The following is a 101,736-nucleotide window of genomic DNA, read 5'->3' on the forward strand; positions in this document are numbered from 1 at the left end:
GCCCTATCAATCCTAAAGCATCCAATGGCCATCGATTCATCTTGGTGGCGATTGACTATTTCTCCAAATAGATCGAAGCCGCATCCTATTTAGCGGTCACGGCACGAAATATCGTGAATTTTATCCGCCGGGATATCATTGCTCGATACGGTTCACACGAAGCTATAATCATCGACAATGGCTCGAACTTAAACAACAAGCTAATGGACGAATTGTTCAAGATCAAGCATCCGAACTCTTCCCTATATCGTCCTCGGATGAATGGAGCAATAGAAGCCGCCAATAAGAACATCAAGAAAATCTTAGCGAAGACGGCTGAAAATTATCGCGATTGGCATGAGAGGTTGCCATTTGCACTTATGGCGTATCGGACCTCGATCCGGACATCTACTTGGGGCAACCCCGTATTCTCTTGTATATGGAATGGAGGTCTGTTCTACCGGTTGAAGTGGAAATTCCTTCCTTACGTATACTTGTCTCAAGCTATCTTGTCGAAGGCCGAATGGATCCAAGCAGAGGGCGAGCCAATTGAATCACGATCGATGAAAAGAGACTTAAGGTTATATGTCATGGCCAGGTGTTATCAGCAGAGGGTTGCTAATTCATTCAACAAAAAAGTTCGGCCTCGATATTTTCGGATCAATGACCTGGTCTTGCGAAAATTGTTGCCAATGGTCCCACTCCCGAAGGGAAGTTCGCTCCAAACTATGGTGGTCCATATATAGTAAAGAAGGTGCTCCCTGGTGGTGCTTTGATTCTAGCCGAGATGGATGGTCGTGTCTTTACCAATCCAAGTCAATTCGATGCTGTAAAAAAATATTATACTTGATTTACTCTCATGTTTTCATAATCGAGTTATAATATTAAGACAGATTCGCGAGTTGTTCACATTCGGGCATTCGTTTGTTGAGAGATTATTTCAAATGGGGGTTTCTCCGGCCCAATTGAATTGATCATCGGGAGCGTGAGATTTACATATCCACAAAGTAAAGGGGTTATCTTGCAAAAAAAATATGACGACCAAGATAAAATCTGACAAGATATGGAAGAAGGAATAATGCGAAAGCAAAACGCAAATGAGCAAAAACTTGCATCCATTTCATTCAGCGGGAAACCTTACAAACGGATCATCGGGGTGGGAACGTAAAGCCAAACCGAACCCTAATGAGCATCACAAAGGAGTTTAACCGACTCTCCATACAGTTGATGCTCCGCCTACACCGATCGTTTCGAGAATCGAGATCCGCCGGCTTAAAGAGGAGGAGCTCACATTTCTCTTTAAGCTTGGCCACCCTGTCCTCGTGATACTCGGCAGCAGATTCCAAGTCATGGATCAGCATTCTCCCGCTGGCTATATCCAGGGTCAGATCGTCCAGCCTTTCTTCCAGCCATGTGCATTGGAATTTCAAAACGATATCAAGCGGATCACGCTCGAAGATGGTCCGGGACATGGCCAAACGTTCCACCAAGTTCCCCCTCTCACGAATCGGCAGCGAGACTTGTTCATTACCATAGTCAAGGGCTTTCTTATGATTGTCGGCTACAAGACTGGCCAACACCAAGCTGTCCGACCGATCCCGATAGCGAGCTCTCACAAGATGAGCCAAAGTAACATCTTGATGAGCAAGATGGTAAGCCTCCAGGAAGTTAGTGAAGAGGGTAGGGAAGATCCTATATTCCTTTTCTAACTCGGTACCTTGAATAGAAACGGTGTCCATATCCGTAAATATGAGACGGATTTCGGTTTCGACCTCCGGATGGTTGGCTATATAAGAGTAGCCCTGGCCTAAGAGATTATAAAGTTTCTCCCATTTGGTCAAAACTTCAGCCGAGAAGACGCGTGCGGGGAGGGAGGCCATTGTTGCTGAAGCCGCTAAAAAAGAGTGGATGCGAAAGAGTGCTTAGAAGGTTGGAGATGAAGATATGAAAGCGATAATCGTCTCGGCGTTAAATCCTAATTTAAAGGGCAGAAAAAGTTATAGCAATAATTATTGTGGGGGCCGAGTTAATTATCCGGGCAAAACTACAGACGTTTCGTCCGTGAATCACGGATCTACCATCTCGAGGCTCACCAATTCGAAAAAGTTGCGAAATGACTTAAAGGTCTCGCCATATTAAAAGAGGGACAAGCATACTGCAGAAAAGATTTGAGGGTCCCAGCATGTCAGAAGGAAATGAAGAAGACAGAGCGGGAAACACGAAATCTTGGGAGAAGCACTGGCTTAGTGGTTTTCATCCACGTTAAAAGGGAGGCTCGGAACATGCATGTTTACTCGGAAGAATTTGGAGAGAGTAAGCATACAGCGGAGAATAGAGTGAACAAAAGGCAAGTAAGAAGTATTTCAATCCAACATGTTTGGAGGCTACCAAAGACTTACCGGAGGCAACCAACTTAGACATCCCCGAGAATGAACCGCTGAATTTCGAGGCCGGATCCAGCCAGAAGCCGTAAAACCCAACTCCCTTGGCGGTGAAGTTCAAGATCTCGATAACAAGCAACAACAATAGCAGCAGCAGCAGCCGTAGTCAACCCCTTAAAAGAAAACATCAAATCAAAGAGCTCGAAGCTGCCTTTAAGGAGTGCCCTTACGTGAACGGGAAACGAAAAAATGAGTTGAGCCGGAAGCTAGGAATGGAGCCCTTGAAGGTCAGGTTTTGGTTTCAAAACAAGCGGGCCCGAGTGAAGGTTCGAAGTGAAAGTCATGAACTTGCGTCTCTAAAGGAAGAAAATGAAGAGCTTCGAGCAGAGATCAAGAGGTATAGGGATGCTCTTAACATCGCTATTTGCCATGTCTGCAGCAACCCCATCACCTTTGGTGGCATGTTCCTTGATGAGCCACATCCGAGCATTGAAAATGCTCATTTATCGATTCATCCTCCCGAGCAAGTTCTCGCACAATCGGATTTCGTTGGGGATACATCCCGGAAAGTTGGCCTTGCGGAGGCGTAACCGATGCCCTTCGAGGGAAGTGACATGCATCACTACAATTGGAGTTTCCCCGATGTCACGATCGGCCAATTCAACACCGATGAAACTCCGAATCAGTAGCCTACATGAAGCTTGAGTTTTTATTATGGGCTTTCAAAATATCACTCTTTTGAGCATTACTAGCCAGCCCTTACGAATCCTCAAGGGGAGTAGGGATGCACGAATGAATGTACTGTTTGTTACGGAGTCCCCATGTGAGACATTCTTCTTTTTACGCCTAGAGTTAATCCGAGGGCAAAGAACAAGTACTATCCATGAATATCATCATGCTTAAATGCGTGAATTCCTTGTCGATTTTATCGAATGCCGAAAAGAAAAGCATTGAAAGCCTTCACATAGGTAAATGCGAAAAGGTTTGAGGAGGGAAATAATTGTCTCGTTCGGAGAGAAAGCGAAAAGATTTGAGGGCTCCTCCATATCAGAAAAGAAAAAAGATGACAGATTGAGTGAGAGACAAGAGTTATTACGAAATGGATCCAAGGCACCAAGACCAGAAAGGAGAGAAAAAGCTGTCCTTTTTCGTAGGGAAAGCGAGAACCTATATGCGAGACTAACGGATCAGAAAAAAGTTTATAAAGAACTTGAAGTCTCCATGCACCTAATGACCTCCAGAACTCGTCACGAAAGGTCATCGTCGCTTTTGTGATTTTCGGGCAATTTGTTTTTGCAAGTCCAAAAACATCTAAAGCCCAGACTCTGGTCGAGATACCCATTTCGGTCTACATATGGAAGGTTTTAAAAGAAGTACACGTTCATTCCAGGCGGAAATATGGGAAGCTTCCTATCCCGAGGATCTGCGAGTCATGGCCATTGATGGCAACCCCGTTTCCCTCTCAATCCTCGTTGCTATGCTGAAAAAGTGCATGTACAAGGTTTCAGCTTATGCGAAAGCAACGGAAGCCTTACAAGTGCTGAGGCAGTACAAATATGATTTTGACATCGTCGTCACAGCCATGGTAGGGATCGACATGGACGGTCTCAGTCTCTTAAAGATCATTGATTCTGAGTTGAATATACAGGTCATCGTAGCATCGGCAAGTGATGATCAGCAGTTCATAACGAGGGCCATATTGCATGGTGTTCGATACATCCTAGAGAAGCCGCTCTGCGTTCGAGTGCTCCAAAACATTTGGCAGCATGCTGTAAGGAAGCAATTACTCGAACAAAAAAACTATGGCCAAGCCGACGACGACGATTTTGTCGAAAAGAAAAGGCCCCTTTGGTCCGCCAAGCTTCATTCTATATTCATTGAGGCGGTTCGACAGCTAGGAATCAATTCAGCACGACCAATGGCTGTACACGGAATAATGAATATAGACGGACTCACCATGCAAAGTGTCACGAATCACCTTCAAAGGGTTAGAGATAAGTCGAGGAAGCACGATGCAGGTTGGGACCAACACGACAGACCAAAGTTGATTGGAAGATCAATACCGGGAAAATCTACCGAGCAAAAGGTACTCGGCCACTTCCCAATCAAGAATACATGTCATACCAACCTTCCGCTGGTGGTTCTAGCAGCGCACCAGGTTGATCATCCCTACAAGTTTCCGAGCAACGGCGGAAGTTCAAGCTCAAGGGGTCGATCGCTCACGGTGAAAACAAAGTGGGAAATCCGTCGCTAGTGTTAGCAAGTAACACTACCCAATTCGAGTATCAATCGGAAGATTACTTTGATGATGAGCTCACCACATTGATCGCCCGGTTCGAGCCGAAGGACCTCCCGAGTTGTGATCCGAAGCAAGTGATTATGGATCCTTGAACAACGATCGTTGGTGTATAATCCAAGACAAAATCGATCGATCATTGGAATGGCCAAGCAAGAGAGGTGGAACCAATCTCGCATGAATACTTCTTTGATTCCATGTATAGTTCCCTGCGTGGGATATTTTTTTTACTTTCTAGCTGTCTAGAATTTGCCTAGAGTTAAAGGGCGAATTTTCTCCTCCCTTATCAAATGCGTGAGTTCCTTGTTAAGCTAGGCTCGTAGCAAATCAATTTGTGGACGACGCCCCTGAACATCCGTAAAGAGAGATTCCGAATAGCCTTACTTAGGAGAATACGAGTAAAAGACCAAGCGGGCTCAAAGATGGGTAACTCCGTATCGTCCCAATTGGCTCTCGGTCATTCCAAACTCTAAATTATGCTTATTTTATTCTCGACGGGGATTGCCAACCTGTTTTGAGAACAATATAGCAAAAAGCGAACCAACCGTGGACGCCAACATCACCATAGCCTGGTGGTTGGGGGAATGACAGTGGTCCGAGGCGTCCCAGGTTCGATCCCGGGATTTGGTATAAATGTACAAAGATTAATAAAAACCTTTTTGCTTCGCAGTTCAATGCCGATTGGAGCTCAGCCCGGATGGTTACAAAACCGGAGAGATAACATCCCGGACATACAATCCGATCCAGATGAATCGATCTTTTCAAATTCAAAGTTTGCAAGGAATACGTACAAGGGTAAAGCGGTATCGTTTCAACTCGTTTAGAACATGAGAACGTACATTAATGCTTTCCCTTTTGATTTTTACAGGGTCATCGCCTTTCCGGATAGGGAAGTATCCATTCTCCCCGAAAAATTAATGAAATAAGAAATTCCCGGAGCCTTTGACAATCTCATGTTTCGAACCGGATAATGAAGTTTTGCAACTCATTTGCATGAGCAGGGGCAACTCCCAATCCACGCCCCTAAGAAGTTTCTTATTTGCTTGCGAATTCCGTCCACCAAGATAAAAAGTTGCTACATTTTATATGCTCAAAAACACTCATACATTGCATAGTTTGCGCATGACTGTTCCTCATGTTTAATTTACCAACTCTGAATAAGGAATATGAACTACATAAGATACATCGAATGTATGGAATGGGGGAGGGCAGGATGATGAAAGGCAATCCTTTCCCAAACACGTCCAATTTTTTCCGGGCGAGATGAACGGTGGCAAAATTCCGCATTCCCCGAGGTAAAGAGTTTTCTCGCAAAGGTACGATAACCGGAAGTGACGGAGGCGTTCATTTCTCTATCCTAAACACTACAGGTTATCCATTGATTACCCATTTTGAGCGGTGGTTTCATTTCTTTACCCCTGTCAAGAACCACCCTACATCGGGGTCCAGACGAGTTAATTCTAACATTAATCTGCGGGTGTTTCTTTGCATTTATACTCGAATTTTAATTCAAGTGCCTTAGGATGATGAAGAGCATTCTCTTCTCTATCCTATACACTTCATTCTTTGCATAGCCCACTTGAGCCTGCAAATTCATTTCTTAAACCCCCGTTGGTGATCATTTGCTCATTCCAAAGGCGAAGATAGCATTTTCCCAAGGATTAGAATTGGAGATGGTCGAGTCAACAGAGAATTCCCGAATGATCATTATGCTTGTTGTAATTCCTGGTCCAAAGTCATGGGATTGTAAAAAAAAGGAGAGGCAAACTCAGCTTAAAGGAGAAGGGCCCGCTCTCAAAAAAAAAAAAAAAAAAAAAAAAGCAAAATAAAGAGATGTCGAAGGGCTCTCAAAGAAAAAGGAAAAGAAATCTTTTCTAGAAAAAAAGAAGAAAAAAAGAAAAATGAGAGTCGGGAGTAAGAAAAGCAAAGGCCGATCTCATATGAAAATTTCAAGCATAGGAAAAGCAAAGTGCCTACCAAAAGTAAGGCCAATGCACATTCATTTGTAAAGTACTTCTGAATTTTGAATGTACATTTTTGCATGTTAAGTTGTAAATTCCATGTACATGTTTGCATTGTGTCTCTTGCAAATCCTTGACAGACACTTGTTGTGAAGAAGACTCCCCAAGAAATCGGTTTGTAAAGTGCAATTTTCAGTAGAAAACTATCATCCCTCATTCAATGATGGTATTCTTTTCAAGACATTTCCAAGACCAAGATCGGTGACTAGTCGGCGATGATCACCAACGTCAAGCCCCTTCTCATTTAATTTTCGAGCCAAAACGAGCCTTTTCGTTCCTCGGTCCCCAATCCTAGCCTACGTTATAACCCTCCAAAGTCTCTTCGATTAGGGCACTTGAGTTAACGTAGAGTTAAATGATTTTAAGCATCACTCGAAGAAGTTCGAGCAAGATTATTTCTCTCTCATTTTTGCAGGATTCTTGACTTGTAAATCCGGAGCAAATGATGAAGAAATTCATTTCAAGCAACCTTGACTCAACCGGAGTCCCCTTTGTAAACCTTTGACCTAGCTCTCATTACGGTCCTAATCAAGACCTCCCAGATCGACTCGGTCGTATCAATTGCGAGATTACTTGGATCCTTATCGAATGCGATGATGGAAAGATTGAGTGATTTCTCTTGAATCCCGCAGACGGGATAAATAGCTTTTCTCGAGAGTGAGAGAAAGCCCTTTCGGACTGAAGTCCCCCATTCAGCTCACATTTGAGGTATTCGTAATGTGAGAACCTCCCTGGACAAAATTGGTAATGCAAACTTGACAGAATGGTTATGCATGAACCATAGTATGAGTGATTGCATTATACTCATTGTTGAATATGTTTGTGTGTGTTACCTCGACATTCTATGATAGGTAATACATTCCCGATGTTCGAGTTCCCTCCCAAGGTCTCGAAATTCATCCAAGGATTATTGAATGAGCAAGTTTTTTGGCAAATGCCTACTGTGCACGATACAAACAATCCGCTTCGTTCCTTGATTAATCGTTTGGAGAACCCGGGTAAGTTTTCTGAACCCCTTTTTAAATTAACAACTCTTCTCATGATAGTTGTTATGATTCAATTCAGGCAATATGCCCCTTTTGTACTTATCGATTCCATTCGATGGTGCTCCTATCAAATATTGTTCAATTCGGGCAATATGCCTCTTCGTCAAGTCGTGTAGACATATGCACCGGCGATCTTGACATCTTATCAAATCATAACGACGTAGCTCTTATGGTTTCAATCTCGGGGCGTGAAGACATATGCACCGGCGATCTTGACATCTTATCAAATCATAACGACATAGCTCTTATGGTTTCAATCTCGGGACGTGAAGACATATGCACCGGCGATCTTCACATCTCTTCAAATCATAACGACGTAGCTCTTATGATTTCAAGATCGAATCACGAAGACGTATGCACCGGTGATCTTGACCTTTAGTCGGCTCATAATGACATAGCTCTTATGATTTTCGGCTCCTTTATCAAATCATGAAGACATAAGCACCCATATTTTTGATCCAAACCAAATCATAACGACGTAGCTCTTATGATTTTGGTTCCCCTTTATCGAATCGTGAAGACATATGCCTGGCGATTTCGACATTTAATCAACTCACAACGACGTAGCTCTTGTGAACTTGATCCCACTTCTTTCGACTCACAACGACGTAGCTCTTGTGATCTCAAACGACACACATATCTTGCGCTGTCTTGCATTAGGGAGAAGTCTCCGATAACAGATAGGCCAAATACCTTAAAATCCTTGCATCCGCAAAAAGAAGCTTGGAAATTAAGAGAACCATTAGCTTACGAAAAATTTGGTAAAACAGGTATTCTTGTATGCGATCCATGTGCAGGTTTCTCTAACATGAAAAAGGGAAATTATGACACGTGTTATTTACAGTCTTGCATATCATGCATCACTTCATTACATAAAAAAATGGGATTAAAACTCCCGCCAAAAAGTTCATCCATAATTTGCACTGTCAAAATTTAGGATTCAATTTTGTCTTTGAGCGGAACCTCTACGAGCCTCCACTCAAAGAGGGGCAACTGTTGATGCCTAAATTTTGATTAATCTATTTTTTGCATAAAAATTATAAAAAATCATCTCACATATTTATTTTTAGCGTACATTGCATTGGCATATAATCGGGCAAGCAGAACACTTAATTTAGCATGCGTCTAGACTATGCACGGGATGGAAAAATACACCGAGAAGATTTGAAACTTCAAGGACTGTATTGCAAATACTTAAAATTTCAGGGACTGTATTGCAAATACTTGGAACTTCAGGGACTGTATTGCAAATACCAAAAGAAGATGAAGAAGGGAAGATGATGAAGGGAAGATAATGAAAAGAAGATGAAGAAGGGAAGATGATGAAGGGAAGATAATGAAGGGAAGATGAAAATGGAAGGTGAAGAAATGAAGATGAAGAAGGGAAGATGAAAATGGAAGGTGAAGAAATGAAGATGAAGAAGAGAAGATGAAGATGGAAGGTGAAGAAATGAAGGTGAAGAATGAAGGATGAAGAACTTTGCCTATAAAAGAGAGAGCTCTTGAGAAGAGTTTTAGAAGGGGGAAGTGGAAGAGAATTAAAAGAGAGAGCTCTTGAGAAGAGTTTTAGAAGGGGGAAGTGGAAGAGAATTAAAAGAGAGAGCTCTTGAGAAGAGTTTTAGAAGGGGGAAGTGGAAGAGAATTGAGAAAGAGAGTAGAAGAGAATTGAGAGAGTTTTTTTAGGAAGAGTGGAAGAGAATTGAGAGAGTTTTGAGAGAGTTTTTGAGAAGAATTTTTAGAGAGGAAAAAGAGAGTTCTTGAGAAAAATCAGAAGAGAAAATTCGAGAGTGAAGAAAAGTGTTTTAGTCGAGCATCATCTTCGACGAGTCCCGACACATATTTCGCCCCTCGCAACCCAACAACGCCATTGCTTGCCATTTTCGACGACAGCCGCGTTCTTCCAGCTCCGAGATCTTGAAGGGAACTATAACGTGTATGTGAGTAAGATTTTGTGTAATAGAAGGTAATCCTTTCCATCTCGATCTACAAAAATGTAATCGTTTGGTGTGAACATTCGTTTGTTTATTTTAGACATGCCACGTGTTCCAAATTTTAGCATTATTACATGTTAATTTATTTCTGTAAATACTCGTGATTGGCTGCGTTTTCTTTCTTTCTAAATCACCCATGGTGTATATCGTACAAAGTTCAATGTTTTACATCCCCATAAAAAAGAAGAAAAAACCAAAAAAATTGCATCTTTGAATTTCAAGTAAAATCCATCAAAATTGCCAAATCAAATATTTTTCATGAAAATGGTACCGAAAGGGCGTTAGAGAAATCCGACGTAACCAAATCCCCCGAATTCAAAATCTACGGTTCGCGGAAATAAGATAGTTTTCTCCCGCTATTTTATTTAGGTTTCTAATCAACCTACCGAAAATGATTAGTGGCGACTCCAATTCAAAACACGTTGCATGTTAATTATTTGAATCTTAAGTTGCGATTTGGTATGGACTTGGGAGAGTCCGAGTTAGGTTAGTTAATTAATTAACCCGATAATCCATTAGCCCGAAAATAAACTCGTTTATTTTGAAGGTCGCGACAATTTGGAAATTTTTTTCTTAATTTAGGGGGATTAAATAAACTCAATTAGGACCTGCATGGTAACTATTCTCATTTTCTTATTATGATTCTGGGAATAAAAAAGGATAAGAATCGCAATTGGTAATGCAAATAAATTTGATTTTGATTACGTTCCCGTAATCGGTTTTAGAGCAAAATTCGGAACAAAAAAAAAGTTGGTACTAGAAAAAAGAATCACTTTTGAGAATTACAAAACAAAATGAAGTCTCACATCTCTCACTTTTCCCTTTCGGATCTCTCTTCACTTTTCCCTCAACCTAATAAAAATAAAAATAAAAAAATTCAAAAAAATTGAAAAATTTTAAAAAAATCACAAAAAATTTAGAAAATCCCTAAAAATAGAATAAGCTTATATTAGGCTAGTTTGACCTCATTTTCATAAATTTGGGCCTAAATTTTCTAGATTTCATAGATTTCACTCTTCTGCAAAAATGTCACAGAAGAAGATGACATCCAACATGTGGATGATAACATATATACTCATAGCCGTGCGTCACAAAATGTAAACATCTGTACGTGACGCTAAAGTCAAACAGCCACTTGGATTTAGGACAGAAGCTGCAAAATGATAGTGAAGTACTTGTACTTCGTATCAAGGAGGATGATTTTTTTTTTGTCGGTGGATAATTTGATTATTCGGCTGCTATGTTTGTATGTATTTTGGACAACACAATATTTAAAGAAAAAAAAATGAGTTCTTAATATGGGAACTATCCCATGCTTCAATCAAACTTCAAACGTAATGTATTAAAATTTGTGTTTCTTTTATGACATGCTAAAAAAAAATAATGTATTTTAAATTATTTTAGTGTGCATTGAAAATTAGTCTTCAATTTATGATGAAATTTTACAAAGTAACTACATAGTTATTTGACTTAAATGAAAAAATTTGGAAGAGAAACAGTTTTTTGAAACAGAAATTTATGCAGTTATCAAACACGTTTCTATTCCAGGAACAAAAATTTTGGGCAGTTATTAAACGCGTTTGGATTCTTTAAAATTCATCCAGGAACAAAATCAGAAAAAGTCATTTTAATCGGAATCAGTTTTTCGGAACGGGATGATTACCAAGCACAGTCTTAACCTCTGGAGACGACAATATATTTAATTTATGTGTTTTCATAAGATCTTTATTTTTTTAGTGGGTAGTGAGTGACAGTTTCGTCTTTTCTTCCTTCCATCATCGAGGGTCCGACAGGAGAAGTATTAGATGATATTTTGCTCGGCAATTATCTGATGTTTAAGGCCTAGCAGCCGTAGACGATTCAAAGGATAGTGACCTTCGTGCGTGATGAAGTTGACAGTGGAATTTTTAATTCATTTAGAACGAACAGAGTCATGGTCCGCAATAAATAGCTAACGTGAGGTTACGCCACGGCTTGAATGAATGGAAGACCACGTTAACGATTTTCGGGAAAGAATTGACTAAAAAGACAATATTGAAAACTTTACAACTAATTCCACACTCGTACAATAAATTTATAACTGATTTGGTAACTTTTCCTATCGATTGATTTGGCTTTAAATTTGCATTAGCTGCAAGATCAATGAGACATTAATTAAAATTTTACAATGCACGTAATTAACTTGATCATATAGAACAAAAGGAAGCGTTTAGACGGGAAAGGAACGTCGAAGGGAAAAGATGGAGACCGCCAATTTGGACTTAAGCCGTGGATTTCGGACGTGCATTCATTTCAAAATCCACAGTTGGAGCGCTAAAGCCATTGGATTCAATATTAAAATGCCTTCTTAGCCATTCAAGACGACCTTGACTCGAAGAATTACAGTCAATCATGATAATTATAATAATAATAATGATCATTACCCACAAAAAATAATTAAACGCACTCCTAAAGTTCCAAAATCGTTACCTTAGCTCAGCAAATCCAATTATAGTCGAAAGATAGCTTTTAATTTTTTGTCGAATTCCATTTTGTTTCCCACTATACATTCCAACGACGTCTTCACTCATGTTGACATGTAGCTTTAGAATAGGGAAAATCATCCCCAAAAAAAAAAAGTCATAAACTTATTGCAATTATTTCAATTCAGCCTTGAATCCCTTTTTTTTTTTTTTTTCAATTGAGTCATAAACCTTTTGCATCCGTGCCAATTGAATCTGGCCAATTTTGGCTGAAAATCACCGATGTGGTGCAATTGGTACTAACGTGGTAATTTTTTAATGGCATTTTATTATTTTAATTTTTTTATTTGTTTACTTATTTATTCTCTCCTTTTCTTTTTTCTTTCTCTTTTCTTTTCTTTTTCTTTTCTTTCTCTTTCTTTTATCTTCTTCCTCCAACAGATCGTTAAGTTCTAGCAACCGCCCGGAGGGGAGGGCCTCGCCTACCTCTAGCAAAGCTCATCCCCGCCGGCCACTAGGCTTCACCTCCTTGTCATCGATCTCCACAACCTGCATCCAGAACTCGACCCCGATCGTGGCCTTGGTATTGTTGTCGAACTCATTGAACGCGAACCACGAGAGGAGGTTGGACTTCTCAATGGCGCAATCGTTGATTAACACGATTTTGAAAAGGTACTCCTCGCCCTAAGTGTCTTTCTACATTCGATCGGGAAATCCCAGAGCCATGGCGGAGATTAGAGTTACTTCAATAAGGGTTTTCATGGTGACGGAGGAGGTCGTGGAGATTGATGGCAAGGAGGTGAAGGCCTAGATTCGGGACATCGCCGACCACTAGTGAGGGCAACCTCCCCATCGCCGGGAGGCTCGCCCTTGTGGGAGAGGGTCACCCTCGCTAGTGGTCGGTGGGGGGTGAGCTTCTCTAGGGTCGGCGAGATCGCCAAGGTCCGGTGATTAGTTGGAGGAAGAAGGAAGAAAAAAAAAATAAAAGAGAAAGAAAAAATAAAATTAAAAAATAATTAAAAACTAACAAAGTATTAAAATATTACTGAAAATTATCGACGTCGGTGCCGACCGAGCCATGTTAGCAATTTTCAGCCTAGATACACCAGATGAACTAAATTGCCACAAATGTAAAATGTTTATGACTTAATTGGCAAAAAAAATATATAGGTTTATGAATAAATTGTCTCAATTGCAATAGGTTTAGGACATTTTATGTAATTTTTCCCTTTAAAATATTGCGCGAAATATTTGTACTTGAAGATAATGTTGAGTGCGAGCTCATATCTTATGAAATTATTTGTACTCGTTGCTGACACCTAAGTATTAGCTATCATATGCATTTCTTTATCGCATATGAAAGCTAGAGATTGGCCTAGATATCTAAATGAAAATACTTGATTGCATAGTTCACATTTGCATTTTATTAAAGTGACATCACATGCAAGTCATATGGCTCTCAAATGAAGTTATCATGGACGGTCGTGTGTCCAAATAGAGTACTATGGGGAAAGTTATCAAAAGAGTCCTAAATCTACTACAATTATGTCACTTCAGTTCTTAATCATTTTTTTTTATGCAAATTGAGTTATAAATCTTTTGCATTTGTATGAATTCGGCTCATCCAGCCAATTTTTACCGCAAATCACTAATATGGACATCGGCTATCCTTAATGGCCCAGCCAGCACAGACGTGAATAATTTTTAATAATATTTTAACTTGTTTCAAATTTTTTTATTTTTGATTTTTTTTCTTCCATTCCTTTTTCCTCCGGCTGTTGCCGGACCTCAGTTTTTAGTCAGAGGCGAGGGCCAGCGGGCAAGGCGAGGGCAAGGCTCACCCATCAGCAGTAGCCGACGGGCCAGAAGAAAATTGAAAATTTTCCACTTTTTTGCTTTCATGTGGAAATGCTGTACACAATCTGCATTTTGTGGAAAATTCATGAGTAATAATCCAGTCAGCATTGTCATACTGGATGAACACACAAGAGCACGTGGTTAGATCGTTGAACAGACTGTGACCTTCTCATTTACGGTAGCCGTGCAATTAATAATTTCATCTAAAAACGTGAATATAAAATGCTATTTTGTAGAATCAAGTCAAGCTGGAATACCTTTCTTTACCACTATCGCCTCAGGCATATGCCAAAATTAATTTGTTCTAGCACATGCATGTCACGAGGAATAACTAGACGTATTGCCACTTTATACTATTGTATCTAATTAGAATTTCCCTGAACTAATAACGCGACTTGATTTAAGTGGATATTTTTCTTATTATCGACTCTTAGACACAAAAAAGAAAATACATCCAAACCAATCGAAAATCGCATAATCAATCCTAAATCTGGTGTCCATGACTAATATAACATCATTTCAGTGAAACTTTCTTTAATGCTAGTTCTTGGACATAAGGGGCAAAAATACAACCTAAAACCAATATTAATTCCGAAGTTACCTATTGGCGCTAGTGATGACTGATGACGTGGTTCAAATTCATGGTTCTGGACTAAGAGATGATAAATGAAGATGAAAAATGCTCATCTGGATTTCGCTCTCATCTGAAACGAGTACTGCCAAAGGGAATCCGCGCTCGTGTTATTGAAAAACTAGTTATGCAAAAGAAATGAGGGAGGATGTAGTTATTCTGGAGGAACTAAGTAAAACTTTTATTTTAAGCAACAGAACGATGTTACACCGGAGAAAAAAATTAAGATTCCAGCAGAAAATATAAAGAAAATGGTGGGTGTACACCGTGAGGAGGATCGGTGTATGAGCTAATTTAAGATCATCTGAGCATTGCTCAGCTATTGGTTAAGGGGTTGGAGGCGAATAAGAAGACCGTTGGAAGGGACCGGTGAGGGATTGTAGATGATCTTTTCATCCCGATCGACCTTCTCAAGCTTGAATTTCGTCACGAGATTGTGCATGAAAATGAGTATTTCGAGCCGAGCATACTCTTTTCCGGGGCACATGCGAGGTCCACCTCCGAAGGGAACATAGGTGAAAGGCGCGGGTCCATTTCCTTCGAATCTTGAGGGGTCGAATTTTTCAGGATCGGGGAAGTACTTGGGGTTCTTGTGAGTTGTATAAACTGTCCAAAATGTCTGCAAAGAACAAAAGGATTAAGAAAATCAATGCATATTATCACTAGTTAATGACCCAATGAAAAAAAGGATCATAAGTAGACATTTACCTTCCATCCCTTTGGAATTGTGAAACCAGCAAAAGTGAAATCGGTGATGGCCTCCCTGAATGACCCCTGTGCAGGTGGAGTTAACCTCATCGACTCACAAGCCACGTTCCATGAATACTTCATCTTTTGGATATCATCCCAGTTCAATAATTCACCTGGGGCTTTAGACTTTGCAATCTCCATTTGCTCTGTTGACATTGAAGCAAGCAAGTTAAATATGTGCAAACTATATAGATTTTGCTTTGAAAGAATATAATAATGTGGCAATGAAACTAGAATATTTACCTTTGTAAACTTTCTCGTAAATGTGGGGCAACGAAGCTAGATAGTTTACTATTACGGTGATAGATGTACTGGTGGTATCATGACTTGCAATGAGCAATCCAATGATTTTGTTGGATGTGTCCATTTCGTAATAAACACTACCGTCATCATCTGCTTCGGTAAGCAATCGGGTCAACAAGTCCCTTGCTTTCGCATCTTTGCCCTCCGAAATCTCCTGCTTCCTTTGTCTGATAATGTTGAGAAGCTCTTGCCTTATCACTTTTCCTCCTTCAACTGCTTTGTTGAATGGCGTGCCAGGAACATTGATTGGCACCGAAGTGAATCCCGGAGCAATACGAGCAAATGGGTCGGCGAATTTCGACACGACCTTAGGGTCCTTAATATTCATGAACAAACGGCACGCCAAGGCGAAGGTGTAGTTCTTTGTCGAAGGAAACACCTTCACTTCCTTATAAGGAGACCAGTCACTCTCCAGGTGATCCTTAGTCATGGAGTCCATGATAGGTATGTAACACTGGAGAGCCTCTGGTTTCAAAAACTCCGGCAAGAAGCTGCGCATCTTCTTGGGGTCATCCTTGTTGAACTTCTCCATGGTTTCGGGGAAGATGGCGACCTTCTTCATGGAGGTTGGCCACCAGGTGGTGATGTACTTGTTCTGGCCGGAGAACAAGAACTTGTTGCCAGATGCGCCGCAGAACACGGCCATGTCCTCCCCGAGCAACGAGGTACGGAAGACATCCGGCGAGTACTTGGCCGTGCGGTCGTTTATGAACTTCTCGGGGCAGCCGCTCTTTGCTGCGCCTACGAAAGCGGGGGACTCGCCGATGATGGGCCATCCCTTTTTGCCAGGTGGCAGGTTAGGGACGGAGGGCTTCTTTCGGAAGACGAGGAAGAGAAGGTAAAGAGAGATGTAGAGGATGGAGAGGTAAAGAAACAGCTGGGTATAGAAATCCATCTTCTTCTCAGGCAAGAAGACACAAAGCTAATACTGAGAGGAAAAGATGGCTGAGGATGACGATGGAGAGAGATCACCAAGGATTGCCCTTATATAGAGATATGCAGGAAGATGACTGAGCTTAGCATGCGTGCTTTGACCTCTTCTGGATTATGAATTTTCTTGACAGTGATCGGTCCCCAAAGTTGAAGCTGCCTGAGAGCATGACCAGACCACCTTGTTTCTAGACGTGGTAAAAGAAACATTATTAATATCGTTGATTATAAGTCGGAGGTGTACCTGGCCAAGGGAGACCTTATTGAATATTGAGGGCTGCCCTAGGGTTTGTGCTGGTTATATTAGTATTGTTTGGTCAATATTTGATAGCCTTAAGGTCGTAACAGTTGAATAAATAAAAACGACAGCATTGACCGGCATACTTATGATTTTCCACAGAAGCCGCGGTCTGTGTGCAAGCATTTCAACATGACAGAAACGTGGTCGTATTTTGGGGTTTGAATTCGGTTTCTTTACACGTACATGAGCCGAGTAACACATCTCCAAGACAATGGAATCATTCATTTTTTTAGTGTGATTACCCATAAATTGGAAGGATCCATATCTTACGAGTTTTTCTTATTTTACACAGGAATTACGATTTCATAGATATATTATGCATGAATTATGCTTTGATAGAGGAAACGTGACAATATATTCTCTCTTTTTTTCTGCCGGTCAAAGTCGACGTGCATATGAAAATCAAATGCTAAACGAAGTCGCTGTTTGAGCATCAAGTTATATTCTAACCATTTGCCATGGACAAGAACGCCATTTCGCGATCTTAGAGGTACCTCGTCAACATCGAACACCGGAAGAAGCGAGGTCATTCAACGTTTACAAGTCCAGCTTCATCCTCGGCGGGTTAGAAAAATGTAGCCCGGTGTTGTGGCGGGCGGTGAGGGCAGGTGAAAAGTTGGATTGTTTTTCCAGAGACCGAAACGGATTGTCATTAGTGATGTGCCGGAGAGAAAACTTTGCATATGCAGTCGGATAACAAAATGTTCCCGAATAATTGAGTGTTTATTCCCAAATTCTCAATCTTTTCTCACACATCACTTCTAAACACTCGTAATTCTCTAAAATTGTTCACCAATCGCGTTCTAAGTATGACAATTCAGAACAAACAACAATACTGTCCGATGATAGGCATACTTATGATTTCCCACGGAAACCGCAGTTTGTGTGGCAGTATTTCAACACGATCGCAACGTGGTTAAATGTACATTGTGAATTAAGTTTCTTAACTCGTATATTAGCCGTATGAGACATCCCATAACGATATGCGAATTTAAATGTTTTCCGTACGTAACTCTGTTTCAGCATAATTGAATCGACGATGAAATCTTTGTCAATATTGAAAAGGATGTTTAACCGGAATCGACAATGAAATACTTAAGGGTTAATACCATAAAAAATCCAAAAATGATACACATGTGCCAAATTTACCGTAATTTAATTTTTTAACCACAAAAAATCTCAAATTGTTACTCCTGTGATAAATTTATCCCAAATTATTATACATATAACAAATTTACATTTCATTAGTTTCCGTTAAATTTTACCGTCAAATTGCTGAGTTAGATGACGCATGACAGTTGACGGTTTTATTAGTTTGGAGTTTTAACTCTTCGTTTGTCCGTACCAATTTGACATTTTTCATGGTATTAACTCAATTTTATGGAAACTAACAGAAAATAAATTTGTCACATGTGTATCAGTTTGGTATAAATTTGTCATAAGTGTATCGGTTTAAGATTTTTTATAATCAAAACATTAGTTTGGGGTAAATTTGTCATAGGTATACCAGTTTGGGGTTTGAGGTGGTAAAAAAATTAGTTTGGGATAAATTTATCATAGATGTACCAGTTTGAGGTTTTTCATACCTGTAGCCCATGAATTAATGAATAAATCCACAAAGATTGCACATGATTATTTTTTGATTTTAGACAAGAAGGTAAATGACAAAAACATTAACGAAAACCGGAGGCAATCATGATCACCCATTTAGATTGCGAAAAAATAAAAATAAAGATAATTTGCGAAGAAATTTTTATGATTGATTGGGAAATCTTTAAAATTGTATAATGTGGCTATTTAAAGCCTATAATCGTTGATTACAAACTGTTATTGACTTAAAAGATAACTTTCGAATCCTTTCTTCGGAACAAATAAATATCTAATCACATTAGAGATTACATTACCAAAAAAAAAAAAAGTATTAGAGATTACACAAAAGTTACAACAATACTTATCCACAAGAGGTTAAATTTCTAAACTAGTGGTCACAAACAAAACCACCAGCAGTTACCTATTGTGTAGTAACATCAATCTAAAAAATGCTCGTATTTGAGAATATCGCTACTCGATAGTTACTAAGTCAATGTCAGTAACTTCATCCCCTTAGGTTTCATGATAACTGATATTTGCTATAGATAATTTTTGTCAGCCGTTCTTTTCATCGATGATTGTTATTGATCACTCGTCGGTTGTAATTAAAAGTTGTTTTTTTTTTTTTTGGATGTTAGCAAACTTATGAAAAATTCCAAATAAAGGCCTGCAGTCTTATTATTTTCTCAAATAAGGGCCTGAAGTGGATTGCTTAAAAAAAAAAAGACTTGAAGTGCCCTCTTTGTTACAAATAAGAGTCTGACCGAAGGGCATTTTCGTCTTTTACAGTGTTAAGTTCCTTTTTTCCTTTTTCTTTTATGTTTTCATTTTCTTTTCTTTTTTTCTTTTTTCCCTATTTATTTTTTCTTTTCCTTTTTCTATGTCCTCCCCGCCATCGCCTCAAGCAAGGGCCGCCCACGCCGCTGTCGGATGGAGTCGCCCGGTCGGGTGGGCCCGCGTCGGGAGACGGCCTCGCCATCTGGGAAGGAAATGAAGTTCCCATGCATCAATATCACGCCTTTGCTCATCCCCGTTGTGCCGGACTAGTACAGCAGAGCCGCAACATCGTCCCTAGCCACCCGACTGGGCAGCAAGTCCAATTTCGTCCCCGCTGATTCCACCAGGTCGAAGTAGCTCCAGATCTTGGAATTGGAGGATTTTTCGAGCTGCAGAGAGCCTAGCAAGATCGCGAGCAATTCGAATCCTCTGACCTCGTTGTGGAGCTCGGGCACGGTGATCACCAGCTTGGGCTTGCAGTCGTTGACCTCCTCGGACAGTTTGGTCAGAGCGTACATGAGGTTGCAGGTCGCGGCGATGGTGCCTAGGAAGATGACGGAGAGGAAAAAGACAGGGAAATGAATCGAATTCAACAAGAAGAGCAAGACGACGTCGACCTTCTTGAGGTGGAGCTCATGGAGGAGGACATGGTAGAGTGGAAACGCAGGTCTTGAGCTGGCGGAAGGTGAGGGACTTGCCGGGGTCAGCGTCGATCCGAGCGAGGGATGGGAAAAGAAAAGGCAAAAAAAAAAAAATTGAAAATGAAAACAGAAAATAGAAAAAGGAAAAAAATTTAAAACGATAAAAAACGAAAATTCCCTACAATCAGGTTTTTGTTTGAAATAAAGATGACACTTCAGATCTTTTTTTGAAATAATATCCACTTCAAACCCTTATTTGAGAAAATGAAAGCACTTCAGTTGCTACAAACTTATATGTGCCAATCACTAGTGTTTTGGAGTGATATTTTATTAAATTCATAAAGTATCATTACCTTTTTGTCCTTTGAATTTTTATAGTTTGTAAGTCGGTGAACACTGAACAATGAACAATGATGATTGGACCAAAAAAAAAAAAAAACACTGAACAATGATGCAATTTTGGTAGCCACGATTGGCCAATTTAACAGACATTGATCTTAGTGCCTGTGATGTGGACAGGAGTTAATTAATTGGACGAAGACCAGGCCTCTAATCTAGAATCACCCCCCACGAACTTTTGCACCCATTTCAAAGGCGTCATTCTTTTTAATGTTAATTGTGACTTATATTTCATCAAGTCCCGCTTTGATTATTGACTCGATCTAATAGTTCCTTTTTTCATTTTTCAATCCGAAACGATAGAAAATGAGAATATTATATTTTCTGTTGCATCTAAAAATGAAAAAAAAAGTTAGGTAAATCTAGACCTATTTAACTTTGCAAAGATACTATCAAGTTTGAATGCCGCCTAGGGTTATCAAGTCTTTCACGACTTCAGGTATTCCACGGTGACGACGTAGCTCTGAGCCTCTGCAATATGAAATGATATTCTCCTCCTTGAGAGAAGAATGTTAAGAGTGAGTTCAGAGCAGGAAATTATCTTTATGCACGCCAACTTTGACATGAAGAATAGAGAGAGAACTCAGCCACACAAGAGGAGATTGTACAAAAAAAATGTCCCCAATTCTGATTAATCTTCATCTTGGTCACTGATTTTTTATAATGATTTCAAAACTGTACATAATGGAGTTACTACAACGGTTTATACACACGATATACCTAAACTAGTTTTAGTTATACTTGATTAAGTAAAAATCACATCAGGAGTAATTACCAAGATCACACAAGCATCTTTAACGTCCTAGCTCCAACTCAAGATGATTACGTAGTCGTCAATTTGAGTTCGAGCAAATATGTTCCGGGGAACGAGCCTTGGGGAAGATGTCTCTCGTTTGGTCTGTGACATCCCAAAGTCGCAAATTAGATTGAGGAGACAACATAGAGTGATTCATGAATAAACACCTACCGCTAAGGGGCCATCATCTTGTGTGGCTACTTATAGTACTCCGTCTGGGAACTTGACCCACGTGGAATGTATCATGTCTTTACATGATCAGAAAGTAACAATCTTCATAAAAATTATTATGCCTATATTGTTACAATATTTCGTCGTGCGATCATTATCCGAGTAATTGAGAGGATCTCAAATCCAAGAAAAAAGAGATTGCGCGTGAGAACACCACTAAATCATAATTCGTGAGTACACAACAATATTCCGTGGCGGGGATTCCTACACGAACAGGGAAAAATTACTAAAAAAGTCTGAAATTTATTATAATTGTACCAATTCAATTCTGAACTGTTTTTTTGCCAATTCAGTCTTAAAATTTTTTGTATTTGTGTCAAATTAGTCCATTCGGTTAATTTCAATTGGAAATCGCTGATATAACGCTAACATGGCAATTTTACTAATTTTTTAATTTTTTTCTATTTTTTCCATTTATTCGTTTCTTTTTCTTCTTTCCTATCTTTTTCTTTCTCCACCCGATCGCCCGAGGTTCGGCAATTGGCCGGGGGCAAGGGTCGTCGACTTGCTGGCCACAACAAGGGTGACCTTGCCCAGCGACGGCGTGGTCTTGCCTCGCCAGGGGTAGGAGAGCTTCTCCTGAGGCCAACAAGTCGCCGACGGTGAGCGGCTAGAGTAAAAAGAAGTAGGCAAGAAAAAAAGAAGAAAAATAAAAGAATAAAAATAAAAATAAAAATTCGAAAAAATTATCCAGATAGATCGAATTAACACAAATGTAAAAGGTTTAAGACTAAATCGGCAAAAGAAAAAAAGATTTTAGGATTGAATTGGCACAGTTGCAACAATTTTAGGACTTTTTTGGTAATTCTCCCACACAAATAGCTTAGAATAGTTCTGTCATAGCAATTTCATGCGCGAGGATCTAATGAACGCACATGAGGGACCAATTAGAAGAGTCACTATCCTGTCTTAATCTTCAATTCAAAGTGGATGTCCGGACTTCCCTAACGATGATTGTGAACGAGACTTACCGAAAATTTTGTCATTTTTGCTAGATTAATCAACGTAGAAGTCCTGAGCACACAAGTGGTGTTGAAGTCAAAAGTAAAAGATGAAGACTGAGAAAGCAATAGCCTCTCTCGTAGCTAATCAGTGGCCTTCGATCTCTCGACCTTTTATCTTCGGCCGCAGATCAAATTCACGACCAAGAAAAACAGGACTTAACCAATAAATATAACTACACTTAAAAATGAATATAACTATACTTAAAAAAATCAAACAAATGAAAGGCGGAGTGTTTGACCCAAAAAAAAAAAAAAAAAAAGGCGGAGTGCACTGTGACTTATTTGAAAATGCTTAAAAGAAGAAAAAAAATGAAAAAAAAAGATTGAAAATTAACAAGGGTAAGTTTGTTTTACTCTTTTTTATTTTTACTTTTTTCTTTGGAAAAAGTGTGCTTTACTTGTTAAAAGGGAAAGTATGTTCCAATGACAAGTTTATTTTATTCTAAAGACGTAACATATGGAAGAGAGAAAAAAATGTTTGCGCATCTCCCACAATATTTTCTCTTGCTCTCTAATCCGCAAGGAAAAAGTAAGGAAACTTGGGATCGTATCCCCCCAAATTCACTCTCTCCAAATCCCTTAATCCCCATCCCTCCTCCAAAAACAAATACTTGGTCAATAGTTTCTCTTGCTCTACAATCCTTCATAATCACTTCATCCAAACCTAGTGTAAGGGTGCATTTGTTTGGAGGAAAATTTCATGAAACGTTTTATTTTTCTTTATTTAATGACATGTGGCAGTAAACATTTTTCCGTGTTTGGATCTCATTTTGAAAATGATTTTAATCTCATAAGTTTATCGGACAATTTTTTTCCCGAATTTTTGAATAATTTCATTAAAGGAAGCTGCTAGCTTGACAGTTTGACAATACTATCAGTTATTTATGACCACAAGATCTCTCAATCAATGAATGTTTTATGCAAAACATGCAATGATGATGTGTGGGGCTTTGGTTGAGATTATACCGTCTCTGACAGATCTGTCAAGAAAACATTTCCCCCTCGCCGGTCGTCTAGAGAGCTCAAGCCTTGTCGACCTCGTGTGGGCGATCATCGGTGGCCAAGGCTCAACGATCGATGGAGAAAGAATTAACTTCCCTAATTTAATGCATGAAATTTTCATTGATCGGAAAGTGTTTTTTATTGACTAAGTTATTTCGACAAACCAAACGAGTGAAAGTCTGAAAAATCAATTCTCAAAAAATATTCACCGAAACAAACGCACCTTAAGAAAGAAAACAAGCATGGTACTACAAAATTCTAGAGGGCTATTTTCCTCCTTCCCTAGTTGGGGGAAAGTCCATCAAATCATGCCTTCTTTGATTTGTCGATTAATAAACACCGATCCATTCATTCAACTGAAAAAAGATATATTATTTTAATTGCATTCTCCCCTTTCTGTGCTAGATCTGTTGGCAGTCTGGTACAGAGGTCAACGATAGACAATAATTGAAAAATGAAAAATTGAGACGAAGCAATTTTGGTTTAATATATAGATATAGGTATGGACGATTCTATGTTGTACCCTACCTTGAAGGGACAATTTCTCCTACACAAAGCAAGTATTAATATGGTCTGTATCTGCACTCATCGCTTTCATTGCTTGCCTTGATAGAAAAAATGTCTATTTCTTACCTCATTTCCGTGTGTCAAGTGACCTTAAACTTGAACTTTACTTTTTATGTCGAGGAAATTGAAAAAGACTAAGGATGAAATGAAGGTAATTAATCAGACCATTCAAAATTTTCAAGTTTAGAAATTCCAAATTGTCAGCTGCCAATTCGCACGATTTGAATTTTGAGTGGATGGGACTAATGTTCAAGATCCAACATGATAGAGGCAGCCATCATAAGTCCAAAGAGGCAGCCGTTACAAGTCCAAATCAATGGATGTGACACTTTGGAATGTGTTCGACATGATCAAAACGGAGAGACATTCGACGTGAAAAATGAGTTACCATAAAATAATCGATTTGGCAAGAACAATCCCATAGAAAAAATTTTATGGGGCAATTTCTTACTAAAGACATAATTGGAACAAGACCGAGAAAAAATCTCGCTAAAATCGAAAGATAATAAGAAATTGGAGCCTTCTTCGGGTCAAAGTTAGATCTTGAAGCTCAATATAATGATCCAGTTAGAAATTGGCAAATGCATGCTACTAATTTTGATGTTCCTTCTCCATGAATTTCAGGTATTTGACCAATAGGCCTTTAAATTGCTCTCCAATCCAAACACCTTAACAACATACTTTCTTTTTTCAATATTACAACCTTTTTTTTTTTTTTTTTTGGCGAAGAGCATATAACAACCATGAACACCAAAAGCACAATTAGGTTCAACGTGCATTGGAAAACTTAAAGTAAATTTAAATACGAACATTGGAGCTTTCAACAAGTTTCGAAAAAAGAACTAACCTTAATTTAAATTAAAAAAATAATTGTTATTAGATAATGTTTAGACTGTACCATATAGCATTGCAACGAAACAAAGTCAGGGGAAAAAAAAGGCAAGGTGAGGGAAGAGCAAACTCCCATGAGTACATCAGATAATCAGGAGACTTAGGAATTGGTTTTACCTAGAAAGCCCTTGGACCACATGATTCTGTCTCAAGCCGACCAGGTTTGACCCGGCCCATCCCAAAAAAATTTGCACGTTTTTTACTTACAACATATATGTAAATAAATTAAGGACCACCTTTCCGACCCAAAAAGAAATAATAATAATTAAGCACCCCTTGTATTTTTTAAATACACATCCCTTCCGACTGAGCATTTCCAAAAAAAAAAAATCTTTTTTTTGAATAGTTTTTTCCGATAAGTTTCATATTCATGTGTATGAAATACATTTGGTCATACTAGCCGCTCATTTGATTACTTCTAGGTCACTCGGACAAGAGAAGATATATGTGCTCGATGAAAGTTACTAAATAAAGTTTCAACTGATTGCATATAATTGAGGATTACATATCGACACTGTTCATCACATGCACCAACTTTTATTAGATCGACCAAACATCTATTAGTCTAGGGATGAAGAAGGGAAAAACTCAACTCGAGTAACGGTAGCGTACTTGCAGCTTAGATAAGACCATTCGCAAACAAGTTCTTCCACAGCATGGAGATTACATGAGTAAGCCAGGCTATTAGTTACGGGGTTGGAGGCGAATGAGAAGACCATTGGCAGGGACGGGCGAGGGATTGTAGATGATCTTTTCATTCGGAATGACCTTCTCAATTTTGAATTTGGTCACGAGATTGTGCATGAAAATGAGTACTTCGAGCCGAGCATACTCTTTTCCAGGGCACATGCGAGGTCCTCCTCCAAAGGGCACGTAGGTGAAAGGTGCAGGTCCATTTCCTTCGAATCTCGAGGGATCAAAATTCTCGGGATCGGGGAAGTACTTGGGGTTCTTGTGAGTCGTATAAACCGTCCAAAATGTCTACAAGAAAAATGCATATCATCATTACTTGAGGATTCCATCTATTGACTCATTAAAAAAACCATGTCGAAAAGAGGTTCATAAGTAAACAGTTACCTTCCATCCCTTTGGAATTGTGTAACCGGCAAAAGTAAAGTCAGTAATTGCCTCTCTAAATGACCCTTGTGCAGGTGGAGTTAGCCTCATTGACTCACATGCGACATTCCAAGAATACTTCATTTTCTGAATATCATCCCAGTTCAGTAATTCACCGGGAGCTTTAGACTTTGCGATCTCCATTTGCTCTGTTCACATGAAGCAAGTAAGTTAAATATATGTAAACTACATTTAAAAAAGGATGTTGCCATCTTTTGTCTATGGAAATACGAATAGGACAGTTACCTTCGTAAACTTTCTCATAGATATGGGGCAGCGAAGCTAGATAGTTTACTATTACTGTGATAGTTGTACTGGTGGTGTCATGACTTGCAATGAGCAGTCCAATGATCTTGTTGGACACATCCATTTCATAATAAACACTACCATCATCATCAGCTTCGGTTAGCAATCGAGACAACAAGTCCCTCGCGTTCGCATCTTTTCCCTCCGAAATCTCCTGCTTCCTTTGTCTAATAATGTTGAGGAGCTCTTGCCTTATTACTTTTCCTCCTTCAACTGCTTTGTTGAATGGCGTGCCGGGAATATTGATAGGCACCGAAGTTAATCCCGGAGCAATACGAGCAAATGGGTCGGCGAATTTCGACACGATCTTAGGGTCCTTAATGTTCATGAACAAGCGACACGCCAAGGCGAAGGTGTAGTTCTTTGTCAAAGGAAACACCTTCACTTCCTTATAAGGAGACCAGTCACTCTCCAAGTGATCCTTAGTCATGGAGTCCATGATAGGTATGTAACACTGGAGAGCCTCTGGTTTCAAAAACTCCGGCAAGAAGCTGCGCATTTTCTTGGGGTCATCCTTGTTGAACTTCTCCATGGTTTCGGGGAAGATGGCGACCTTCTTCATGGAGGTTGGCCACCAGGTGGTGATGTACTTGTTCTGGCCGGAGAACAAGAACTTGTTGCCAGAGGCGCCGCAGAACACGGCCATGTCTTCACCGAGCAGCGAGGTACGGAAGACCTCCGGCGAGTACTTGGCTGTGCGGTCGTTTATGAACTTTTCGGGGCAGCCGCTCTTCGCTGCGCCGACGAAAGCTAGGGACTCGCCGATGATGGGCCATCCCTTTTTGCCAGGCGGCAGGTTAGGAGCGGAGGGCTTCGTTCGGAAGACGAGGAAGAGAAGGTAAAGAGAGATGTAGAGGATGGAGAGGTAAAGAAACAGCTGGGTATAGAAATCCATCTTCTTCTTCTTCTTCTTCTCAGAATGCAGCTATTGATACTGAGAAGACAGAAGATGGGTAAGGTCTGGGTTGGAGAAAAACAACCAGAATTGGGGTCATATATATAGGAGAGGATGGGTATGGGAGAAAGGTCACCAGTCATTCCGTCTAATTTGATAAATTGTTTTAAGTACTGGCAGGTTTAGAGAGAGAGAGAGGGGGGGGCGCATGGTGCCCCACTAACTGAGAGAAAGGTCACCAGTCATTCCGTCTTTGACCGCTGTTGCATATAACTGAGATCTATGTATGTGCCCCACTAACGGAGAAAGTGCGTGCATATACAAAGCCGTCCGAGTTCATATATTACCTTTCGGGCTTTACTAGCATAATAATCTTTAAGTGACTGTAAAAATAACAGTATATTATGAGCTTCAAGATTTTAAAATAACGGATTTCAAGATCTTTTTTAATTAAATGATATTTATTTTATATGGCCCAAAACAGATGGTTAATCTTATAGTTACCCAAGGATTGTTACATAATCAATTCAGTATTTTTTTTACATTTTGTTAACTAGAGTTTCATTTTTCCTTTCTGTCCCCATAAAAATGGCCGTGGAAAGTAACCATTGTCGCGACCTAAAAAAAATAAACACGAGTTAATTTTCGGGCTAATGGATTATCAGGTTAATTAATTAACTAACCTAACTCGGACTCTCCCAAGTCCATACCAAATCGCAACTTATGGTTCATGTGATTATCTTGCAAAAGATTTTTCATTTTTTGGAGCCGCCACTAATCATTTTTGGTAGGTTGATTAGAAACCTAAATAAAATAGCGGGAGAAAACTATCTTATTTCCGCGAACCGGAGATTTTGAATTCGGGGGATTTGGTTACGTCGATTTCTCTAACGCCCTTTCGGTACCATTTTCATGAAAAATATTTGATTTGGCAATTTTGATGGATTTTGCTTGAAATTCAAAGATGCAATTTTTTTGGTTTTTTCTTCTTTTTTATGGGGATGTAAAACATTGAACTTTGTACGATATACACCATGGGTGATTTAGAAAGAAAGAAAACGCAGCCGATCACGAGTATTTATAAAAATAAATTAACATGTAATAATGCTAAAATTTGGAACACGTGGCATGTCTAAAATAAACAAACAAATGTTCAAACCAAACGATTACATTTTTGTAGATCGAGATGGAAAGGATTACCTTCTATTACATAAAATCTTACTCACATACACATTATAGTTCCCTTCAAGATCTCGGAGTGGAAGAACGCGGCTGTCGTCGAAAATGGCAAGCAATGGCGTTGTTGGGTTGCGAGCGGCGAAATATGTGTCGGGACTCGTCGAAGATGATGCTCGACTAAAACACTTTTCTTCACTCTCGAATTTTCTCTTCTGATTTTTCTCAAGAACTCTCTTTTTCCTCTCTAAAAAATTCCTCTCAAAAACTCTCTCAAAACTCTCTCAATTCTCTTCCACTTCCCCCTTCTCCTTTATAGCCAAATTTCTCCACCCTTCATTCCTCATCTTCATTTCTTCACCTTCCATTTTCATCTTCCCTTCTTCATCTTCATTTCTTCACCTTCCATTTTCATCTTCCCTTCATCACCTTCCCTTCATCATCTTCCCTTCTTCATCTTCCCTTCTTCATCTTCTTTTGGTATTTGCAATATAGTCCCTGAAGTTCCAAGTATTTGCAATGCGATCCCCGAAATTTTAAGTATTTGCAATCCGGTCCCCGAAGTTTTAAGTATTTGCAATACAGTCCCTGAAGTTTCAAATCTTCTCGGTATATTTTTCCATCCCGTGCCTAGTGTAGACGCATGCTAAATTAAGTGTTCCGCTTGCCCAATTATATGCCAATGCAATGTACGCTAAAAATAAATATGTGAGATGATTTTTATTTAGAACTAAAATTAGTTCTAATTTTTATGCAAAAAATAGATTAGTCAAAATTTAGGCGTCAACAGCTGCCCCTCTTTGAGTGGAGGCTCGTAGAGGTTCCGCTCAAAGACAAAATTGAACCCTAAATTTCGACAGTGCAAATGATGAATGAACTTTTTGGCGGGAGTTTTAATCCCATTTTTATGAAGTGATGCATGATATGCAAGACTGTATATAACATGTGCTAAAACTTCTCCTCCTCTTTTTTTGTTAAAGAAACCTGCACATGGATCGCATACGAGAATACATGTTTTATCAAATACCTCGTAAGCTGACGGTTCTCTTAATTTCCAAGCTTCTTTTGCGAGATGCAAGGATTTTAAGGTATTTGGCCTATCTGTTATCGGAGACTTCTCCCTAATGCAAGACAACGCAAGATATGTGTGTCGTTTGAGATCACAAGAGCTACGTCGTTGTGAGTCGAAAGAAGTGAAATCAAGTTCACAAGAGCTACGTCGTTGTGAGTTGATTAAATGTCGAAATCGCCAGTGCATATGTCTTCACGATTCGATAAAGGGGAACCAAAATCATAAGAGCTACGTCGTTATGATTTGGTTTGGATCAAAATCATGGGTGCTTATGTCTTCATGATTTGATAAAGGAGTCGAAAATCATAAGAGCTATGTCATTATGAGCCGACTAAAGGTCAAGATCACCAGTGCATACGTCTTCGTGATTCGAGAACGAAATCATAAGAGCTACGTCGTTATGATTTGATAAGATGTCAAGATCGCAAGTGCATATGTCTTCACGACCTGACAGAAGAGGCATATTGCCTAAATTGAACAATATTTGATAGGAGCACCATTGAATGGAATCGATAAGTACAAAAAGGGCATATTGCTCGAATTGAAGCATAACAACTATCATCAGAAGAGTTGTTAATTTGAAAAGGGGTTCGGAAAACTTACCCGGGTTTCTGAGACCGAAATCATAAGAGCTACGTCGTTATGATTTGATAAGATGTCAAGATCGCAAGTGCATATGTCTTCGTGATTCGAGATCGAAATCATAAGAGCTACGTCGTTATGATTTGATAAGATGTCAAGATCGCCGGTGCATATGTCTACACGACCTGACGGGAGAGGCATATTGCCCGATTTGAACAATATTTGAGAGGAGTACCACCGAATGGAATCGATAAGTACAAAAGGGGCATATTGCCCGAATTGAATCACAACAACTATCATCAGAAGAGTTGTTAATTTGAAAAGGGGTTCGGAAAACTTACCCGGGTTCTCCAAACGATTAATCAAGGAACGAAACAGATTGCTCGTATCGTACCTGGTAGGCATTTGCCAGCAAAACTTGCTCATTCAATAATCCTTGGATGAATTTCGAGACCTCGGGAGGGAACTCGAACATCGGGAATGTATTACCTATCATAGAATGTCAGAGGTAACACACACAAACATATTCAACAATGAGTATAATGCAATCACTCATACTATGGTTCATGCATAACTATTCTGTCAAGTTTGCATTACCAATTTTGTCCAGGGAGGTTCTCACATTACGAATACCTCGAATGTGAGCTGAATGGGGGGACTTCGGTCCGAAAGGGCTTTCTCTCACTCTCGAGAAAAGCTATTTATCCTGTCTGCAGGATTCAAGAGAAATCACCCAATCTTTCCATCATCGCATTCGATAAGGATCCAAGTAATCTCGCAATTGATACGACCGAGCCGATCTGGAGGTCTTGATTAGGACCGTAATGAGAGCTAGGTCAAAGGTTTACAAAGGGGACTCCAGTTGAGTCAAGGTCTTGAAATGAATTTCTTCATCATTTGCTCCCGGATTTACAAGTCAAGAATCCCGCAAAAATGAGAGAGAAATAATCTTGCTCGAACTTCTTCGAGTGATGCTTAAAATCATTTAACTCTACGTTAACTCAAGTGCCCTAATCGAAGAGACTTTGGAGGGTTATAACGTAGGCTAGGATTGGGGACCGAGGAACGAAAAGGCTCGTTTTGGCTCGAAATTAAATGAGAAGGGGCTTGACGTTGGTGATCATCGCCGACTAGTCACCGATCTTGGTCTTTGGAAATGTCTTGTAAAGAATACCATCATTGAATGAGGGATGGTAGTTTTCTACTGAAAATTGCACTTTACAAACCGATTTCTTGGGGAGTCTTCTTCACAACAAGTGTCTGTCAAGGATTTGCAAGAGACACAATGCAAACATGTACATGGAATTTACAACTTAACATGCAAAAATGTACATTCAAAATTCAGAAGTACTTTACAAATGAATGTGCATTGGCCTTACTTTTGGTAGGCACTTTGCTTTTCCTATGCTTGAAATTTTTATATGAGATCGGCCTTTGCTTTTCTTACTCCCGACTCTCATTTTTCTTTTTTTCTTCTTTTTTTCGAGAAGAGATTTCTTTTCCTTTTTCTTTGAGAGTTCTTCGACATCTCTTTATTTTGCTTTTTTTTTTTGTTTTTTTTTTCGAGAGCGGGCCCTTCTCCTTTAAGCTGAGTTTGCCTCTCCTTTTTTTTTTTTACAATCCCATGATTTTGAACCGGGAATTACAACAAACATAAACATTTACAAAGAAAAATTATGTAAACATAAAAAAATGTAGCATACAAGAAATGAGTCCATTCGGGAATTCTCTGTTGACCCGACTATCTCCAATTCTAATCCTTGGGAAAATGCTATCTTTATCTTTGGAATGAGCAAATGATCACCAACAAGGGTTTAAGAAATGAATTTGCGGGCTCAAGTGGGCTATGCAAAGAATGAAGTGTATAGGATAGAGAAATGAATGCTCTTCATCATCCTAAGGCACTTGAATTAAAATTCGAGTATAAATGCAAAGAAACACCCGAAGATTAATGTTAGTCCGAGCAAGAAAATTTCTAACCATTTACCTCGTGTTGCTGCTGGAATTAACTCGTCTGGACCCCGATGTGGGGTGATTCTTGACAGGGGTAAAGAAATGAAACCACCGCTCAAAAGGGGTAATCAATGGATCACCTGTAGTGTTTGGGATAGAGAACCGAATGCCTCTGTCACTTCGGTTATCGTACCTTTCGCGAGAAAACTCTTTACCTCGGGGAATGCGGAATTTTGCCACCGTTCATCTCGCCTGAAAAAATTGGACGTGTTTGGGAAATGATTGCCTTTCATCATCCTGTCCTGCCCCATTCCATACATTCGATGTATCTTATGTAGTTCATATTCCTTATTCAGAGTTGGTAAATTAAACATGAGGAACAGTCATGCGCAAACTTTGCAATGTATGAGTGTTTTTGAGCATATAAAATGCAACAACTTTTTATCTTGGTGGACAGAATTCGCAAGCACATAAGAAACTTCTTAGGGGCGTGGATCGGGAGTTGCCCCCGCTCATGCAAATGAGTTGCAAAACTTCATTATCCGGTTCAAGACATGAGATTGTCAAAGGCTCCAGGAATTTCTCATTTCATTAATTTTTCGGGGAGAATGGATACTTTCCTATCCGAAAAGGCGGTGACCCTCGTAAAAATCAAAAGGGAAAGCGTCAATGTACGTTCTCATGTCCTAAACGAGTTGAAACGATACCGCTTTACCCTTGTACGAATTTCTTGTGAACTTTGAATTGAAAGGATCAACTCATCTTGATCGGATTGTATGTCTGGGATGTTATTTCTCCGGTTTTGTAACCATCCGGGCTGAGCTTCAATCGGCATTGAATCGCGAAGCAAAAAGGTTTTTATTAATCTTTGTACATTGATGCCAAATCCCGGGATCGAACCTGGGATGCCTCGGACCATTGTCATTCCCCCAACCACTAGGTTGTGGTGATGTTGGCGTCCACGGTTGGTTCGCTTTTTGCTATATTGTTCTCAAAACAGTTGGCAATCCCCTGTCGAGAATAAAATAAGCATAATTTAGAGTTTGAAATGACTGAGAGCCAATTGGGACGATACGGAGTTACCCATCTTTGAGCCCGCTTGGCCTTTTACTCGTATTCTCCCAAGTAAGGCTATTCGGAATCTCTCTTTACGGGCGTTCAGAGGCGTCGTCCACAAATTGATTTACTACAGGCCTAGCTTAACAAGGAACTCACGCATTTGATAAGAGAGGAGAAAATTCGCCCTTTAACTCTAGGAAAATTCTAGACAGCTAGAAAGTTAAAAAATATCCCACGCAGGGGAACTATACATGGAATTAAAGGAGTATTCATGCAAGGTTGGTTCCACCTCTTTTGCTGGCCATTCCAATGATCGACTGATTTTGTCTTGGATCATACACCAACGATCGTTGTTTGAGGATCCATAATCACTTGCTTCGGATCACAACTCGGGAGGTCCTTTAGCTCCGAACCGGCTAATCAAGGTGGTGAGCTCATCATTAAAGTAATCTTCTGATTTTTCGAGCAATTGATACTCGAATTGGGCATTGTTACTTGCTAACACTAGCGACAGATTTCCCACTTTGTTTTCGCCGTGAGCAGTCCGACTCCTTGAGCTTGAGCTTCCGCCGTTGCTCGGGAACTTGTAGGGATGATCAACCGGTCTATCGCTAGAACCACCAGCGGAAGGTTGGTATGGCTTGTATTCTTGATTGGGGAGTGGCCGGGTACCTTTTGCTCGGTAGGTTTTCCCGGTATTGATCTTCCAGTCAACTTTGGTCCGGTCGCCTTGGTCCGATACGCCATAAGTGCAAATGGCAACCTCTCATGCCAATCGTGATAATTTTCAGCCGTCTTCGTTAAGATTTTCTTGATGTTCTTATTGGCGGCTTCTATTGCTCCATTCATCTGAGGACGATATGGGGAAGAGTTCGGATGCTTGATCTTGAATTCCTTAAACAATTCGTCCATTAGCTTGTTGTTTAAGTTCGAGCCATTGTCGGTGATTATGGCTTCAGGTGAACCGTATCGAGCAATGATATCCCGGCGGATAAATTTCACGATATTTCGTGCTGTGACCGCTAAATAAGATGCGGCTTCGATCCATTTAGAGAAATAGTCAATTGCTACCAAGATGAATCGATGCCCATTGGATGCTTTAGGATTGATAGGGCTGATAACATCAATGTCCCACATAGAAAACGGCCATGGTTCGGATAATCGATGCAACTCGTTCGGAGAGACATTAATCTTGTCACCATGAATCTGACATTTGTGACAACTCCGGACATGCTGAACCGGGTTGGAAGTTCCATCATACTTTTCGAAGTCGGGCATCTTGAACGTTTCGGCACAATGATCTTTGAAAAGACGCATGTGTCGACCCGGGGTATGTTGTGAGTCCCCTCAACCTCTCGGATCCTCTGTTCCATTTGGGCCAATAGCTTGGCCGTATCACCATTCAATCCGGGGGCCACGGGGCTGGCTTGAGGGATTGGGACTATGGGCGGCGTGCTCGAGCTCACGCCCGTGATGATCACATCCTCTACCGGCATTGTCGGATAGGGAGTAGCTTCCCGGGGCTTTACCGAAGTTGTCCGTAGGAGGAACTAGAGCAGGAAGCGGCGGGATGGCGGCGGATGATTGAAGTTTGGCGGTGAAGGCGGCCATAATTTCTTCCATCTTTCGGGACATCATCCCTTCAAAGCGCTCGATCAAGGAGCCAAGTTTCTCGTCTAGGGCAAAGATCGGCGATAGCGTTGATGTCGGCCATCCTCTTTGCGATCGATCGAGTAATGTGTAGAGGATCCGTGACAAATTACCTGTACGCAAAGAACAAACCCAAAATGAGTATAGGGAGCAAGAATAGCGAGCCGGCCCATGACATCCCTCTAGACTCAAACGAACAAAGTGATTATGGCCAAAGGATTGAAACATGTAATTTTCAGTTTGTCCGCTTTACGAAAAAATTCGTATTAATCCGTACGTTGATCAAAACATGTCCAAATTTTACGAGCTTATAGTTGAGAAGGTGATGAACAACTTTTATGTTGGCCAATCAGACTAGAAATGCACGGATCAAATCAGTTTAATGTGTCTCTCCAAAACAATCACGTTCAGAAAACTGTTATAACCGCATGTTGTTGAAAAAACGAAGGGCCATCTTAAATTATGAATTTAATTCTGAAATTTTGCAAGATATTAGTTGAAACATAGGTCTACAACTTTCGTGTTTGGCACTTACTCAAAGCTCGATCGTAGAATTTAGTAAAAATCGCACAACAGGAATAAGCCAAATCAAAATTGAGGACAACTGATGAAATTGTAAAAGCTACGGAAGCAAAGTGCGAAATTGGAAATAAGACAACGATACTCCTAAACCATGGACCAGCTCAAAATAAAAATGAGATAACATGGTACAAGAGACAAGAAATTACCTCTCATATGAAGAAAATGCCAATCACAAAGACATGCGCATGAATTGTGAGTTTAAATCTTATTCTATCTATCCAAAAGACTTTTGCAAAGTGAAATGATGAACGAAACGACATGTCGCAGCCTCGCGCACAGTCATCATGACTAGTCGCAGCCTCGCGTACAATAGTCATGACTAGTCGGGTTCAATCACTTCGGCTTGGTTCGGTCGACAAGGGCAATTCTCATGCATCGTAGCCTCACGTGCATAAGAACGACCCTTGAGCCATTTTTTTGAAAACATTTTCGGGATCCGGATGGGATAACCTTTAGCGAAGCCTTACCGCCAAGGTTAGAGGACCATCTAAATACCATCTTAAAACTATTAGTGTGACCCAGGTTCGGTCACGGGTTGTGTGCGATGTAGTGCAAAGACGATAAATCATGCACAACAATTAAAGGCAAACACCGCTTCAATGATTCAAAAGTTAAATCACAATTCCAATTCACCAAGCTCGCAAAACAAAGGGTTAGCCGATCACTCCTCCCCTTATAACTCCCAATCTGCAAAAACATTTAACACCTAAGAATGAGAATTCAACCAAAGTTTACCAAATCAAGTTATTTCTTTTTCATGAAATTATCTGGCCTAAGTCCTCTTTGAATCCCCAGGTGAGTCGCCAAGCTGTCGCGACCTAAAAAAAATAAACACGAGTTAATTTTCGGGCTAATGGATTATCAGGTTAATTAATTAACTAACCTAACTCGGACTCTCCCAAGTCCATACCAAATCGCAACTTATGGTTCATGTGATTATCTTGCAAAAGATTTTTCATTTTTTGGAGCCGCCACTAATCATTTTTGGTAGGTTGATTAGAAACCTAAATAAAATAGCGGGAGAAAACTATCTTATTTCCGCGAACCGGAGATTTTGAATTCGGGGATTTGGTTACGTCAGATTTCTCTAACGCCCTTTCGGTACCATTTTCATGAAAAATATTTGATTTGGCAATTTTGATGGATTTTGCTTGAAATTCAAAGATGCAATTTTTTTGGTTTTTTCTTCTTTTTTATGGGGATGTAAAACATTGAACTTTGTACGATATACACCATGGGTGATTTAGAAAGAAAGAAAACGCAGCCAGTCACGAGTATTTATAAAAATAAATTAACATGTAATAATGCTAAAATTTGGAACACGTGGCATGTCTAAAATAAACAAACAAATGTTCAAACCAAACGATTACATTTTTGTAGATCGAGATGGAAAGGATTACCTTCTATTACATAAAATCTTACTCACATACACATTATAGTTCCCTTCAAGATCTCGGAGCTGGAAGAACGCGGCTGTCGTCGAAAATGGCAAGCAATGGCGTTGTTGGGTTGCGAGCGGCGAAATATGTGTCGGGACTCGTCGAAGATGATGCTCGACTAAAACACTTTTCTTCACTCTCGAATTTTCTCTTCTGATTTTTCTCAAGAACTCTCTTTTTCCTCTCTAAAAAATTCCTCTCAAAAACTCTCTCAAAACTCTCTCAATTCTCTTCCACTTCCCCCTTCTCCTTTATAGCCAAATTTCTCCACCCTTCATTCCTCATTTTCATTTCTTCACCTTCCATTTTCATCTTCCCTTCTTCATCTTCATTTCTTCACCTTCCATTTTCATCTTCCCTTCATCACCTTCCCTTCATCATCTTCCCTTCTTCATCTTCCCTTCTTCATCTTCTTTTGGTATTTGCAATATAGTCCCTGAAGTTCCAAGTATTTGCAATGCAGTCCCTGAAATTTTAAGTATTTGCAATACGGTCCCTGAAGTTTTAAGTATTTGCAATACAGTCCCTGAAGTTTCAAATCTTCTCGGTATATTTTTCCATCCCGTGCCTAGTGTAGACGCATGCTAAATTAAGTGTTCTGCTTGCCCAATTATATGCCAATGCAATGTACGCTAAAAATAAATATGTGAGATGATTTTTATTTAGAACTAAAATTAGTTCTAATTTTTATGCAAAAAATAGATTAGTCAAAATTTAGGCGTCAACAACCATTTTAGGAAATGGCGGACTAGATATAATCTCAACTTCGGAGAATATTGACTCAGTATGTCCTCATATACCATGGGTATCACCTTACCTCCTATGAATGATTGAGCTGAATACATTCTGTGCATGAATTATAACCTATAATTTAATTTGATTGAGTAGAGTAATCCAAGGGTCTTCAATTTAGGAATGATAATCATTTGCGTAAAATACCACTATATATTTCAACCCAAAAAGAAAAGAAGTTTGATTATCCGACCTTACTCTACTATTATACAGCATGCGGTTTATCCTTAATTCATACTTAAAAGTTTGGGAATGTCCGAAGAGACGATTCCACATTTATCAATTTAGATGACTTAAAACATTTTTTCTCGTTAAAAGACGCAAAAACTCTAGTACTTAATGATTTAGGGTAAGTGACAGAGACTAGTGCCGCACCTATGGGACTAGGATGACTGGGTCGGATCACCTTATTCTTTGTCATTAGTATTTGGTCTACATGCTAATAGGGTTACCTTGGCAAACCTAATTAAAAAATTGGATAACAACACTAACAGGAGTATTTAATTCATGGTAACATACAAAGGATTGGTTTGTAGTGGTTTGCATCTCAGCTGTCTATTTTTTTTTTATTGATGATGTGCCATGATGAAACGAGATACATGGAGCCAATTTATAGGGAAAAAAAATGAGCAAGTAGATTATTTGAGCGATCCACACTCTTTTTAATAGGAAAAATTGTCAACAAATTCTAAACCTACCGTACGGCAACAAATTCAGTCCTAAACCTTTCACTTATGCCAATTTAGTCCTGAACCATTTGATGATTATCAATTTAGTCCTAAATTTAGTCCTAAACTTTTCAACCGTTCCAATTTAGTCATAAACATTTTGATGATTTGTCAATTTTGTCTTAAATTTTTTAACAGTTTGCTAATTTAGTTCATTCCGGCTAATTTTAGCTAGAAATCAATGATATGGATGTCGGCCATCCTACGTTACACAACCAATTTTGACATCAACAATTTTTTACTTTTATTTATATTTTTTAGAATTTTGTTGCTTTTTTTTCATTCTCTTTTCCTCTAACCGGTCACCGAGCCTCGGTAAAGACCGGCAATTGACCAAAGATGAGGGTCGGCAAGGTTGACCTCACCATCACCGGGCGAGAGTCGACCTCGTCATCTCAGCAAGGCTCAATACCCTCGCTCGAGGTTGGCGAGGCCGACATCTCTAGATTTGGGAGGTCAAGCCTCGCTAGTGGATGCGCAAGGGTCGACCATGCCCAAGGCTAGTGCATAGCCTTTGGACGGTCGCCGGCCATCGTCAAGGCCTAGCGACCGACCAGATAAAAAAGGAAAGAAAAACAAAGAAAAGAAGAAAAGAAAAAGTTCAAAACATAAATAACTAATTTAGAAAAATTCAAAACACACAATAAATTATTCACGTCAGCACCGGTCGCACCACGTAAGAGGGTTGGATCCGACTAGATCACAACACCAATGTCAAAATAGCCGGAAGAACTAAATTGGCAAGTTATAAAAAGTTTAAGATTAAATTGACAAAGCGTTCAAACTTTTAAAATTAAATCGACACAATTAAAAAGTTGAGGATTTGAGTGAAAATTTGTCTAAAAGAACGATGTATTGGCATAATTAAAAGGTTTTGATTTGTCAAAACTCTAATGTGCAAGTCAAAAATGACGGGCATTATTCTTTGTTTTTTTATGGGGGTCAGATTGACGGGCATTATTCATGCTGCTATTCTATGCCGTGCTCCTTTGGCTTGGTCCGGCGTCAACATCGAACGCCTGAAGGAAATGCTTTTTTTACCAAAACAAAAAGGTACAATTCCAAAAAAAAAAAATTTGAAGTGGAATAATTTTTTTAAAACACCTCAGAATTGGGTTTATCTAACAAAAATCCGTGAAATTTGACATGGAACATCGTCCACTGTTGTGAGCAAATCGTCCTACCGGTAAAAGCCTTGGTCAGGCTTTCGAACGATTTCATGGACCTTTAGATAGACGACCACCAATACTTAGAATCCTGATTTATAACGGAAACGAAAAGAGAATGAATTGATATGGATTGTATTTTGATCACAATAAAATGATTTACATCTGTGGGAACAATTTTCATTGGTGAATACGTGTCCTTAACTTCACCCATTAACGTCAATTCGGTTTTTCAGTTGGCAATATTTAATCTAAAGTCAGAGCCAAGCTGACAACAACTTAGCCTGGCCATCAACTGCCGACCGGAGACGCATCAGTGACTAAAGCACACCCAGTCAATAGCGATTACGTATCATCAACTTATCATGAAATGTGCACGAAAAATAAGAATAAAAATCATTACAATAAAAAAAAGCATCCCGTCCATAGTGAATAAATCAGCAAACATTTGACTAGATAACAGCTGTAATCGGAAATTAAATTTCATTATATCTATGTCTTGCATGATATAACCAAACAATGGATCTCAAATGCAGTTATAAATCCACCTTTGTAAGTAAAGAGACTATAATTCTCAGACTAAAATGTAGCTCATTGTGTATCCTCCGTGCTAAAGTTGACGACAAATTATGGGGAAAAGAGTCAAAAAAGTTTTAAACCTATTACATTAAAGCGAATTAAATCCTAAGCCTTTTTTTGGTGCCAATTCAGTCCTAGAACTTTCGCATTAGTGCCAATTTAGTCTTAAATCTTTTGTATTTATGCTAATTGAGACAATTCAGCCAATTTTGGCCCAAAATCACCGACGTGGACGTCGATTTGCCTACGTGGCACGGCTAGCGCTAACGTGGATATTTTTTGATATTTTAAATAATTTTTAAAAAAATATACAATAACCAAAAAATGCTTAAAGACTATTTAAAATATTAGAATAATATTTAAAAAAATGTCCAAGTCAGTGTCAGCCATGCCACGTAAGACAATCGACGTCCACGTCAGCGATTTTTTTATCAAAATTAGTCGGATTGACTCAATTGACATAAATACAAAAGATTTAGGACTAAATTGGCACAAATACAAAAGGTTTAGGACCGAATTGGCTCCAATAAAAGGTTTAGGACTTAATTAGCACCAATGCAAAAGGTTTATGACTGAATTGACACCAAAAAAAGGGTTAGAACTTGATTGGCACTAATGCAATAGGTTTAGAAAGGGAAAAGTGTCAAAAAAACATAATAAACCACTATCGTTATTTGTCACACATAAGACACGTTAGCTAATGATGTGTACGTGCTAGGTGACTATATATATGAATGTCCCGTATTTACGCCGTATCATGTAAATAAAATTTGTTTGTACAAATGCTCTGGGAACGGTGACTACACAGTTCAAAGGTCCAAACATAACTGGTTCATGAGGCTCGCAAGGCGTGCTTATGCCCCCCGGACAATGGAAAAGAATGCTATGCAAACCCTAGATGAAAGAAGAAAACCCAAATATATCCCTAAGCAGTAAAGAATTCTGGAAAAATGAACAAAGATCTAAAATAATAGAAAATTTGCGTAAATAATTGAAAGACTCGTGGAGAGAATTGGTATATTATTCCGGTCATAACTTTTCACAGTGACTCGCATTTCTTTTTCACATGACTTGCATTTCTTTTTTGTCTTTTTTTTTTTTTTTTGCCTCAAAGTAGAATTTGACATAATTTCAAATTTCAAAATAGAAAAAGAAGAAAGTTGAAATGAGGAACTCGTAAAAAGGCTCTCTAATCGACAAATTCAAAGCTGACGAGCATAAATAGTTTCACAAGATGTGAAAAAATAATGTCACGTAATATTTTAAGGCTACATGGTCCTTGGCCGGCCGATCACAGAAGATGACTGTAAAAATTATATTTTGTTTGTAAGAAGATTATTCTCTAATTTAGAGGTCTTGTCATTGACTTCAACTACACCATGGTAAAAAAAACATTGCTAGTAGTATTAAAGAGTTCAGAATATTTGGAACTCTAGTACTAATTAATTTTTATGGGTGGTGATTATTATAATTTTTGCCTAGACTGTTGTGGAAAACGCCAAGAGATGCGTGAATTCAAGCGCGAAATGACAAAGGATGAAAGTAAAATAGAAAAAGCATGAGACATGATATACGTGGAAAATTCAAAATGAAAAAAATCATGAAAAGAGAGAGGGGTTTCACTATCTTCAAAAATCAAGTATCAAGAGTACAATTCACAGATTTAAAGATCTCATAGGAAGAAGTGAAGAACAAAGCAAAAGGGACAGAAGCGAAAGCAAACGTTATAATGTAATATGCAACATATCATTTTTATAGCCTCTTCTAAAAAATCCTAAAATAAAGGGCATGGTCCAAAATAACCGTATATGTAATTTGAACTCAACATAGACTAATTGTAATTCTTTAAGTGAGGGTCAGCTTGAATGATTCGAACTATATAAGAAGAACGCATTATATAAATCCCCAATCAGATGATGTAAGCAATTTTTTTAGGAATAATTTTAGAGGGCCAATAGTAGTTGGTATGTAATTTTTTTAAAGATAATATAATTTTTTAGCATTTTGCTAGAGATGAGTGTCACCTGATTTTTTAGAGTTAGAACACTTGACCAAGCGTTCCCTACATAAAATTATAGTTTTCGAAAGATAAAAGAAGACCGAAAAGGTTGTAAAGTAGCTTGCTGTATAACTCTTCTCTTAAATTAGGCGCTCAAATGTTATGGGTCGATCGCAGTGGTGGAATGGTGGTCCATATCCTCAAGTTGTTAAGAGTCGTGGAGGCGCCGCCGCTGCCGCCCTCACCGGAGGTGTCTATTTTCTGATGAAAAACAATATAGTAACAGAGGGCCTATTAAAGTTGGGTAGATTTCTGGTCCATCCGACTCTTTACCATATTTAACACAAAAACAAGTTTATTTCATTATTTCACTCTTAATTAGGGTTGGTTTAACGCCAAACATATATGTCACTCATCCAATGATGGATGTAGATGAATATTTTTAATGTGTGAGTGTGTGTATATATCGGGGTTGAAATATGAGATATATTCGATGGAGGTAAGAGAATTTATTACGGACTACGATAACCTAAGTGATTTCTAGATACTCAAGCATGGTCTTTGTTCGGTTAACTCCAATCATTTACTATCCTGTTTAATCAACAGTTACAGATCAACGTTGGAGACTTAGTATAGAATTAACCAACTAAAGTTCCATTAATTTCATGGAAAATGGGACTTTTTTGAGAAAATATTTTCTAAAAAGTTATATTTTAGGAAAATGACGATATTTGTCGGTGTTTGGCTGAAAGATAAAAAAGACATGAAAAATATTTTCCGTCGTTTGGTATGGAAATTTTCCTCCATGCAATCCTTTCAATTGTCTTTTTTTTTCTTTTAATTTTTTAAAAATATTCAAGATTCTTCATTATTTATATTTATCTTTTTTTCTCTTTTTTATTTTTTTCTTTTCCTTCTAGTTTCGGCCAGCTGCAAGTGAGCTAAAGGTTCGGCCAGCCGTAGGTGAACTTGAGGTTCGGCCGGTCTCGGCGATCTCGAGGTCACCCAAGGCCGATGATCTCGGGGCTCCCCATAAGGCCCGCAAGGCTCGAGCTCGCAAGCCTACGTCATAGCCTATAGCCAAGCTATTGGCCATTGCAGAGGTTCGCAGTCGGCGGAGGAAGAAGGAGGAAGGAGGAAGGACAAGAAAAGAAAAGAAGAAAATAAAAAAGAAAAAGCAAAGAAAAAGAAAAGAAGAAAAGAAAAATAAAGAGTAGTGTAGAAGAAAATGAATGTAAAGGAATTAAGGGAGCCAAGATTAGGAAAAATATTTTCCTCTTCTCAATGAAAATATTTTCCTCATTTTTGAAGGAGTTTTTTCATGATGGAAAATGTTTTCCTAGACCAAGTTATTTTTCGCTAATCCAATTATTTTTTGTGAAACAAACGGAATCCAAGTAGATAAAACATCAATTGAAAATTCCACTCTCAACTCCTTTATGCTCTATGGTCACTTTCCTTTGAATTGGCTCATTACGGCTCCTCGGATTGTTCATGAAACAGAACATTCTTATTTTCTGATAAGGACGTACTCGCTTGGTACATACCATTAATTGTCAAGCATTCAACTTGTTTATATCACAAACGAAATCCTATTCTTGTTATACCTAATAACAGAGCAAAATCAAGAGAGAGAATGAATCTCACTGAAACTGAAAAATATAATGTTGTCAATGAAAGCAAATTGAAAATTAATAACCTTTTGTTGCAAATTACAACTTCAATTAAAATCCATACCACAATACACAGAGAAAATGTAGCAAATATATATATATATATATATATATATTTTATATTTTTTTTTTTAATTATTCAATGAATAGGTAATTGTAGCTGAATTCCATGCAGGTAGAGTCTAGGCCATAGATTCGAATGAGCCAATAACTCACACAAATGAAGTATTGGCCATACAAAGTATTGAAGTTCAAACAACCCTTTTCATAATTGAAGGCCACGTGTGTAGAGACCCATGAAACACATTGCTTGTTCCATTAACTAATTAAATCTAGACTTACAGCTCGTACAAATAGCATTGCCCTAGATAATTTTGCACGTAATTAACAGCATTTGAGCATGTGATTTCAGTTCTTAAGCTGGAAATTCCTTATCACAACCAATTATGCCAATCCTAAGTGGTGAGATAATTAAATACACCGCAATTACTTTTTGAATAGAATAAATGTGAAAACTCTCTCCTATGAGTAGTGTGATTAGGTTTAAAGTACATTAGAAAACTGAAGTATAATGTTTGAAGAACATTCGATAGTACTTTTACTAAACTAATGCAACTTCATTAAAGTGAAAACTTATGTACAAAGAAGAAAATACAACCAAACGGATATAAAGTAGTGAATATTTTAATAGGTTGGTAACTTTTAATTAATAATTTGTGTAAACTATCAGAACAGCCAGTAACTCCCATAAATGCGGACTGTGCACAACGTCTCCACTTGATGGACACGTGGTTACAGTGACCTTTTGAATTTTATTTTCTGAATGCATATCAGCTCAATCTTAGAAATTTTTTTGTTTTTTTGGTCAGAGGAGATTAGTAGGTTTTTTTGGTCGAAAAAGAAAAACTTACTAATCTCCTCCGACCCAAAAAAAAAACTTACCAATCTCCATGTTATGACTGAAACGGCATTCAAACTTGAAGACCCAAGAAAGATTAAAAAATAGAAAGTTGGGTTTATATCTGTTTACTTAGTTTCCTAATATGAATCTTTTACTCCCCAAAGTTTATTAGGTTCTGCTGGTCGTCATATTACCACTGTAACAAAAAAAAAAAAATACTTATCCTTAGAATACAGATAAAATTGAGCGTCTTTTCTCAAAATGGGTGTTGCCTTTGTTTAATTTTTGGAGGGAGAGTGGGATAGGGCATGAGAGAGAGACAGGGGTGTAGAGATATCTCCTAATATTAGTCATATTTATCTTGTGTCGATATTTCTCCGGCTGGCCTATGTAAAGTTAGATATGTACTGATCTACCCGATTAGAAAAAAAAAAAGAAAGAAAAGAACAATCGGATCAGGTCGATAATCGAGCTGGACTCGTTGAAATTTAAGTCGCCATTAACAGAAAAAAGGATCTCTTTGAAATTGTATTTGAAAGCAGTAGAAATTTTATGAGGTCGAGGATGGAGAAAACCCCCGGGATTGGGGTCATATGTATAGGAGATGATGGGATTAAGGTCACCACGCATTTGGTCTAATTTGACGGATTTTTTAAGTACTAAATATATTGATAGAGGGTGATTTGTGTGCTTTGACCACTTCTCCATTTAATTCAGTTCAACATATGCCCAAATAATATTAGAGGAAAATTACAAAAAAAAATCTTAAACATATTGTAATTGTGCCAATTCATTCCTAAACTTTTTTTTTTTTTTTTTTGCTAATTCAGTTCTAAAACTTTTACATTAATACCAATTCAGTCCTAAACCTTTCGTATTTGTGCAAATTAAGCCTATTCAGCTAATTTTGATTGGAAACCGCTGATGTGGTAATTTTTAATAATATTGCAATTTTGTAAAAAAAGTTCTTTATTTTTTTCCTATCTTCTTCTTTCTCTAGCTAGTCATCGAGATCCATCAATCGGGCAAAGGTGAGGGTCCGTGACTCGCCGACCTCAGACGAAGCTCGCCCCCACCAGCCACTAGATATTTGACGAGACTATTATATGGCATCCATGGCTGCACAGATTTGGGGATGGGAAACGATCATGATACCAAGTTAGAAGGAGAGATGTCGCAGTCATCAATCTTGACTTTGATTCTACGACTTCAACCCTTGCCATAATTTCTCATGAAAAGATTGGCAATGTCCGAAAACTTTGATTCCATGTTTACCAAGTTGGAATGACATAAACATTTCAATCGTCCATTAATGACCATATCCTACCACGTTGAGTTTTGGCTTTCAAATTAGTGATAAAAATATTTTGGACCATGCACTTTTATTTTAGAGTTTTCTAGAAGGGGCTATAAAATGGATATGTCGCATGTTAGATTGTCATGCTTGCCTCCATATTCTGCCCTTTTTCTTTTTTCCACAATTTTTCTTGTTAGATTTTTAGGTCTGTGAGTTGTACTCTAGTACTTGACTATTACAGGTAATGAAACCACTCTCTCTTCCAGTGATTTTTCCCATTTTGGAATTTTCACGTATATCGTGTCTCGTGCATTTTGAAATTTGCTTGCATCCTTCGTTATTTTGCACTTGAATGCGTGCATCACTTGACACTCTTTTGCAACAACCGCCTTGTGCTTTGTTTTTGCTGTGTTTATTTCATCTACGGAACTAAAATTATCAAAAAAATCGTAAACGTATTGCACTTTTGCCGATTCAATTGTAAACCTTTTAGTTTTGCTCCTAAATATTTTGCATTTGTGCCAATTCAATCCTAAATATTTTTTTGTGCCAGTTCAATCCTAAATCATTTTCATTTGTAACAATTCAGTTCTTCCGACCAGCTTTGGCCGGCCGGTACCGACTAGACAATTTTAAATGATATTTTAATTTTTTCGAATTATTTGTCTTTTTTTTTCATTTTCTCTCTCATATTTCTCTTTCCTCCTCCACCGCGCAATTCCATCGTATGAATAAGAACAAGAAGAAAACCGTGCAGATCCCTTGTGTGAAGAAGAACAGGAAGAAATGAGAGCGAATCGATTGCCGCCGCTTGTCGCCCCCCAACTACGGCGGGGGCGAGCCTTGTCGTTGCTAGGGGAGGTCTCTCTCCTCTTCCTACATGTAGTTCGCTCGCCTAAAGAAGAACATGTAGAAAAGAGGGGAATCGATTATGCCACCGTGTCGCTCGGTTCTAGCCTGGCGAGGTCACACGCCACCATGGCCGGGTGTGGTCATGCCTCGCTAGCGCTAGAGGAAGAAGGAAAGAAAAGGCCAGATCCGGGCGACACGGCGGCACCGGCGGCAATCGATTCCCTCTCCTTCCTTCCTGTTCTTCTTCATGCTAGGTATCTGCACGGTGGAGGAGAAGAGAGAAAACATGAGAGAGAAAATGGAAAAAGAAAAAAAAGAAACTGCACGGTGGAGGAAGAGAGTGAAATAATGAGAGAAAATAGAAAAAAAAATTTAATAAGAGTATTAAAATATTATTAAATTTGTACATGTAAGTGCCGCCCGGTATCCACATCAACGCCGGCGTAACAAAGTCGATAAGATGGATTGAATTGGCACAAAAAAGATTTAAGATTGAATTGGCATAAAAGTAAAAGATTTATGACTGAATTGACAAAGTTAAAATATTTAGGTGTGAAATGGAAAAAATGCAATAGATTTAGGACTTTTTTTTTACAATTTTCCCGGCCTATGAGCATAATTCGGATAACCTCGTACAACCCTAATTGAAAATAAAATAACAAGACTGACAGGAATACCTGTTAATTGTTTATAACGTGTGGATTGGGTAATTCGCATTTATTTGCACAAAGTAATAGACATAAACTTGACCACCTTGGATTACATCCACTCTCCATTAATTGTTCCTAAGTACTATTTTAGATGTACGAAACGAGATAAATTGAGAGAATTCACTTTATCGACTAAAATGTGATCTATATCGTAATATTTTGTTTGTAATACGGCTATTATGTTGTTACATATTATACACTAATAACCTAGGAAATCTTAAGTATAAATGAGCATCATTACCCCGAGGACCTTTTGTGGTTGTTGTTTTGAATTACCAGTCAAAATTGACGTGCAACTTTCCCCTTCGTCGCCCTTTCACTTTTTCTTACTTTACTTCCGTTCAGAAACTTTTTTTTTTTTTTTTCGATTTAGCTTAAATCTGAAAAAAAATTCTCTCATTTTTGAGAGATTTCTATCCCGATCTAGCTTAAATTTAGAATTTTATGCTGATATGTTTTTGGCATTTCGCTCTCCTCCGATTTCGTTGGTGAATAAGTATAGTTTCTAAGGAGATCGGAAGAGTTTTGTGAAGGTTTCGCTTGTGTCAAATTTATATTCATTTAATCTTTCTACTTTGCTAGATGATGGTTTCGGGGAATGCCAAAACTAGCGCGAATTGCCGAAAGGCAAAGCCTAGCAATAGATGAAGTTCTCGGTGTGTGCTTATTATTAAAGATGATTCCGCGATCGGTTGTCGATTATAGTGTGAGAAGTAATAGATGTGATCATTGAGCATGTAATTCATAACCTTATTTTGATGATTTTTTTTATTATTTAGAGCTTATTTTATTTTGAAGTTATCTAGGATATATTTTGATTTGTAGTTGGATGATGATATTTCTCTTTTGTATGCTAATGAAATGACATGTTACTTCTGAAAAAAAATAAAAGTGACGTGCATAAGAAATTTCACTAGATACGGTCCACTTTTAGCTCATTGGTCGTGGAGAGCAACGTCATTTCATGTTGTTCGGAGATCTGGCGTCAACACAAAAACTTTTCAACCCAAAAAGTGCAAAGTTTCAGAAAACTCCCTTAGGTGCGGCAATTTTGTCAAAGTACCCCAAAGTCGGGTTTGTCTCGAAAAACCCCTGAAGTTGGTGATTTCGTCTCAATTAACCTCCCATCACACTGGCCAAAAATCTTGGCCGGACTATGACCACTTGCTTGTCACGTGCCACATGCCCCGCACCACGGGCAAAATCTATTTTTGTTCCAAAATGTCTTATTTGAGCACATGCACCTCATGTGCGTAGGAATTTGATACAAAACCTATAATTTTTTCAATTAATTAAATCTCAATTTCCGAATCACTCGATACGAATCCTTCTCTCGAAAGAGAGACGATGAAATCCCAACTTGTTCAGCGACATGGAGAGTGGGGCCGCAATAGGATGGCCATTGCATCGATAAAGTGGTTGTAATTGTTGAATGTGACACTGATGGAATGATGGTATGCGAAATAGCTTCTTTTTTTTTTTTTTTTCTCCTTTCGAACGAATCAATGCATCTAAGTAGCATTTTGTAATTGCAAATAGTATCCGCGTGTAGTTTCTGTAATTGCAAATTGTGCCATCATGGTTCGTGGGGTCCACGCAGAGTGAAAGACAAAAAAGAATCTTTTCAGTAATATTATTTTTATTTACCTAATCTTCTTGGTGGTCCAGTCCATGATCAGCTTGAAGATCACGCTGGATATTAAGGTTGAATTGACCCCCGGCTGCTAGAAGCCACCTTATGACTTTTTAGGCACTCTTAAATTTATTTATGTATGTATTTAGGAAAAGGGAAATTCATCATATGCAACGCTAATGACTAATTAAATAAATTTCTCTATAAAAATATCTCGGGCGTTGGAAGCGTTTAAAGGCATCCCACACAGATGTTACTCTCGCTACAATTGGAAAATGTAAAGGATTTGATATGCGACACAATATGTTAAATTAGGTCTTTTATCTCTAAAACTTAGAAAGCAAATGGCCATGTGATAGATAGGATGGTCAAAAAATAGGTGCTCATAGTAATAAGTTGTTCATTTTTGAATTTTGTGCAGGACTAATTGTCGTTTTATCATTATTTTAAGTTTGAATTGTGCTCACGTGGGTTCATCGATCGTTTCACAAGGAACCCTCCGAGAAAGAGCAAATAATTTAATGTCATTATTATTTTCTTGGTAGTATATATTAATTATCAGCTTCCTAAGAAGACATATCATTGCGGTCTCACTTGGCCGTTGGCACCAAGTATTTGGGGTGTGCAGCAGTACCGATTTTACCTGGAAACCAGATCGAATGACCTGGAAAATAGGTCCATGAGCTGGTTTCAGATTTTCAAGACCGATTAGAATAGGTTCGATTCTAGGTTCCGAGTGAATACCCACCCGAGAACTGAATCAAATCGGACCAGTTATAGAACCCATTTCTGAACCAATTTCATGACTTAAAAAACCAAATCGTAATGTGTTTCTCCCCTAAGATCTAACCTCAGCAGTCGCGACTCAGCAATAGGACAACACTCCTTCGCCTTTCCTTTTAGGGATTGTTACTTTTGGCGGATAGTAATTTCTATTATTCATCTTTTACTTAGAATCGTTTCATTGCTACTTATATTATTTTGCTAGAAAAAAAAATGAAACCAAAAAAGAGAACAAAAGAAAAACAGATTTTAACCCTAAAACCGGATCGAAAAAACATGGTAAGTTTCAAAACAGGTTTCTTCCAAAAATTATGAATCGGTTATAATAGGTACCTACCATGGAACCGATCACCCCTACCATGTATTACTCATAGTGAATAATACGGTGAATTATTTCCCATTTTTTGTGTGGACTTTCTTGGATAAATCCTTATATTATATGGTAATTTTGGAAAAATCCACGTACAAACATGCCCAAAATTAATCATTTCTCTCTCTGATGAAGAATTTTATATCTTTTGCAATTATTCTTGTGCACTATTGCCTAGACCAACTGCAGTTCTTCTGGCCAACGTCTATATCAATGATTGACATGGAAGGGCAGAGGAGGGAGCAAAATCTTGGCCGATGATTTCGGAAACATTTATCAAATTTAGTTAGCTCCAAATTTTTATAACAATGGTATTATTATATATCAACTTAATTATTAGATTGATAATGCAAAAGAGTTCCAACATCTTAATGAAAATAAATTTGACCGAAATGCGATAAAATAGTAAGTGAATAAAATGAAAAAAGAGTATCATCAAAAGATTATGGTCGATAGATGCAATATTTTGGATCTATTTTATGAACTTTCACATTTTTAAATACACTTAAAACTGAATAAGATCTTGTTATAGGTTAAAATAGAAACTCCAATTTATTGGTGATATACTACATTGTTCACGCCAATTGTATAGATTTAAAATATATCTACTTTATTAAAAAAAACTAATACAAGAAAATATATTTTTATGGATGTTGGTTAACTTGAATTTAATAGAGGAAGCATTTATTACTATTATAATGTAGAAGAATGGCATGAGATTTAAGAACGGGACAGCCCTGCTTGTGCCACTCACATCAAAATATCGAGGGAAAAAAAAAAAAGAGGACGAGACAATTAATTGGGTAATTTGTATTGAAAAATCATATTTGGACATAACCTTTGGAAATGATGTTAATAAAATTACATATTGTCGAAATTATTTTAGTACATTCTAGATGTTTAACCCCATAAATATAAGACCAATAAGAAATTTTTAGGTCAACATAAGCGTAAAACATACGCGATCCTAATCGAGAATATATATGTCTTAATCGTCATTTTGTCAATGTGAAGAAATTTTCAGACATTCCATGATGGACATGGAATAAATAAGAAGAAAACCAGCCGTCCCAATCAGAAGTTCCTTCATTCAACGGTTTTAGCTCAAATTGTGGATGCAATGAATGAACGTGTCCGAAACGTCCTGCTCAAGTCGTCGTACTTGGTGTTCTATGTCTATTTCATACTTGGACTTTATAGATTAGTCTCCTGCTGTCTCCTAATTTTGCTCTCTCAGATTAATTTCTAGTCTACCCAGGTAATAAGGAGAGGAAATTGCATCCACCTGCGGTGTTAATTGGATCGGAATATTTCCGCAACACGCAGCACCTAATCTTAACATGGTGTTGAAATCTTCTATTGAACAATCATTTTTCGTTCGACCAAAAGAAAAAACTATCATTTTTCGAGGTTTGTAAGTCGTCCTACATTCAAAATAAGACTCCTCCATTCACCAAAAGCTTGCATCAGTAAAAAGTTCCGATTTTACAACGGTTTGCACCGGCGAAAAATATTGCAAACGGTTTCATGGATCTTCAGATAACCAAACTCTTGAAATCACTCAAACCCTGAGTTTACAATGGAAATTAAAAAAAAAAAAAACAGAGAAAAGGGATTAACATGATTTAGGTTTTGGTCACAAGTACTTTAAGAAGATAAATATATGTGAGGACCATTTCTATTTCTTACGACAACTTTGCATGTGTCCTTAACTTCACCTGTTAACATCAACTTCATTTTTGCAGTAAGCCATCTAGTAGGACCAAAATAAGTCAATAGTCATGTCAAGAACAATTTCGAAATCAATTTACATGGATCTGAAACATGCGTGCCCTGTTCGAGAAACTGCAATTGGGTCATCAGCTGATGGCGGGAGGGCCATCACTCCATGAACCCCATCCAATCAATTGTCATCAGCACGCTTCACTATTTTGATGATGGTCATCAACTACACTTATCGTGACCGACGCAGATGAACAGGCAGAGTATACTAGGGGTGCCTAAAAGGACTATGTGGAAGGAACTCCGCAAAATGACAAGCTTCATTATTGAATAATATTTCTTTTTTTTTTATTTTTTAATTTTTTATTGTTATGTCATGTTTTCTTTTTTCTTTTTTTTCCTTCAGTTTCCCTTATTTACCTTTTCTTTTATTTTTCTTCACTAATTTCTTTGTTCTCTTCTCCTTTTTCCCTCTGCCGGGTCTTGTCAATGGCCGATGGAGATATCCGGCGCCTAGCTAGGGCAGCCCTTCGTCAATTTGGTGAAATGCCCGAGCTTGGCCGGTGGAAGGATAAAGGGAAAAAGAAAAATTAAAAATTAAAAAATGAAAAATGAAAAAGAAAAGAGAAAAGAGAAAAAATGGTAAAGAAGGCAAACAAAAGAAACGAAAAAAATAAAAATAAATAAAGTTCGAAAAAATATTAAAATATTAATGAAATTGTCCACGTCGGTGCTTGCCGTGCCACGTAGGACGCTCGTCGTCCGCATCGGTGATTTCCTACCAAAATTGACCGAACGGACTCAATTGACACAACATGAAAATGTTTATGACTCAATTGGTAAAATTAAAAAGTTTAGGACTGAATTGATAAAAATGCAATATGTTTAAGACTTTTTCGACAACTTTTTCGAATATTTTAATTAGGTGTTTATTCTAAAACTCAGTAACAAATGGTCATGTGATAAATAGGATGGTCAAACAATAGGTGCTAGGAATAAGTTATTCAGTTTTGAATTCTGCGCAGGACTAATTTTCGTTTCATCAAAAAAAATTTTTTTTTTTAATTGTGCTCACATGGGTTCAAAGATCGTTTCACAATGAACCCTTTGACAAAATTGTGGCCTCACTTGGCACCAAGTATTATTTCCCATTCTTTGTGTGGATTAACTTTGACAAATGTTATATCATATGGTTTTTTTTTTTTTGGAAGAATACACGTATAAACATGCACAATATTAATCATCTCTCTCTCTCTCTCTCTCTCTCTCTCTCCGATGAACATTTTTATGTCTTGTCTAATTATTCCTCTGCATTGTTGTGTAGACCCAATGTAATTCTTCTGGTTAACATCTGCATCGGTGATTGAATTGAACTCTCTCTCTCTCTGTGATGAAGATTTTTATGTCTTGCCTAATTATTCATCTGCATTGTTGTGTAGACCCACCGTAATTCTTCCGGTCAACGTCTGCATCGGTGATTGAATTGAACTCTCTCTCTCTCTCTCTCTCTCTCTCTCTCTCCGATGAAGATTTTCATGTCTTGTCTAATTATTCCTCTACATTGTTGCGTAGACCCACCGTAATTCTTCCGGGTCAACATCTGCATCGGTGATTGAATTGAACTCTCTCTCTCTCTCTCTCTCTCTCTCTCTCTCTCTCTCTCTCCGATGAAGATTTTCATGTCTTGTCTAATTATTCCTCTACATTGTTGCGTAGACCCACTGTAATTCTTCTGGTCAACGTCTGCATCGGTGATTGAATTGAACCTCTCTCTCTCTCTCTCTCTCTCTCTCTCTCCGATGAAGATTTTCATGTCTTGTCTAATTATTCCTCTACATTGTTGCGTAGACCCACTGTAATTCTTCTAGTCAACGTCTGCATCGGTGATTGAATTGAACTCTCTCTCTCTCTCTCTCTCTCTCTCTCTCTCTCTCTCTCTCTCTCTCTCTCTCTCTCGCTCGCTCACTCTCTCCGATGAAGATTTTCATGTCTTGTCTAATTATTCCTCTACATTGTTGCGTAGACCCACTGTAATTCTTCTGGTCAACGTCCGCATCGGTGATTGAATTGAACTCTCTCTCTCTCTCTCTCTCTCTCCGATGAAGATTTTCATGTCTTGTCTAATTATTCCTCTGCATTGTTGCGTAGACCCACTGTAATTCTTCGGGTTAACGTCTGCATCGGTGATTGAATTGAACTCTCTCTCTCTCTCATGAAGATTTTTATGTCTTGTCTAATTATTCCTCTGCATTGTTGCGTAGACCCACTGTAATTCTTCTGGTCAATGTCTACATCGGTGATCTCTCTCTCTCTCTCTCTCTCTCTCATGAAGATTTTTATGTCTTGTCTAATTATTCCTCTGCATTGTTGCGTAGACCCACTGTAATTCTTCCGGTCAATGTCTACATCGGTTCTCTCTCTCTCTCTCTCTCTCTCTCTCTCTCTCTCTCTCTCTCTCTCATGAAGATTTTTATGTCTTGTCTAATTATTCCTCTGCATTGTTGCGTAGACCCACCGTAATTCTTCTGGTCAACGTCTGCGTCGGTGATTGAATTGAACCTAGTCACTAGACATATTTATCAACTTTAGTTAGCTTCACTTATTTTTAATTTTCTGAAAAATGATATGGAACATGTGTATTTCATATATGATGAATAATATATATATTTATATATATGCGTGCAAGCAAGACAATCGAAAACGAGGTGAAGTGAAGAAAGCACGGAGAGTAAAGAGCATCTAATTCAATGTGTTATGGATATAGTTTAATGGCTTTTTGAAAGCGGAACTAAACCATTTCACTAACAAAAAGAGAAAAAAAGAAAAAGAAATTGGAACTAACCTTAGTTCTCTGAGGAAAGAGATTGTTTTTGAGTTCTAATAGTTAAGCCAACATTTTTAATTCTTTCTAGTACGTGACATCAATAATGATTGATACGAGAAAATTATTTAATTAGTCATAAATCTATTGTATGGATGTCTGTATAGTCCTAGACATTTTTAATTTTGCCACTTAAGTTCTAAATCTATGCGTTCAATTCCAATGTGGTCATTCTGACCTCTTTTGGCCGAGTATCGCTCATATGACAGTGTGTCACATAGAATGGCCAGCGATAGCGATTTTCAATAAAAGGTTTAGTACTTAATTGGCAATATGCCTGGGAGGACCACATTGAAATTTCACGCGTAGATTTAGTACTTAATTGGCAATATTAAAGGTTTTTAGGATTGTATTGTCGTATTTACAATAAGTTGTATGACTAATTGGGAACTTTTCCAGATTGGTACTATTAAAATAAGTTATACTCTTCTTTTGTTGTATTATGGATAGTTCTTGAATTAACAAGACCGACTTAACAAATGAGTTGTCCTTAATCTCTCAAACATTCAGTGCGTTTGTTTCCCACAAAAAAAAAAAAGCGATTTGAAAAACATTTTTCGAAAAAATGATTGCTTAAATTTTTTAAGAAAATCAAACAATAAAAAATATTTTCATCATCGATAATAATCTACACTTGATTATTTTCGTAGACGATGATAAAAATTTTCATTCTTTTTTTTTTGGTAAGCGAAAAAATGTTAAATAAGGCAAACAGAAGAAATGAAAAAAGGAAAAATAAATGAAGTTTGAAAAAAATATTAAAATATTAATGAAATTATCCACGTAAGTGCTTGCTATGCCACGTAGGACGCTCATCGCCCGCGTCAATGATTTCCTACCAAAATTGACCAAATGGACTCAACTGACACAATATGAAAATGTTTATGCCTCAATTGACAAAATTAAAAGATTTAGAACTGAATTGATAAAAATACAATAGGTTTAAGACTTTTTTGACAACTTTTTCGAATATTTTAATTAGGTGTTTATTCTAAAACTCAGTAGCAAATGGTCTTGTGATAAATAGGATGGTCAAACAATAGGTGCTAGGAATAAGTTATTCAGTTTTGAATTCTGCGCAGGACTATTTTTCGTTTCATCATTTTTTTTTTTTAATTGTGCTCACATGGGTTCAAAGATCGTTTCACAACGATCCCTTTGACAAAATTGTGGCCTCACTTGGCACCACGTATTACTCACCGCGGATAAGACGAAGAATTATTTCCCATTCTTTGTGTGGGTTAACTTCGACAAATGTTATATCATATGGTAATTTTTTTTTTTGGAAGAATACACGTATAAACATGCACAATATTAATCATCTCTCTCTCTCCGATGAAGATTTTTATATCTTGTCTAATTATTCCTCTGCATTGTTACGTAGACCCACTGTAATTCTTCTGGTCAACGTCTGCATCGGTGATTGAATTGAACCTAGTCACTAGACATATTTATCAACTTTGGTTAGCTTCACTTATTTTTAATTTTCTGAAAAATGATATGGAACACGTGTATTTCGTATATGATGAATAATATATATTTATATATATGCGCGCAAGCAAGACAGTCGAAAACGAGGTGAAGTGAAGAAAGCATGGAGAGTAAAGAGCATCTAATTCAATGTGTTATGGATATAGTTTAATGGCTTTTTGAAAGCGGAACTAACCCATTTCACTAACAAAAAGAGAAGAAAAAAAAAAAAGAAATTGGAACTAACCTTAGTTCTCTGAGGAAAGAGATTGTTTTTGAGTTCTAATAGTTAAGCCAACATTTTTAATTCTTTCTAGTATGTGACATCAATAATGATTGATACGAGAAAATTGTTTTATTAGTCATAAATCTGTTGTTGTATGGATGTCTATATAGTCCTAGACATTTTAAATTTTGCCACTTAAGTTCTAAATCTATGCGTTCAATTCCAATATGGTTATTCTGACCTCTTTTGGCCGAGTATCACTCATATGACAGTGTCTCACATAGAATGGCCAACGATAGCGATTGTCAATAAAAATTGGCCAGGAGGACCATATTGAAATTTCACGCATAGATTTTGTACTTAATTGGCAAAATTGAAGGTTTTTAGGATTGTATTGTCGTATTTACAATAAGTTATATGACTAATTAGGAACTTTTCCAGATTGGTACTATTAAAATAAGTTATACTCTTCTTTTGTTGTATTATGGATAGTTCTTGAATTAACAAGACCGACGTAACAAATGAGTTGTCCTTAATCTCTCAAACATTCAGTGCGTTTGTTTCACAAAAAAATGAGCGCTTTGGAAAATATTTTTTAAAAAAATGATTGCTTAAATTTTTTATAAAAATTAGACAATAAAAAATATTTTCATCACCAATAACAATCTACACTTGATTATTTTCATAGGCGATGATAAAATTTTTCATTCTTTTTCTTTTTGTATTCAATATAAGTGATTTCTTTTTGAAAAATATTTTCCAAATCAATCACTTTTTCATGAAACAAATGCATCCTAAATGAAAAGTTCTCTCATCCAGTATTTATTTATTTCTATCTGGTTACAATCTAAATTTTCATGTATCTTGATTTATAAGGATGGATTTATCACTTCCGTCTTTTCTTCTTTCACATTTATTAAAATTGCTTTGCTCGTCATTCGTTAATGGATTAATTCCTATTATTGTGTAGAAGAATTGGGATGAGATTTAAGCATGGGACAGCAGCTGCTTGCCTTTCCCCGACTCCGGGATTGAGAGTAATTATTATCATCAGTTACTATAATATTTTAATTGCATTATCAAAACTATCATCGTTAATCACAGTTTCTTTCTTTAATTGAAAGGGTAAATGTCATTAACATTGCAATAACCCTTTTCATCGAATCTCGATTGACGAAGCGCAGATGCCAATCTCCAATGCGGCTGGTAATACCTGCTAATAGACCGTAGACAATAGAGCAAAAGGAGGAATCCGAATCCGCCCGACGAGGGGCTCGCGTCCGATTACCCGGATGTTGATGATAAGTAGCTGGTCAGAAAGGATCGTTAGCCAAACCGAGACTGAAACACGGCCCAGACACCACGATAGTCAGCAGTGGGGAATTTTTCGATATGAGAGAATTCATTACATAACGAAAAGGCCTCGAAACTCCAAATCGACCCCAATTGGCGAAAGATGTAGACTCAACTGCAATCAGTGTTCGAGATTTTCAACGCATCCGATCGCTCCAATCCGTGAACAAAGAGAAAACAAAAAGTTCCCGGCGAGATAAGAGGACGACTGACGATTGTCACGGTATGATCGGAACGGCGAGAACAGAAAGAGCAGGACTCGTTCCTTCTTCGCCAAGATGGAGAGAGAGAGAGAGAGAGAGAGAGAGAGAGAGGGGACAATCGCTTTGCTTTGCTTTGCGCGAGTGCTCCTTTCTCGCTACGATTTGGATTTATTCTCACGCGCGTCACTCTCGGTCGTCGCCTGCACGCGCGATGGTTTTCTCCTTTCCATCGCCGGAGGAAGGCGTGAAAGGGAAGACCCGGAAAGGGATCGGGCTTGGTGGATTTTCAGGGCCTTGGGTCATGGGCTCCGCTGAGGGAAAATTTTATAGTGGGCCTCGCTTTTGGGTTTTAATGACTATAAATGAAGTAAATTTATGCCCGAATGATTTGAATCGGATCATAAATAGTTCTTTATGATCCAATACAAATTGACATTTAACTTGCTTTGACCTATTTATTTACGATGCAAATTTCTTGACTCATAGCGGGTTCGGGATGCATTTTTAGTGTTTTTTTCTCCCATATTGTTGGCTATGGAGAATGGTGGATGGCACCATGGACAGGCTCGTTGAGTTAGGGACGGAGCTTGGGATTAGGTTATGGAGGCGGGTGTGGAAGTGGTGTGAAAATCCAACTTGGGCCATCCACAAACCATGAAACGGACTCGAGTTTTGATTGTGGGTTAAATATAAATGGGTTGTCCAAACATAGGCCCTCTTACTCGCTACCTCCTTCTCAACCAATGGTCTCCCTCTGCCTCCGTGACTTCACCATGTGCGGTGACCTCGACAAGATTCTCCGCGTCGCGATGAGTTTTGGTTCAGCTCCAACTACTCTTTTCCTCGCACCTCCGAGAACTCCCTACCGCTCTAAGCAGGGCAACCTCTACACACCCTCAAGAGCCTCCTATACTTCGTCACCCACCGCCACCTCAAGCACATCGACTACTTCTTCTGCACCATGACGCGATCCAACATCAACCCCTTCATCTGCTTAGCCTTCGCTGGCTATTTAAATTTACTTGAACAAGTCGTACACGTTTATAAAAATTGTTAATACCATAGAAAATCTCAAACTGATATACATGTGACAAATCTATCCCAAATTATTTTTTTACCATAAAAAACTCTAAACTAATGCACTTGTGACAAATTTTCCCCAAATCGGTATACCCGTGAGAAATTTACTCTATGTTAGTTTTCGTTAAATCTAACTATTAAATTACTAAGTTGGATGACTCATGGCGGTTCATAAGTATGCCAGTTTGGGATTTTTACCCTATGTTTGTCATAAATGTATTAATTTGAAATTTTTCGAGGTATTAACCCAATTTAACAGAGGGTAAATTTGTCACCGGTATACTAGTTTGTGATTTTTCGTGGTAAAAAAATTAATTTATAGTAAACTTGTCACGGATGTACTAATTTAGGATTTTGGCAATTAAAAAAATAATTTGGGTTAGATTTGTCACATGTGTACCAATTTGGGATTTTTCGTAGTATTAACTCTTTATAAAAAAACATAGTAAGTTATAAAAAAAAGTCACTTACCTCGAATTTCCGCCATAAGATTTTACCCCGAATTCATTATGGATAACGTAATTTATTAACCGAATATCATAAGTGTAACTTTAAAACATCCCTATTATCTCTTTCAATCTAGAACACCCGTCACGGCGAAAATTACAAAATCGAAATCGATCAATGGGCTCGGTGAAAGGCCGAAACCCTCAACACTTTTTACTCCGATCCTTGAAAACTTTTGTGGATCGCAACTGTTCTTAAAAGTTAAACTCCGAGAGGAAGAGGGAGCTTTTGAAATCGGCTTATTCGCAGCTTTGGGTTAAAAGAGCTCAGATTTTGACTTTTGATTACGTTGTCGAGGTGACGAGCACGGAGTAGAAGTCTCGGTTCTTGCACTCTAGGATCGCATTGCTATCCTTCAGCGGCGCTCAATCGCCCAGATCAGGGCCGTTACATCAATCTTCGCCTCGCCTTTGAGCTCGACGGCATCAGGCATGGCGATGTCAGAGGAGGAGGGGAAGAAAAGGATGGCGTCAGAGGAGGTCTTGCCTTGGAGCTAGTCGAGGAGGAGCTTGGGGTTGATGAAACTGACGATGGGGAGGTCGTGAACCTATCTGGGTTCAGTATATTTAAACTCATTTACAATCCAGCCCATCAAATGTCAAACAACTCATTTATAATCCGGCCTCAAATATAAGAGGAAAAATTTCAAAAAGAAGCTTAAAGTGTTCTCATTTTCTCAAATAAAAGTCTGAAGTGATCCTCATTTCAAATAAAGACCTCAAATACTCTCTTTGTCTTAAAGAAGGGCCTGACCAGGTATTTTCATTTTTTTATATTTTCTCATTTTTTTTTTTACTTTTTGACTTTTCCTTTTTTCTCCTTTTTTTCCTCTTCCACCTCACCGGTGGCTGTGGGCTGGATGGCCTCGCCGGCCTCGCGCGTATAGGCAACGTTGTGTAATGTTATCCTCGGTCGGTCCAAGGGAATGACCCGAAAAATTATTTTGTGTTTGTAAGAAGATTCTTCTCTAATTGTTCTTTTTTTTGGCCGGGGGGCGCGCTTTTATTTCGTGTTATATCAATGGTCACAAAGACAATAGACAGAAACAGATTGAAGAGATATGTCATTTATTTTACACTGTTATTGGAATATATATTTGTTTAAAAATAATTGCTTGTATCTTTGAATTTATATGATGGGTGAGTAAAAATATTATAATGTAAGACACATATTTCATGTGTTAATATTTCAATATTCGCCTTTTTTTTTTTTAAAGTTGGATAGGTTCAGGTTTTTTGCATTTAGAAAACTATAAGCTACATGTAATTATTCAATTCTCAAGCGGGATCGGTTTAACTCCAAAGATACCCGCTGCGCAAACCAATGGTGAACGTGTATGAATATTTCTATACTGCCGATGGCCTAATCAAAAAAAAGAAAATTGTTAGAGCGGGACTGAAATATAAGTGATAATATAGGATAGCGTTGGAAGAATTTACGGCGGCGGAGAGTGGTGACCGAAGTTATTCTAGATCCTCGTTAAAATTTATTAAAGAGACTTATCATTTGAATTGGCCTCATTACAACTTGTTGACACCTAATTTTGTCGATTTCCGTTAAATTTAATTTATTTATTTTTTTTGGTCGGACCGTTAAATTTAATTTATTTTGTGTCTTTAAGGCTTAAAATTGAAAAAGGTCAAAATTGGAATATGCCTTCTTTCTTATCTTATTGCAAATTTGGAAAATATAGATTAGATTCAACTTTTCTAAAAAGAACGAAAAGAAAAATGAAAAATCGAATCAGATCGGGTCGGGTCAACCCGGATCAGCGTGGGCAACCCGGTCCGCACGTTCCCTTCAAGTGAGCGTAGGCCCACTTGCTCTTTCTTTTCCATAGCGGGCCGAGTGTAGGCCTACTTCACTCGATCTCGTACGTGCGCACGCGCAGGCCCGACCGGAGCCCCTTCCCACTTCCCCTTCTCTCCTCTCCCGTTACCCCGGCGAAACAAAGGATTGCTCGCCGGACAAGTCGGTTGTTCTCTTGCTCCCTCAGGAGATATGTTTCTGCACCAGCCACAGCCCGTCACCCATCTAAGCTTTGCCAGGTTAGCCTCACTCGGCCCTTCTCTCTGCGCTCTGTTTTTGAACTCGAGGGCTCGTCGGGCCGAGACCTGGGGTTTTCCTGGTCCGGGGAGCTTCCTAGATAGTTCCCATGACTGTCAGCTTGTCGTAGATTCCTGTCGTGATGGTTTGGTAGTTCGATTTGGCCCCGTTTCCGTCGGTTAAGTCCTCAGCCCCCTTCCCTGTTTTTGTGCACCGGAGTGCTCTTGCTTGAGTTGACGCCGTTTGGTCCAAATCAGGACCTAATTTGCAACTCTTATGGTTGGGTTTGGTCACTATATTGCTGCTTTGGTTGCCTATGTTGCTGTTTTGAACCAATTTGGCCGTTGGAATGATCAGTGAGCTCGGGCCATGTGGGATCGGAATAGGGAAGGCCATCGGCGCTTCACCCGAGCCTCCATGGGGTTGTTGCCACCGATTGAAGGCACCCCAGGGTCCGCAGAAGGTAGGCGAAGCATGTGGGAGTCTTGGCCGGGCACGGTAAAGTCCGGTGGAGCGCCAGCGAAGCCAAATAGGCTCTGGTAAGTTTCGCGCGCAAATGAGAAAGTTTAAATGAGGAGGGCGGTCCAACCAGGTTCGCAAAAGTTGGTACGGTCCGTGTGGTTGAGCCAGCGGCGATATGATGTCATTTGGGGGAGTAGTCTGGTGTAAGCAGACTCTCAAACGGCATCCTTCAGGTGGTAGAGTCAGGTCGATTGTCGGAGTCTGGTCGAATTTGGGTCTGGAGCCCCGATAAGGAAAAACGACATATCAGGCTACCATGTAGATTCGCTAGACGACACTGTTTAGGCCAATGGGCTACGACGAGGCTCCACAACCAAACCGGGTCAGTCGAGTAGGGGTCGGGTCGGGTCTTAGGTCAGATCCACAGGTTTTCGAGGCCCTGCAATGTCGTCTCGGCTGTTTGGGACATGGAGCAGAACGACGCGGTCTCTGTACCTAATGAATGGCGTTGTTTTGAGGATCCTCTGTGTGGTGCATAGTAAACCCGAAATAGCCCAGTTTTGGTATTTTCGTAGAAAAAAATCAAAAAAAAATTTCAAAAATTTCAAAAAATTGGACAAAATTTAGAAAACAATTTTTATTGCAGTTTTCATGTAATAGGTATTTTTCGACTCCCATTTGGCAATTGTGGTCGACTGATATCCAATCTTGTCTAATTTATGTGCACTAGATCGCATCCCCAATTTGATGTTTGGGTTTGCAACTGATATTGATTGGCTTGCATGTCTACATCCCAGCCAGTAGTTAGTTGCTTTCCATACTTGACCGTTTATTTACAACACTGCATTTTGATAAAATTGCCCGTTAATCGCTTTCCTAGAGTTAGGTTAAGAATTAAGCTAGTAATTGCACGAAATGATAAAAAAAATATTACACTGGTTAGATACCCGTATGCTTTGAATGATAAGCAGAATACGTGATCACCTTAAGAAATATCGATTAGTTAGATACCGAAAAGGCGTTGATTAGATAATTAGTTTAAACAATTCTCCGAACCTAGATACTCTAGTTGCATAAGAATCGAGGACGACACTCACATGTCTAGATTGGTTTCCAGCCGACCCCAAGAGACTAGTGGCGACTCCTAGTAATGATTTAGTTTTCTAATCATGAAAATGAAATCCAATGTCACGTGAGGTATGACTTAGGAGAGTCCAACCATGGATTGATGCCAATACCGTAAACCCGCTTGGATCTTTGATAAGGGGAAAGCAGGTTGCGACACAACTACTAAATCTTAGTTATTGAAATCATTCGAAGACAAAAAAATCATTTAATGCTTCACTTGTCACAACCCACTAAGGCTTAATTTGTTTCGCGAAAAACAACTTCCGTGAAAATGTTAGCCCAATTTTCCAACTTTTGATTTGCAAAAAATAAGTTAATCAAAGAAAACATTTTCCATATATGGAAAAAAAAAACTCCTTCGATCTTTCCTGTCTCCACTCCACATTTCTTTTCCTTTTCACTACTTAAAAAATTTCTAATTTTTTAATAATTTTTATTCTTTTATTTTATTTTATTTTTTTCTTTTCTTTCTTCTTCTGCCAATCGCCGTGGTCGCCAACCACGGCAACGGCTAGCGACCGACCACGAGCGAGGCTCCCACTTGCCCGAGACAGGCGAGGCTTAACCTTGAGCTTAGCCTCGCCCGGCCGGATCCGGTGAGGCGAGCTCGGCCTCGACCAATGCCGGCGAGGCGAGGCAAGGCTAGGCCTTGCCGACCTCGAGCTAGGGCTCGCCTAGCCGTGTCTCGCCACGCCGACTAGATCTAGTTCGATTTCCAATGGTGAGCTCGAGCCTCTCGGGCGTGCTCGAGGCGATCCGAGGGGGCAAGGCGAGCCTCGAGCTTGCTTTATCCAACGTGGTTGGTGAGGCTCGGCAGCCAGAATTTGGCGAGCTCGAGCCTCGCCATGGCCCGACGCCAGCGGAAAAAGAAAGGAGGAAGAAAAAAAAAGAATAAAAGAATAAAAGAAAACAATTAAAAACTCCAAAGCGTGCACCCCATATGTGTGCGCGTCAAGATCTACCAGAGAGGGGAAGAAAAGGCCGTCACGGTGTAGGTGGCAGCCACGGTGGCTTTTGCATGAGAAAGAGAGATGGGCGAAAGAGATATGGTTTTATGTTGGTCACATTTATCATGGTGGCGAATTTTAATGAAGAGTCTATGTAAAGTTAGATAGGTCCAAACTTACCCGACTTTTGCCATTTCTAAATACCAAAACTATGAAGCATTCCCATTGTTAATCGTCCCGGATTGAATATAAAAATGAACTATTTTCGGGTCAAGTATCAAGCGAGACTCACTGAAAGAGTTTAATGTATCACCTGTCGGATCATTCATGACGGAGAACAAAAACGATGCACATTTTATCGGCAATAATTACTTCATACATATCTAGAAACTTGTCTCTATCTAGAATCTCTTGATCGAGTCGATTTCCATGAGATTATTAGTAATCCTTCTATCATTGTCAAATTAGGTGATAATCAATCTTTAAATGAAAAAATAAATAAATCTTTTACTCCCCTTTCGTACTACTTCATGCCACAGAGAGCAATCAAACGAAGAGTCACATGTGAAACACATGCAGTGAAAATTGGCAACCAGAGAGAAAGAACCCCGGACGGGCAAGCCAGTATAGAGGCTTCCGATTTCAGAGCTGGCATCAGAGAAAGCAGCCAAGCAATCAAGCCATGTTTTGCAATCTCTCCAAAGAAAGCAACTACCAAAGAACCATGCATAGCACTGAATAGGGAGCCGCCGAATACACCAGCTACGCCTAACATGTCAAAAAGATGATGTGGATATATAGAATTTCGATATTCTATAGAAACAGGATGGGTTGCTCAGGACTCTACATTACCTTCAAAATGCATAGAAACCAGATTTGCTTAAGCGTCATTTGGGAGCTTCACTCGACTATTTAGTATTTTTAGTGAGAAGTTATACTAATATTCTCTAAATTTTGGCCCAATGTCCAATGACATCATTGAACTTGTAATTTACTCAATGTAGACCTTAACTTTCCTAAAAAAAGGAATATTAATGAGGAATAAATGTCAGACAAAAAAATCAACGCAATGGAAATAAAAAGATAAATGAAATATATATATATATATATATATATATATATATATATATATATATAGAGAGAGAGAGAGAGAGAGAGAGAGAGAGAGAGAGAGAGAGGGAAGACATAGATACTATCTAAAAAAACCATGCAGAATGGCATTGTATCCTTAATCATAAAAGAAAAATCGTGCAAATCTAATGAGGGAAGATATATATATTATGGAAGGACTAAGTGAAAATTTTATTTTTGATCGACGAAACATTCTTACACTTGCAAAAACAATACATAAAGTGTACAACCAGACTATCCATATATGATCTCTAAAAGACTTTAAGATCATGTGAGTAAGATAGGCTATTAGTTAAGGGGTTGGAGGTGAATAAGAAGGCCATTGGCCGGTACAGGCGAGGGATTGTAGATGATCTTCTCATCCGGAATGGCCTTCTCGAGTTTGAATTTGGTCACGAGATTGTGGATGAAAACGAGTATTTCGAGCCGTGCATACTCTTTTCCAGGGCACATGCGAGGTCCGCCTCCAAAGGGCACGTAGGTGAAAGGTGCAGGTCCATTACCTTCGAATCTCGAGGGATCAAATTTCTCGGGATCAGGGAAGTACTTGGGGTTTTTGTGAGTCGTATAAACCGTCCAAAATGTCCGCGAGAAAAATGCATATCATCATTGCTTGAGGATTCTATCTATTGACTCGTCAAAAAACCATGTCGAATAGAGGGTTATTAGTAAAAAGTTACCTTCCATCCCTTTGGAATTGTGTAACCGGCAAAAGTAAAGTCAGTAATTGCCTCTCTGAATGACCCTTGTGCAGGTGGAGTTAGCCTCATTGACTCACAAGCCACGTTCCAAGAATACTTCATCTTCTGAATATCATCCCAATTCAGTAATTCACCCGGGGCTTTAGACTTTGCAATCTCCATTTGCTCTGTTCACATGAAGCATGCGAGTTAAATATATGCAAACTACATTAGAAAAGGCATATTGATGTTGCCATCTTTTGTCTATGGAAGTACAAGTAGGATAGTTACCTTTGTAAACTTTCTCGTAGATGTGGGGCAACGAAGCGAGATAGTTCACTATTACAGTGATAGACGTACTGGTTGTGTCATGACTTGCAATGAGCAGTCCAATAATCTTGTTGGACACATCCATTTCGTAATAAACACTACCGTCGTCATCTGCTTCGGTTAGCAATCGAGACAACAAGTCCCTCGCGTTTGCATCTTTGCCCTCCGAAATCTCCTGCTTCCTTTGTCTTATAATGTTGAGAAGCTCTTGCCTTATTACTTTTCCTCCTTCAACTGCTCTGTTGAATGGCGTGCCAGGAACATTGATCGGCACCGAAGTGAATCCCGGAGCAATACGGGCAAATGGGTCGGCGAATTTCGACACGACGTTCGGATCCTTGATGTTCATGAACAAGCGACATGCCAAAGCGAAGGTATAGTTCTTTGTCAAAGGAAACACCTTCACTTCCTTGTAAGGAGACCAGTCACTCTCCATGTGTTCCCTAGTCATGGAGTCCATGATAGGTATGTAAAATTGGAGAGCCTCGGGTTTTAGAAATTCTGGCAAGAAGCTGCGCATTTTCTTGGGGTCATCCTTGTTGAACTTCTCCATGGTTTCCGGGAAGATGGTGACCTTCTTCATGGAGGTGGGCCACCAGGTGGTGATGTACTTGTTCTGGCCAGAGAACAAGAACTTGTTGCCGGTGGCGCCGCAGAAGACGGCCATGTCCTCCCCGAGCAATGAGGTACGGAAGACATCTGGCGAGTACTTGGCTGTGCGGTCGTTTATGAACTTCTCGGGGCAGCCGTTCTTCGCTGCGCCTACGAAAGCGGGGGACTCGCCGATGATGGGCCATCCCTTTTTGCCAGGTGGCAGGTTAGGGACGGAGGATTTCTTTCGGAAGACGAGGAAGAGAAGGTAAAGAGAGATGTAAAGGATGGAGAGGTAAAGAAACAGCTGGGTATAGAAATCCATCTTCTTCTTCTTCTTCTTCTTCTTCTTTAGATGCTACCAGTGGAGAAATCCATCAAGAAGTCCATCTTGCTATTGATGATTTGTGCCAAAAAGATAGACAATCAAGTCTTATCTCCAAAAAAAAAAAAGTCTTATCTCCAAGCTAATGCCCAGTTTGACAGGGCTTGCCAGAAGCTTGAGCTGCACGTCAAATGTCCAAAAGGGCATGCCAATTGTGAATGCTCTACAAAAAAGCAGAAGCATTTCAGGAAGATTAAGTTCAAGTCTTCCAAAAAGAAGAGGTATAAATTTATTCGCAAATTAAAGTTTCCCAAAAGAAAGAAGAAAGGGAATAGATGTTATATTTGCAGACAAAAAGGACATTTTGCTAAAAGGTGTCCCAAGGTAGCTAAGAAAAACAAGCACATAAAGATGATCCAGAATCTTGAAAAAACAGCAGGTATTTCTCTCGATAATGATGATATTGAATCAGTCTTCTCTCTTGAAGAAGAACCAACAGAGACTAACATCTGTGCTATTGAAACCTTTGATAGTAAGGATGAAATATCTAGTGACACTAATAGCCTATACTTTTTCAACCCAGAACCTTCACCAGAGCTTACCCAACCACCAACTGAAATCACCTCCAACAATCCATACCCCGAAACTCCTGAACCCATTGAAAGCTTTGAAATTACTTCATTCCATGATCCGTATCTGTCCATACACATCATACCAATTAAGTATGATACTCCTAGCTAGGTTATCGCACTTATTGATACTGGAGCCAATGCATCTGTCCATGATCCTAAAATTCTTCCTGATGAATTTTGGGAACCATATATTAGACATTTCCAGTCTGCATCTAGAACAAGATTTTCTACAAAAGCAAGGAGCAAACCCATAAAGATTCATTTCTTTCCTAAATGCTCCATTATCACAAGAATCCTTGGATCCTCAAACCCAAATAGGGATCTCATGGTTGGATGGGATATTCTCAACCAGCTCCCTGCTCTTCGGATTCTTCCGAATGGACTACGGTTCAAGGACCAGTTCAAGGAGTTTGTTAATATCAAAAGGTTGTATTCCTTGCAAGCAACCCAAATCGAACTAATGTTGCAGTATTTACTGAGGTCATGTGCAGAAACTCACTCAGAGTTTATGGAGAAATGTTTCAATCCTTTATGGCTAAATTTTGAGTTCTTTGTCCAATTGTCTTTCAAGAAGAATGAAGATATCAACCCAACAAAGGCAACTCATCCCATGATGAAACCAGAAGATGCAAACGTAGCCCTTCAAGAATGCGAGCAGATGGTCCAGCAAAGACTAATCGAGCCATCCCACTCTCAGTGGGCGTGTGAAGCTTTTTATGTCAACAAAAGAGCTGAGCAAAATAGAGGGAAAAAAGATTGGCCATAAATTACTAGCCTCTAAGTCATTTTTCTGCCGGATGATAAATTTCCTTTGACCAACAGAAAGGTCTATTTTCATGCTTAACTCATGCAAGGATCTATTCCAAGTTTGACCTTAAGGCAGAATTTTAGCAGTTTGGGATTTTGCCAGAAGATCGCCATAAGAGAGGTTTTGCATTCACCATGTAAGGGCTCATCGAATAGAAATATGAAGCTCAAAGTAGGTATGCTATCCCTCACGACAAGGCTACTTTGCTATAACTAGGGACTGCCGTTTAGCTTTCAATCATCATGAAACTAAGCCATAAATGTTGCCTCTTGGAGCTGGGAATTGTGCGACACATGCACGAGCTACGCTTTTTTCTCAAACCCTAATTATGAGCTCATGTTCACGAATACTAATTCACACATTTCTTGTTGTTCGTTTGACTGTGTAAGTAGACTCCCATGATTCAAACTAACGTCCTATATGTTTCGGCAAAGCTGAGGGTCTCTAGTGAAGACCTAATTAACGTGACGTACTTATTTCATTGCAAACCTTTTTTCTTTTTGCTCGACGGTCTGGTGGTATTCAGGCTGATAAAAAAAAAGCCTTATTTGACATTACTTCTTCTCGAGTGAATGTTTAACCGAATAGACTACTCGTTAATTTCTTAGACAAGACCTATTAAACCAATTTACCTTCCGCTCTTTCCATTTTGGGGTTTGAGGTTGATCTTATTGAAACATGGTGTGGATTGAATCATTGATGTTCTAGATTGAATCCCCCCACAATTCATAACTTTTAGGATATTTCTGATATTTTTTACAAAATTTTTATATCATTGAAAAAAGAAAACTGCGTACCCTTTGAATATTGATAACATTGAGAGCATTTCTTTTATGTGTGTGCGGCGAGTGTTAAATTGTGTTGCGAATTGCGATTCGCGTCCATCCGTTTCAATTAAGTCACCACCTTTTAGTGGGGGAGGGAGAGGCTAATTGCGGTACAGACTCTAAAGTGGGCACCCCAAATGTGTGTGCGTCAAGATCTTCCCGGGACAGAAAGTAAAGGCCGTGACGGTGTAGGTGGCAGCCGCGGCGGCTTTTGCCATCGCCGAGTGTCACTGTCAATTTAGTTCTTTTCTTTTGGGGGAAGGGCGGGATCGAGAAATTGAGAAAGAGATGAGTGAAAGAGATTTTTTTTATGTTAGTCACGTTTATCATGTGTTCGTATTTTGATGGATGATCCATGTAAAATTGGATAGGTCCAGATCTACCCGAACTCTCCCATTTCTAAATTCACAAAAACCGAAGTATAATATTCTCCCTGTTAATCATTTTTGGAAAAAAAAATGGAACTATTTTCGAATTAAGTATCAAGTGGGACTCGCTGAAAGGGTTTCATGGATCACTTGTTGGATTTCATGACCGGCAAGAAAAACAACGCACAGTTTATCAGCAATAATTGCACAATATTGCACAATATTGGTCACGAATATTGCACAATATGAGACGGTTCATATCTTCAAAATGCATAGAAACCAAATTAGCTAAAGCGTGATTTGGGAGCTTCACTCGACCATTAATATTTTCAAGGATAAATGACACTTATAGTACCTAAGTTTTTGGCCCATTGTCCAATGACATCCTTGAACTTGATAAAACATAAATATATGTACGTGTGTATGAGGGAAGATATAGATATCATCTGCAAAAATATTATGCAAGATGGCATCATATCCTTAAATTAGAAAAGAAAAATTACGCAAACTTAATGAGGAAATATATTGATATTATGGAGGGACAAAGCGAGAATTTTAATTTGATCAACGTAACGTTGTTACACTGGCAAAAACAAATTAAAAAGATTGTAAAAGTAAATATTGTAAATGTTGAGTGTACAACCAGAGTATCCATACATGAGCTCTAAAAGATTTTAGTTAAGGGGTTGGAGACGTATAAGAAGACCGTTGGAAGGGACCGGCGAGGGATTGTAGATGATCTTTTCATCCTGATCGACCTTCTGGAGCTTGAATTTTGTCACGAGATTGTGCATGAAAATGAGTATTTCGAGCCGAGCATACTCTTTTCCAGGGCACATGCGAGGTCCACCTCCGAAGGGAACATAGGTGAAAGGTGCGGGTCCATTTCCTTCGAATCTCGAGGGGTCGAATTGTTCAGGATTAGGGAAGTACTTGGGGTTCTTGTGAGTTGTATACACCGTCCAAAATGTCTGCAAAGAACAAAAGGATAAGAAAATCAATGCATATTATCACTAGTTGACTGTATGAACTTGTTCATTGAATAACCCGGCAAAAAAAAGTATCGTAAGTAGACATTTACCTTCCATCCCTTTGGAATTGTGTAACCAGCAAAAGTGAAATCGGTGATGGCCTCCCTGAATGACCCCTGTGCAGGTGGAGTTAGCCTCATTGACTCACAAGCCACGTTCCATGAATACTTCATCTTCTGGATATCATCCCAGTTTAGTAATTCACCCGGGGCTTTAGACTTTGCAATCTCCATTTGCTCTGTTGACATCAAAGTAAGTTAGTTAAATATGTGCAAATTATATGGATTTTCCTTTGAAAGAACATAATAATGTGGCAATGAAGCTAGAATATTTACCTTTGTAAACTTTATCATAGATGTGGGGCAACGAAGCGAGATAGTTCACTATTACGGTGATAGATGTACTGGTGGTGTCATGGCTTGCAATGAGCAATCCAATGATTTTGTTGGATGTGTCCATTTCGTAATAAACACTACCGTCATCATCTGCTTCGGTAAGCAATCGAGTCAACAAGTCCCTCGCGTTCGCATCTTTCCCCTCCGAAATCTCCTGCTTCCTTTGTCTGATAATGTTGAGAAGCTCTTGCCTTATGACTTTTCCTCCTTCAACTGCTCTGTTGAATGGCGTGCCAGGAACATTCATTGGCACCGAAGTGAATCCCGGAGCAATACGAGCAAATGGGTCGGCGAATTTCGACACGACCTTAGGGTCCTTAATATTCATGAACAAACGGCACGCCAAGGCGAAGGTATAGTTCTTTGTCAAAGGAAACACCTTCACTTCCTTATAAGGAGACCAGTCACTCTCCATGTGCTCCCTAGTCATGGAGTCCATGATAGGTATGTAACATTGGAGAGCCTCTGGCTTTAGGAATTCCGGCAAGAAGCTGCGCATTTTCTTGGGGTCATCCTTGTTGAACTTCTCCATGGTTTCCGGGAAGATGGCGACCTTCTTCATGGAGGTGGGCCACCAGGTGGTGATGTACTTGTTCTGGCCAGAGAACAAGAACTTGTTGCCGGCAGCGCCGCAGAAGACAGCCATGTCTTCCCCGAGCAGCGAGGTACGGAAGACATCTGGCGAGTACTTGGCCGTGCGGTCGTTTATGAACTTTTCGGGGCAGCCGCTCTTCGCTGCGCCTACGAAAGCGGGGGACTCACCGATGATGGGCCATCCCTTTTTGCCAGGAGGCAGGTTAGGGACGGAGGATTTCTTTCGGAAGACGAGGAAGAGAAGGTAAAGAGAGATGTAGAGGATGGAGAGGTAAAGAAACAGCTGCGTATAGAAATCCATCTTCTTCTTCTTCTTCTCCTTCTCAGAATGCAAGCACTGATACTGAGAAGAGAAAAGATGGGAAAGGCCGAGGATGGAGAAAAACCACCAGGATTGGGATCATTTATATAGGAGAGGATGGGGAAGGTGCGTGCTTTGACCACGCATTTGGTCTAATTTGACGGATTTTTCCAATACACTTAATGTAGAGGGGAAGGTTCGTGCTTTGACCGCTTGTGCACTTAACGTGAGTTCCATTAGGGGTGTGCATGGTCCGGGCCGGTCCGGTCCTGGCATGGAACCGGGGACCGGACCGTAGTCCCGGTCCGGTCCCGGCATGGAACCGGGGACCGGACCGTAGTCCCGGTCCCCATATTTTCGGGACCAAGGACTGGACCGGGACCGGCGGTCCCGGCCCAGAGGGACCGCTAATTATTGAAAATCTAGTCAACTTAATAAACTATGCCATGGTAAAAACATAGCGATTCGCTATGACTTTTATGATTAACGAACTTGACCAAAATGTTCAAATTCAACACCAAATCTAGCCATTACATGATAAAAATATCACCAACTGCACTCAAAAAAGCCTGCAGAGAGAAAAGATGACCAAAAATAAGATGAAAAATGAGATTAAAAAGAGAGTCTCGAGGAGGAGAGTGCAACCGTGCAAGGTTGGGAAAAAAATGGGCAGTGGACTTTTATTATTATGTTTTGTTTTCAATTTTTTTTGTAATTGTATATATTTATATATAAATAATTATATATTATTAGCGGTCCGGTCCGGGCCGGGCCCGACCGGTCCCAAAACAAGAAACCCGAGGACCGGACCGCCCGGCCACCGGTCCCATTTATTGGGACCGGGGACCGGACCATCCACCTCAAGGACCGGACCAACCCGGCCGGTCCGGGCCGGTCCAGGCCGGTCCGGTCCAGTTTGCACACCCCTAAGTTCCATAGTTGCCCATTTGACGGAGAATGGGAGTGCATGTACTTTTCGCTTTTGGCTAACTAGGGTTTCAATTTTCTTTTTCTGTCCCCATGAAAACGGCTACGGAAAGTAACCATTTTAGAGAAATAGTGGTTTAGTAATTGTATTAATTTTGGAGAAAACTATCTTGATATGTCCTATATATAGTAAATACAAATTACATATTTTATGCATTTTAGATTAGTATTTTAGTTGCATTGGCAGAGTTTGTTATTTAATATGTACTAAATTGGCTAGAGGGACGGATCAGTCATTAAAGCAGGTGAAAAGAAAATGTCATTTTGGAGTTTTATCAACAATTTTCTCATAATCTCTATCCATGCGCTTTGTATTCGCTTGATTATAGGCTCGGGAGACAAAGAGAAGATGTGTGCAAAACCATAGGCTTGGAAAACAAAGAAAAGATGTGTACAAACTGTATATGCAGCATCAAAATAGTAGAAGATATAATTTCTTGGAATTAAGCTCCTATGAAAGATTGACGTGCTATAGCTGTTCCAAAGTTGGAAGAAGAGGGGTTCCGGTCACCAATCTTGACTTTCGATTCTACAACAGACATCCTCAAAAGTTTGGCAATGTGCGAAGACACGATTCGATATTATCAACTAAGGTGACATAGACATTTCTAATCGTCAAAAGACGTAAAAAGTGGATAAATCGAGTGAGAATTCGGTTAATATTTTGCTACAAATTTCTACACTGATGACTTGGGAAATCTTAAGTTTGAATGAGTAGAGCACCAGTGCTCTTTGTTGTTTTGAATTGCGAGTCCAAAATGACGTGCATATGGCATTTCCTAAGGTGATCTTATGCGGTCCTCCTTCGTTGTGCCATCGTGGTCCGCGTGACCCATGTGAATATCCTCAGCAATGTTATTTTAATAATCTAATCTTCTAGATCTAGTCCAATCTATAATCAGCTTGAAGATCACGTTGGACATTTGAGGTGGGACAGAATTTGTTTAATTAGGTATTTATTTCTAAAGCTTAGTAGCAAATGGTCATGCGATAAGGTCCAAAAAGAGCTGCGAATAGGAATAAGTTATTCAGTTTGCAATCTTGATTTGCGGGACTAATCTTCGTTTCATGTGCTCGCATGGGTTTGAAGATCATTTCAGAATCGACCCTTTTTTAAGGAAGAGCAAATTATTTCTTTGTGATTACTATATTGGTGGGAGCATATGCCAAGTATCAGTTTGTCGGGTCATTTGTTTAGGGTTTTGGCCAACAAAAGAACGGGACTTTAGAGTCCTTCCAAAGCGCCATTGCCTAGACCAACTGTACTTCTTCAGGTCAAGGTCTGCAGGAATCCTTGTTCTCTCAGTAAATAAAAATATTTTTCATCCATTATTCATGTAATTTCTATCATTTAAACAATATAAACTCTCATATATCGCGTCACTTGTGAATTAGTTTATATCTCTTCTGTCTTTTTCTTCCACCAGCATGGGCGGCTGGGCTTGCATGGCAACACTTCTGCTCTAGAAATTGATTTTTTTACTTCTTGATAGAAGTAAATCTTTTTCACTTCTTCAAGTAGCTCCAAAAACTATTTCTGGAGCAAAAAAAATATTTCAGAAGCAAAAAAAATGAAATTGTGTAACTAAATAGATTTCTGCTTCAGAAGTTACGTTATCAAACGGATTTCTGCTCGAGAAGTGTTGTCATGCGTGCCCAAAATTGCTTTGCTCCCCATTCGCGATTTCTGCAAGTCTATACAATATTTTTTTTCTTTCGTTGTGGACTTGGGATAATAGAAAAGAAGAAACAAACCATTCCTATCAGAAGTTCCTTCATTCCCATGGTTCTGGCTCAAAATGTGGAGTGTGGATGCAGTCAATTAACAAGTCCGAAATGCCCTTCTCGAGTCGTCCTACTTGGTGGTCTATGTCTATTTAATACTTTCTTTTTTGTTTTGATTAAGTTACGCAGAAAAAGTCAAAATTATAATATCTCAACCATCTCGAAATAATGACTATTAGAGCCAAATCAAGTGATAATTAATACATGCCACATCATCCTACTACAATGTCTGAAATCTCCTGATGAACGTATATTTTACTTGAATTTCTCATTGGGGGACGTGGTTTCTCTTCGAGTGATTCGATTCGATGTAAATCCAAGCTTGCAAAGGGTTCTTATGAATCTCCAGATAATCGAGCTCCTTGTACTCACATACTCGTGGTACATGTAAAAAAAAATGGACGAGTCCTTTTTTTTTTTTATCCGGTTCTATCATATTCTATTATACTATACAAGCCACATTGTGTGCGTTATGTGCTGTGTGCAGGTTGCAAAAACATTGCTCTCTCCCCTCGCGCGTCCCCACTCCACTCCCCTGAAGATGGACATTGCAATCTCCTAGTGGTTGGACAAGTCCTGTTAACTTGATCCAGAAACGTGAATTCGATTCTGCAGTTAAGAAATATTTAACAAAAGCCACCTGGTAGGACCACGATAAGTCAAGATCAAGCCAACAACAATCTGAACTCGTGGATCTGAAACTCGTGTGCCGCGTTCGAGATGGTGCCACGTAGTCATCGGCTGACGACAGGAGGGGGGCATCAGTTAGTAAATGACCTCATATAGATAATAAGTTATTAGTCGAGGAACCCGGGCGTAGGACGGACTTATTATGAAATCAAAAGAATAGAAAAGGATAAATCAATGAACGATTGACTAAAGCCACGTGATGTAAATATTGACACTAGGGAAAATGGATTAAACCACTATAGCTATTTGTTACACAAGTTAGCCAATGATCATAATGTGACTATCGGTATGATCAGCCCATATTATGGTCGCATCACGTGACTAGGATTATCTTGTACATCGTGAATTTGTGGCAATACAAAGGTACATAAATTTATATCTTTAGGCAGGACTAGCTATTACCTTTAAAAATGGCACGGTGAAACCGATGATAAATTGGATTAAACTGGTAAAACAGGTCCTCTGACACAAATAATCTCTCAAGGACTAGAATTTGGAGAAATCTCTTTCTGCATTATCAAGCTAGTCATAAAAAATGTATGAAAAGTTAAAAAGAACAAATGAGTACTCTACGAACAACTAACAAACGATTTTAATCTATCATGTCAATGTAGTTGGCTGGGCCATTGGGGTATTTCTAGCTCAGGAATTGAATGTCACTCGTTCAAATACTACCATGCATGCATACCGCTCCGAATAAGGGTTACCTCCACGGGCCAATTAGACAGACTTTAATCGGTTATAGAGCTCACAGGGTGTGCGTGTACTCCTGAATAATCATAAAGCATTCTTCAAATCTTAGGTGGCATGAGAAAACCCCAAAAAAAAGCAATAGAGAAGCTTGGAAAAATTAACAAAAGTCTAAAATAACAGGGAAAGCATACAATGTGGAAAATTCCCCGCTTGTTTCCAATGGCATAGAGCTTGGAATGAGTTTTATGAACCAGTATTTTTTATTTTTTGGCATCTGTTACCCCAAAAGTTAGCTCAAATGATGAGACTTTCCAACCGACCGCCGGGCCAATTGCATGGACTTTAATCAGTAATGGAGCTGACAGGGTGTGCCCATACTTCTAAATAATCATAAGGCATTCTCCAAATCTTGGTGACATGAGAAAACCCAAAAATAATCATGAGCAATAGAGAAGTTTCAAAAAAATTAACAGAAATGAAAAAGGGAGGGGGGGCGCGGGGGGAAATAGACATATTGTAGAGAATTCTGCGCTTGTTGCCAATAGCATAGAACTTGGAATGAGTTTTTTGGATTGGTATTTTAAGTTGAGTGGTATTGGGCATCTTGATGCTCTGTCACTTCAAAAGTTAGCTCAACATATGAGACTTTCCCTCACACTTATAAACCGACCACTAGCCTCTTCTACAGTTAATGAATAACTCCAACAATCTCTCCCTCACATATCGGACCCTAGGTCGGAACACCAATAACTAGTTTTTCTCATGTGACTGTTGCGTTCGGACGTGTTGCTAACTTGAACTCTGATACTAGAGTTGGATAGTCTTGGATATCTCTCACCCCAAAAGTTAGCTTAAAAGGTGGAGCTTTCCCTTACATTTGTGAACCGACTGCTAGCCCTTCCACAATCATTATGGGATAACTTCAGCATTTTATGCCTATAACTCTTCCTGGATCAAAACTTATGGTTGCCTTTTCCACACGTGTTCGAAGCTTCCAAGTCCGCCTATTGGTTTTCCTCCGTGTAAATAACCCGATAGTAGTTTACAATCAATAACATCTTCACCAATGGATATCAATCGGCATCATTTCACATCAAGATGCACAAGATGAAAAGGTCATTCAAGAGACTTGGTAGATGACAACAGTCCTAACTTTTTTACGGTGACTCGCATTTTCTTTCCACAATGACTCGCATTTTTCTTCTTTGCACCAGATGCACTTTGCCTCGGCGTAGAAATTCAACATAAATACCAATATTCAAAGCAAAAAGAAATGAGAAATGAGGACCTTGTAAAACGTTCTGGACCCCCCAGAGCATAGAAGATGGCCCGCTATGTGGCAGGAGCTGAGTAATTCCCTAGAAATTTTCAGAGCCAAGTCTTCTCTGACTTCTAACTTCTGTCAACTTTGGCAATCAACGCAAGACAACAGGAATCGACCGAATCTTTCGAAATCGACACGAGAAAGTCCGAACCAACCCTATTCGATCAACTCGCAAAGAAAGAACAAAATTAGCAGACATATTGGATCAATTCAAAGGGGTGGTGGCCCGTTGGGAAAGCAGTTGGGAAGATAAGATCATTCTCGGGGGGGAAGGGGCTACCGCGCAACAACTAGGGATTCGTATGGAGGAGTTTTGAGCAGGAGCGACCGTCGAGTCAAGGTAGGAACATGCGTCAAGGTAGGAACATGCCGAGAAACTGTGGTAGAGCGAAGACACTAATGCCGCAAAAAGGAGTGAAGAAAGCCTTGGCCGGATTGTTCACGGACCCTGTGTCGGAGCCACACAGTACCAGGGTTCTTGGTTGCACGGCTTCTCGATCGAGTAACTTACTCGATTGAAAACCCTGATTTAAAGAACAATAAACCAACGCATGTTGTGAGATTATAGGGTTGAATGGGTACGAAATGAACTTCTTGGGGACAAAGCATGAGAAATAAGTTTAAGGATAATTTTTCTATGTGAAATTAATTTTTTTGCATATGATTTCTATCTGGGGAAAAAAAAAACAAACTCATTATTTTCTGCTGATTGAAGATGGGATGATCATGATAGGTATATGCAAAGATGCTTTAGTATTCAGTTGAAAATACGTTGCTAGTAAGGATTGGGGGTCGGGATTCTAATTACAAAATCATGTAGGGTTGGGACGAATTGGAGATTTGTCTATGGATGTGTGATTGAGATTTGAGATCACTCGGACATTATTTATTTAATTTCCAAATGAATTGAATAACAATCTTCAGGGTACACAACGATTAAAATCCTACAGAGTGTCCAATTATTTAAATGAAACGGGTGAACTACATATTTACAAAGGCAAGTATCATTAGGCCAGATCGCAAATCGGTTCGTTGCGATATCCAAGTTATTATTACACTTAACCGACTTAGTGATCAAGTGGGTGGTTTAGAATGCCGAATTATATCGAGATCACGACATTTCTAACTCAAAATGTTCCTTGGAGATAACAATCGAAATCTCATTTGGCCCAAAAATTTGTAAAAATGGATCGCCCTTAGGTTATGGATGCTATGTATGCATGTCCTAATTAGAGAAAAAATAACACAAAAACAAAAATTAGAGGGCATGCGTGGAAAACGGGGACAAAGGTGGACGAGATCGTGGAATAAAATGCCAAAACCTTTGCTCGAGAACGGACCTGAAACAATCCATTTTTGACGTCGCATGTCACGTGCAAGTTGTCGGTAAACGTCTTCAACCGTAAGTGATGGCACGATATGATTTTGATGTCCGCGTAGAAAGATGACTCGGAAAATAATTAAAAAATGTACTCAATAATTCATATCACCTTCTTTTATTCAATATAATTGACCATTATGAAGCAAAATGATAGACGTGAGTAAAATTTGTCATAAAGAATTTGTTTTCTATAATTCGCTATATACAATAAGGAATACGAAAGGGGTAAATTATGCACTCATATTTTCCATGATTTTTTAGGTGTTTAGTGACTTTAATTTTTGTGGAATTAATAATCTTATAATTTCCAAGGTAGGGCAAAGCTTAGATATACGTCCAGAGGACAGATGGCAAATCGAATAATGTAAGTTTTTCCAGTGACTGGATATAATGAGTAAAATGCAATGTGACATCTTTAAATTGACTCACTCGAGGTATTATCTATTATGACTTATAATTTTTTGCCATTTGATGAATAAGTGAGCATTTTTCCTGGAGGTCACCCATCCCAAGACATCACCATTATATCAAAAGGCGTCCTCTTTGAAATCCATGAACGCTCTTGTCCTATTCGGTGCGCAATTTGGATAATTTCTGTACCATTTGCCAGTGTAGAAGACTGTCTTGAGCCACTCCTTATCCGGGTATTTTCATCCCGGCGAACACTTCCATCCCTCATTAGACCGGGTCATTATATGCAAAGAGAGTACACTATATTTCATCTTCTAAGCTTTTGGGGTATCCATATTTAGACTTTACAATTACGGCAATTACATAAATAGTCTTTCAAATTTCTTTGAACACGCATAGTCGTTGGGAAGACCATTAGAATTTTGTCATGAAGACGAACATATTTGAAAGTCTATACTCAACAACCATTAAAAATTGGCATCAACAGGAAAAATCAGATGGATTTTTGGGGTTGAAAATGACTTATTCACGTGTCCAACTAACCATGAACTATCTTGTTAGATCGTACCTCGCGGGAATGTTATCAACCAGCAAAGACGCATCATTAAGTGTCCAAGTTTCAAGCTCGAGGTAGAGATCACGAGCCGATCCGAATCAACCAATTCGATTCACCGATAACCCATTTCAATCGAGCTCAAATATATTCCATAATTTAAACTGAATTATCCAACAAACATAATTTAATCGAGCTCGTATTTATCCAAAGTGTCAACCAAGCTCGAGTATTGAAAAAAATTAAGCGGGGATCAACCTCCCACATATATTTCATAATTTCAATTGAATTATTCAGCAAACATAGTTTAATCTGCGTAATAATCTCTAGAAAGATATACAAGTCTAATGAATTATTTAATGCATCGCATATATGTCGGAGCATCTCGTCGCCGTGCAATTCCAGTGAACAAATCGGAAACCAACCTCGCAGAGACATAACATGTCAACCTATGGTCTGAAGTTGGAATTCATGTGAACCAAGAAAGAATAAAACTTATCAAGGAACAAAAGCCAAGAAGAAAAGAATTGATTGCAAAAGCTCAAATTAGAAAATATCTCATGTGATTCATTGATGAGGAAAGGGGAAGAAATAAACTCGGGAGTCATGACTATCCATAGCTTCTACCCCGGCACCAAAGAAGAGTTTAACCCGATGCTTTATTTCTGTCATAGTTGATCCTGACTCGACATCAAGGCTTCATTTGTTTTACGAAAAATAATTAATTCAGAAAATATTTTCCTAAAACAGATGGCTTGTTTCCCTTTCAAAAATGAATAACAAAAAAAATTGTAATCGTCCACAAATATATTTACACATGAAATGCATTTGGTAGGAAATGGTCATGTGATAACTTAGTAGCAGATGGTCAAAAAATAGCTGCCAATAAGAATAATTATTTTTTGGTCGGATAATAAGAATAAGTTAAACATGCCCAAAATTAATCAAATCTCTCTCTCTCTCTCTCTCTCTCTCTCTCTCTCTCTCTCTCTCTCTCTCTCTCTGACGAGGATTTTTATGCCTTTTCCAATATCAATAATTGAATTGAACGTAGTAATCACATGGCATATAAATGTAGAGATTCCAGCGAATGAAAGGGCAGAGGAACTATTAGTTTAATGGCATGTTGAAAGCGTGAGAATTAAAAGCATCTAATTCAGTGTAGTACCGACATAGTTTAATGGCATGTTGAATAGTAGCAGATGGTCAAAATATAGCTGCTAATAGGATAAGTTTAATCATCTCTCCCTCTCCCTCTCCCTCTCCCTCTCTCTCTCTGAAGATTTTTATATCTTTCTAATTCTTTTGGTCATCGTCTGCATCAATAATTGAATTGAAGCTAGTAATCACATGGCATATAAATGCAGAGAATTAAAGCATCTAATTCAATGTAATACGGATATAGCTTAATCGCATGTTGAAAACAAAACTAACCTTTGTTATCCTAGGAAAGAGATTCTTTTCGAGTTCCAATAGTTAAGTAGTATGTCGTATCGAGTTAGTTTAATTGATTGATAATGCAAAAGAGCACCAAAATATTAATGAAATTAAATTGGACCAAAATACAATAAAATAGTCAGACCATTCATACATGAAAAATAAAGAGTAAAAATTAAACCAAGTAATTAAAATGAAAATGAAAAAAAAAGAGTATCATCAAAAGGTTATGTTCGGTTGATGCAATGTTTTGGATCTATTTTATGAGAAATCAAGGTAAGTATGGATGTTTGAACTCCGTTCACTCTATTGCATCAACTTGCATTAATCTACAAGGGAGAGGAAAAAGCTAGTAAGGGTGTGTGGCCTACTTGTGCCCCTCGCATCAATATCTCGAGAAAATTACAAAAACAGGATGAGAAAATTAACATGTCATTTGTATAGGAATATTATATTTACAAGTGATCTCGTAAAATTAAGTTAACAAAGTTACGTGCCGACAAAATTATTTTAGTTCATTCTCGACTTTTAACCCCATAAATACAACTACTAATAAAGATAGTTACGCCGACAGAAGTGTAAAACGGGACGCGGTTCTAATCGAGAATATAGATGGTTTAATGGTCATTTCGCTTTGCCAGGAAATTTCCGGACATTGCATCGATGGACTTGGAATAAATAAGGAAAAGACAAACCATCCCTACCAGAAGTTCCTTCGTTCCACGGTTTTAGGTCAAACTGGGGATGCAATGAATGAACGTGTTCGAAAAATTCCCTGCTCATGTCGTCCTCTTTGGTGCTATGTGTCTATTTAAGACTTCGACTGTGCTCTTGCTGTCAGGTTTGATTGAAAGATCACCAGCGGTTGGCGATGAAAAGGAGAACTTAACAGATCATGTCCCTTATTCACTCGCAGATGTCAATTATCCTGATGACTTAATTGAGTCACAGTTGTTTCCGTAACACGCAGCCCATGATCTTAATAATACAGTGTCTAGATCTTTTGTTGAGATAGGTATACCGTGAGTGCCATAACTTGTGTACGGCCTTCACTTGAGTGTCATTACTTTCAAAATATTCACTTAAGTGCCATAACTTTCAAAAATCGTTCACTTGAGTGTCACGTCGGAAAAAAATCGTTTACTTGAATGCTACATCAACTTTTTCGATATGCCATGTCAGCTTTCCGGTGAGCCACGTCATCTTTCTAGCTGCCACATCAGCTTTTTCGGCGTCCACGTCAACATGGCACTCAAGCGAACGATTTTTGAAAGTTATGGCACTTAAATGAACGTTTTGAAAGTTATAGCACTCAAGTGAACACCGTACAAAAGTTATGACACTTCTAGTGTATTTTTCCCTCTTTTGTTGAACTATCGTTCATTGAGGAATGTAAAATCGTCCTACACTTATACTCCTCAATTCACGGAAAAATTACAGGCAAAAAGTTTCGGTTGCGTTGTAAACGGTTTCATGGGAAAAAGTACACTAGAAGTGTCATAACTTGTATACGGCGTTCACTTGAGTGTCATAACTTTCAAAACGTTCATTTAAGTGCCATAACTTTCAAAAATCGTTCACTTGAGTGCTACAGTAACTTTTTCGGCATGCCACGTCATCTTTCCAGCGAGCCACGTCAGCTTTTTCGGCATCCATGTCGACATGGTACTCAAGTGAACGATTTTTTAAAGTTATGACACTTAAGTGAACGTTTTGAAAGTTATAACACTCAAGTGAACGCCGTACAAAAGTTATGACACTTCTAGTATACTTTTCCCCGATTTCATGGGTATTCGGATAATCGAACTTCTATACTCACTCGGATTCCTGATTTCTAACGAAAAAGAAGAGAAAAGGGATTAACAAAAATTTAGGTTTTGATCCAAAGCACTTTTTTTTTTTTTGGTCACAAGTACTTTAAAAGGGGGAAAAGTACACTAGAAGTGTCATAACTTTTGTACGGCATTCACTTGAGTGTCATAACTTTCAAAACGTTCACTTAAGTGCCACAACTTTCAAAAATCGTTCACTTGAGTGCCATATTGACGTGGATGCCGAAAAAGCTGATGTAACAACGGGAAAGCTGAAGTGGCACTCCGGAAAGCTAACATGGCTCACCGGAAAGATGACGTGGCTCGTCGGAAAGATGACGTGGCACGCCGGAAAAGTTACTATAGCACTCAAGTGAACGCTTTTGAAAGTTATGGAACTTAAGTGAACGTTTTGAAAGTTATAGCACTCAAGTAAACGCTGTACACAAGTTATAGCACTTCTAGTGTACTTTTTCCCTTTTAAAGGTTAAATATATTTGACATGCCCCCTTTCGGCCATAGCATAGAGCTCAAAATGAACTTTTCGTATGAGTCTTTTGGGCCTCGTAACTCTTCTTGGATCAAAAGTTATCGTCGTTGTATCGCTTATTTTGTGGGTTTTCCGCTTATTGCAGTTTTTGCTATATGCTCTATAAAGTTAGGGTAACGAGTTTTTCAAACTGGTAATATGGCCCTCATAACTCTTCTTGGATCAAAAGTTGAAAGGGATTTTCCCTTTAAAATCTCTAATTACAATTCATTTCCGGAAACCGCCGCAACCTTTCTCAACACGATCGAGGAAATAGGTTCATGAGTAATGCCCAAAAGGGCAGGCCGATGGCCCTTGATTAGGCAATGGCTCTCTCAAATCCTTAATTCGCGTAACGTTGGGTTTCATTTTAAGTTCAATTTAGCCTATGAATATTCTATGCGAATGGGAATCGCCACTAGCTTATCGGGATCGGCTAGAAACCAAGTGAAACACTAGAGATTGCCTCACTTTCTACACAACTAGAGAGTTTCTAGGGTCGAGGACTTAATTACACTACTAATTTCTATTAATACCCTTTCGGTACGGACTCAATTTTCATAGCCTTAATTATCTTAGAATTTCATGAATCTTATTTCAAAATAAAGCTATGGATCTTAAGATTAATTCATCTAAGACAAGTTTCCCTAATTCTAGTATGTTTTTCCCATAAAAATTTTAAAACACGGCAAGTTCAAATAAAACTTTACTCAAACCAATGGCGAATGTGTATGAGTATTTCTACACTACCGAGGGACCTATTACAAAAAAAAAAATTGTCAGAGCAAGACCGATAGTATAAGTAATAATGTATGATAGAGTTAGAAGAATTTACAGTGAACGGTGATGACCGAAGTGATTCTAGATACTCAAGCCCGATCTCCTTCGACTAACTTCAATCATCTAATATCCCTAACTGATCATTATTACAGGAGTTAATATCATGAAAAACCTTAAACCAATACACATATGACAAACTTATCCAAAATTAATTTTTGACCATCAAAACTCTAAACTGATATAACCGTGATAAATTTAACTCAAACTAATTTTTTTACCATAAAAAATCTCAAACTGGTACACTTATGACAAATTTACTCTAAATTGATACATAAATGACAAATTTTCCTCCATTAGTTTTCATAAAATTAAGTTAATACCACAAAAAAAAAACTCCAAAATTGGTACACACGTGACAAATAGAGGATAAATGCCCCAAAATGATAGACCCATCAAGTACCATGTGTCATCTAACTCATGAATTTTATGAAAAAATTTAACAAAAACTAACGAAAGGTAAATTTGTCACATGGGTACCAATTTATGATATCTAACTGTATCCGGAGAGTGGCAAGAGGGGTGTTAGGGGAAAGTAGAGGGAACGGACATCAAACAAAGGAAACTTGGTGTGGAATGAAGAGGTGCGGGAGGCAATTAAACAAAAGAAGGAGTGTATTAGATGTTTGCAAAAATGTCCTAGTGAAGAGAATTTGCAAAAGTTTAGGTTGGCGAAAAAAAAAATGCCAAGAAAGCTATACGAGAGGCTAGAGCCAAGGTTTTCTCCGATATGTACAAAAAACTTGGGAGCAAAAAGAGAGAAAAAGGTATCTATAGGTTTGCAAAGATAAGGGACAAGAAAAGTAAAGACTTGACACAGGTTAGATGCATTAAGGGTGAAAATCAAAAACCCTTCGTACGAGATGCAGAAATTAAGGAAAGGTGGATGAGCTAGTTTAATAAGCTTTTTAATGGAGAGAGCGATAGAATGAAGTAGATTTGGAGGACGCTTCTGATAATTTAAACAGAAGGTTTGTGTGTCAAATTAGAGTTTATGAAGTTAAGGAGACATTAAAGAAGATGAAGATTAGTAAAGCCTTGGGAGCCGATTGTATCCCTATTGAAGTGTCGAGATGCTTAGGGGATGTGTCAATAAGTTGGTTGACTAACCTTTTTAGCAAGATTCTCCAAACTAATAAGATGCCCGATGAATGGAGGAAAAGTATGCTTGTGCCTATCTACAAGAACAAGGGGGGAATATAGAATTGTTCCGACTATAGAGGCATTAAGCTTATGAGCCATACAATGAAGTTGTGGGAGAGAGTTATTGAGAATCATTTAATAATAGGGACCAAGGTCTCAGTAAATCAATTTGGATTTATTTTAGGAAGACCTACCGTGGAGGCTATCTTCTTGATACGACAGTTGATGGAGAGATATCGAGAAAAGAATAAGGACCTACATATGGTGTTTATTGATCTCGAGAAGGCGTATGATATGGTTTCAAGAAAGGTTCCGTAGCGGGTTTTCAAGAAGAAAAAAGTACCTTCAAAGTATGTAGAGGCAATCAAGGAAATGTATGATGGTGTTACTATATGTGTGAAGGCTTGTAATGGCATATAAAGTTATTTTTAATCATAGTGGGCTTACATCAAGGTTCCGCTTTGAGTCCTTATCTTTATGCCCTAGTTATGGATGAGCTAACAAAAGATATCCAAGATAAGTGCCGTGGTGTATGCTATTTAGAGATGATATTGTGCTTATTGATGAGATCGGGGCTGGGATTGGCGCTAAATTAGAATTATGGAGAAGCATGTTGGAGTCTAAAGGATTTACGTTAAATTGAAGTAAGACTGAATACATGAAGTGTGAGTTCGACACGGCAAGAGGAAATGATTAAGAATCCGTGAATATGCTCGGATATGAGGTACCCAAGAAAGATGCTTTTAGATATCTAGGATCAATATTGCAAAAGGGATGAGAGATTGATGAGAATGTAAGCCATAGAATCAGAGGAGGTTGGATGAAATGGCGTAGTAATCAGGATTTTTGTGTGATCGTAACATCCCTCTTAGGCTAACAGGAAAATTTTATAAAACATCAGTAAGGCTTGCAATGCTATACGAAGCTGAATGTTGGCCAGCACAGAGGCAACATGAGCATAAAATGAGAGTATCGAAAATGAGGATGTTAAGGTGGATGTGTAGTCATATAAGGATGGATAAGATAAGAAATGAAGATATTCGGCGAAAAGTTGGAGTAGTGCCGATGGCAGAAAAGATGAGAGATCATAAATTGATATGGTTTGGGCATATTCTTCGAAGATCCCTAGATGCTCTAGTCGGAGCAGAAGTTTGTTATCGAGAGTATGACATGAAGAAAGAAAGAGATCGGCCGAAACTTACCTAAGGGAAAGTAGTAAAACAAGATTTAATGAAGTGAAAAATAGATTGGCATACGGTTTGTCTTAAGACGGAGTGGAGGAAAGCTATTAGCATTGTGGAGGGGCAGAATTTTTATGTTCCAGATTGTCCTTTTTAGTCATTTTTCTCTATATATATTTTTATTTTTTTATTTTTATATAATTATTTCTTTTCTCTCAATCGGTCTTGCTTTCATTTTATTATTTTTGGGTTCATCGACCACCAACCCCAACCCCAACCCCAAGCCCAACTAGTTTGAGATAAAAATGATGTTGATGTTGATGTTGTACCATTTTATGATAAATTTGTCATTGGCATACTAGTTTGGATTTTTTGTGGTCAAAAAATTAGTTTGGGGCAAATTCATAAGTGTACTAGTTTGGGATTTTTGGTAGTATTGACCCTTATTACAGGGACTGCCAATTAAATTTTCCCATTACAGCTATGTGAGTTCGTTTCTCGAAAAATGAGTGATTTGAAAAACCTTTTCCCAAAAATGGTTGTTTATATCTTTTAGAAAAATTACTCAACGAAAAGTGTTTTCATCATTGATAACAATCCCTATCTATTTTATAGGCAATGGAAAAACTTTCATTCCTTTATTTTTGTAAGCGATATAAGCGGTGTTTCATACACTACTACTTTAAGCACATATCTTAAATATCCACGAAATGTTATTCTTATTATATCTTATGCTAGAGCAAGATCTCCGTCGGAGTCCTATATTACTGTCTCAAGAGGTTGAATTATTTTAATTTACTCCCCCTAAAGTAAGAAAAATATTCCAGATTCTATTTGGACTTACTCCTCACTTTCTTTTTTCCAAGCGGAAGAATGTCATTTCGTATTTTAAAACTACCCGTTTTCCAGGTGGTGAAAGACTTCGTGACCAAAGACCGCGTTCAACCTGGAAAGCCCAACGTTATTCTCGACCGGTTTTGGAGGATGACCGAGAAAGATAAAATTGTTCACCAAGAAGATTCTTCTCTTTTTAATATTTTTTGACGTTATGTCATATATGGCATAGATGAACGAAAAGACATTAAACGGCGGGAGAGATACGTTGTCCATTTTATTTTTGTCGGACTCTATGTATGATACTTTATTTGGTCTGCTAATGCTAATTTTTATGTCATTGAAAAAGAAAACTGCTTACCCTTTGAATAGTGATAACATTGAGAGTATTTCTTCTATGTGTGTGTGGCAAGTGTTTAATTGTGTTGCGAATTGCGATTCGCGTCTATCAATTTCGATTAAGTCACCATCCTTTAGTAAGGGAGGGAGAGGCCAATTGGGGTACAAACTTTAAAGTAGGCACCCCAAATGTGTGTGCGTCAAGATCTACCCGTGACGGAAAATAAAGGCCGTGACGGTGTAGGTGGCAGCCACGGCAAATTTCGTAACCAGGAAGAAAAACAACGCACAGTTTATCGGCAATAATTACTTCGTATGTATCTAGAAACCTTATCTTTATCTTCAGTATTTATACTGAACTACTTCGTGGGCGTTAAAACCTCAATATTGAGCTACTTCTTGTATTTGACAAAAAAAAAACTACTTCGTGTACATTAAAATTGTACTGCATCCAATCCGATATGAAGATCTGTTAGGTTCTACAATATACTAGTGCATGGCCACGTATATTGCACAATGTGAGATGATTCATTATCTTCAAAATGCATAGAAACCAAATTAGCTTAAGCGTGATTTGGGAGCTTCACTCGACTATTAATATTTTTAAGGATAGATGACACTTATAGTACCTAAGTTTTGGCCCATTGTCCAACGACATCCTTGAACTTGATAAATTGTATGTGTGTGTATGTGTGTATGAGGGAAGATATAGATGTCATCTGCAAAAATATTATGCAAGATGGCATCATATCCTTAAATTATAAAATAAAAATTACGCAAACTTAATGAGGAAATATACAGATATTATGGAGGGACTAAGCGAGAATTTTAATTTTGATCAACGTAGCATTGTTACACTGGCAAAAACAAAATAAAAAAACTGCAATAGTAAATATTATAATTGTTGAGTGTACAACCAGAGTATCCATATATGAGCTCCAAAAGATTTTAAGATCATATGAGTAAGCCAGGCTACTAGTTAAGGGGTTGGAGGCGAATAAGAAGACCGTTGGAAGGGACCGGCGAGGGATTGTAGATGATCTTTTCATCCCGATTGACCTTCTCGAGCTTGAATTTCGTCACGAGATTGTGCATGAAAATGAGTATTTCGAGCCGAGCATACTCTTTTCCGGGGCACATGCGAGGTCCACCTCCAAAGGGAACATAGGTGAAAGGTGCAGGTCCATTTCCTTCGAATCTTGAGGGGTCGAACTTTTCAGGATTGGGGAAGTACTTGGGGTTCTTGTGAGTTGTATACACCGTCCAAAATGTCTGCAAAGAACAGAAGGATTAAGAAAATCAATGCATATTATCACTAGTTGACCCTATGAATTGGTTCATTGAATAACCTTGCGAAAAAAAAAAAAGGGATCGTAAGTAGATATTTACCTTCCATCCCTTTGGAATTGTGTAACCAGCAAAAGTGAAATCGGTGATAGCCTCCCTGAATGATCCCTGTGCAGGTGGAGTTAGCCTCATTGACTCACAAGCCACGTTCCATGAATACTTCATCTTCTGAATATCATCCCAGTTTAGTAATTCACCCGGGGTTTTAGACTTTGCAATCTCCATTTGCTCTGTTGACATCGAAGTAAGTGAGTTAAATATTAGCAAATTATATGGATTTTGGTTTGAAAGGACATAATAATGTGGCAATGAAGTTAGAAAATTTACCTTTGTAAACTTTCTCATAGATGTGGGGCAACGAAGCTAGATAGTTCACTATTACGGTGATAGATGTACTGGTGGTGTCATGGCTTGCAATGAGCAATCCAATGATTTTGTTGGATGTGTCCATTTCGTAATAAACACTACCGTCATCATCTGCTTCGGTAAGCAATCGAGTCAACAAGTCCCTCGCATTCGCATCTTTGCCCTCCGAAATCTCCTGCTTCCTTTGTCTGATAATGTTGAGAAGCTCTTGCCTTATGACTTTTCCTCCTTCAACTGCTTTGTTGAATGGCGTGCCAGGAACATTGATAGGCACCGAAGTGAATCCCGGAGCAATACGAGCAAATGGGTCGGCGAATTTCGACACGACCTTAGGGTCCTTAATATTCATGAACAGACGGCACGCCAAGGCGAAGGTGTAGTTCTTTGTCAAAGGAAACACCTTCACTTCCTTATAAGGAGACCAGTCACTCTCCATGTGCTCCCTAGTCATGGAGTCCATGATAGGTATGTAACATTGGAGAGCCTCTGGCTTTAGGAATTCCGGCAAGAAGCTGCGCATTTTCTTGGGGTCATCCTTGTTGAACTTCTCCATGGTTTCCGGGAAGATGGCGACCTTCTTCATGGAGGTGGGCCACCAGGTGGTGATGTACTTGTTCTGGCCAGAGAACAAGAACTTGTTGCCGGCAGCGCCACAGAAGACGGCCATGTCTTCCCCGAGCAGCGAGGTACGGAAGACATCTGGCGAGTACTTGGCCGTGCGGTCGTTTATGAACTTTTCGGGGCAGCCGCTCTTCGCTGCGCCTACGAAAGCGGGGGACTCGCCGATGATGGGCCATCCCTTTTTGCCAGGCGGCAGGTTAGGGACGGAGGATTTCTTTCGGAAGACGAGGAAGAGAAGGTAAAGAGAAATGTAGAGGATGGAGACGTAAAGAAACAGCTGGGTATAGAAATCCATCTTCTTCTTCTTCTTCTCAGAATGCAAAAACTGATACTGAGCAGAGAAAAGATGGGTAAGGTCGAGGATGGAGAAAAACCACCAGGACTGGGGTCATATATATAGGAGAGGATGGGGATTGGGGTCACCACGCATTTGGTCTAATTTGACGAAATTTTCCAATGCACTTAATGCAGAGGGGAAGGTGCGTGCTTTGACCGCTTGTGCACTTAACGTGAGTTCCATGGTTGCCGACCCGACACGTCCTTCCAAAAGAAGAAATAGTTGCCCATTTGACGGAGAATGGGAGTGCATGTACTTTTCGCTTTTGGCTAACTAGGGTTTCAATTTTCTTTTCTGTCCCCACGAAAACGGCTACGGAAAGTAACCATTTTAGGGAAATAGTGGTTTAGTAATTATATTAATTTTGGAGAAAAGTATCTTGATATGTCCTATGTATAGTAAATACAAAGTACGTATTTTACGCATTTTATATTAGTATTTTAGTTGCATTAGCAGAGTTTATTATTCAATAAGTACTAAATTGGCTAGAGGGACGGATCATATAGTCATTAAAGCGGGTGAAAATAAAATGTCATTTTGGAGTTCTATCAACAATTTTCTCGTAACCTCTATCCACGCGCTTTTTATTCGCTTGATTATAGGCTCGGGAGATGAAGAGAAGATGTGTACAAAACCATAGGCTCGGAAAACAAAGAGAAGATGTGTACAAACTATATATGTAGCATCAAAATAGTAGAAGATATAATTTCTCGAAATTAAGCTCATGTGAAAGATTGACGTGCTATATCTGTTCCAAAGTTGGAAGAATAGGGGTTCCGGTCACCAATCTTGACTTTTGATTCCATGATCGACTTCCTTAGAAGTTTGGCAATGTGCGAAGACACGATTCGATATTTATTAACTAAGGTGACTTAAACATTTCTAATCGTCAAAAGACCTAGAAACTAGATAAATCGAGTGAGAATTCGGTTAATATTTTGCTACAAATTTCTACACTGATGACTTGGGAAATCTTAAGTATGAATGAGCAGAGCACCAATGATCTTTGTTGTTTTGAATTGCGAGTCCAAAATGACGTGCATATGGCATTTCCTAAGGTGATCTTATGCGGTCCTCCTTCGTTGTGCCATCGTGGTCCGTGTGGCCCATGTGAATATTCTCATCTATATTATTTTAATAATCTAATCTTCTAGATCTAGTCCAATCTATAATCAGCTTAAAGATCACGTTGGACATTTGAGGTGGGACAGAGTATGTTTAATTAGGTCTTTATTCTAAAGCTTAGTAGCAAACGGTCATGTGATAAGGTCCAAAAAGAGCTGCCAACAGGAATAAGTTATTCAGTTTGCAATCTTGGTTTGCGGGACTAATCTTCGTTTCATGCGCTCGCATGGGTTTGAAGATCGTTTCAGAATCGACCCTTTTTTAAGGAAGAGCAAATTATTTATTTGTGTTTACTATGGTGGTGGGAGCATATGCCAATTATCAGTTTGTTGGGTCATTTGTTTAGGGTTTTGGCCAACAAAAGAACGTGACTTTGAGTCCTTTCCAATGCGCCCTTGCCTAGACCAACTGTACTTCTTCGATTGCAATTGGTCTGTCCCAAGATCTATGGCGAATTGTCAATGTTGGTTGAGTCCTGTTAACTTGACCCAAAAACGTCAATTCGGTTCTGCAGTTAAGAAATATTTACCAAAAGCCACCTAGTAGGAGCATGACAAAGTCAAGATCGAGCCAACAACAATCTGAACTCGTGGATCTGAAACATGTGGACCGTGTTCGAGATGGTGCAACTTAGTCATCGGCTGACGACAGGAGGGGCATCAGTTGGTAAAGGACCTCATGTTCTCATAGATAATAAGTTATTAGTGGTGGAACCCGTGCTTTGGACGGACTTATTATGAAATGAAAAGAATAGAAATGGATTAATAAATCAATGAACGATTGACTAAAGCCACATGACGTAAATATTGAGACTAGGAAAAATGGATTAATCCACTATAGCTATCTGTTACGCAAGTTAGCCAATGATCATAATGTGATTATCGATATGATTGGCCCATTTTATGGTCGCATCACGTGATTAGAATTATCTTGTATCGTGAATTCGCGGCAATACAAAGGTACATAAATTTATATCTTTAGGCAGGCTTAGCTTTTACCTTTAAAAAAATGGCATAGTGGAACCGATGATAAATAGGATTAAACTCGCAGAATAGGTACTCTGACGCATATAATCTCTCATGGACAAGAATTTAGAGAAATCTCTTTCTGCGTTATCGAGATAATAATCAAAACTGTATGAAAAGTCAAAAAGAACAAAAAAGTAGTCTACAAACAACTGACAAACGATTTTAACCTCATTTCAGAGCATTTGGGTGGGCCAAGGGGGTATTTCCATCTTATGAATTGAATGTCACTCATTCAAATATTATCATGCATACCGCTCTGAATAAGGTTTACATGCACGGGCTAATTGCATGGACTTTAATCAGTTATGGGGTTTAAAGGGTGTGCGCGTACTCCTGAATAATCATAAAGCATTCTCCAAATCTTGGTTGGCATGAGAAAACCCAAAAACAATCCTAAGCAATAGAGAAGATTGGAAAAATTAACAAAAGTCTAAAATAATAGGAAAAAATAGATGATATAGAAAATTCCTTACTTGTTGCCAATAGCATAGAGCTTGGAATGAGTTTTCTAAACCATTATTTTATGTTATTGAGAATCTCTCACTCTAAAAGTTAGCTCAAATAATGGGACTTTCCAACCGGTCACCAGGCCAACTTGATGGACTTTAATCAGTTATGGGGCTAACAGGGTGTGCGCGTACTCCTGAATAATCGTAAGGCATTCTCCAAATCTTGGGTGGCATGAGAAGACACAAAAAAAAAATCATAAGCAATTGAGAAGTTTGAAAAAACAAACAAAAGGCTAAAATAAAAGGGAGAAATAGACATATCGTAGAAAATTCCCTGCTTGTTGCCAAAAGCATAGAGCTTAGAATGAGTTTTCTGAATGAGTACTTTATGTTGGCTAGTACTGGATATCTCTCACCCTAAAATTTAGCTCAAAGGATGAGACTTTCCAATCGACCATTAGGCCAATGCATAGGGTTTAATCGGTTATGAGGCTCATAGGGTGTGCCCATACTCCTGAATAGTCATAAAATATTCTTCAAATCTTGGGTGGCATGAGAAAACCCAAAAAATAATCCTAAGCAATAGAAAAGCTTGGAATTCGACCAAAAAAAAAAATAGAGAAGTTTGGAAAAATTAACGAAAGTCTAAAATAATAGGGAAAAATGGACATATTGCAGAAAACTCCCCCAACAACATAGAGTTTGGAATGAGTTTTCTAAACCAGTATTTTATATTGTTGGATATTTCTTACCCCAAATGTTAGCTCAAATGATGAGCTTTCCAACCGACCACCGGGGCCAATTGCATGGATTTTAATCAGTTATGGGGCTGACAGGGTGTGCGCATACTCTTGAATAATCTTGAGGCATTCTCCAAATCTTGGGTGACAAGAGAAAACCCGAAAATAATCATAAGCAATAGAGAAGTCTGGAAAAATTGACAAAAAAAAAAAAGAGAGGGTAAAATAGACATGTTGTAGAGAATTCCTCGCTTCTTGCCAACTGCATAGAGCTTGGAATGAGTTTTCTGAATTGGTATTCTATGTTGAGTGGTATTGGGCCTCTTGGGCTTCTCTCACTTCATAAGTTAGTTCAAAGAATGAAGCTTTCTCTCACACTTATAAAAAAACTATCAGCCCCTTCCATAATTAATGAATAACTTCAACGATTTTCCCTTCATACATCGAACCATAGGTCGGAACACCAATAATTCGTATATGACATGTGAGTATTGGATTTAGATTTGTTGCTAACTTAAACTACGATATCAGAGTTTAGTGGTCTTATGTATCTCTCACCCTAAAAACTAGCTCAAAAGGTGAGATTTTTCCTTACATTTATAAACCGACCACTAACTCCTTCTACAAACAATGTGAGATAAATCCAACATTTTAGACCCTTTCTAGATAAAAAGTTAAGGTTGTAATTTTGCGAGTTGTTCGAAGCTTCTGGGTCCGCCTGCTGGTTTTCCTTCATGTAAATAACCTGATAGTAGTATAAGTCAATAACACCTTCACCAATGGATGTCAATCGGCATCATTTCACATCAAGATGCCCAAGATGAAAGGGTAATCGACAGACTTGGTAGATGACGAAGTCCTGACTCTTTTACGGTGACTCGCATGTTCTTTTCCACAATGACTCGCATTTTTCTTCTTTGCACAAGATGCGCTTTGCCTCAGAGTAGAAATTCAACATAAATACCAATATTCAAAGCAAAAAGAAATGATGAATGAGGACCTTGTAGGACATTCTAGACGCCCCAAAAACATAGAAGTTGGCCCGCTATGTGGCAAGAGCCGAGTAATTCCCTACAAAATTTTGGAGCCAAGTCTTCTCGGACTTCTAACTTCAGTCATCTTTGGCAATCAACTTAGGACAACTAGAATCGACTGTTCTTTCGAAATCGACACGAGAAAATCGGAACCAACTCTATTATTCAATCCACTTGACAAGGAAAAACAAATTTAGCAGCCATAATGGATCAATTCAAAGGGGTGGTTACCCTAGTTTGGGAAAGCAGTTGGGAAGATGAGATCATTCTCAGGGGGAAGGGGCCACGGCGCGATGACCAGGGATTCGCGTGGAGTTTTGAGCAGGAGCCACCGTCGAGTCAAGATATGACCATGCCGAGAAGCTATGGTAGAGCAAAGACACTAATGCCGCCTAAAGGGGTGAAGAAGAATGGCTTGGCCGGATTGTTCGCGGACCCTGTGTCGGAGCCACACAGTACCGGGGTCGTTGGTTGCACGGCTTCTCGATCGAGTAACTTATTCAATTGAAAACCCTATTCTTATGGGAAAGATTGAAAGATCAATAAACCGACGCATGTTACGAGATTATAGGGGTGAACGGGTACGAAATGAACTTCATGGGGACAAAGCATGAGCAATAAATTTAAGGATGATTTTTCTATGTGAAAATTAATTTTTAGTTTTTGCACATGATGTCTATCTGGGGCAAAAAAAAATAAACCCATTATTTTCTGCCGATTGAAGTTGTTATGATCATGATAGGTATATGCAAAGATCTTTTAGTATTGAGTTGAAAATACGTTGCTAGTACGGATTGGGGTTTGGGATTTTAATTACAAAATCCTGTAGGGTTGGGACGAATTGGAGATTTGTTTATGGATGTGTGATTGAGATTTGAGATCACTCGGACATTGTTTATTTACTTTCCAAATGAATTGAATAACAATCTTCAGGGTACACAACGATTAGAATCCTACAAGGTATCCAATTATTTAAATGAAACGGGTTAACTATACATTTACAAAGTAATTTACTGTTAGGCTAGATAGCAAATGCTCAGAATTGCGACAGGTCCGCTATGGGATCAGCCATCTCAAATCGGTACGTTGCCATCTCCGAGTTATTATTACAGGTAATCGACTTAATAATCAACCGAGCGGTTTAGAAAGCCGGGTTATATCGGGATCACGACGTTTCTAACTCAACATATTCCTCGGGGGCCACAGTCGAAACCTCATCTGGCCCAAAAAAAATTGTAAAAATGGATCGTCCTTAGATTATGGATGCAACGTATGCATGTCCTAATTAGAGAAAAAAAGGACACAAAAAAAAGGAAAAAAAAATTAGAGGGCATGCGTGGAAATGGGGACAAAGACGGACGAAACCGTCTGGTGGCTGGGGGCATTTATTTGGATTGAGATCGTGGAATAAGAAGTCAAAACCTATGTTCGGGAACGGACCAGAAGCAGTCCAAATTTGACGTCACAATCCGCATGCAAGTTGTCGGTAAACGTCTTCAACCGTAAGTGATGGGCATTATACGGTTGTTGATGTCCGCATAGAAAAATGACTTGTAGAATAATTAAAAAATGTTCTCAATAGTTCATGTCATCTTCTTCTATTCAATGTGATTGACCATTACGAAACAAAATGATTCGCGTAAGTAAAATTCGTCATAAAGTATTTGTTTTGTATGGTTCGTTATATACAATAAGGAATACGAAAACGGTAAATTATGCACTCATATTTTCCATGATTTTTTAGGTGGTTAGTGTCTTTGATTTTTGTGGAATTAATAATCTTATAATTTTCAAGGTAGGGCAAAGCTTAGATATACGTCCAGAGGACATATGGCAATTACATAAATAGTCTTTCAAATTTCTTTGAACGCGCATGGTCGTTGGGACGACCATTAGAATTTTGTCACGTAGACGAACACATTTGAAAGTCAACAGGAAAAATCAGATGGATTGTTGGGGGTGAAAATGACTTATTCGCGTGTCCAACTAACCATCAACTGTCTTGTTAGATCGTACCTCGCGGGAATGTTATCAACCAGCAAAGACGCATCATTAAGAGTCTGAGTTTCAAGCTCAAGGTAGAGATCGAGTGCCGATCCGAATCGACCAATTCAATTCACCAATAACCTATTCAATCGAGCTCGAACATATTCCATAATTTAAGCTGAATTATCCAGCAAACATAATTTAGTCGAGCTCGGGTTTATCCAAAGTGTCGACCAAGCTCGAGTACTGAAAAAATTAAGCAGGATCAACCTCGACTCGGATATCGGTCCTTGCGCAATCGACCGGAGGAAGGCCCAAGTAGTAAAGTAGAGGGTACATGTAGATGAGGACTTCCACATATATTTCATAATTTGAACTGAATTATTCATCAAACATAGTTTAATCTGCGTAATAATCTCTAGAAAGATATACGAGCCTAGTGAATTATTTAATGCACCGCGTATTGTTGACGCCTAAATTTTGATTAATCTATTTTTTGCATAAAAATTATAAAAAATCATCTCACATATTTATTTTTAGCGTACATTGCATTGGCATATAATCGGGCAAGCAGAACACTTAATTTAGCATGCGTCTAGACTAGGCACGGGATGGAAAAATACACCGAGAAGATTTGAAACTTCAAGGACTGTATTGCAAATACTTAAAATTTCGAGGACCGTATTGCAAATACTTGGAACTTCAGGATCGTATTGCAAATACCAAAAGAAGATGAAGAAGGGAAGATGATGAAGGGAAGATAATGAAAAGAAGATGAAGAAGGGAAGATGATGAAGGGAAGATAATGAAGGGAAGATGAAAATGGAAGGTGAAGAAATGAAGATGAAGAAGGGAAGATGAAAATGGAAGGTGAAGAAATGAAGATGAAGAAGAGAAGATGAAGATGGAAGGTGAAGAAATGAAGGTGAAGAATGAAGGATGAAGAACTTTGCCTATAAAAGAGAGAGCTCTTGAGAAGAGTTGGGAGGAGGAGAATTTTTGTGATAGAGATTTTAGAGAGCTCTTGAGAGGAGTTTTAGAGAGTTTTTGGGAGTGGAAGAGAATTGAGAGAGTTTTGAGAGAGTTTTTGAGAGGAATTTTTAGAGAGGAAAAAGAGAGTTCTTGAGAAAAATCAGAAGAGAAAATTCGAGAGTGAAGAAAGGAGTTTTAGTCGAGCATCATCTTCGACGAGTCACATATTTCGCCTCTCGCCACCCAACAACGCCATTGCTTGCCATTTTCAACGACAGCCGCGTTCTTCCAGTTCCGAGATCTTGAAGGGAACTATAACGTGTATGTGAGTAAGATTTTGTGTAATAGAAGGTAATCCTTTCCATCTCGATCTACAAAAATGTAATCGTTTGGTTTGAATATTTGTTTGTCTATTTTAGACATGTCACGTGTTCCAAAGTTTAACATTATTACATGTTAATTTATTTCTGTAAATACTCGTGCTTGGCTGCGTTTTCTTTCTTTCTAAATCATCCATGGTGTATATCGCACAAAGTTCAATGTTTTACATTCTCATAAAAAAGAAGATAAAAAACCAAAAAATTGCATCTTTGAATTTCAAGTAAAATCCATCAAAATTGCCAAATCAAATATTTTTCATGAAAATGGTACCGAAAGGGCGTTAGAGAAATCGACGTAACCAAATCCCCCGTATTCAAAATCTCCGGTTCGCGGAAATAAGATAGTTTTCTCCCGCTATTTTATTTAGGTTTCTAATCAACCTACCGAAAATGATTAGTGGCGACTCCAAATTCAAATCACATTGCATGTTAATTATTTGAACCTTAAGTTGCGATTTGGTATGGACTTGGGAGAGTCCGAGTTAGGTTGGTTAATTAATTAACCCGATAATCCATTAGCCTGGAATTTAACTCGTTTATTTTTTGAAGGTCGCGACAACTTAGGCGACTCACTGGGGACTTTAAGAGGACTTAGGCCGATAATTTCATGAAAAAGGAATCACTTGATTTGGCAAACTTTGGTTGAATTCTCATTCTTAGGTGTTAAATGCTTTTGCGGATTGGGAGTTATAAGGGGAGGAGTGATCGGCTAACCCTTTGTTTTGCGGACTTGGTGAATTGGAATTGTGATTTAACTTTTGAATCATTGAAGCGATGTTTGCCTTTAATTGTTGTGCATGATTTATCGTATTTGCACTACATCGCACATAACCCGTGACCGGACCTGGGTCACACTAATAGTTTTAAGATGGTATTTAGATGGTTCTTTAACCTTGGTGGTAAGGTTTCGCTAAAGGTCATCCCATCCGGATCCCGAAAATTTTTCCAAAAATGGCTCAAGAGTCGTTCTCATACACGTGAGGCTACGATGCATGAGAATTGCCCTTGTCGACCGAACCAAGCCGAAGTGATTGGACCCGACTAGTCATGACTATTGTACGCGAGGTTGCGACTAGTCATGATGATCGTCGCGAGGCTGCGACATGTCGTTTCGTTCATCATTTCACTTTGCAAAAGCCTTTTGGATAGATAGAATAAGATTTAAACTCACAATTCATGCGCATGTCTTTGTGATTGGCATTTTCTTCGTATGAGAGGTAATTTCTTGTCTCTTGTACCCTGTTATCTCATTTTTATTTTGAGCTGGTCCATGGTTTAGGAGTATCGTTGTCTTATTTCCAATTTCTGCACTTTGCTTCCGTAGCTTTTACAATTTCATCGGTTGTCCTCATTTCTGATTTGGCTTGTTCTTGTTGTGCGACTTTTACTAAATTTTACGATCGAGCTTTGAGTAAGTACCAAACACGAAAGTTGTAGACCTATGTTTCAACTAATATCCTACAAAATTTCAGAATTAAATTCATAATTTAAGATGGCCTTTCGTTTTTTCAACTACCTGCGGTTATAACAGTTTTCTGAATGTGATTTTTTGAAAAAACACATTAAACTGATTTGACCCGTGCATTTCTAGTCCGATTGGCCAACATAAAAGTTGTTCATCATCTTCTCAACTACAAGCTCGTAAAATTTGGACATGTTTTGATCAACGTGCGAATTAATATGAAATTTTTCGTAAAAGCGGATAAACTGAAAATTACATGTTTCAATCCTTTGGTCATAATCACTTTGTTCGTTTGAGTCTAGAGGGATGCCATGGGCCGGCTCGCTATTCTTGCTCCCTGTACTCATTTTGGGTTTGTTACTGTGTACAGGTAATTTATCACGGGTCCTCCACATATCACCCGATCAGTAGCAAAAAGGATGGCCGACATCAACGCCACCGTTAGTGCTGCCCCTGGATGAGAAACTTGGCTCCTTGACCGAGCGCTTTGAAGGGATGATGTCCCGAAAGATGGAGGAAATGATGGCCGCCTTTGCCGCCAAACTTCAATCATCCACCTCCAGCCCGCCGCTAACCATTCCTGCTCTAATTCCTCCTACGGACAACGTCGGTAAAGCCCTAGAAGCTACTCCCTATCCGACAATGCCGCTAGAGGATGTGATCATCACAGGCGTGAACTCGAGCACGCCGCCCGTAGTCCCAATCCCTCAAGCCAACCCTGTGGGCCCCGGGTTGAATGGTGATACGGTCAAACTGTTGGCCCAAATGGAACAGAGGATCCGAGAGGTTGAGGGGACTCACAACATACCCCGGATTGACCTGTCTGTCTTTTCAAAGGTCACGGTGCCGGAGAAGTTCAAGATGCCCGACTTTGAGAAGTATGATGGAACTTCCAACCCGGTTCAGCACGTCCGGATGTACCAGGCAAGAATGAATAAGCATGCGACCAACGGTCCCTTAATGGTTCGGACCTTCCAGGCTAGTTTAAAAGAGGCTGCCATGAGATGGTATACGGACTACGAGATCTACCGGATGGATGATTGGGAGAAGGCGACTAATGCTTTCATCAAACATTTCAGCTTTAACTTGGACGTGCTCACCACCGGAGAGGACCTTGAGCAGCTTGAGATGAAAAAGGAAGAAACAATCAAGCAATATGCCACTAGGTGGAGGAACGTGGCATCTCAAATTTGAAACCCAATCCCTCCCGAAAGGGAACTCATGAAATTGTTTGTTTCCACCCTGCCGCCGATTATGAGAACTCGAATTTTGGGATCTGTTTGCCACGTCATTCAGCCATCTCATCGCAATGGCTGAAGAAATCGAGAACGGCATGAAGAAAGGTTGGTACGGTGATGTCGCCATGACGACTAAGAGGTTTGTGGTAAGGAAAGACAAGGAGTCGGCCCCACAGTCAACATGACCTACAGCCAAAAACCCACGACCCAGGACGCCGTACTCGTGCATTCCTAATCGCAGCGAGCTAATTTCGGCATGCAACGACAAAGAGGGAATCAACGGTCTCCTCGGCGGTTACCCCTCTACCAGGAACCCCGTCAGCAGTACTTGCGGTTCTGCGTAAGAGAGGTTTATCGACTTCCGAGCCTCTACGACCCAATGTCTACGAGCTTGCCGAGATATGATCCATCGAAGAAATGTGATTACCATTGCGGGAGCTTGGACATGACAACGATGGCTGTTTTGTATCTAAGCATCGGATTCAAGATCTCCGGATTCTAAAGCATTCTCATTCCAAG

At 38.9% G+C, this 101,736-nt stretch overlaps 2 protein-coding genes and 1 long non-coding RNA gene across 11 annotated transcripts; 1 reads left to right on the forward strand and 2 right to left on the reverse strand.

The window, feature by feature from the left end:
* Nucleotides 1-14,878: 14,878 nt before the first annotated feature.
* LOC115731609 (beta-amyrin 6-beta-monooxygenase-like) lies at nt 14,879-72,269 on the reverse strand. 7 transcript variants are annotated; one of them, XM_048276134.1, is made up of 4 exons: nt 72,198-72,269; nt 66,287-67,244; nt 65,996-66,183; nt 65,571-65,900 (listed from the first exon to the last, which is right to left on the reverse strand). In XM_048276134.1, the coding sequence occupies exons 2-4, from the start codon at nt 67,239-67,241 to the stop codon at nt 65,604-65,606; spliced, it is 1,440 nt and encodes a 479-aa protein (XP_048132091.1). In that variant the 5' UTR covers nt 67,242-67,244; nt 72,198-72,269; the 3' UTR covers nt 65,571-65,603. The 7 variants fall into 7 exon arrangements, with proteins under 7 accessions (XP_048132088.1, XP_048132094.1, XP_048132089.1 ...); XM_048276135.1 differs by having other exon boundaries at nt 66,287-67,241; nt 72,198-72,264; XM_048276133.1 differs by having other exon boundaries at nt 66,287-67,264; nt 72,215-72,251.
* Nucleotides 16,495-27,216, forward strand: LOC125314249. Its single transcript, XR_007197809.1, has 3 exons — nt 16,495-16,598; nt 24,951-24,956; nt 27,156-27,216. It is a non-coding gene; the product is annotated as an uncharacterized LOC125314249 (long non-coding RNA).
* Nucleotides 70,536-90,906, reverse strand: LOC115733102 (beta-amyrin 6-beta-monooxygenase-like). 3 transcript variants are annotated; one of them, XM_048276139.1, is made up of 3 exons: nt 89,807-90,906; nt 70,958-71,145; nt 70,536-70,847 (listed from the first exon to the last, which is right to left on the reverse strand). In XM_048276139.1, exons 1-3 carry the CDS (start codon nt 90,759-90,761, stop codon nt 70,551-70,553), a joined length of 1,440 nt encoding a protein of 479 aa, XP_048132096.1. In that variant the 5' UTR covers nt 90,762-90,906; the 3' UTR covers nt 70,536-70,550. The 3 variants fall into 3 exon arrangements, with proteins under 3 accessions (XP_048132096.1, XP_030519630.2, XP_048132095.1); XM_030663770.2 differs by lacking the exon at nt 89,807-90,906 and adding an exon at nt 71,243-72,266; XM_048276138.1 differs by lacking the exons at nt 70,536-70,847; nt 70,958-71,145 and adding exons at nt 88,937-89,404; nt 89,522-89,709 and having other exon boundaries at nt 89,807-90,899.
* Nucleotides 90,907-101,736: the final 10,830 nt, after the last annotated feature.

This window comes from Rhodamnia argentea, chromosome 3 (assembly GCF_020921035.1).
Source record: "Rhodamnia argentea isolate NSW1041297 chromosome 3, ASM2092103v1, whole genome shotgun sequence".
NCBI classification, from domain to species: Eukaryota; Viridiplantae; Streptophyta; class Magnoliopsida; order Myrtales; family Myrtaceae; genus Rhodamnia; species Rhodamnia argentea.

What these genes read in the sequence shown, in the direction of transcription:
- LOC115731609 (XM_048276131.1), bottom strand. Translation starts at nt 16,612, where the DNA reads ATGGATTTCTATACCCAGCTGTTTCTTTACCTCTCCATCCTCTACATC. An exon ending in TTACGAGAAAGTTTACAAAG is followed by an intron (nt 15,561 to 15,657) that starts GTAAATATTCTA and finishes CAATGTCAACAG; the next exon opens with AGCAAATGGAGATTGCAAAG. An exon ending in CAATTCCAAAGGGATGGAAG is followed by an intron (nt 15,284 to 15,372) that starts GTAAATGTCTAC and finishes TGTTCTTTGCAG; the next exon opens with ACATTTTGGACAGTTTATAC.
- LOC115733102 (XM_048276139.1), bottom strand. Translation starts at nt 90,761, where the DNA reads ATGGATTTCTATACCCAGCTGTTTCTTTACGTCTCCATCCTCTACATT. An exon ending in CTATGAGAAAGTTTACAAAG is followed by an intron (nt 71,146 to 89,806) that starts GTAAATTTTCTA and finishes TGATGTCAACAG; the next exon opens with AGCAAATGGAGATTGCAAAG. An exon ending in CAATTCCAAAGGGATGGAAG is followed by an intron (nt 70,848 to 70,957) that starts GTAAATGTCTAC and finishes TGTTCTTTGCAG; the next exon opens with ACATTTTGGACGGTGTATAC.